This window comes from Corvus cornix, chromosome Z (assembly GCF_000738735.6).
Source record: "Corvus cornix cornix isolate S_Up_H32 chromosome Z, ASM73873v5, whole genome shotgun sequence".
NCBI lineage: Eukaryota > Metazoa > Chordata > Aves > Passeriformes > Corvidae > Corvus > Corvus cornix.
In genome coordinates, this window is record NC_046357.1 from 47,711,324 (window position 1) to 47,855,502 (window position 144,179).

At 39.5% G+C, this 144,179-nt stretch overlaps 2 protein-coding genes across 3 annotated transcripts in view; both read right to left on the bottom strand.

Moving 5' to 3' along the window:
• Positions 1 to 2,844: 2,844 nt before the first annotated feature.
• On the bottom strand, positions 2,845 to 91,082 carry LOC104690455 (synuclein alpha interacting protein). 2 transcript variants are annotated; one of them, XM_039567315.1, is made up of 12 exons: positions 90,924 to 91,082; positions 52,814 to 52,916; positions 44,130 to 44,202; positions 32,949 to 33,811; positions 31,122 to 31,301; positions 29,443 to 29,556; positions 23,537 to 23,662; positions 18,078 to 18,247; positions 12,986 to 13,078; positions 9,496 to 10,558; positions 7,619 to 7,689; positions 2,845 to 3,408 (listed from the first exon to the last, which is right to left on the bottom strand). In XM_039567315.1, exons 2-12 carry the CDS (start codon positions 52,868 to 52,870, stop codon positions 3,324 to 3,326), a joined length of 2,895 nt encoding a protein of 964 aa, XP_039423249.1. In that variant the 5' UTR covers positions 52,871 to 52,916; positions 90,924 to 91,082; the 3' UTR covers positions 2,845 to 3,323. The 2 variants fall into 2 exon arrangements, with proteins under 2 accessions (XP_039423249.1, XP_039423250.1); XM_039567316.1 differs by lacking the exon at positions 7,619 to 7,689 and having other exon boundaries at positions 3,317 to 3,408; positions 90,924 to 91,080.
• A 34,896-nt stretch (positions 91,083 to 125,978) lies between these two features.
• LOC104690500 (zinc finger protein 474) overlaps positions 125,979 to 144,179 on the bottom strand; it is a 20,598-nt gene continuing 2,397 nt past the window's right edge. The window contains exons 2-4 of the mRNA XM_019286871.3: positions 136,338 to 137,239; positions 129,526 to 129,706; positions 125,979 to 126,321 (exon numbers count right to left, since the gene is read on the bottom strand). Coding sequence (XP_019142416.1) covers positions 126,170 to 126,321; positions 129,526 to 129,706; positions 136,338 to 136,799 — 795 coding nt within the window. The 5' untranslated portion in view covers positions 136,800 to 137,239 and the 3' untranslated portion in view covers positions 125,979 to 126,169. The remainder of the gene's footprint in view (positions 126,322 to 129,525; positions 129,707 to 136,337; positions 137,240 to 144,179) is intronic.

Genomic DNA, 144,179 nt, shown 5'->3' on the forward strand with positions numbered 1-144,179 from the left:
GAGAGTCAGAGATTACCTGAAATTGGGAATTCATTACTGCTGTCTGGCACCCTGTCTATCACCTTTGGTACAGAACTGAAGGCTAAACACATCTGACATCTTCTGAGTGACAGATCATGAAAAGTTATTCTTTGTGTCTGTGATGTCCACAGACACAGTTTTACTAGGACACACATTGGTTCATTAGCAAATGACTGAATTCTTTGAACAAAAATTTCTGAGTGGATGAAGGAGGACCTTTTATGCAAGAGCTGTAATCATAAGGGGTTTATGTTCCTGTTGAAAGCTGTGGGTAAGTGATATTTTCTGAAGATGTTTGGTGGAAATCCCTGATCATCTCTTCTGCCCTGGGAAATCCTTATGCTTTGCTGACAGAAGCCTGACTTAGACTCATGCCAGAAGGGATATGCTTGGAGGATTATAAACTAAACAGAAGGAGTAATGGCACCTGGATTTTATAGCTGCTAAGGATACAAATATGCAGAGCACACAGGCATCAGCCAGCTGAAGATCACAGAATCAGCGTTTCTCTAATAGGCATGACATCAGAGTGTACCATGTGCAGGCTTTGGGGCCCTAGGTAAGAAAGGGACTACAAATTAGGAACAACAAAATCAGCAAAATATAACATGAGTTCACCTTAAGCCTTCCAGACGCTACTTTCCATGCTTACATCAAACTCCCTTCTGCACAAGCTTGCCCCAAAATATCTTTCTGTTGCAATGTGCTCAGGAGCCATGGATATCTTTAACCACAGACCCCAAACATCTCCTGGCATCATCTTTTCTCATGTAGTAATCTGCATTGCCCTAGGTTACTTGCATAATTTGACTCTCCACATGCTGTATAAGAATATACTTTGGAAATCGCTACATTGAAGAGAGCAAGTAACTGCTAAATCCTCAGTCTTTAGAGTAGGCAGTTTCTTACTTCCAGGGTTTGACAATATTTACATCTTGGTCTACTTCAAATCCTCTCAATGAAACTCAGTTTTTATCCCCTGCTTCAGCTAGATACTACAGACTGTGGCAGACTTTGCACATCTCCAGTCAGTCAAGACCACTCAGCAGGATTGCTGCTTCTGCCATTCACATGAACACAGTCAACTCTCTTCACATTCTCAAAAACGCAAATTTCCAGCTTGTTTCAAGCCCATCTACCAGACACAGAATCTTTCCTTTTTAGCTCTCTTTCACCACTCTCGCAATTGCAGCACATGTGTCTCTTCTCATTTTGCATTCAGATTTTTCATATGCACACAGATGACAGGAGGCCCAGTTAGAGGTATTGCTGCTCCTGGCTCACAGATATTTTTGGAGGTTTGGTTGTTTCTTTAAACAGGTCAGCTAGAGTGCTAGGTTTATCACTTTAGCTAAAAAATCAGTGTTGCCAAATGGCAGATAAGAACTGTGGAAAGAATTTCTGAATTTCATTTCTGCAAGTACAGGCTTTTATTTTTTCATGTTGTTTGGGCTGGGATTTTTTTTGTGTGTATGTGTGTGTGTATGTGGTTGGGGATTTTTTGGTTGGTTGGTTGGGTTTTTTTGGTTGGTTGGGTTTTTTTTTTTTTTGTTTGGTTAGTTTTTGGTTTTTGTTTGGTTTTGGGTTTTTTTTGTTGTTTGTTTTTCTGATGTCTCAGTTGGCCCTGTATTATCCAGTAGTACTCTGTGCGTACCCAAAGCCTACAAACAGGGTAGGTCTGGGGCATTCAGACATCTTGGTCCATGCAAGCTGTGTGGCCAAATGTGACATCGCTCTGAAGACTAACATAAAGAAAGACATTTATCTCACCTAATTAAAGATATCCAAATACTAAGTAACTATTCCAATAGCTTTACTATCTTAGCTCCCTTGTAGTAGATAGGAAGGGATGAGCTGGTTCTCCCGGCAAAAAAGATGTATCTAATAGGTAGAAGGAATGATATTCAGGAAGTTTCTCTCTCCTCACTGACCATAAATGAAGCTCAACAGTCAAGATAAACACAGCAAAAAAAAAAAAAAAAAAAAGGCAAGAGAAACTGCACAGAAAGCAACTCCATTGTAGTTAATCAAAATCCTCATTTTTTTAGTTAGTAGTTCTGCATTTGCAGGAATTTAATCATCACAATATCATAATTTTTATGTCTCTGCCCACTACAGGGAGGCTGGAACTCAAAGGTCCTGTCCAGCCCTAACCACTTCATGATTCTATGACTGTCTTTGTGACAAATAAAAAATTTCCTTGGCAAACTTCCTTTGACTTCCCTATGTTCTATTAGAACAGTCAGCAAAATAAATCCTCATTAATTTGGATCTTTCTCAGCAAACTGTAGCAGCCTTCAAATGGAAATAAATCAATATAATCAAAATAAAGCAAATATATACACACATATTTGCTATAAATAAATGTGACAAGATTGCCTAGTAGTGTGCCTTTGGATGTTGTGCTGTAGGACACATTTAAAGAATGTGCTCATAGTTTATCAGAAACAAAGTGAATTAATTCATTTTCTCTGAAAAGTTAAAAGAACATTCAATAAAGGGATCATGGCACCTTTAAGAGAATGTGGACTAGAGTTTCAGCAGCTTATGCAGTAATTTCAACAAAGCTGAGCACACTGCCAGTGTTTGGCAAGTAGCAGTAATTGGTAACTTAAAATTGCATTTATACTTTTTATTTCTAAATGTTTTAAAGCTGATGAAGGACCACTATACATTAAAGTGGCTCTTGACACAACTAATTGACTGAACTGAAATCCGGAAACTGGATGTCGTCTAATTATCAAATGAACACCAGAAAGAACAATAAAAAACTTAGAGCTCAAAAGAGGAAATGAAGTATAGGAAGTATCTGCACTCAGTGTGTCCTCTTAACACCTTCTTTATTTCCTTTTTACAAAAAATAGAAATAACAACAGACAAAACATACTCAAAAAAAAGTCAATGCTTTTGCCTTGGTCTCACTGAGGAGCTGCTCAGGCAGGGTCCTGGCTGGAATTTTGACAGTATATGCTGTTGACAAAGGGAAATAAAGATATATGACAATATATCCATGCAAGACACAAAGTACAAAATGTGTTCTGTGGCCTAACAAACATTTTGGCAATTGCAAGTGTCATAACAATTTCCAAATTGTTACTTCTGCTCACCCATGCCTTTACACAGCATCGCTTACAAACAAGTTACATATACACACATATCATAAAAAAGATTTGTATATGGTCTAACTGATAAAAATTAAGGCATCCTAACAGCTGTTGTTTTGCTGGTGAGTGGTATGTCTCCTATTAGTGTTTCAAAAGGCTATACTTCAGGTATTTCAAACTGAGACATCATGATGTGGTTTAGAGGAAGAATTCCTGCAGCTCTGGCTCTTCAGCACTGTTTTGACTCTCAGATTTCTGGATTTTCCAGTTGATGTCATCATGCCTGGAGAAAAAAAAGAAGAAAATTACTCAGCGGTAACACTGAAAATATAGAGGGGTTGGCACTGTGTTTTTTTACCCTGTTTTGTTCCATTTGCATGTATTGAAATCTGAATTCATCTTTCTCTGGGCTTATTTTTCCAGACGTACTACACAAAATACTTTTTAATATTGTGGATTTTTTCTGAGTTGTAACTTCCATTTTGAAATCAAACCTGGAAACCAATGGGATGATGAGGAGCTTTTTAAGTCCCAGCACTAAATAGAGTGCTGTTGTAATGTTCTGGTAATAATGCACAGAACATCAAAGAATTCCTTGCACCTTAGAGAAAATATCACAGTGACAAAAAGATTCACTACAACAAACATTAGACATATCCTATTGGTTTCTGACTCTGCCTGTAATAGAATTATCTTGTCCTCATAAATAATCATCAGAAAGAAATAAATCTATCTATCTATTGTGTAGGAGATTTGAATGACAGCTTGCCAGTTAGAGTAGAAAAATTATGCACAACATATTTGTAGCTCTCATTTTCTTCACTTTCTTTCATATGTTCTTGTTCTGAGTTGCCAGTATGTTCCCCTTCTCTTCAATTAACCTTCCAACTGATTGTCAACTAAGCATCCAGTCCACAGCAGTTTTCAAACCAGTTAAGAGCCTCACTTTTACTTATTACTACTGAAGAGCAAAACTCCTACAATCCAATCAAGACTAGATGGTTTGCTGCTGCAAAGGACAGATGCTAGAGTGAGAGCAAGAGTATGTTTATGAAGAAGTTTGCCTTTAATTCCCATATTGGTGAGCTTGATTCTTGTAAGCCAGAATAGCTTTATTTCAATCTACAACCATCACAAAGAACCAAATATTCCCAAGAAACTTATACTTAGGATGGTTAGATAAGCTGATGGTTACTTCAGGGTTTAACAGAAGCTGACCTCATGGACCATAGTTTTGGGTCCTAGTAAGAAGGGCATTAGTGATCATTTCATTTTAAAATCCCCTTCATTCATCTAAATCACAGTTGTCACATATCCAATGCAAGAGCAAAACACACAGAATTGAGCCAGGCGAAACAGATTTTGCAGGAATGGGTCTGAGGAGGAAAAAGAGGAGCACTTAACTCTTTGCTACACCTACATTTTGGCACTTAACATGGATTGCTGTTATCATAGCATTAACCATGTCGCTTTTCTAAAGGATGCTTTCTAAGGCTAAGATTTACCTGCTGCACCAGCTTAGGCTTGCAGTGCTGAAAGATCCTGTGGGTGAGTCCCCCATCTAGAGGCTCAGTAGGCACACCAAAGACCCCCTTTGGCAGCTCTACAGTTGCAATGAGACCTCAAAGAGGAACATTTTTAGCTAATGCAGATGTCTCTAGGTAACAAAGCCTTTTACAACTGTGTCTCCTGACCTGGAAAAAATGTATTACCAATACCAAATACCAAATGTACTATTATTGCTAACTAGCAACCACATTCCTAATTAAATTTTTAACATCTTCTAGTGCCTGTATCACCACTACTACATCCTCTCATGCAACAAGCAGTGGTGCATGATCGTAATAGCACACAAGGGAACAAATGTAAATTTTCTGAGACAGTTACTTTTGTGTTCAAGTTATACTCTACTAGTATGAATTGTTACTATTTTGTTAGACATATAAGCATTCTTTTTCTGGAGGATACATTTGAAGTTGTAATTTATCCAGCATTAGGCCTGGCAGTGGGATATGGATTAGGTTAGAGTCACTCGCTGGTTTAGAAGCATGCCCAGTTTACTACCTGACAGATATTTGATGGTGGATTCTGTTGAGTGCCACCATGTAGGAAGCAATTTTTGCTGTTGATAGCTGTACCTAATACAGGGTTTTACTGCTTATTTTAATGTAATGCAGATCTCAGATGATTTAAAGTGTGGGAAAGAACTGTTCATCGGCATATATGTAAGATGGAAAAAAACCTACAAGTATTTGCTTGGAGTCGCAATATGCAAAAACCAGCTAATCCTTCCAAAAGAGGAAAAAATACCCCAAACCATCTTGCACATCTAAAATTTCCTCCAAGACTTTAAGAAAAATAGGGTGAATCAAATTTCAAAAGGCCACTAAAAATTTACTGCAGTCCTCTACTATTAAGCTGTGACCAACTTGAAAAAGTAAACTACAAAGCCTTAATGTACTTGGGTGTTTTGAATGAAAAGAAAAAAAAAATAAATGAAAAGAACAGAAGCTGAAGAAAAAGATGCTGGAAACTAGTTGACAGGAAAGTCATCTCACTGAAGGTAGATTTTGTATAATGACTTCAGACTTCAGAAACTGCTAATAAAATCCCCTATTATAAGGGTGTAGTGTCAAAATGGGCTTGGGGACTGTGTTCAGAAACATAATTGCCCAATATAACAATCTATAAAGGTTTAAACCACCAAAGACTGTACTGTTTTCCAAAGAAGTTTTTTTTTCAAAATAGTTCTGAAATGGTAATTACAGAGTCCCTAGACTATCCAGGGAAAATTCAAACAGTGTCCAGGAGCCTGTAGTGCACACAACGGTGACATTCTTTTAAGACTTAAATGTCACACCTACTGGACATCATGCAGTTGACTAACGACTGGTACCCATTCTGCTGTTCAAAAATCACAACAGATGCTAAAGGTCATTACAAAGGCTGTCTTAGAAGCTCTGAGAACCTTCAGGTCTGTGTCCCGATTTCTGAAAAGCACAATACAACTTCCGTTCTTATGTGATATTTGGAAATCTCATGCCACAAACTTTGACTTCCAAATTTATGGGTATTGTAACAGCCTCCTCAAGCTGCGGCCTCAGTGCACTCTGCTCCTTGTTTCCGACTCTCTGGTTCTCCATGTGTCCATGGTCATGGGGGCAGCTTTAGGACATGGTGCCTGGACCAGCAGTGCCTGGAGGGACAGCCCGGAGTTCATGCCCAACCATCACCCTCCCAGCAGGTGACGCCTCAGCCCTGCAGTGGCAGCCCGACTTTCCCTGTCTCTCGCTTCTGGGGAAATGCCACATTGCCACATTCCTCACACAAGAGCAGTCACACAGAGCAAGTGCCAAATTACAACAACTGCCTACATCTGGGACATGGCTCCAACATAAGGATGAGATTAATTGTTTTGCATTACTCTACGATCTGGACAGGCAGCTGGATGTTTTGACTGGAAGCTGCCTGCTGATGCTCCCTCAAACTGCTGCTATCCAGTTTTCTGCACAGGAGTTTCCCTCTTTGTTTTCAGAAGAGAATGAAACCTCTTGGAAATCTCTACTGTTTCTGGTTTCACATACACTGTGCCAATAGCTTCTGAACAAGACTCATATTTCCATTACAGAAATTGAGTTTTTAAGTATGGGAAGGTCCTGGCAATAGAAAACTAGTGAACGGACCCCTCTTCCTCCATGTATCAGATATTTAGAAAACACTAACTTGAAAGTAACTTAGGCTCTTGAACTGCAGAACAACTAACGTCAAAGTAACTTTACAAGTCAGTTTAACAGAAAAAGAAGCTAGGAATTTGTGAGTGTTAAGAGAAAATGACAGGTCATTTTTAAGAAAGCATTTGCTTATTAAATAAACAAACATTTTGTCAAGTGTTGTTTATTTCCAACATATCTTTATGGAATTGAGGGACTGGTCTCTACCTGCCTGAATAGCCCTGATGGAACAGGACTAACTTAAGGAATTTAAATATAGTCAGAGTTAATCAGACTTTTAAAAAACAGATTTAACTTCAAAGTCTAAGGGAGAGTAAGAAAAATGTGTGAAAATAGAAGACCACTTAGACTTAAAGTACAGCATTCTGCTTCATGTTCCCTGTATTCTCTATTTCAAGATGAACTGTGATCTTTTTGCTCTTCTCATGAGAGGAAATTTAATTTCCATTCTCATCTGGTACTTGAGTTTTATTCAACAGAGGCAGAATACTCAGCCAAAGTCTGCTATACACTCTGGTCGATTTATGAGCATGAATACTTTTTGTACTTGCTTGGAACTGAAATCCCGTAGCCAGTTCAATAGTGACATCAGCAGAAATCCATCATAAATTTCTGCTTTTCTAGGAATTCAGATATTCATCTACTTCCCTTCTTGTGAATCAATTGATTCCAGTGTTTCAGTTACAAACAGTGTTAACAAACATACAATTTGAGAAAAGAAGGCAACAGAGATGCTAAACATTACCATGCATAAGCACATACCAAGCATAGTTACACAGAAGTTCTTCATTCAGCGTGCAAGAAGAAAGACTGGTGTAGCTGAAGTAAGGATCCTAAGGAAGTACAACATCATACCAGTTAAGAGCATGCACAAGGTTTCCCACATGCATAACATGAAGAGCCACTAAAACATGCAGTCAGACAGCCACAGGAACATTTTAGATGATATCTTTTTGCACCTGAATCTGTTACCTCTTTGAGATATGTGCTGTGGTCCTTTGGGTTGGTATGAAACGTTATTGTTTCCACAGTTCTGATGCTGGCAGCAGTGACATGCAAACATGGCCTTTTCACAGAACAAGCATTTTACAGTGCAAGCATCAATACTGTTAGAATTACCTCATACAATCCTTCAAATTTCTTAGGGAACTACAAAATCTGCTCATGGCCTTGCAACCTATCAGAACATCTTTGAAGACAGACTGTCTTTTCCCCTGTCACTAGGAAATCTGAATCACTCATTCGAAAAGAAAAGCCACTGTGTTTTAAAAATACTTTTATGTTAAATTGGCTGTTTGACTAGATGGTGCATGTCTTTAAAGACTCAAATCATAGTAGTTCATATTGTGATTCTGAGTAAACTTTAAGAAATGCAGTCCCACTTCAATTTAGCCCTTTAGATGTCATTTGAATTTTTCATGTAGTTTCATTTAATTTCATTTAAGTCTGCTATAGCACTACTGGTCTAACAGCACCCACTAATATGGGCTATTCACTATTTCCCAGTTGTCTCTTTCCACTGTTTCTTTTGCCTCCTCCTTGCCTAAGATTTTCCTGTGTTTTTCTCCCATTACCTTGTCATACTTTTTACAGTATATAATTCATTACTGCTGCTCCTCCTCCTATTGGCCTGCTTTATGCTTTTATTATGTTGAAATTATTCTTTCCCCTCATGTCTTTCTATCCACCTGTCTTCCCTCCCTGTCTTCCACAGAGGATTAAATCATCAACCATTCCCTCTCACTCATCTCTATTGTATCTCCAGATGCTCACACTTCTCTCCATTCCACAAAAATACTGCACCCACACTACACTACACAAAACCCACTACATCTGACTCTTTCTATTCAATATAGAATCACTAGGTTGGAAAAGACCTTTGAGGTCTTCAAGTGCAACCAATGACCTAAAGCCTTGAAAGATGCATTTGTTCAAAGTATTTTCTCCTTTCTTTTAAACAAGAGGACCAGCTTCTTAACTGCAAACACCCCTCTTTCCCTTGGGATCCCAGAAAAGGGACTCTGTTCACTGCAGAGAGGGGAAGATCTGGATCCAGTACGTTTTGTGACAGGCCCAACCATATGCTCTGACACAAGAAGACTCTGTGCTATGAGGAGAAGGTGGTCACAGAGGACTTGCTGCTGACAGCTTCAACACCTAGGGTTGGCTGTGGCTCCCAGAGAAGCAGGAAGGACCATTTCTGCAATTTTTCCTTGTTATATTTCTTATTCTGTTGGCCTCATCAGTATTTATAGGACAGGACAGGACAGGGCTAATTCTTCAGTTATTTATACCTCAGGAGTCCCATGGGTTCAAGACTGACATTCTCATTGTACGTTTTGTCACTCAGTGCAACACCAAACATCATTTCCATGTGAATCACATCTCTGTGGAAAGCTTTCAACACAGAGTATGTGGATCATGTGCCCTAAGAATACAGACTCTGTACATAAGCAATTCCTGCCACTCCTTGGAAAATTCTTCCAAATCTAAAAAGTGGATGGACTTTCTGTAGGTCAAATACAATAAAGTATTTGTGTGCCTCCTTTTGCTATAGAAAGGCAGAAGGAAGAAGCTGTCACACTTATGCATTACTTAATGAGACAAGGAAAAAAGGCCCCTCCTTTCAGTGCACTCACTGTCTTGGTTCTTCCTTTTGAGACAACTGCTGGATTTCCCTTGCTTTCTGTTGTCTTCCTTCCTAGTGAGGTAAAAGGCAGTGTTGAGGAGGTTTTGATGAGGTTTGCTGTTTGACAGTTGTTGTTGTTATTTTGGTTGCCACTCAGTGTCTCCATTATGGACCGAAAGGTTCCAAAAGGCCTTTTCAGCTGGTCTCCTGCATACTCCCCAGAGCTGGCTGGAGCCCGCGTGAGTCCTTTGCTCCGGTCTTTATCCTTTTCCTCATTTAGTTCTGACTCTGCTAGTTCCACCTGCACCACAGGCTCCTCGAAAGTTACTCGAAGTTTCAAATTTTGAGAGGTTCTGCGCTTTGAAGATGGGGACTTGAGAGCACTCTTAGGGCTGGTGGCAACCTTCTGGGCAGTGGCACTGTCTGTGCTGGACGGAGGGTTGTCCTCACAAAACTGGTTCTGAGGTACTGTACCAGACTGATATGGGGCTTCATTATCCGCATCGCTGCTCTCCGAAGTAGGGGAAGGACTGTGGCCATCCACAGACTTAGAGACCCTGATACCAAAAGGAAAGCGCCGTCCTGCTGTGGAAGTGTGTTTCTTAAGCATCATGTTCAAACTCTCTGTGCTCTCAACGCTCTCCACTATAGGCTGAGGTCTTGGTTTGTCAGTTCTTTTCACAGGGGTGTTCTTGTGCTCCTCAGAATTAGCTGAATCTGTATCAGACTCACTGAGAGACCGCTGCATCAGTTGTCTCAGTCGGGCTAACTTCAACTCCCTTTTCTCTGGCAAAATCTTCTTCACGTTCTTGGAGGATGCATGAGCATCCTGAAATTCCAAAGTCAGCTTTTCCTGCATACAGACATTTTCAGAGATTTCTTTTCCCAACAACTGGCGCAAGATTTTATCTGAGTCCTCATCTTTTATCTTAGATCGAGCACGACTAGATGTTCCCAAGCTGCCAAGGATCTGAATACTATCTTGGGTGCTCAATTTACTTTTTGGTGGAGACAATTCATCTGCTTCAGATGGTTTCCACTGGGGTTTGCCAGAAGAAGGAGATGACGGCAAGCTTAAAGAAAAAAAGAGGAAATATCACAGCAACATTAAGGCACATCTAAAATGTGAAACTACCATTTCTGGTGTATACGTCTGTCTCAGTTTATTTTTACTTATCCTTTTCATCGCTACTCACATGGAATTCATTACTGTGATGCCACAGCAAAGATTACATAGAGAAGGATATAACCCTGCTTCCACTCCTATTTAGAATTTGAGTATGTTTGCTTCCTCTTATGAAAAATACCTCCTTAAAATCAGAACTTAGAATGGTTATTCAAACACCAAATATGACTTCATGAGGAGAACTGTAGAAAAACTACTCCTATTTGTGTGAGTTGACATGCTAAAAAGCACCAAAAGGCTAAATGCCTACTATCCAAGTCGCGTCATAATACAAAAGTAGCTTATTCTAAGTCTGTAAAAGTACCACCTCTCTGCATAGCAATGATTTCATAAATCTAAACTTCAGCTGGTATTAATAATAACAACCATATAAGACCTCATAAAAAGTCAGGGCAATTTGCACTCAAAACCTTTTCAGATATGAAATACTGAAAAGCAAGAGAAAGGTGACATGAATTTATTTCAATACTAATAGAATAAAGTAAATTTAGAACCCCAACTGTTTTACAGACGGAAACAGCAATTTCAACAATGACTGATTTGCAAAGAATGTAAATTGCAGAGACCTTTTCTTTTCCTGCGACATATGCTAGAGCTCATAACACTTCACGTTTTTACTTTAGACCACTTTTCCTCTAAGCAAGGACAAGGTGAGAAAATTTAGGTTCGTGTGAGGCAGGCAAGCACCTTCTGCTCTCCTGAGTCCATAGTTCTCATAGTGTACAAAATTCACATGCCTATATTAAACACCTCATTTTCAATCAATTTTATGTTTTTTTTTCCTGTGGCAAACCTAAACAGACAGTGAAGAACATGCATTTATCTATAGCACACATTCCTAGTAACAGGGATAAGTTCTCTTAGATCTGCTACTGCCTCCTTGGATGATGAAAATATCTATGAGTGAGTTCCAACTAGATGGAAAAGTAGTAGCCAGCTATGAAATAAAATAAACAGAGTGTAATTTTCAGACTTGCTCACTTAACTAAACTGATGTTGAAGCCTGCCCTTTTACAGGAATAATGAATGATGAGGGATCTGCTTTCACCTGATCTTATCTGATACTGAAAGTAAAACAGTCCTGGTGCTCCCCAGAACTCAGATAAGAGACCACTTGGAAAGATCAGTCAGCAAAAATCACAGAAAACAAATGAGCTGGAAAGCTTCGGTCCCATTGCTGCTGTTGAGCTGGCAGACAGGGAAGACAAAGATTCCTTAAAAAAGGCAAAAACCCCCTCTTTCCAGTGTGGTTTTGTACTTCAGCAGGAGTTTGGAGTTTACAGCCCTTTTTCTAGCTGAAGTTCCTTTACACAAATGCATCTCCAATCCCAATATCTTTGTTATCTACAGCTGTAACTGTTTGCACTTCTCTGAAACAGTGACACATGAAATTCAGGGCCATGGAGCACTTGCACAGAAAAATGCTTGAGATTCTGTGAGAATTGAAAAAAAGCAGTCATTGACCCTGCAAGTTCATACTTGATGACCCAAAGCTGTGATAATCAATGGCTGCAGAAGCTTTTATGCTGGCTTTATAGTTTCACATATATGTAGCCCCCTAACAACTCTGAAACAAGAAGCAGCATTGTGTATGTCTTCCAGAGGGGAAAATGGATTTAAAAAAAGGATAAACCGATAAATCTCTATTTGTATGTGAGTTACTTCATTTCTTTCCAAGTCATCTTCAGATTTCTGTGAGAGTGAAGTCATGCTTGCTTCATCTGCTTCCATGCATCACCCTGTCAGAGAGATCCAGTCCTCTGTCTTTACCATCCTCCTCTTTAGTGTTTGAAACTTAACTTGTGTTTCTTTCTGTGACTTCTGACAGGATATGTAAACAACACATGAAGTTTCCAGAGTTTTGACTTCTTACGCAAGCTAAAGCAGGTAAAAGATTTAATGAGTACAAGGAGCCTCATTAATATGAAAGTAGTTGTTTTTGATAACTGGCTTTATAACTTACTGCTAAAAGTAATGTATGAGAGACCACCAAAACATCAAACTTTACAGCTTTCCTAGGGGTTTCTAGGATCTTCTCCTGTTATTTAATGCAAAATATCCTACATTCCACTACAAAATTTGCTTTCATCCTGTTGGGAAGCTGGGACTATTTGGTTTGTACTCAGAAATTTCCAGCATTTATCATTACTCACTGTCAAATTCTAGAAGCTCAGCTTTGAGTCCATGAGGTAAAACCCTTACATTTTCTTTACACAACACGTCTGCTATTTAGCCAGATCACAGCTTTTCCTGATAACCAATATATTATGAAAGTGTGCAAATCCACGCTGCAGTACATTTCCAGCCACCTTACCTTGGGGACGTGGGCAGTGACTTGCCCTCCGACCGCTGGGCTTCTAAGAGCTGCTGGAGTTGGTTCTGTAATGTTACACGTTCCACAGTCTGCCTGCAAGAAAATGTAAGACTGTGTACCTCAAACTGTAAAACTGACTGCATAAGTAAGTTACAGGAAAACTGATACTACCCTTTCAATTTTGTATTAAAGAAAGAAGTCCTCTTCACCTGTACTTTATGTAGCGAATAGAGAACTTATAAATAAGAACACAGAGAGTTTGTGTTTTTGTCTGAATCTCTGCTGACATTTTGTAATCACTGTACAAGAACAACTGAGAGAAACTCACTTGTCAGATTATTTCTAAAACTTCATGTAAGGACAAGTATGTGATCATAAGCAGCAGTGAATTGAAACTGAGTGACTCACAGACACAAAAGTATGGTAAACTTGTTTCTTACTTGTTTGTGGAAAAGAATAGAAAGTGCACAGATTAAGCAGTCACTTCCTACATTCGGTGGATGGCCTTTATCAGCTGAGCAACAGCTCAGGCAACGGCTCTCTCCCTTTCTATTTGCAAATGAACTCAGAGAGAAGTCTCTGCCCACAGGAAAGGACTGGTCCAAACTTCAGCTGCAGGATGGAGTTAGGTATATGATGTCTGTGTCACATCTGCTTGTTGCCCAACCTTACCAAAGGTTGTACCTGGGCTCTGCATCCACCTTATCCCAGGGCTATACCTACCGCAGTTTATCACTTTCAGGGTGGTGTTGTGATCTACGCTGTTTTGCAAGTAACTTTAGAGACCAACACTTAAAAAATTGCAATAGTACCTAAAAATTGTTAGTAATATGAGAGTGATATCCATAGTAGAAACTCCATTTACCATTTATCATGTGTAATCACATCTGTTGTCCTGTAACATACTTATTTCCCTAGGAAGGACTCAGTTGAGCATTACAACCTGAAATCCTCAAGTAGTTCTACAAGAATGACAGATCAATTTGCCACAAAAAGGTCTTCTTTTCCCTGGTCCCATACAATTCAGACGTTCTATTCTCATGTCAAAACACCCCTTTTTGTTGACCACCACAGATAACATTCAATCTTGTTTAGTGATCTGTAATTTCCAGTGCGTCTAAACACTACACAGACAGAATTATTGGAAAACTTCTAGAAAACTAGGGATTTAGAGATTTTTATCACTGTACTTATGCTATCTTTCACCTGAAACAGAACTGTTACACTGTGTTTTATTCCCTGGTCCTGACCAAATGACCGTGGGAAAATGACTTTTTATCTGCTTCTCCTAGGCTGTGCATCTGTTGCTGTCTAAGTAATATGTTTTTGTATGTAATATATGTTATGCAGTTGCATCTGCAGAACTAAGGCAGTTCTCTACCAGTGAGCTGGACACTTTCCTAGCTCACATGCCATCAGCAGACGATTTAGCTGAGTTTCAAATGCAGTCTTTATACTGGCAATGTCAAAGCCAGAAAGGATCCAGATCACTTTTTAGACTAGAGGTTGTACTTGCAGGACTGGCAGAAAACAAATGCTTTACTTTTAATATATCAAAGTGAGTTTGAAAAGTGCTCCAGAAATAAAGGTGTGATCTTGACATACTGCCTTGCATTTTACAATACAGCTATGCTTTATGTAGATCCTTCTTCCTTTAACTTTCCATCTTCCTTCCTTTGGCCTACGCACTTCCTTAGACTATTTTAAAATGACTCCTACCATCTGTCAACATTGGATTATATTGCAGCTCCCCAGATACTCTCCTATAAGAGCCAGGGAAATTTTCATTTGAGATTACGTTGTGATGCAATTTATCTGTTATCTTTTTCCTTTTATCATTCCTTCAATTTCTATTTCTAAATATCTAAATAACGCAGCTAACAGTTTTTTATGTTTTTAGCTCCAGCAGAAATCTCTGATGTCTTCCTCTTGAGTTAATGTTCACATTCCTCTTAAACAATTTATTGTGATAGAAGAGTTGAAGTTTACTCCATTTTTATAGTTTAACTAGTTAGTACAGAAGTCACAGACACCCACACATCTTGCCAGTGCTATCCCTAAAGATAAATAACATACATATGTATATTCCAAGATAACACTGGAAACAAGGGATCACAACTTTTTGGAACAGCAATACTGCAAAGTATTAAAGCCAGACTGATTTAGGAGACAAGATCACTGTAGCTTCATGGGTAAGAGGGTGAATGTTGTTTTATTAGAATTGATGGCGAAATTCTGGGGGTCTTACCTTAGACAACATTCCCAGTGAGTAATATGTAAGAACCCTTCTGTGTCTACTTAGACATCTGGGAACCCGAACCACCTCCTTATGAAATCAGGGAGCTCAGTAACTGCAGAAGGAATAGGCTGAGGCACTGGGCTCTACTGGAGTATCTCTCACAGCATGTTTTCTTATTTCTCCTTTTTTTTTTCAAATAACACAAGAATGACTACACCACAAAGCAGAATATAAAATGGCTTAACTAAATAAAAAAGAGATTAACATTATAAAGTTTATATTGGGTTTCTTACTATATGTCTATATAACATGTTCTACCCCAAAAAACTCCAGCTAACCAAAAACCCCATCAACCTGCACACACCTTGCCATACCACTACAGAGATTGCATGACCAGCTCATATTTTGGAAGCTGAGGGAAGGCTGGGAAGCACATAAGGGATTTTAGTGTTGATATTGACTGTTCAGGTAATCCATCATGATAAAACTATTCCTCTTCTGTCTCTAGAACATTGTTCATTAGCCCTGGGAGAAGTAGGTGGTGAAAATCCAGGAAAGCCAGCTCAACTGCCCAAGTTGGAGTTATTCCTATATAACAGCTACATTATGTACATTTGAAAGAGTTAGAAAGTAAACTTGACTTCCATCTGTTGCCATCTGATGTCTTCAGGATCTTCAGAACTGCTTTCAGGATTTTCAGAGGTGTTGCAGCCAGTGGATTCTCCTGCTGTGATAAAGGTCCCCTTGACAAGATGCTCCACGGATGTACTTTGTACCCCCCTTGGATTTTTAAGAAGGATGAGGACTGAAAAACAGGGTAAGAATCTTCCTCCATCATCCTTTCTGGCTCTTGAGCATGAGCCTCTGAACATGGTCAATTGCTTCTATCAAAATCACTTGTGGCCTGAGGCCTGCAGCCCAAATAGCCATGCAGAAGCTGCTCCCTCAAGCAGAAAATAGATTCTTTCACTGCCTCAGTAAGCTGCAACAGGGTTGCACAAGAGACTTACATCTCTGTGTAGAAGAGGGAGAACAGGCTGCTGCTGCGCTTACTAAAACTAATCTGAAGCCTGAAAAATAGACTGCTGAAGGGAAGCAGATTTTACTCCAGCTGAAACACGCAAAGAAACTCATCAGGAGCCAGATACGAATCATGTAAATGACTTCCTAAGGATGCAGTCTGTGGGTTACTTGGAAAAGTAACAGTGGGGATACTTGGAAAAGTGTTAATGCTTTTGTCATGAAAGTCACAACTAGACTATTTCTGTGTGAGTAAGCAGCCTGCTGACTTACATAACAACTCCTTTATTTCCATATGAGAGGTAAAACTTTTATCAAGTACTGGGTGAGAACAGAAAAGAAATGAAACATGGGTATTCTTTAGCTGCCACTTCCACTTCCTGGTGTGTATACCATTTTTCTTTCTTTTTTTTTTTTTTTTTCTGAATTATGGGGAAAATATATTTTGTGATATATTGATATTAATCAGATGCTAATGCTGTCTTCTAGGGAAATGCCCGATGTTTATTTTTTTTCCTTTATGTCAGTTTTCTCAGCAAATGGACCAAGTACAACCAGGTACACTGACATATCCAGGGAACATTGTCAGGCTGTAAAATTATGAAAACTGTAAATGGTATAATGATCCTCAGTTCAGGGTTTGTATTTTTGACAGTACAAATGTAAAAGAATGAAGATATTGCAAAGAGAAAATGTCAAGGTAAAGACAGGGAGATCGCTTCCCAGTGACTGTCATGGGCAAAAGAGATTCAGTGTGGAGAATTTAACTTAATTCATGGTTAATTAGCATAAATATTTCATTATTGGTTCAGGTATTGGGAAACAAAAAAGGACAGACATTTAAAACACCTATTCTCCCCTTTTCCAAGCTCAACTTATCTCCCAGATTCATCTGCACTCCTAGCTCTTCTTCTCCACCATTCTCAGGCTTCACTCCAGACACTCTTCCCCTCTTGTCATTGTCGCAGGTTACCCCCAGTTTTTCAGTAAGCCAACATGCAGCACAGGTCAGGGTTCACGTGTAGCAGTTTCTCTCTGTTGCTCTCTTTTTCCCACTCTTTCCTGTTCTCTAATGTGGGTCTTTGACAGGCTGCATTCCAATCAGGAAATCACTGGCTCTGGGCTTGTGCATGGGCTGCAGCCCTTCCAAGGGATGTACCTGTTCTACCATGGCTTCTCCATGGGCCACAGTCCCTTTAGGGGTGTGCTTTCTTCACCATGGTGCACCTCCAGCTCCTCTGACCTTGCTGTTCCCTCTGATTGTCACTCTTCTGTTTTCTTCTCCTCTCTGGCATTTTCTGCTCTTTTTTAGATATGCTTTCACAGAGGTGCTACAAGAATGACAGGTGGGGCTTAGTTGTGTCTTGCAGTGGGTCTGTTGCTGAGAGCTCTGTCCAGCAAAGGGAAGCCCCTTGCTGGTTCTCACTGAAGCCACTCTTTAGCTTCCCTGCTAACAGAGTATTGTAATTTATACCCAATACAATTAGCTACACGTTACTTGCATAAAATGATATGGTCTCTTCGAAACATAAGGTTATCAGAAGTCATTTTCATGGACTGTGACATCTTGATCACATATCTACGCTGGAACAATGTTAGGTCAGTGCCAATGGTTTCTAAGAGTCTTACCAGAATATTGACATGTTAAGCCACAGTAACTGCATCTACAATTAAAGCAAGCAATTAGAATAATTTGTGTTTCAAAATAAGAAATAAGGTAGAAATACAACTTTAAAATGTCATCTATAAGACGAAGAAAATGGACACAGCTAATAAACTGAAGTAGGGTATTGTTTTAAGATCAGCCCCTCTTGCTAACAATGAAACACTTACTCCTTCAGCTGCTTAGTCAGCTTGACAACCTGGGAGGCCAGCGACATACATGTCTCCACAACTACTAAGTAGCGGGAACACATGGTGTGCCCGTGTCGCTCAGCACTTTGTGATGGCTTCTCTCCCACGTGGTTTTGCATGGTGACATTTGCTCCATATTCAACCAATGTCTGTAAAAACATGAAAGGGAACAGTGACATCTCTAAGTGTAAGTCTATGCTGTGACTTCTGATCAGTACAAGAACGGCTGGACAAAAAGCACTCCTGAATAAAATGCTTGAGAAATGTTAGTCTAAGCCAGACATTTTTAAAATTCAGTCACTGACAAATCTGTATGCAGCTTGAATTCAAACCACATACCAATCAAATCTACCACTCAGGTGCAACAATAATATAGAAGACTGAGCTGCAGTTCAGAGGAGCTATAAAAAGACTGTAATTTATGTATTATTCCCTCCTCTGCCCCTGAAATTCTACTCAATTAATTTGTTTTCTGTTCATACATTTGTACAGAATAGCACCACTTGTAGCATTCATACAGTGAGTGGGACTACCAAATCAAAACAGGAGTTCCATTTGGCCACCTATTGATTCTCTCCTGCACCACAGTAATAAACTCTTGCAGATGCATCTCCCTGTGCATTACAGAATATTGTGATAACTTTACACATGGCAGACCTAGAAAAGAGGACACAGGATATCTGATGAAGATAACAGCAGGGTCCAGAGCAGCGTGAACACATTGCTAGCCAGTTTACAGTGGCTGGTGATGAGCTGTAATGGCTTACCAGATCTGTTTTTGGGATCTCCACACTGCAATGTATTTCAACACACCCTTAGGATTTCATTTTAGGAATGTCTTTGCTACAGTGTTTGCTGACTCCTTTTGTGGTTTAGCTCTCCATTTTCTACCACAGCAGAATCCCTATGTTTAAAACACTCAATAGAGCAGTCTCAGTGTTCTGATTCCTTAGCTAAGTAATGCTTAGACATGAAAGATAGGCCAGATACTTTAGGTCAGACAGGCACAAATTTCTTATTGCTGATAAAGAACTGTACTATGACTTAATCAATCTGGTTGGAATTTTTGGGGGGTTAGGTCAGTGTCGTTTTTTATTGCTGAGAGAAGTCTCATTGCTTTGCACTTGCTTGGTTAGTCACTATTTTCTTTTGAATACGTACTGAAATATGTGTCAGCTTTTAGTCTTTAAGAAATATTAATATCTTACACTCTGATGTATATCCCTGTGTTACTCACAGTACCAGCAGAGAACCCTAGCTTGCTGCTGGAGAACCATCCAAGTTGTAAGCATGCCATTTGAGTTATTCTGAGACTAGAATAAAGAGTGTTCTATGTGCAAAAGAAGTTCTGTCAGGCCGACCTCAAGACATCAAATAACTGAAGCAAGATTTGATACTAACTCTTCCCTCTTTATGATCTGCTTGTAATAATCAGTGTTAGGAGCTCTTTGCATTACTGGAGTAGGTAAAATAGGACCTAAATGTTCTCAGCAATGCTTTGACACATGTTGATACCAGCCCCCTGGAAAACTTGTGATCCTATACACCCAGAAACTATAGCGTCATTAACTTTATGCACACACATGCAGAAGAGGAATTGCATGGCTGAGCTCTTGGCTGACTTATCCAAGCAGAGCGAAAAACCACTGAGGATTGGAGTGATTTTGTTGACCACAAACAGCAGGCACAGAGACCTCTACATCTGCTGACAGAGAAGTGGAATGGGTGGTCTGTCTGATCTGTTAAAACCATGCAGAAAGGAAAGTTATGAACTCTTGCACTGCATCTCATATCAATAGATTGGGCTTAATTTGTCCAGAAAGAAAATAAACCTTGCAGAAAGTAATCAAATAGTTTGAAACATGATAGGAGTGTCATCTGCTCATAAACACAGTGAATAAGAGGGCCAGGGAATCACTAACAGTGATTCTTCATTTTTTATTCTGCTGCTTATAGTTTCCCTGTTTCCTTTATCACTCCTTTCTTCTTACCAGATTATTCACTGTACATTATTTTAAAGTAGACTACAAGCTTATTGGGCACAGGGTTTATTTTGTTTCACAGCACAACAAATTATCAACTACACTTAAAACTGTGAGGTTTTAGTGAAGTAGTATTACTAACATTGTGTATTTTTATCATCACTAGATATTTTCATGACTTATTTCTCATGGCCTCACTTCAACAGAAAGTACTTGTTGAATTGCATATTTACCTAAAATAAAATAATCTTGAGAGTTCTAAGCCATTTATTAAGGCTAATTCTTCACAGGGACAGCAGGGCTAGTCTCTTTGTTGTTTAGTTTTATCCATGAAAACAGCCTGCAGATGTCACCACTCTGTTCAAAATCATCTACACTCATTTCTCCTTCAAATGCATTGCACATCTTGATGAGGCACTGTTGAGATAGCAACCCTAAACACACACTCCATAGCAACCCTAAGCACACCCTCTACCACAACAGTGCTCCCCACCAGTAAATTATAAACATTTCTTCTATTCCATTTTTTCCAACTGATCACAGCAATTGGCTACAATACAATAATAAACCCACTAGGCTCAGCGTGGATGTGATGGTTTGTTTATTTTATTCTCGTATGAGTTTCTACAGGGTCCATTCCTCACATCTTTAAGAAAAAAGACGTCCCCTCAATAAAAAAATGCTGAGATGGTCATGTTCTCCTAATCTATTTGACTGTCTTCAAGTCTATTCACTCAGCTCAACCTGTTTTTCTTTTTTTATTATGCGATACTCTCAAACTGGCTTTTATGGAGTTATGTCTTCTTGGTGACCAAATATATAAATAGGTAATAATAATAATAATAGTAAGCAGCTCTGCAGCTGTAGATCCAACACAATAATGTCCACTAATATATTTAGCTCTTTGAAGAGGTTAGCTAATGAAAATCCACTAGCTATATTTCTTTTAGGGCTGGACTAATACAAATGTTCTGTATTTGCAGTGGCCTGAAAGGTGATGTGGATCAGTTCATGTGTGGTAACAGGAATAAGAAGTTTACTGATACATATCTGAGTCCCTTGAGAATTACTGCTTGTTCTTAGACATGTTTTCCTCCCTAACTTGACTTAATCACTTTAATTTTTATTTCTTGCCTTTCTGCCAAGAGGTTTTTATTCTTTTATCTGTTCTTCTCCAGGGACTAGTTTGTTTATCAAATACCTCTCTGCAATTTCCTGGAATAATTTTATTAATATTTCTTCTCCAAACAGCTTTTGCTCAAAGTGACAACAACACAAACACTGAAATGTACTCCTGTGACTGTACTAATGATTCTAGCAAATTTGACGGGCAGAGGGTACATCTGCAATTAACACAAAGTTAAGTTGCTTCACCTTCAATAATTTACCAGAAGCGCTGATCAACCAGAGAGGCTCCAGTGACTGGAAGTTACCAAACTTGGCACCCATCTATTACACGGGTTTGAAGAAGGATCCAGGGAGGAACAGGCCTGTCAGCCTGATCTCAGTGCCAGGCAAGTTCATAGAGCAGATCATCTTGACTATCCTCATGCAACAAGTACAGGACAGCCAGGGGATCTCACTCACAGTATGGCTTTATGAAAGGCAGGTTCTGCTTGAGCAACCTGATCTCCTTCTGTGACAAAGTGACCTGTCTAGTGGATGAGGAAAAGGCTGTGGATGTGTTTACCTAGATTTTAGTAAAGCCTTCGACATGGTTTCCCAAAGTATTCTTCCAGAGAAACTGGGTGCCCATGGTGTGAGTGAAAAACTGGTTGGATGGCAGAGCCCTGATAGTGGTGGTGAGTGTATTTACATCCAGATCATGGCTGGTCATTGGCGGTGTTCCCTGGGGCTCAGCACTGGGGCCAGTCCTGTTTAATGTAATCAACAACACAGACAAGGGGATCATGTGCACTGTCAGTAAGTTCACAGACTACACCAAGTTGGGTGGGAGTGAGGATCTACTGGAGGGCAGGAAAGCTCTGCAAAGGGATCTGCACAGAATGGATCAAAGGGCTGAGGCCAACTAGATGAGATTCAACTGCACTTTGACCACCCCAAGCAGCACAACAGGCTTGGAGCAGAGTGGCCAGGAAGCTGCCTGGAAGGACCTGGGGGTGCTGGTTGACAGTGGCTGAACATGAGCCAGTGTGTGCCCAAGGGCCCAAGAAGGCCAATGGCATCCTGGCCTGTATCAGCAACAGTGGGGCCAGTGGGCATCGGTGAGGCCACACCTTAAGCCCTATGACAAGTTCTGGGCCCCTCACAGCAAGAAAGACATTGAGGTGCTGGAGCAAATCCAGAGAAGGGCAACAGAGCTGGGGAAGGGTCTGGAGCACAAGCCCTGTGAGGCTGAGGGACCTGGGGTTGTTTATCCTGGAGAAAAGGACATTGAGGGGGGACATTGCCCTCTACAACTGCCTGATTGGAGGCTGTAGCCAGGTGGGGATTGGCCTCTTCTCCCAGGTAACAAGTTAAAAGGATGAAAGGAAGTGGCCTCAAGTTGTGTCAGGGGTGGTTTAGATCACATATTAGGAAACAAATTATCACAGAAAGGGTTGTTAAGCACTGGAACAGACTGACCATTGAAGTAGTGGAGGCACTGTCCCGGGAAGTGTTCAAAACCAGCGTGGATGTGTCACTCGCAGACACAGTTTAATGATGAGCATGGTGGTGGTGCTAGTTTGGTCAGACTTGATGATCTTTGAGGTTTTTGCCAACCTTAATGGTTCTATGACTCTAAGATCAGCCATCTAGTCCAACTCCATGACTTTTTTGGTATGTCTGCATTGAACACAGCTACTGGACAGAGGTATCCAAACTGGTTCATTCAGATCTGGCTTCCATTAGCACTGTAGATGTGAAAGCCTTCTCAGCTGGACAAATTACCATTTTTAGCACCTCTGTACAACAGAACTGTATTGTTTTCAGTGGCCAAGATGTTTCACCAAGAATTAGCTAGAAATCAGCATCACTCTTCAATGTATAGCACAGATTCATTCCAGGATGGTAAGTCTGAAAGGGATGGTTTAGTCAAGGTGTAATCCTTCAACAAACCTATCTTTTATAGTTCCCCTAAGCTGGAGAGGTACAACTACTCAATGGAAAAAGAAACAGAAGGAAAACTATCAGACTAATAACAAAAGTATGCATATCTAACCTGGCTGACCTTTTGTAACACAAAAACATACACACTAACTGCTTATGTACGAACAATATAATCATGCTTTCATCTTGAAATACAAGTTAGTTTAGGCTCATGACAGCATAATTGAGGATAGAATCAAAAACCCAAAGCTTTTCACTCTTTCAGTCTGACTCCTACTGGTTTAAAGTTCTTCCTTCTGATATATTTTAATGTATCAATAATTATTCCCACTTAGATTTCCCATAATATTTCTTTTGTCATTCAAGCTTGAAGTTTAGAGGTTTCTTCTATAGCTATCACTCTACCTGTATGCATCCTAGATAGCCATGTTGAGCAGCTATGTGAACAGCAGTGTTTCCGTCCTGGTCAACTTCATCCAGTGAAATCCCTTGTTCTTGCATAAACTGAAGAAGCCACAGAAGAATTTTCTCCTGGGGGCAAAGAAATGTCACAAAAGGTAAGAAATAATGAAAAGCTGAATATACTAGAGGAATAGTGGTACTGTCATCTGTTACTAATACTATCCAGTAATTCCTTGTTTTCAGTGTCTCTTAACTTTGTAGGACTTAGTGCATCATGGGACTCTGGTTTGGCTTTTAGGGAGTTTTGGGTTTCTTTTTTTCCCCCAAGGGAAGAAGTTGAAATACTTTATTTTATAAAAAGACATAATAGGAAAAAAATGAGTACTGTAACACATTCTGAGAAATTGTACATAAAAATCGTGCATGCCTCTGTGTTGGGGATGAAACCTGAGGCAGAACAATCCATATATCAATCTGAAAATCAGGTTGTGAAATTTGGTCAAACTTCACAAGCCTCTCTGGAAAAATAAAACAGGATTGTGCTCAGATCACAGCCATGAGCAGTTAGATTCTTCAGATCTATAATCATTCCCCATTTCTGTCCGGTTGTGCTAAAGAAGCAGCAACACAACTAAAACCAGAAAATAATGCTACCCTAAGGTCTCAATGTACTGACTCATGGACCATTTGTATGTCCTGCATTTTAGGAAGGATGGGGAGACTTGGGAGTGCAAAAGCTCGTCACGGAAAGTCTGGAAGCCAAAACTGAGGTAGAAACTTTTTTTTTTTTTTTAACATCACTGTTTGTGTGTGTATGTAGGTACAATACACATTTATTTGGGTATTCTTTTATAACAATGGAGAGTTATATATGTGCACTAAGCTTTTCTGATTTCTTATTTTCTCCAGCAAGTTTATCTGGAATAAATTTCTTCTCTCGAGGAACTTCCCATGCCTCTCCAGTTTAAATTTCTTTTTGCCCTCCTGAATATGATACATATTGAAAATCTGGAATAAATCTATAGATTACATAGAAACGTGCGCTCCATTAAAGGGTAGCTGACTACAGCTGCTTTCCCAGTTTTTCTATCTGAATAGGTGAAAAGACTAAATTACTTCCTAGCTTAAAACTTTTTTATTTAAACATGTATTTTTTAATATCTTGCATTGATATCTATCATGTGTTGCACTGTCTCAGAGCTCCAGTTCAAAGGGGGATTCTAGTGTGGATTCTAGTGTTGCAAACACTAATCCACAGACTTAACCTGCACCATCTCAGTAGCTCCAGTGACACATAAGTACATAATTACCCAAAATTAGAAACGTGGAAAATTAAAGTACACCTAAACAAAACAGTATTGAAAGCACTTATAGGAATCGTAGCATTAATTACGTAGAAAAGGGTAAGAATAAAAGTGAAGAAAGAAAATTCTAATAAGGTTGGATATAAACCTGTATTTTTTGCGCAAAATTTTTATTGCAATGAAAAGGAGAGGGACTGTCAGACTCTTCTGAACTACTCCAGATGATTCTGCACATTCAGGCATCGGGGTCTCTGCTTACTCCTTCAGAGGGCTACTCTGTCTGATACTTATCTTCTTCATATATTCACTTCAGCAGCAGTTTTCTTCTTATTACAGGGTGAAGACCTAGGTATTTTGACTTCTCCTTGGCTGACTGCCCAATACAGCTGACAGCCAGCATGGAGAGATGACTTCAGATCACATATCCCTTTAAAAATCCTTTTGAGCAAATTCTCAATATGTTGGTGGTGTTGACCAGCGATGAAGAAGGATTATGCTACTCCTATGAATTGCCCCTATGTAGATACAAAAATGCTGCTAGCAAGGATTTTCTTGCTATTTTCTAAGTCTGTGAGAGACTTTTCTCTCTCACAGAAGAGGTAGCAGAGTTATGTAAACAACCAAACTACCTGCAACCTTGAAAAGTCTTGTTTATGGTACAGTAGAAAAATATTTTGATAATGGATGTTTTAGGATTTTAACCAATCACCCCCAAGGGGTGGCTGATCCTTTGTCCAATTAGACTATGAAGAAAAAAGTCTATAAAAGAGTTTGTAAAATAATTAAATCAATCAATCTTGCTGCACAATTCCTGCCTGCTGGATCCTCCCTCCTCCTCCTCTATGGCTGCGGGACATGGTGATATACCGTAGGAACCAGGCCTGTGGTAATATTTGGTGCGGTAATACCCCTATGTTTCAATAATTAAAAGAAAAATATTTTAGCAAAACTTATCTGCAGAATTGGAAGACAACTATAGCTTTGAAATCATATATTTCTTTGGAATGTAATAGGTACCAGAATGTTAAGCATGTTCTGTAATTTTATGATCACAACAGCATGGAGCAAATCATGCTTTCTAGTCATTTATCTTATCAACAAGAGTTGATAAGTCAAGTTGAAGTCAAGTGGCTGGGTGGCTCTATTCAATCATCTATACTTAAGACTATCTGTGCACCAAGTGATCACAGGCACAAAGTTATAGTTCTACTCAAACAGTTTGTGTTTCAACAAATTTATCCTTGACCAAAAAAACCCCAAGAAAACAAATACTTTTTTCACTTAAAACCAGGGAAAACAAAACCATCATATATCAAAATATACTACATATCACTTTATTAACACTCTCACTTTTATTAACATCATGCATTTGCAAGAAAAATGTTTTCAGGAATAGATTTATAGTCTTCAACTCAGTTTGTTCAGAAAAAATGCAATATAGTAAAGAAATTCATCAGATGAAGATAATGAAAAATAATTGCTTTTTTGTTATGTAATAGGAACTTATAAATACTGATAAATTATTCAGTATATCTGTTACTTTTAAGACCTACAATGGTCTTAAAATGTTCTAGCAGTTATTAACACCCCTTTGGCATATTCTAGATCTACAATAATTCAAACCTCTCTATAAAAAGACTTCAGTAAAATTTGGGACAGGCTGCTGACTTTGGTTCCATCAGATGACTTTTGGAGAAGGAAGTACAACTAACATGGACCATTTAAATAATTACATAGCCTACAACAGGAAGGGATAGCATGCTGAAGAGTACTGACTTTACAGCTAATCCTAGCCCCACCACTTGATATTAATTAAATAAACAGGCCTTCCCAGTATCCCTTCAAAGTAGAGGAGTAGGAATGAGTGAAAACAACACATTACCCTTGTAAAAATGACATCAGACAGGAAGGCAAATACCCTGAGGTGTAAATAAAGGTGTTTTGTTAGGTATCTGCTATCTGAATGTCATACACTCATTCCCACTGTGCTCTCCAGAACTGTACCACCACCAAGGTGTGCACAGGATCCCTTCTAGGTCCTCAGTCATGCTTTAGGTTGGTATCCCAAAGTCCCTCTATATTCTCTGGAGTTCAGAAACCACAAACCCTTGGCATTCCCCACCCTCTGCCTCTTGCCTGTGCAGTCCATACTACCACAACATCCCTGTTGGAAAGCCTTTCCAGCCCTGTGAAGCTCTTAGTCAGGCCTAGGACAATGTGCACCTAGGACTGCAGCACCATCTTGCTGTGACATGGTGACTGGGCCAGGCACAGCTGCCCTTCACTGTACTCATGACTGAGGCCCAGTGTAAAGAGGCCTGACAACCATCGTGGTTTCTCTTGCATAATCTCATGCTTAAAGAAACCCTTGCTAAGGAGGTATGCTGACCAGGCTACAGGTTGACTTTGAGCTTTTGTTCTTTTCAATCAGATTAATTTATATGGTCCCTCTCTCATTGGAAAAATATAATGTTGTTGACACATCCTTGCCTGTAGTTTGATGACTATTAACATAGGAACTTTGCTATGAACTCCCTTCTGCTGCCCATCCTAAATTATGATTCTTGAAGAAAATTATGGCGTGCGTGTCTAATGCCTGGGGACACAATGGATGGACTGACTCTTTTAGGAAAGGATTCAATAACAGGTCTTCCTTGTAAAAATACTACTCTTGTAATTCTGCCAAGACCAGTGTTTACATGGATTATCTCTCGTGTAAGTAATGGTAAAATAAATTAAAGCTTCAAGGACAGCGCTAAGTAAGCATTTAAATTTCTCAAAGATTTTTTTTTTCTTAACAAACTTGAATAAGATAGTCTGGTACCCCTTCAGCCTCAACATTCCCTCATGTTTTCAGGTAGTTTATGGATTATAAAAAAAAGATAATTGACATCACATATGAACTTTCTTTGGCATTCAGCTAACTAAGAAAATTTGGCAGCAATTTATATGTCACCTTGGCAAATTTCATGGGTGGCTGGTGTTTCTTAAGTGGTAGAGCTTCTGTTCTGCTCTGAAATGAATCTAGATAAAGTGTGCCAGATCCATTTCTGGCACTAGATAGCATAGCTCACTGAAAAAACCCCAAAGCTTCATTGGCTTTATCTTATATAAATACCTTTAGAGACAAGGACAAAATTAGGTTAATCAAGTGAAGATATGAATTTAAGTTCACATGCAACTTTCTCTTTCAAACTCTTTCTTCCCAGTAGCAAACACTCTTCTCTCTAATCCAGTTCTGGTCTGGCTTACATATTCCCTATCCTCAGTGCTGGGTTTACAGCAAACATGCTAACACCATTAATCTGAATATCCAGCAGGATCCTATCTTGCACCAGTAACATCTGCATAGTAGGTAAGTGCAAAAAAAGGAGGTCTTTGCACAGCATGAAAACAAGGGTGTCTGTGTGCCTGTAGAAACAGCAGGAGAAAGGGTAGACCTCCAGCTCCATAACCTTCCAAAACTGCCTCTCCTTTCCCCTACAGTACATGCTTGGACAGAAGCAGTTAAGCAGCAGAAATATGTCACAATAATTGTATGGCATTGAATGAGACAATCACACACATCAAAGAATGATTTTCTCGGTGGTTATATTTTGTTTGTTCTCTCTTAACAAGAGTAAAAGGCATCACTACAAAATCAGTGAGGTTTGGTGTCCCTGCCAGTGTGTGGGGGGTTGGAGCTAGATGATCTTTAAGGTCCTTTCCAGCCCAAACCATTCTATGAATCTGTGATTCTATAATTTATCTTTAATGTCTGTCGAAGAAACTGTGCGATAAAATGGTCCATCTGCCAAAGAGATTAAAGAAGAGTAACTGTTCACCATTCCTTCCATAGTAGATCCTGGAGAAGGTCCCCCGAAGAGGGATTATTGCAAGGTCTACTTAGGGAAAAACAGATGTTGTGGAAAGAGAATGTTGTGTAATGTTCCTCCAGATATTAGCCAAGCACTAGAATGCTGTACTTCAGTGGTGTCTCACTATTACAATAACAGACAAGTTAGGTGTGAAACAGGACTGGTTTACAATTAGCTCAGTTGGGTAGAGCATGGTACTAATAACACCAAGCTTTTGGGATCAATCCCCCTATGGGCCATTTAAGAGCTGGACTTGATGATCCTTGTGGTCCATTCCAACTCAGAATATTCTGTGCATCTACAACATATTTTTGTATGTAGTTTTCAATGGAAGTGGCTAAAGCTAGACAGGTGATGTTCAAGTTCCACCATACTTCACTGCCAATACAATGAATTCTTAAACTGCAAATTTTTGTTGCTCTTCTGATGTGTCCTATGAGTCCTCCAGATGACAACTAATCTCCATAGATATTCTTGGGATTTACTGGTTGGCCTAATATGCCAGCTAATCTTCTCCTTGCCATTACTCAAAGCTTGTAAAACAAAACCCAACCAACCAAAAATAAAAAAACAACTTCAGAGGGAAAATGCGGAAAAAATTACACAGATTAAGTTGGGAAAGATTTTGCTATACTTGAACTAATTCAGAGCATCTGCAATTAAAAGTCATAAAATGATACACATGCTTTAACTTAAATTCTTGTATAAGCACCCAAGTAATCTATGAAAATGTAAAAGAAGGTCATACCTGGCCATAGCAACCTGCATAATGGATAAGGCTTGGGTGGTCTTTTGAGCAACTGAGTTCCGCAATAGCTTCTGTTTCACTCACCATCCATCGAACACACTCCAGCTGACCACTCTAAACAAGCAAAAAAAAGGTCTAAATTCCAAGTGTTTCCATTCTAAACACATCTACTAGAGAGCAAAAAGCTTATCACAATTATTAAAAATTTCCAGTTTGATTGAAGATTTAAAGAATAAGCCAATAAAACCTTTTGTCTTTTTCTGCAGAAAGGCAGACTGATTTAAACATTGGTTCCTTTACCTTCAATAATACTTGATCATACTTTGTCATTCACAGAAGAGAGTGTAAATGTGATGGAGTTCTTCCTGTTAGTGTGGGTGCTCCAGCACAAATATCTAATGATGACTTGCATGACTGGACTTGTCCTCGGTCAATGCAAGGTCCTGTAAGAGCCTTTAAGTGATCTGGCATAACTAAATTTTGTGGCTCTTGATCCTTACTTCCAGAGTAGTTTTCAACACTGATACAATGATACTTATTTTTTTTGCTCCTCCTTTATACCACTGTAACTCCCATAATGTTGTACTATATGGGGTGTGCACCTGTTTTCCACAAAAGAGGTAAGTATCAGAATTTATTGGCTTACAAACACATTATATACCAACCTTGAAAAAACAAGAAAGAAAAATTGCTAAAATTTTGCAGGACTTTAAATTGGCAGACTGTAACTAAACAGTTTGACATGGGCCAAGATATCAGAGCATTTCATTAGTATAACTAGGTATCAGTTTAATTTTCTATTCATATGGCTTGACCCAGAAAAATCAAAAAACCCAACCCTGCCACCTACACCAGGGCCCTAGGTGATTGAAGTGTGCCTCAAATATGCAAAATGGCAGGTTGGAATCCACCAGTCTTTTCTCAGTTTCTAAACTTTTCCCAGGAAGCAAATAACAATAAACCCCCCAAAGAAACAGAAACTCCTGTATTATATTTCACCCCTTCCCTTCTTTGTTCTTAAGGTATTTAGAGGATGAAAGGAGTGACATTCAATCAAAGAACCAGAATCACTATGATTGAATCATCAGCCTTCCTGCGCTATCTTTTATTTTAGTGTAGTAACACCATGAATTTTCATAATTCCTACATAGTAAGTTTTCCTGAAAGCTTGGACAATAATTTTTTTCAGATTTTAACAGGTTGTTGTTCTGCAACATGTACATTTTAACTTTGATGCAACTGCTTTAGACAACTGGGAATTTTCACTTCCAGGTGCTTTTATACTTTGTAAAATTGTTCTCACACTTGTCTTACAAGATTATACCAGTATATGTAAGAAACCAAGAAACTGTTATGCTCCCTAAAGAAACAACTGAATCCAAGTTAAGTGAAAGCTACTTAAAACATAACAAATAGTCTTTAGATTCAGTAGACTGATTTAAAAATTAATGTACATGCTTTGACAGCAAGGTAAAAATTGTCAGTGTTGTAGAGTGGATATTACATCTTGTGTAGTAATCCATTTTACTTTGCTTATGTAGTACCAGCCAACAGGGTTTTTTTTTTCCCACTTAAAAAGCTTGAAAAATAACATCCTGATGGATGCATTTCTTACTGCCATCACAGGAGAAAACTAAATGACCTTTATGTCACATTACAGTAGAGAAAGGGCCTGTTACCTTTATTGCTAATCCAGCTGGAGTTAGCTGCTCAATATTTCGTTCATTCAAACAGTCTTCACCCATCAAAGAAGTGAGATGCTGCAGGCATTCTGCATGTCCCTTTGATGCTGCTACATGCAACAGATTGTTGTCACATTCATCATGGATCTTATCCAGATTATCTGCTGCTAAATGTGGCTGTTAAAAAAAGCTGTATGTTAGTTACAGCTAAGGATAAAAAGATACATTTATCCTCACAGCCCAAGACACAAGCCAAACACAAGAAGGCTTCCCAACAGTCATGTTCTTTTATAAGTCAAAATCCAGAGCTTTTTACTTCAGTGTATAGAAATTGGGTACTATTAGCACAAGGACAGAGGTGGGATGTTCGCTGGCTTGACTGATTGCGAAGTTTCCTTCTCATGCAATTGTCATGCAACAGTGCAAGATCTTGAGTGGCTTTAAGTCTTAGCACTAGTCTGATCAATGAAGTAGCTGCAAAAATACCCACATTTTAATAACTTCTGTCTGAGTTTTCTCTCCCCCTCTTTTTTTTTTTTTTTTTTTGGCATTATATTGATGAGTAGTTGAAGAGAAAACATCCGTGACTTCTGAAAGACATTCCTGATTAATTTTGCTCATCACAAAAGCGGTAGCTTATTTTAAGCACCATTTAAAACGTAGTTAAAGCACATGACAGAAGAGCTTTATGTGATAGCTTGTTTCCATGGAAAAATATGTTTGGATATTTACTCGAAGTTCTACACCACCATGATGTAATACAATATTTCTGCCCAATTCTAATTTAAAGACAAAACAATTGGATTCAGAAACTCCAAAAGGAAAACAAAAGATTAAAGACAAAGTCAAGGAGTAGCAATAACTAAGTTCCTAGAGTTATGCAGTCTTGCTAGAGTATTGTTCCATGAGTGTACTTCTTGAAGAGGTTTCAACCAGTTGGGAAAAAATACATATTTTCTTACCTATGATGTCCTCTTTTTTCACCCCAATTCCTATTTCAGGATGAATTTAACTTGCTTTTATTTCTTAATGACTAATCTAATATTCTCTTCTGCCTCTGTCTAGTTTTGAATATCTTCCTTTGTTCATGCTTCTATGTTAACAGCATGCCTTTGTGCTTGAGCTAGACTGGTAAACAGAGAAGCTAAACAAAAATCTAACAAAACTAGTTTTTATACATACACTGTGCCTTCACCAGTTGTTCCGTGTGGAGATCACATGCTCTGCATCATTGTGCTAACTTGCAACCAGTTACTTTGGAAACCATCATTGACAGTGCCTGATCACAGTGTTAGAATTTACTAAAAAAACTTCATATGGGTCAGAGGCCAACGAGGCTTTAGAGAAAGCTCCTGCGTGAGAATGCTGCTGCAACAAGACAGCATAAACACTCCTGAATAATAATCAGAATACAACAGAAGCCTCTCTGTTCTCATCATCAACCTCTACATAACAACAGTGGTAAACCAGAAATAATTGAGCAAAGTGACCCACAAACATGAAAGGCAAAACTCGGTTAGGATTTAAATTTGATATTTAAGTGATTCTATTAGTTAAAATGTCTGCCTTCTTTATAATTTCAGTGTACTGCATAAAACAGCAATCTTGGCTATACAGACATTAAACTAGCATCTTGGTTTTGCTACATATTTTATTTAAGTATTAATGCTTTCCATTTGGAAGCCCATATGCTTAATTTCTTAGGAGTCTACAAGATAAAATGGGCAGTGGTTCAAAATATGAACTTCATCAGCTTAGCTGGCTTAATAAACCATATCATAGATCACTTTATTCTACATTTTTTATGAAAAAGATGATACTTACCAGCAAAGAGATTTGGCCTTCCTTTACAATATTTAAGATGCTCTTAATTTTTTTCACCTCTTCGCTCCTCTCTTCTGGGCCCCCTGCGCTGCTCCAGTTCATGCTCAGTTCCTCTAGCTGCTTGCTTTCTGCCACTGCCGTCTGCAGGTGGAAAGTCCTCCGGTGGCAGTTCGGCATACTCTTCTCAGCTTTGTGAGCATGAGGATCAACAAGTGTCCTGCTGAGGAAGCCCTTGCCTTGGGCTTCAGATTCATGGGCTGAGCTACACTTAACTAAAGGCTGGGAAAGCTCTAATTCTTCTGCTGAATGCTTGTGCTGATCGAGGACAATGGGCTGCATTTTTCTCAGCTGAGCGCCTTTCACAGGAGACAGCACACAGAACTGTGTCCCGCCAGCAGGCGAGCTCTCTGTGCTCCCTGCAGGACAGCTCTTGCCACTTAGACCATTCATGGTTGAACACACACTCAAAAGTTTTTTCTCAGGAGCTACCTTTGTAAAAGGAACAGGTTGCTGACTTGATTTAATGTAAGGCACATCCAAAATCTCATCCATATCCAGGTCATAGTGCTCCAGCTCCCCAAGCAGAACAGCAGGTTCTGTGCTTTTGCTTTTAAGGCTCTCTCCTTCTCCTGGACTCTGGTCATCATTTGGAGGTGAAGACTGAGAATCACTGCCTTTCTGGTATTCTCCCTTCTGGTTCTCCTGGTCATCACTTTCATTGTTCTCAGAGCTTTCTGGCTGATGCTTTAATGGGGAAACTCTCTTCACTGGTCTGAATTTATTGCACACATCTGTAATTCCTGTTGGTTTCTGTGCATTTCCAAGAAGAGTTGAGACCCCACAGTTCCAGCTGCTGCTGGAAACTAGAGAAACAGAGGAATTTGATTTAGCAGTGAGTGCTACCTGACATGTGACATGATAGCATGCTTTAAAGATACACCTGCTCAAACATTGGAAACAAGAATTATATTGTAACATCTAAACAGATTTAACAGAATCTCTAGCAAAACTGAAGAATCTGACATTCCTGAAAAGAAACTTTCTTCAAGGATGTATATTGTAATAGTTACAAATAATTCATTCTAATCAAGTTCTAACCAAGAACACAAGTCATCCATGAGCCAGCAATGTGTGCTTGTGCCCAAGAAGGCCAATGGTATCCTGGGGTGCATTAGGAAGAGCATTGCCAGCAAGGATCTAGAGGTGATCCTCCCCATTTACTTGGCCTGGATGAGGCCACATCTGGAGTGCTGTGCCCAGTCCTCAGTACAAGAGAGACATGGAGCTCCTGGAGTGGCTCCAGCAGAGGGCTGTTACTATCTCAATAGGAAAGGCTGAGGGAGCTGGGCCTGTTTAGCCTTGAGAAGAGACAACTGAGGAAGAACCTCATCCCTGTCTATGAGTATGTGATGGGAGGGTGTCAAGAGGATGGACCAGGCTCTGCTCAGTGGTGCCCAGCAATAGAAGGAGAGGCAATGGGCAGAAACTGATGCACAGGAAGCTCCACCTGAACATGAGGAAGAACTTCTTTACTGTGCAGGTGACTGAGCACTGGAATAGTTTGTCCAGAGCTTGTGGATTCTCCTTCACTGTAAATATTCAAGAGCCACCTGGCACAATCCTGTGCAGTGTGCTCTGGGATCGCCCTGCTTCAGCAGGGAGGTTGGACCAGATGACCCACTGTGGTCCCTTCCAACCTGACCCACTCTGTGCACAATAGCCTGGTGGCATTTACTGTGGTCCTGTCCAACTATTAGTCTGCACTCTGCTCTGCATTGAGAGGCATCATAAGAGTAGGATGATTTTCTGTGAGGGCAACAAAAGAGGTAGTCAAAACTTTTTAGTGGATTTGTTTTAGCATCAGTAACAACAACTCAGTTTTTAAGGCCTGTTTCCTCTAGAAGATGGATCTTTCTTACAAGAAGTAGAAATTCATGAACAGCAACTGAGACCTGGGACTGTTTAGCTTGGGGAAGGAAAAGGTCAGGAGGAATCTCATCATTAAGAAGAGGTAACAAGGCTTTTCTCCACGACAGGACAAGAGGCAGCCAGCACAAAGTAAAATACAAGAAATTCTATCAGAACACAAGAAAACACTTTTTTATTGTGAGGCTGGTCAAACACTGGCACAGTTGCCCAGAGACTTTGTGAAATCTCCATCCTTAGAGACACTCAGAATTCAACTGGACACAGACCTGGCTTAACCTGCTCTAGCTGCCCTGCTTAAGCACAGTTGTTGAACTAGATGATCTTAAGTGAACACTGCAAGCCTAAATCAATTCTGTGATTCTCTGATCTAAAAATTAAGCCTACTTATTGAGGTATGATGTTTCCTTCTGATTTTCTCCTCTCTGTGTTGGGTTTCTCTGTCAAACTTTCCATCCCTTATATGTATAACCTGTGTACACCCACACCCATGCACACACACACACACCCCCCTATGTGGATCTTCCAGACAATTATTTCAGGGCACTGCAGGATAATTTGACGAGTGAATCTGACTTGGGAGGAGGAAAGGAGATCAAGCCAACCAAACTCCTAATCCTACTGAACTTGAACTCAATCCTACTGAATTTGCACTCTTTCACACAGTCCCAGCTGGTGATATTTATGATCTACATAATCAGTGGAATTCTGGCAACGAGTTTTCTTTCTTTTGTTATTTTCAGTTGAGGGACAGCACTAAAACCACAAAAGCATTTAGGGAGTTACTATGCCCCTTTCAATGTACACTAAGAGTTAATGCATTCTAAAAGTCAAGAATACTGTTTAAAGAAAGCAGATTTATAACATGTGCTAACTGCATATCAGTGGGATCTAACTTGTGGTCAAAACACACAATTTGCCATGAACACCTTCCTAAGGAAACAGATATATACACTTTCAGTGAAACATTAATATCTGAAGTAAAAGATTAGTATGGCTCAGTAGTTATGGATGTCTGAAAATTACATTAATACTTTTGGAAGTGCTTAAGAAAACATTTCTGAAGAAGAAATAAAAATAACAATAATCAAAAGGCATGCAACTTAGTGGGCCAATACAAAGAATGCACTGTACTGACTTATTTATGTATTGTATAAGATTCTAGGTTCAAAGGCCTACACTTTTATGTTGGTTTTATTTACATGTGAAATTTTTTCCAAGTGATACAGGGAAATGGATACCATATGTTTCCCAGCTGTTTTGTTCTGACAGGAACCATTAAGCACTCAGTATGGAAATGAATTCTGTCTGAGTTTTATGAAAACACTGCTTTCAACACAGGGGTCTAGACAGAGGAAAAGGCATCAACATTTTGTTTGTCGTCACTTTATTTAAGCTTATGTGTATTTTGTTGCTTCACTTTCTCCACTTTTAACTTTAATAACATGCATTTACATAAACCACTGCTGACTGAATTGTAAAATAGGACACTAAGAAGAAGCAATGATGTCTGTTACAAAATCTGCCTCGGTTAATTGTGAAGTCATGTATTTCTCCTTTCTTTCATTAAAGTTAGAGCAGAGTAAGGTACTTCCATTTTTCATTGTTTTTCTTCCCAACATCTCTTTACAAACTCTATTTTTCCAGAAAAAAACCTGGAACACCAAAATCAGTTAGCAATATTTTTATTGACTTAAAAACATCCTCTTTACTTAACTGAGATTATGAATTTACACTGCTTTTAATAAAGGATTAGAGGATAGTGTTTAATCATACAGCTGAAGGGAAGAAAAATTAGGAAGCACAGTATTTCTTTGTGCCATTTACTCCTTAGGAGTTGCACCAGTCCCTAGGCAGTTACAGCAGGGTTTCCTCTACACGACACTGAAGCCATAGCCTGGAGTGGACCAGGACATCGCTTGAATCTCTTTCATTCTGCTTTCAGATGCATGTTCCCCAAAGAAGCAAAAGCAAGTGTTGCCTATAGCCTCCAAAGCACCAGCACAGCAGGAGTTATGTTGAGTAGTCTTAAACAGCTGCTCCAGAGGAAAAGCCTCTTGCTCATCTCTCCATACTTATGAACTCAGACAGGGACCATTAAAAGTCTGGGTCAAATAAATACTGTTTGATTCTTTTATAAACAACAGTAAAAGATGGTCTGAGTTTAAGGCAGAAGGCTACAAAATGGAGCAACTAGTTTGATTCCAGAATCTGACAATAATTCTGGTACACACCTAAAAGGTGATGAAATTTTTTTCCTCAGATGTGTCAAAATTATTTCCTAAACTTTTATTCATTTATGTAAGAGTTTTGGATAATCCTACTGTTGTATTACTGAAGCAAAAAGAAAGAGGAACACAAAAACTGCAGGCTTTATTCACATCAGTAAAAAAATGTTAGCTGCTGATAAACCTGACATGCCAAAGTATTTCTCTGGCACAAAAAAAACTTTTTCTGATGAAAACCTGCAAGGGTCAAATTTGCAAATGTAGTTCTTCACCATATATTGTGCTCTCTGTTCTTCTTGAGGAAGAAAAAACGCAAATGAATCCAGAGGCCTGCAGGTTTATTTATTGTTTTTTTAATCTATTTCTTTACTTACACATGTCCTAGAACTACTGGGGGCAAATAAGCAGAAAAGAGGGCAATCAGGAAGCAACTTGTCTTTCAATTTAATCCCCATCTGATTTTATTTTCAGGAATCAGACCCTTATAACGTATTTCCAGTTGGAAGCATTTTTTGTACTCCAGAGTATTTTTCGATCATCTGTATGTCTAGAGCATGGGGAGGTGAGAGGGGGAATTTTATCTGGTATACAAGCATCTGTAGAACTACAGGTAAATGAGTTTTCTCCAACCATCAAGACAACCTCATGCAAAGATGAAACTTTACCCTTGTGACAGGCAGTTTCTGTGATACTTACAGTCTAATGCCAAACATCAGAACACCTCTAAATTGTCAATTTTTAATGGACATTAACCACCATTAATTGAGTATAATGAAAATAACAATGGCGTGTTTTACATTAAGAAAGTCTGTGAATAGCATTGACAACTGCCCATACTTTTTTTAATGCACTATTTCAACATACTACTTGTGTAATACTGAGAGGGGGCCTGCAGTAAGTCTACCTAAAGTTTCGTATTTTGAGCTTTACTGTCATCTGAAAGAAATGTCTGAACTTCTTCCTTGTGATATGCCTTCAGCAGAGACTCTTGAATCAATTAAGGCTCACATTAATTCCATTTAAAGCACTGTGATTCTGACTCTATATACAGGTGCTGAGGTGTTGAATACACTAGGGAAACTCAGAAAACCCATGGTTGTTATCACCAATGTATCTCCAACACTGGCAGCAGAATGTGGGCTCCATGTGATAGAGGAAGGGGGGTCTCTTACAAATCGATGGATAATCAGAGCCAGATCTGAATATCTATTTACTCCTTTATTAATACCACAAAATTCATATTTAACCGAATTCATTTTAACTGAAGGTGGCACTGTTTTACAGTTTTAATATATCAATAACCTGTACCAGGAATACACACTAGAGCTCTTTAACATAAACTCTAGAGCATGAGAACCTGAATTAAAGAACAACCCTGGACAGATAAGAACGGAGAGGGTTTGTTCCCATTTTAGTGGAATTTCAAGTCACTCTAAAGAAGAAAGAAAGGGTATACAGGGTAAATAATAATTTACGTTTTTAAATAACAGTGCATCTTTTTCAGGTAATTCAAACATTTTGAGTCTCAGTGAATGAATATTTGTCTTATCTTGGCTTGAGGAAGAATAATACAAAAGCTGTCATTCTAAAGTAGAGAATACAGGAAAGGCAAAGAAAATTTTGAAATTAATAAATTGGGTTACTTTGCGTAGACTGTTCTATGGATGTAAAAGGAAGGTAGCAAGCAAAGTTCTAATAAAAAAACCAGAAGAGGTCATTCTGGCACAAAATGCATGAAAAAGGAAGAGGAAGGATGCAAAACTTAGGTAGGAAAATACCTTGTATGTAGATAACACAATTGTTTTTTTACTAAGAAAATTCCTCAGTATTCTACCAAGGAATGATCCAATCAGTATTGTATTGTTTCAGACATATTTACCTGGGAGATATTTGGAGAACAGATCTGTGAAACTGATGCCTTTTAACACTGCTTCCAAATCAAATATTATTTTATTTTATCATACAAATAAAAACTACCAAGAGCTTGAGACAGAACTTTTCTGGAATTTTTTGTTCATTGATTTATTTATTTTTCTCAATTATGAAACTAGTATTTTGAATGTATTTTCAAATGGCAGCTACTTTGGGAATGAATAAAGCAGTGCAGAAGGGTAACTGCTGGACATTAAAGGTGAATTTGTTCTTATCAATCTGTGAATAAAGATCTAAAGTAGTATATTGCCTTCATTTGAAACATCCATTTAATGACAACTGAAAGTCATCACAGATGACAGAATATACTTCAACAATGACATGGTTCAGTGAAGCTTGTTGAACACAGATGTCTTGAACCATTTGTTCAAGTGTCCTTAGAAAATTTGCGCAGAAAGAAAGCAACCAATTTCATGGTTAATAACAAAAGCATAAAGGACTGATTTCTGTTTCAGGTCATCAGCCTATGTTAAACAATGCTGGAAATCAACGGGCACTCTGGCTAACACTTCATTTCAGGAAAAATGTGCTAGCTAGGTCGATTTCTAAACTACACTCTTTAATTTTCTATCTTTGAAGATAAACAATGACAGAATCACAGAATATTCTGACTTGGAAGGGACCCATATGGAATATTGAGTCCAGCTTTTAAGTGAACGGCCTGTACAGGGCTTAAACCCACAATCTTTCAGTTAATTAGCACCTTGCACTAAACAACTGAGCTAATGTCCACCTTAGTGGTTATGCTTCCTAAAAGACTGTTACCTTGATGCATGATTGTAGAAAAAACAAGTATCCTTAATCACACTTTATTGTGGATAAACCATGATTTTCGCTGCAATTTTTTGTCAGTCCCATATATCTTTCCCCTTATAATCTGGGGGCACTGGCACATATATTTTGGCTCCAAGGATCCCTTGGAATTTTCCCAAATCAGAATTCCCTAAATCTGAGAAGGACTCAGAGAAGTCATAAGGGACTTGAACACAGGACTTGAAGGAATAGTAAGTTTGCAGATGATATAAAATTAGGAGCTGTTTACTCCCTCTGAAGACAGAGAGGCCTGGAGAGAGACCTTGACACATCAGAGGCCTGGGCAATCACCAACTGTATGAAGCTTCACAAGGGAAAGTGACACATTCTGCTCCTCAGATGGGGTAACCCTGGGTGTATGGACACACTGGGGAATGAGGGGCTGGAGAGCAGAGCCATGGAAAGGACCCGGGAGTCCTGGTCTGTAGCAACTTGAATATGATTCAGCAGTGTCCCTGGCATCAAGGAGAGCCACCCATGTCCTGGGGTGCATCAGGCCCAGCATCGCCAGCCGGGCAAGAGAGGGGATTGTCCCGCTCTGCTCTGCACTGGGGCAGCCTCAGCTTAAGGCCTCTGTGAAGCTTTGGGTGCCACAATATAAGGAGGATCTAAAGATATTACAGAGTGTCCAAAGGAGGGCAACGAAGATGGTAAAGGGCCTTGAGAGGAAGCCATATGAGGAGTGGCTGAGGTTGCTTGGTCTGTTCAGCCTGGAGAAGAGGAGACTGAAGGGAAACCTCATTGCAGTTCTGCAGTTTTCTAATGAGGGGAAGCAAGAGAGGCAGACACTGATGTTGTCTCTGTGCTGACCAGTGACAGGACTTAAGAGAATGGCATAGAACTCTGTCAGGAGAGGTTTAGGTCAGATATCAGGAAAAGGTTTTTCACCCAGAGGGTGGCTGGGCACTGAACAGGCTCACCAGGGAAGTGGTCACAGCACCAGCCTGACAGAGCTCAAGAAGTGTTTGGGCAATGCTCTCAGGCACATGGTGTGACTCTTGGGGTGTCCTGTGCAGGGCCCAGAGCTGGACTTTGATGATTCTTGTGGGTACCTTCGAACTCAGAATGTTCTGTGATCCTTTGATTCTGAGTCAGGACTGAGATTGTGCTGCTGCACGACTTTTATGCACATCTTGCAAAAGGGTGAGGAAGGAACAGGACCTTCCCAACAATACACACCACCAGCCAGTGCTGTTCACTAAAGGGAGGTGATGGCGGGATTTCAAGGAGGAAAAACTACACGCTGGGAAAATATTTGTCAGATTTTCTAATACCTCCCTTTCCAAAAGAACAAATTTGAGCAAAAGTTACAGGCAGTCAGAAATAGTTAAAAAAACCAAAAAAATCTGCTGAAGGAATTATGTGAAATGCTTGAGAAAGCACACTGACTTCTAAACACCAGTATTTGCCTAGGATTAAAAGTGTTTGGAGTAATTTGAGAACAATGTAACCAAATACTTTCATATGTTACTAACTTATTATTCAATGTTTACATGAAAGAGGGAAAGAAAATGGGAATTACAGGGCTATTTACCAAACTTATCTGCAAACAATTAATAGTAGAACTTCCACATTATTAGCCATATAGTTAATAAATGTAATTCCATAATGATGAACTGTCTGGTTTAAATTTGTTCTAACAATCATGCTGGTGAAAATGGTTGCCCATATATATAATTATATTTTAGGTATAGAATTGAATCTTACTTTCTCCATAATTTTGTCTTAACTGTCTTAGTGAACTAAGTATTTTCCTGAGACAAAGATGACAGACATTTGCTTTTTAGACTATGACATATCTTGTCTATGGTCAACTTCTGCTTAACTTTTAGCTCTTCTGAAAAAGTAATTCTTGGATAGTTCTACTTTCATAGTTCTCTCTGTTTTAAAGCAGAAATGCAACCCCTAACAAAGCAGGAGTCAGTATGAGGTAGAAAGTTGGATCAGTTCTTTGTAAAACCTCTGAGATTTTATATTTGTAACTACTTGAATTAAAAATGGAATACAGATATAAAATAGTATGAATTCTTCATGCTGTAGCATGAAAGATTTATTATATAATCCATCTTCATAAAAAATAGCACACAACATCAACACGTTGGTAACATTATTTTAATGATCTACAGTAGAATGAAGGCAAAAAGACTATGTCAAAAGCAACTATGAGAAGTCATCAAATTGGGCCTTACACAATGTTGACTAATCCAGCTCTGTTAGTAGCTCAAGATACTTGAAATTCTGAAGTTTGTACAGAGATGTAAAGTGATACACTTCTGTTCAGCACTATATTATTACTCAGTGATTAAGCAGATTAAAAATAAAAAAAATTTAGTACCATCTCCTATTCATCAAAGTAAGTGGTAAGTAGCAAGAAAAAACAGCTTTTAGTACTATTTCTACTTTGACAATACTATCAGTGCTAAAGGCCTCTTTTTTACTCAAGACTTTTAATCAATCTGGAATTAACTTCCACTGGCAGACTCCCCAGAGCTACTGCTGTCTCCCAGCGATCCCTGTATTTGCTTCTGTCAACCCCTTTTCAAGGGAACAGATGAGTACTGATGTAATTAAAATCATAATTGAAAAATATGTGTCTGCAGAGGCAACCATGGAACAAGAGAGATACACAGCAAGTTGTCAGCATCCCACAATCTAAAGGAAGAGCTCATAACTAGTATTTAATCCTTACTATTGGTCTGTATTTTACTTTATGACTACTACCTGAATTTTAAATGGAGAAAGAAGAACGGGAGGAGGAATATGGGAGAGAATGGTGGGAGCATGTGGGGAGCAATGACAGATTAAATGCTATGGAGAATGGCAGGGAAGCATGAGGAGCAGAAGAGGGAAGAAGTGTGCGAAAAAGAGGAAAGAGGAGAGGAGGAGGTAGGAGGAATGAGAGAAGAATGGGAGAAGAATAGTGTGGAGAAATGGTGTGACAATAGGAAAATGGGGAGAGAGTAGGGAGAATGGGAGTAAGAATGGGTAAGAAGAAGGGAAGGAGTTGGGACAAAAGGGAAGTTGGTAGAATGCAAGGGATGAGGGAGTAGGGAAGAACCAGCAAAAAGGTAGGAAGGACAGAGAAGAAAAGGGATAGGAATGAGGCAGGGGAAGGATAAAAGGGTGTAATGGGGCAGGATGGGAAGAATGAGGGGAATATGGAGTGGAGCATGGGGGAGGACAGGGGGAGACTGGGGTAGAATGAGATAGGGCAAATGGAGTGGAGTCTTCACCTTTTACACTTCTCCCCTGCTTTTGCTCGCAACAAGTAATGCTGTGTGTGCAATCACTGCTATACCCTCTGTGGGCAGTAACTTGCAAGCAAATATGGTAAGGAGAGTTTTGTTTATTGCCAAGGACAGTGGCATGTGATGACCTGGCCTTTAATGACTCTGTTAGAAGAAGTAGCAATCAGAAAATTTCAACTCAAGTTAAACACACTAGAAATTTTAAAAAGTCTGAAAGGAAATATAGAAATAAAAGTTACTGAAGCATAGCATGGCTCTGAAGTCCTTCTATCACCCCATGAATTCCAGATCTCCTGTTTCTGTTATAAAAGTACTTGATGAAACAACATTAACAAAAGTTCAATTAAAAGATCAAAAAGCACAATAAACTTTTCATAGCTCAACAAAAATGCTTCTCTTACCAATTCATTTCTCCTCCATCAGGAAGAGAAAAATAAAAGAGGATTAATCTGATTTACAGATTGAAAAACAACACTGAATGCACTTTTTGTCAGGGGCAGGGGGAAGGTCTCCAGCTGCTTCTCATCTATATGCCATGATTCTTCATTTAGTTTACACTATTAAACTAAAAAACTCAGCTTTAATCTTAACTATTACAGTATGCCTTAGAGTAGATTCTATCATGTAGCATCCTTGATACAGTTTCAGACTCTGGCAAAACATAATCCCTCAGACTGGTCGTGGCCATATGGGTAGTAAATGTATCCAACATTTTTTCATTGGCGCCTACATTATTACGTCTTGTCACCAATGGTTTCTCGGGTTTTCAAGTAAATTGTTGCACATACTGTGGTTTGGAGCTGCTGAGATGAAGCCCTACATTTATCTGCATGCAGCCAAATCCTTTTTTGGAACTTTCTTTCCTTCTAATGAACTAACATCTGTTGAAAAAAAGAAACTCATGTTTCCAGAACACTGTACAGAAATGAGAAAAAACAAAACAGCAGGACACTGCCAAGAAGCTATTGTTGCCAAATTGTGCATGATTTAAAAAAGCCTAGAAAATTATGGGTGGACAGAAGTGGGCATCATACCTGATCTGTCTTCATTTTGTGAATCACACCTTCTACATAATTCTGGGATGGTCTTGAGAGAAGTTACAGAATACTGTAAAAAAGGAAAAAAAATGTATAGAGGTAGTAATTAAAAAAGATAAAAAGTAAGATTTTCAAGAGGTTCAAATGTCATGGATACTAACAAAATCTACAGACCAAGGGTACTTCTGGCAGTCTGATTGTCTTCTTTGGTTGCATGAAAAAAGCAGATGGCACCTGCTGTTGTTTCCCACCTTGAGGCATACAAAACACACTTTCAAAGTTAGAGCAAAGCACCTCCTCACCTCAGATTTTTCCGTCCTGCAGGTCACCACTATTCAAGGCACAAACACAATTCAACACAACGTGAGATACATTGGAAATCAGAACACATCCAGGCTTCACCATAAACCTCAAGGGTCTCACTTTGCCCACCTGTGCATCTATTATGGTGATTGCACTACAACAATCATCATGTTTAAAAATTAGAATTTGAGCTGTCACAAACCAGTACGTAAAAGAGATGCAGAATATTTGTGCTGTAAAGATCTGATATCAGAGAGGGGTGTGTGTATCCACACATATCAGATGACAGGCTTGTTTCTCTAACGTGGGCTTTACTAAAGCAAACTTGTATTATTATTTTGATATGACAAAACACATCTGATATGAATCAGCATGTTATTCTCTGAGTTAGCAATTTAAAAACAGGAAAAAAACATCACAGGTGCCACAGGTATTTTACTAAACAGAAATTTTATCTTTATAAACTTGTGGAATACCTTTGGAAAGACACAAGATCCAGTGTTATAAAACCATACATTCTGATATGCAGTTGCTTTATAGCAAGTCTTCCTTAATCAAATGCTTAAATATTACAGGAATCTCCACTTAAACAAATGAAAATCATTATGTCTGTGAAAGAAATATCAATTACTTTGCTTATACTATTAAAAACAGTATTTTGGAAACTAAAACAGAAAAAAGGCATTTAGGATTAGCACAACTGAAATTTTTCTCAGAATACATAAACACCATATGTTTTCAAAGGAACAGATATTTTTAGTTATATATTTAGTTTGCTGTTGACCAATGAAGAAAAACAACTACATATAAAACCATATGAACTTTCCACACACAAAAAAAACGGTGATACGTTGTTCTGGTTTTTGCTGACAGTTTCTCATTCAGTGTTTGATGTGTTCCTAAAGCACAGCTGGCCATCTCTTTCTAAATAATCTAAATTCAAGCTCATGTGACCAATTGCAGAGTAATTTACTTCTCTGGTGTGAGTTTAAGACTGTTACTCAAATGACTGTAGTTACTTCATGAATCCTAGAAAACCTCCCAGGCCTTACTTTTTTCCTTGCCAACCTAATTCATCAGGGATTGAGAAACCTCAGCCTCAAGAAGAAACCCTCATAAGTATTACCAGGATCAACACTGAACTTATTAATTAAAATGTGTAGCAGCACTCCAGATCTACCCAGTGATTCCAGTCCCCATTAAACAAGGGGTTATCTATGAGGCTGTGACTGCTTCAGGATGTGACAGCCCAAAGCAAAATAGAACAGAGCAGAGACAGGGAGAAGGATGCTACTAAAGAAAAATTAATACAACTTAAACACAGACATGGACAAACACCATGTGCTGCACTTCACTTTAGTTATTATTTAATAAAGCCTGAGCTGTTTAGCTATACATCTTGCTATTTCAGCACAAAGACTTAGAATGCAATGTTGAACTGGTCTAGTAAGATTCTTAAAAGAATCCAAGGAGCATGTCTCCAAGGAATATGGTAGCTTCGTAAGACCAGCTGTTGCAGTTTAAACTATTACGCAGTTTGTAATTCAATTAGAAAGAGGCCTTTTGTATTCTATTGCTATGTGTTTTGTCAAGCAACTTCAAAAACAGAAAGCCATCTTTCTTTTTGTCTTTTTCCTGTTCTTTCTTGCAAGAATAGATTTTTTTCTGTTTCAACATTGCTTTAAAATGTATTCAGTTACCTTGTCCCACTGCCAAAAATCTATTAAATGTTTATAACTTTATTATGCATTTTAATAATATTGCTTTGATTTCATTAACAGATTTCCTCCCACTTACCTCTATCTTTAAAAAGATGTCTGCAAATCTACGTTTCTGCCTTCTGTATTTTGTGCAAAAATGTAAAGAACCAGCTTTTGGTCCAGGAAGCAACAAAAATTACTTTTTCAAGTGGACTTTTCCCAACCATGAAAACAATCCATTCCCAGCTCTTCCCACTAGAACTGATTTATTGCATACTCTAGCTCCAGTTCTAATCATCAGTACTATTTTCTAGCTTTTCTTCAACCATAAATTTCAAGGTTACACAGGACATCAAAAGAGGCTCAGATTGCAACCCTTCCCTGAAACAGAATTTTAGACTTAATGTTTATTTAACAGCATTTAAAATTAATTACTTCCAACTCGTCATTCAATAATTTCAATTTTTTTTGCATACAAAATTAAACACAACTTCTTGCATTTCACCAGTGGAGTAATCACATCAGCCAGAGTTGGGGGCCATGCCCAAGGGCATAACTGACAATGTAAGAGCTGAGCACATCATGTCACTTCGTTAGTCAATGCTTACTGGGATCTTTGGTATTTAATTAAAGTCTGTCGTGGTTGATGGTGACATTCAGTAACAAACTAAGGGCTTGTTCCTAAGGTAATACATGTAATGGAATTTTTGATTACTGTTTGAGGTCTGGGTTCTTTTCCTGCATTTAATGCCTGCCTATGTCCAACCCAAAACAATGAATTCTAATAAACCCCTAAATAACTTTGTAAGATGGAAGAGCAGTATCAACAGCAGATGAGACAAGAAGCAGTAACAAGCAAATGCAAGATATTCCCAGCTTTTTTCAACAGGCACTGCTAATTCAGGGAAAAATGGGGCTTCCCTCACAATACAGTACATTTGTTCGTTATGTAACACTGCACTACAGAATCTGAATTAATGACAATGTTAACCTTTTAAATTTCACATGGTTTTCAAATTTTAATGCAAGAAATTTTAAATAAAACACAGGAGAAAAAGAGGTTTTAATGTTTAAAAGTGTCTTTAATAGGGCTGCTCTGCTCTGTGCCACTTGTCCACCACTTGCAGATGCACTTGTGTCCAAGAAGTAACAGAAAGAAGAAATAACTGATTGTGAGTAGTAGCAGAGAAATATATACAAAACAGTAAAAAACCCAAGTAAATTAAGAAACAGAAGTTACTTTTCAACATTCTGTTGTATCCTAAATGGAGTCAAAGTGCAAAGTTGTATGCATAGCGTGACTCTCAGACCATATTAGCATAACCATGACACCTCCAAAAGCATGAAGCACCACGGCCAACTCCTACTTTTTGCAGTATCAGAACTCAAATCATTTACCGCCACTGGATCAAGTCACCAATGACTTTGTCCTGCTCTTAAATTCACAGCTCTTTGTTTCCATTTTGTTACTGAAAACAGGCACCTCCACCTTCCTACAGCTAATTTTTTTCCAAGTGTTTCCAAGTAGACAGTTTAGCAGTCTCATTTCAGTTTATTTGCTATAGTGGAAAACAAAATGTTTCACTGATACTAAAAACCTATTAAATTAGTAACTTTACAACAATTTATTTTCTTATTAATTTATTAACTGTGTAATGCCATCATCTTTCTGAGACATTTATTTGGGAGTAGCGAGCTATATTGAGAAAATTAAAGGAACAATACTTGGCCTGATGTCGCAGGAAGATTTTTCTCAATAGTAGTGACAATTTAAGCAGCTTCCAAACAAAAAACAGAGAAGGAAAGAGATTAGACTGGTACTGTGCATGTGGGAAATATCACCTCCCCAAAATAAATGTCTTTCTTACAGCTAGGATGAGCATCTTTGGAGCACTGGTTAACTTCTGCTATGTGTTGTTGATAGCATCTTATATAGACACTTGATATGTTATTCTTCCTTTTAGCTTCAAAGGGGACCTACATAAACACTAACACTGTTAGAGGTAAAAAATGAGGTTATTTTGTATTATTTCTGTAAACCAAAAAATAAAATAGTTGCAATAGTTGCTCAATTTGCCAGTGCAATATAAATCCTGCACTCCAATCAAAGAGTTAGGAACCCCTCAGGCAACTATACCAACAGCATAAAACTTCAGAGCAAGAATAAATTTACAGTGAAAATCAGGAGAAATAGGAAAAAGGTGAAAGTGTAAAAACATACATTTGATAATTTGTCTATCATTTAATGCAACTTAAAGGTCTTTTTTTTTTTCCCCCCTTCCTTCCTGGGAGCAGTTATTCATGAAGAAATAAATGAAAATATTCAGCTGGGTTGCTTAATGTCACTGCAGACAGAATATTATTTTTGTTTAACATAAACAAGAGACCCAGAAACCTATTCTGCTGTCTGAAATACAGACAAATATACTGTACCATTTAGATCTTCTAAATGCATCATATTTGCATTCCAGAGCCCTGATGGAGTTGCTGCTGAGATGTAGCTGCTAAGCCACCCTCAATAATATTTTAAAAGTCATAGCAGTCAGTCTCCAATAACTGGATAAAAGTGAGTATCACACTGATTTTTAACAAGGATAAAAAGAAGAGCCTCAGGAACTACTAGCAGGTCAGCCATGCCTCAGTGCCCAGTAAGAGCATGGAACAGATCCCCCTGGAAATTATGCTGAAACATATGGATGGCAGAGAGGTGATTAGAGATAGCTAGCATGGCTCCACAAAGGGAAAATTGTGCCTGACTAAGACAGGGGCCTCCTACAATGGAGTGACAAGAGCTATGGATGTCATCTGCCTCAGCTTCTGTAAGGCCTTTGGCACACTGTATCCAAGTGCTACCTCCTCGCCTCTAATTTGGAGAGATACAGCTTTGATGGATATGTGTACAAGGAGTTGGCCATGTCCAACAAGTTACAATCAACAGCTCAGTTTCCAAGTGAGACCCAAAAATGAGTGGTGTCCCTCAAGGATGCATACTGCAACCAATAGTATTTAAAATCTTTGTCAAAGGACATTGACAATGGGATCAGGTGCACCCTTAGCAAATTTTCACATGACACCAAGCTGAGTAGTGTGGTTGATTTGCTGGAGGGATGGAACGCCATCCAGAAGGACCTTGGGAAGGAGGAAGGAATGCCATCCAGAGGGACCTTGGGAAGGGTTGTGGTGTGAGCCCATGCGAACCTCATAAAGTTCAACAAGATCAAGATCCTGTCCATGTGTCAGAGCAATGCCCAGTACCCATACAGACTTGGTTACAGAGAGTAGCCCTGCAGAAAAGGACTTGGCATACTGGAGGATGAACAATTTTACATTAACTGGCAATGCTCACTTGCAGACCAGAAAACCAATTGTATCCTGCTGCACAAAAAGCCTGGCCAACAGGGTGAGGGAGGTGATTCTCCCCCAGACTTAATTCCTGTGAGAGTCCACCAGGAGTACTGCCTCCATCTCAGGAGTTGCTGGGGCAAAAAAGACATGGACCTGTTCAGTGGCCCAGAAGAAGACCATGAAAACAGCCAGGGGGCTGGAATACCTCTTCTGTGAAGTAAGGCTGAGAGAGTTGGGGTTCTTCATCCTGGAGAACAGGAGGCTGCAGGGAGACTTTCTTATGGCCTTCCAATACATTAAAAAGGCTTATGAGAAAAATAGAGAAAGACTGTTTTCCAGGGCCTGTAGTGACAGGACAAGGGGCAAATGAAAGAACATCAATTTAGATTGACTACAACAAAGCTATTTTTTTACCATGGCGGTAGTCAGATACTGCAACAGGTTGCCCAGAGAAGTTGTGGATGCCCACCCCACATGATTGTATTTGGTTTATGTGGCAAACTAAGAGCAGGGGCTGTCCCCATGGGGGACTGGCCACTGGCAAAAGCTGAGCCCCTCAGAGATATTGGTAGCGCCTCTGGGATAACCAGTTTAAGAAAGGGAAAAAACATTACATAACAGCAGCTGGGAGAGAGGAATAAAAAAATGTGAGACACCAACGTCAGTGAAGAAATAGGGGAAGGCAGTGTTCCAGGTGCTGGAGCAGAGTTCACCTACAGTCACAGGAGCAGATATCCAGCCTTCAGCCCACAGAGGACCTCACACTGGAGTGTGTGGATGTGCCCTGAAGAAACCTGCAGCCTGTCGAAAGACAGTGCTGGAGCAGGCTCTTGGCAAGAACTAATGCCTGTGGAGAGGAATCCACATAGGAGCAGGTTTTCTGTCAGGAACAGTGTCCCTCTCTGAGACCCATGCCAGAGCAGTCTCTTCCTGAAGGACTGTATCTCATGGAAAGGACGCATGCTGGTGCAGTCCATGAAGAACTGCAGCCTGTGGGAAAGACTCACACTGGAGAAAGTCACAGAGGACTGTCTGCAGTCGGTGGGACCCCGTGCTGGTACAGGCATGAAGAGGATGAGGAGGAGGGAATGGCAGAGACACTCTGTAATAACCTGAATGCAAACCCCATCCTCCCCTATCCCCCTGCACTTACCGAGGTGGCAAGGCAGAGAACTCCAGAGTGAAGTTGAGACTGAGAAAAGGCGGGGGGGGAGGGGAAGGTACTTTTAGATTTTTCCTTGTTTCTCATTATCCTGTGCTGTTTGATTGGCAATAAATTAATTTCACCAAGAGGAGGCTTTTTTGCCCATGACAGTAATTGCTGAGTGGTGTTCCTCTCCTTAAAGCACAAGCTTCTTGATGGAGTGGGAGTAACAAGAGTGGCTTGGTGGCCACCTGGTGACCAGTCAATGTCAACCCATCACAATGAGCCTTGGAGCTACCTGATCTACCTATGAGAGGGAGATTGGAACTGAATGACCTTTGAAGGTCCCTCCCAACCAAAACCATTCTATGATTCTGTGATATTGGAGAAATGTACCATTTCCTGTTCTCATGTACAAATGCAACATAAAAAAAAAAAGCAAAGGAAAAAAACCCAAAAACCCAAACTCCCCCCACCCCTTTCCCTGACTTACATATATATTTGCCTTTTAAAACAAATTCCTGTCTTTCTGTCTATCTTTTTGACTATTACATTTTGGTCAGTTTTGCTGAAATGGACTACATGCGTCTGGTCTGCAAACAGTGGCTTTCTAACAGAGGTACATTTGTAAGTGCATCATTTTAACAGCCTTCTTGCTGCCTATATTATCAGTCACTTTTCTGCACTGGATTAGAACCAGAGGGCTAGCAGGAATAATATAATTTGCTAATACAGATGCTATGCAGCTGCTCTTACCAGAGCAGGCTAATGATAAAATGTGAAGGTCAGGTATTTCTAAACTGTGTATGATGAGATATGAGTAGAGCACTAGAGTAACCATGAATTCTCTTGTTGATCTGGGTTCTGGCAACAAATCCTTTGTTCTCTTCCCTGCTAAAGCAGGGAGTAAAACTGCTACCTCAATCATTTGTGATGTTTTTTACTCAATGTTCAGCTTCCACTGAAAGAACAGGCTATTAAAGCAGGCAGCCTGAGCTGTTCAGCAGAAAAGTGAGTAACCTAACCCACCAGTATGCAGCAACAGCCACAATGGGAGGGACATGGAAAGGTTACATCTATTATGTTTTACAGTTTTACAAAACTGAGTATAGAAACAGATACCAGGAAATAATTTAGCATATAACAGTAATAAAAAGAAAGTTGCCCATAATAAGGTATTCACTCAAGATTGGCTCATTGTCTTGTAATATTTTGGGCATTTGCCATATTCTGCTTTAATAAAAATTCAACAGTACAATAGGTAGAAAAAAAATTCCCTTCAAAAGGAATTTGTCAGTGAATAAAGCATCTGGAATGTTTTAAAATGAATCAAAAGTCCCAAATGCTAACGGGAAAACCAGGCCCTTCGTATTAAAAAAAAAAATTAAACTATAAAACTATGAAACATGTGGAAAGAGATGGTGGCATACTTTCATCTAAAAATTGAATTTATAAATTCTCTTACAGGAGATTCAATTTTTGTATTCAAGTTTATTTTTGATAGAACATTAAATATATGAACAACTCAATTGCACAAAAAGCAGAAACACTGGCAGTAGTACTAGTACTGTGAATAATAGAGAAATACACAGTATCAGTGCCTCCTATAAGAACACTAACAATGTAGTCAGCAACACAGCAACACAGTAACACAGTATTTTTTCTTGCAATTACAGGTGCAGTTGTTTTTATGTGACACTAAGGATCAGTGCTGCCTATGAATCCCTGGAAGTCTTTCTATCTCTTTCTGTACTCTATCACATCACACCTATTCATAAAATACTGCTGTACTGGGAAATGGCTACTGGTGAAAAGGGCAGAGGTGAGAGAAGCAGGTTTTTTACAACTGAAATACATTCAATTAAAGATAAAATTTTGGTGTCTAAGGCTAGGTCTACAGCACATATAGTTCATTCAGGACAATACAGGAGAGAAGCAGTCCAGAAATGAAACTAATTTAGTAATTTGATTTGCAAGTAATTTTTATTACCTGAAGGAGAGGAATCAAGTTTTCATTCCAAGCTTATTAGAGAGATTTCCTTTACAAAACATCTGATCTTGACTTCTAAATTCAACCTATCTAAACATTCCTCTATATAAAATAAAAAGAACAGTGCTGCTTTTTACATGAGGACTTAGATATCTAAGGTTGTCTCAACTTGAACAAATACAATAAGACTTGTACTTACCGATACATCATCACTAAAATCTATTTCATCCAAATCAAGGTATTCAGGGGCTTCCATTATTCTTCTATGGACATTTTGGGTGAGTCAGCACATTAGTAAAGACCTAATTAAGAAAACAGAAATGGATTGCCTTTAGAGAGCCAAAACCACACAGAAGTGATTTCATATAGTTGCTAGATTACTGAAATATTTAACTTGAATCAGAATAATTTGCCACCTCTACTCCGCATATTGTGAAGAAGACATTTCAGTTGTTTGGGAGAACACCTAAGTACTACTTGAAGTAGAAGTCAAAAATACTTTATTCAGCATCACTCAGTCCCTCCAGAAATTCAATACAGGTATAAAGACCTAAGCTGTTGAACATCCTCATGACCTTGCATAGTTGTGTTAATGATGTGTGGTGTCTTAAGGATGAGACATTTACCCACAGCAACTCCTGTTATCCTCTGCCCAAGATGGCAGAAAAGAACTGAGAATCCTGCTGTGCACAGACAACAAAATCCTATCACACCTTATCTCTGCTTACAAGCAGTCTAACACACAATGCAGCCAGTGCTTTTTTACCACCCCTCAAGCTGTGAGTGCACATCCCCCAGAACGAAACCGAATGCAGTGCCAGAATTATATTATGTGCACTAATTATCAGGGGGATTAACCATTTTCCTACAGCAAGACAAAAAGAACAAATTCTCTTGCAAAGCAAGAAATTTGGCTGGAAAAGTCAATATTAGATCTGAATAAATTGAAGCTTCAACAACGAGAAGATCAAAGACAATAAACCCCTCATTGTCAATCCTAGCTAGAATGAAGTTGTGTGTTATCACTACAGATAAGTGCAACAGAAGTAGAAGTAGAAAAGGAAGGTACTTTAAAGGAAGCTGAACAATGAAAGCACAATGCATTTTCAAATAAGGTGAGGCATTACATAAGGAATAAGTATTATTATAGAAGAAAATTAAATCCTCCAGTACATGTACATAACAAAAGAAAACACCTTAAGGGAAAAAAATAACACAAACACAATTTATTCATATGACAACTACCAAGAAATACGTTTACGAATAATGAAATCAGCTGTGTACACCAAAATAAAATCACTGTGTGAAATATTCACATGCCTTTAAAAATGTCCTAGGATACGAGGCCTGAAAAAAACACTTTTCTGCAAGTGTCACTGGCAAACAAAACTTCAGTAATTAATCTCCCTAATAACATGCTATTCAAGCAAAAAGCTGACCTTAACACACCTGTTCTTGAGAAGCTATTAGAGTAGGGAAAACTCCAGTATTATGCTGAAATAGCTGGAAAAGCAAATTTTTGTTTCTCACTGAGTTACTGAAGCACTGTCAGCATAATTTTCTCATTAAGTGAATGTTCTGGTTTTGGCTGGGATGGAGTTAATTTTTTTTACAGTAGATACTGTAGGGCTGGGATTGGGATTTGTGCTGGAAACAGAGTTGATAATTCAGGGATGTTTTCATTACTGCTGAGCAGGCTTACACAGAGCCAAAGACTTTTCTGCTCCTTACTCCTCCCCACCTGTGAGCAAGCTGGGGATGCAAAAGCAGTTGAGATAGCCAGGAGAGCTGATCTCAATTGACTCAATGGGATATTCCACAAAAGATGACATCATGATCTGCATATAAAGCTGGAAGAAGGAAAAAGGGGAGTGTTTGGAGTGATGGAGTTTGTGTCTTCCCAGGTCAGTATTATGCATGATGGGGTCCTGCTCTCCTGGAGATGGCCAAACACCTGCCTGCCCGTGTGAAATGGTGAATTAATTCCTTGTTTTGCTCTGCTTGCATGCACAGCTTTTGCTTTCCCTACTAAACTGTCTTGATCTCAGCCCAAGGGTTTTCTCACTTCTATCCTCCAAGCAGTTGTGTGGTGACACTGGAGGACAGCAGCATGTAAGAACAACCTCGGCTACCTATAATTTGCCCTCATTGTGACTCTTAGACTTGAGTGAAGCAGTGGGAAAAGAGAAGGCTGCAGAAAGGTAAAACTGGAAGTGTCTCCATTGTGAAACTCATCAGAAGCTTTTTATTTTGCACATTCCCAAATGCTAAGTTTATTCTCAGAGGGAACCAGTAAAATCAGACAAAAGCCTGACAATGAAAGGAAATAGCTATTGTGCAAAGGCATGACACATTCAAGTCCACAAATTTCTGCACTACAGATTTTCCTTAACAGAAACAAAAAATTTCAGTATATTTTTTAAACATTTATGTATTTGGGAGACATTACAGCTTACTTGTAACAAAGTGCATTGCCAATATGAATTGCAGTGGTTGGCAAGGCAAGGTTTTGGTAGTGGGAGAGTTATAGGGTTGGCTTCTGAGAGAAGATGTTAGAAGCTTCCGCTGTGTCTGATGGAGCCAGTGCCAGATGACTCCAAGACAGACCCATTGCTGACCAGAGCTGAGCCCCTCAGTGATGGTGGTTGCACCTATGGGGTAAGAGATTTAGGAAAGTGAAAAAGTTACTGTGCACCAGCAGCCAGGAGAGAGGAGTGAGAACATATGAGAGCAACTGCCCTGCAGACACCAAGGTCAGTGAAGGAGGGGAACAAAACATTCCAGGTGCCAGAGCTGGGACTCCCCTGCAGCCCATCGTGAAGAGCATGGTGAGGCAGCTGTGCCCCTACAGCCCATGGAGGTCCATGGAGAAGCCTGTGGGGGACCCAAAGGCTGTGATCCCACGTGAAGTCCATGCTGGAGCAGGCTCCTTGCAAAACCTATGAGCCTGTGGAGAATGGAGACCATGCAGACGCAGTTTGCAGGCAGGACTTGTGACCTCCCTCTACAAAAGTTGAGACTAGCTGTCAGTCTATCACTGTGACTATTGACACCAGCTCAAATCAACTCATGGTCAGTTTTTGAAGTCAGACAAATGCTGACTTTTACCAGCCACCAGAGAGTGGTTGGGCACTGGAACAAGTTTCCCAGGGAACAGGTCTCAGCATGAAGCCTGACAGAGTTCAAGGTTTATTTGGTCAATGTGCTCAGACACATGATGTGACTCTTGGGGCTTTCTGTGTAGGGCCAGAAGCTGGATTTGATGATCCTTGTGATCCCCTTCAAACTCAGAATATTTTTGTATGGTTGTATGATTCTGTATGTACTACCCTATCAAATTAAAGGACTCTGTTACTACATAAGGTGATAAATGTATGAAGCAAGAATAAGCATTAAAATCTAAGTTTAAAGGTTAAAAACATACATGGACCATATAAAATACAAGTAGTCTGAAAACAAACCAAAGCTTCCACGAATTTCAGTTTTTCACTAGAATTAAATGGATTAAAAGCTGCCCACTCATTATATTTAAAAATCAACAGAAGAGATAAATAAAGCTACTTTAAACATGTCACATAAGGAAGAATCAAGAAGTGACCCAGAGTTTTTATTTTCAACTAAAACTGAAATTATTCAGTTACAATTAAATTATAAATTTTTTTTAAATAAAATTTTGAAATAATTTTTAAAGCAAAATTTAATTATCCACTTAATAAAATTATTCAGTTAATAAAAACTCCAGTAAAAAAAACTCCAGTAGAAAAAACTCCATCACTTCAGTAAAATAACTATTATTCCTGGTTACCACATATCTCAAGATTTTCGAACAGAAAGATCTCAACCTTTCAAACTTATTTTTTCGCTCTAAATTGGAAGCCATTGAAGCAAAAAAAAAGTGCTGTATCCATGCACAGCTGCCAGAAGGATATTCATTCCACCTAGTGATGTAAAAAACCCATGAAGTCAGTCCACAGTCCTGCATCATAACTTCCCCAAAATATTATCTTCTGTCTTTTCAAAACTTAAAGACTATGAAATGCACAAAGGCTGAAGAGAAAGTTAATAACCTAAACAAAGACATTTTCTCTATGGAAAACTTTCTGCAAATAGTGTTCAGTTCTATGAAAAGAAAGGGCAAGAGATTAATGTATTCTCTTCGCTACACGATTTTAGTTTTCTTCTTAATGAAGTAAAACTGGACAGCACCTCAAGACAATTACTATGAACAAATAAGATTTCTCATGACTATACTTGGAGTTTTACACAAAAGGTGTGCTTTTTGGATACAATTTAATACAGTAGAACTCCACCATGCGTAATGCAAACCATATGGTAAGGATAGTACTCAGAGCTGTGACTATTTTGAGAGCTTTGCAACAGCTGAATCCAGCACACCACCAGAAGCACAAACAATCTAAATAGGATCCACAGGAAGATCATAAGCACAACTGGTTAAATTCAAGGTAGAAATAATTGCAACCAAAATTGCAACTGCCAGCAGCGGCTGACATGAGATGAATAATGTTTTTCCAGCACCAATATCAAAGCAATACAGATGACTGTCTCTAGCTTGTCAGCAGAAATGCTTGACATTTAACCTATAAATGTTCCTAACTGCATTTTGGAAGCTAGTAATTGAATATTCCACAAAATTTTAACCCCAAAAAGGGCATTTCCTGTCTGGAGATTTGACTTGCAGAGACATATGCACACACATGTGTGTTTTATACAGGTTAAAGAAAGCTGGTCGGCTCTCAAAATTCACATCTAAAAGAAGAAAATCACATAAACATCATCCATATGTACTCAGGGAAAAAAAGTGTTTTTACAATTTTGTGAACCAGTTCACCAGGAGAAATCAGGATAAAAATTACTACATAGAAATGGGGTAATAGTAGTATTATTGGTCCAATAACATATTGCATATGCTGCATTGCAGCAGACAGTAGTATTTGAAACCAAACTCATCCTTCTCCTTTTCAAACATGAGCAACAATCATTGTTTTTTGCAAAACAGATTTCCTCTGTTGTTTTCCTTCTCAGCTAAAACTAGACACGTGAGCTCAAATCCAGCTGCTAACTTTCAACAAAATCAGATGAATGAGGGAAAAAAGGGGCAAAAAGAGCTATTTTCAGTATAATACTAATATTACTAATAATAGTAGCAATGAAGTTTTAGATGCAGGGAACAAGTCCGTCAATTTCTGCAAACACTAAAAACCCACTCTGGATTGATGGCACATATTACCAACAGAGGTAATGCTTACAATTGTTCACAGATTTAGTTTCTAAGGTACATCAAGCCTGGGATTTTTCTCTCCACACAGTCTCAAACAAACAGTCACACCATCAGGAATCCCTAGGGGCCAGTGTGCCTTTTGAGGATGAAGTAGATGATGCAGGAACAGCAGAAATGCTTTAAGAGTCATGTCAGCTGTATCATGTAATCCATACTAGTGCTCATAGGCAAGAACAAGGCCATATAGGTGAGCATTTGCTGTCAGACAATTAACTGAGTGAATGAAGGGACTGATAGAGCAGGCAGGAGATATGCAAACATCAGGTTCAGGTTCTTGTTGTGATTGCTCAATGTAAAACTGTGGAACAAAACACCTTAACTGATTTGTAGTGATGCCTTTGCCACAAGGCTGTAGTGAATTCAGCAGCTTTGAAAGGAAACTGATCCAGTGTCACAGACAAGAGCAGTCTCAGTGTAGCATGTGAAAGGCTAAATCCAAGAGGGAGCACAGGGAAAATGTCCTTTATTGAATCAAAATAAAACAAGTAATTGAAAATGCGTAATTTTAATTATTTATGGATACATAAAAACAAAGAACAAATAACAATAAAAGATCTGCTGTCAATTAAATCTTTATTTCAGTTGTAACTCATAGAAATCCTGCTAAATGCCACATGGGATTTTATTTTCCACATGTCAAAACTACTTTAACAAAATATTTGGGGATTTACTTAAACTTTCAATCAAATATAAAGTGAATCAGATGTAAAATACTTCTAAGTTTCCTTTAGCACAGTCAGTATTAAAGATTTAGGCTTTAAATGCCAGAATGCCATGACAGTTGCTTTTTAATTAGGGGATAAGGTTACATTTTTCAATTATAGGTCTAAGATAACAAAATAAACATATGGTCCTTTCCTAAGCATCAGGAGCTATAGTAGCTCAAGATGAACAAGATCTGTGGGCAGAAATGAAAGACTTTACATCTTTAATTTAAGCACACAGTATGTGTTTCAACTAATGCTTGAAATCTGGTAAGCATCTGAATTTTATTCCCTACCATTAAGAAATACCAAGATCGTAACCCCAAAATTCTTCACTTTCAAACAAATAGAACTGTGTAACATTACATTATGTTAAATCAATTCAGCATGCAATGAAAAGCACAGCACCCAATTAAAATCTACTGTTGAGGAAGGCACGTCAACACTAGGAAATGCCTAAAACTGAATTCAGTTTCTCCATCCTCATATTCTACTGTAACACATAAGTTCTACCAAAAATTAGTTTGGCCTTCCACCTATTTAATACACAATGTGTGGAAAGCACTACAGTATGTCCAGGAGCACTGCCATAACTGGGGGATGTGAGAACTGGACTGCTGAGTGAAGGCAAGAAAGCTTAGTTGCTGGGTCCTAGCAGAGCTGCTCTGGACTAACACTACCATTTCTCTAGCGACCCCGTCACTTCTTACACTCCCTGGTGCCTGGCTGTGTGTTGTCTCCTATTAAAGATTACATGTTCTTCAAGACAGGGATTGCGTGGTCACTCTACATTTATCTGGCTTTTTGTATAGCTGGCGCCTTTGTCTACTAACTTTTTGGTGCAAGAGTAATTCAATTAAATATAAACATAATACAAATACACTACAGCAGGCCCTGGAAGAGGACACATTTGAAACTTTGTAGAAGATGCCCACGACAACATCTTTATTCACCAAATACAGATGGTGCCTTTGCAAGTGATAAATGCAGAGGTCAAGGAGAAAGCATCAAAGACATAGAAAGCATACAGTTTTATTAGAATAGAATAGAACAGAATAGAATAGAATAGTTCAGTTGAAAGGGACCTACCATGATCATGTAGGTATGAGTAATAGTTTAAATTTAACAGTATACACATATGCACTCTTAGAAGACCTCAGCTTCTAACTCATATTTCTATTATCTTCATTATCTCTAAAGGGGGAATACTTGGATATAATCAATAAATTTTTAAGCAACGTGATTCCGGGAATATAAAGAGTAACAATGAAGCTCAAATTGAGGTTTATTTGCTTTTCAAGCATAGACTTCACGCATAAATAAAATGGCAACATGACAGACGGTTAGACTGTGTTGATACTTTTAAGTCATATAAGGATTTGTGATAATATAATGTACTCTGAACTGCATTGTGCAATCAATTTTTGTTACCCTCTAGATCTCCCAAAGTGTTTTTTCTAATTATGTGATGTGACATTTTTTCTATAACTGGTCATTGAAATTACCTATCAAGTCAGATCTTAAATACAAAAATAGAAAGGGAAGGCTCAACAGGAGCAATAGTACATATTAAAGAGTTAAGATGAATTTTAAATAACAATTTATTGAAAAAAAAAACAAGTTACAGTGAAGCTGAAAAATTATGGGATTTATTTCAGTGAAGGAATGTATTCTGCAATCAGGATTACCTAATCCCTTATCGCATTTATTCAGAAATACTCCTGAGTTTAAAGTTCACAGCAGCAATTCATAATAGTATGATACTTCTAAAGCAAGTAAAAATAAAAGCACTGCTTTTAATCACCACTCAAGTACTACCAGTGCACAAGCTATACTGATAGGACAGGAAGACAGAACTCAGCAAAGCACAACAATTTTCCAAGACCACAAGATGCTGTTCATAAAATTTTACTTCAGAAAAACTCTGCATGCCAGACATGCAGATATAATCCACCTACAGTGGAATACACCTGAATAGTCACAAATACTGAGACCAGTTCTGTTCTTAAGGAAGCCAGTGTACACGCAGGACTGATGTAAGGTAAGAAAAACTGTATTTATTCATGGTCAAACATAACTAAACTTCTCCTAGTCATATACCCAGACCCTGAGCACATGTGTTCATCCATGTTGGTTGCATATAAAGGGCAGGACTGTCCCGCTCTGCTCTGCACGGGGGCAACATCACCTTAAGGCCTCTGTGAAGTTTTGGGTGCCACAATATAAGAAGGATCTAAAGCTATTAGAAATTGTCCAGAGGAGAGGTATGAAGATGGTGAAGGGTCTTGAGAGGAAGCCATATGAGTTGTGGCTGAGGTTGCTTGGTCTGTTCAGCCTGGAGAAGACTGAGGGAAGACCTCACTGCAGTTCTGCAGTTTCCTCATGAAGGAAAGTAGAGAGGCAGACACTGATGTTGTCTCTGTGCTGACCAGTGACAGGATTTAGGAGAATGGCATGAAATCTGTCAGGGGAGGTTTAGGTTTGATATTAGGAAAAGGTTCTTCACCCAGAGAGTGGCTGGGCACTGAACAGACTCCCCAAGGAAGTGGTCAGAGCACCAGCCTGACAGAGCTCAAGAAGGGTTTGGGCAATGCTCTCAGACACATATTGTGATTCTTGGGGCTGTCCTGTGGAGGGCCCAGAGGTGGACTTTGGTGATTCTTGTGTTTATCTACTGATTCGGGATTTTCTACACTTCTGTGATTCTACTATTAAATTCTATGGAGTCTTAAGGGAGATGCACAATTTCTGCACAATTTCTGCAGCCCAGAAAGCCAAACATGTCCAAACCAAAAGAAGCGTGACCACCAGGTCAAGGGAGGGGATTCTGCCCCTCTACTCTGCTCTCATGAGATTTCTGCTCGGTGCTGTTTCCAGTTCTGGGGTCCTCAGCACAGGAAAGGACTTGTTGGAGTGGGTCCACAAGAGGGCCACAAAAATAACTAGAGGGAGGGAACACCTTTCCTACAAGGAAAGGCCAAGAGAGGGGTGTTCAGTTTGAAGAAGAGAAGGGTCCAAGGAGATCTTACTGCAGCTTTTCAATACTTCAAAGAGGGCTCACAGGAAATACGGGGACAGATTTTTAGTAGAGACTGTAGTGATAGAACAAAATGTAATAGTTAGTTTAAACTAGGCATAAGGAATATTTTTTTTGCAATATGGGTGGTGAAACCCTGGAACAAGTTGACAGCTTGTCATCTGCTAACTATCCCTGCCAGTATTCAAGGTCAGCCTGGACTGGGCTCTGAGCAACCTGATCTAGTTGAAGATATCCCTGCTCATTACAAGGGATTTAGGCTAGATGACCTTTCAAAATCCCTCTGATTCTATGATTTTGAAGAAGTCATGTGGAAGTAGGTAATAGTATATGGTTCACCTACTCTTCTGCTTCCATGAAATTAATGGAAAATTCATCACAATCTCAGCCATTTTAACATCAAATATATTTAACTTCTACAAAGACTGACACTATGTACTCTGTAAAACGTATGTTGGCATACACAGGGTGAAGAAAAAGCATGCTTATTACGACACAGTTCCTCATGTTTGTTGGAGGTTTTTTCAGCACACTGAGTAACTTCAGATAACTTCATGCAAGTGTTACCCTAAGGATGACATCTGAGCTGCAGTAACATACAAACAAGCTTTGCCATTGATATCTGTGTGACTAAGATGTTACCCACCTTAATGCAAGGAGTGTCTATGTGGCTGTTGGAAGCATCTCCTTGCTTTTTAAAATTCTGGTCCATTTAGTTGTCTCATGAACAACCATAACACTTAGTATTAAAAGAGAGTGATTCTACTCCTTGATTTCTAAAATAACACAGCAACCTAACAAAAAGAAACTAATATTCAGGCTACTGGGTGACCGGACTAACTGAAGAGTTGTTTTTACTGTAACCCAACTTGAAAGACATCTGCTCGCTGCAAACCACCTCGGATTTCTTATAAAAAACCCATTCTTTCCACCCAAAAGTTTTATATTCCATCAATATTCAAGTATAAAGAAGTGTGGACATCAAGCACTCAGCCAGAAATATGCACTGGAGCATTCTGGAGTGAGGCCTAGAAAAACAAAGTTGTTTGTTTCAATTAGCCTTGAAAAAGAAACCTTACGAGTTGGAAATTTATAGCTGTTATTTCAAAACCGCCACAGCATACGATTCAAGCACTGTAAAAAAGCTAATACACTGTCTGCTTAAGTTTAATGACAGGATCAAAACAAGTAAGAGGTCAACTGATCTGTTGAAGAATATTTAATTGGCTGTATTTGATTAATTTATGGTTTTATTCCCTTTGAAGTACTACATGGTTGTTCTTAATATGAAATATCCCACAGTCATGCAAAATTAATATGCTTATCTCATTTCAATCTTGCTTATATGGCAACTGCTTCAGTTATTTCAGACCAGCTAACTCCTTCTATATGCTTTAGGACTTATCAACATGCAGGTCAAAACCAGATCAAACAACTTCCCTTTGTACATAATGTATGTACATATATGTGTAAAAGCAGGGAAAAACTGGGGAAAAAACCTCACTAGAACGCAGAGTAAGAATAAACACTACTCCATTATCACAACTTGTTTTTACAATACCACTGTTGGTAGTGATCTACTGACAAGGGAGGCCAGAGTGGGACAGTGGCTGCACTGGACACTCTGTGTTTGGAGTGAAACATAGTGCGCTGCCTCAGATGTAGTCCCAGACAAACTGTACAAAAAGCAGGTGGTGGGATTTAATTCAACTTGTAACATCCTAAATTTTGCATTAGAAGTGGAATTGGGTCTGGCTTAGCCACTTACCCAGTTGTCAACTCATTCCAGCAAGAAAAGCATTGCTTTATGAAGGTACCACACACAGAGGTACAGCTTGTGCTGAGCGCACTGCAGCAGCATCCTCTCCTCCTCACTGTGACATGCTGCTATATTTGCACCCTGGGACCACAGAGTAACTTTAACCATTAATGTCTATAAGCTCATTCCTTATTTAGTAATTTTCCATATTACAAAAAGAGGCTCTCCCTGTGAGGGGAGATTAAATGAAACAATGCACTATTCATTCTCAACCATCTTTTGTTAATGGCCGTTAAACTAGTCAAGCATGGAAAACAGCCTGTAGTTCTACTTATTTCTACTGCTGCTTTCATGCCACTTACCTAAGCTGTGGAGTACTACTTCCTGCCAACCACTGACCCTATTAGGGCATGAGGGCTGCTCCCTTCACTTGTTATAAAGGGTCTTTACATAGTAATGAACTTCTGTTTCTTCCTTTATACTGCTCTGTGAATATGCATTTATTATCATGCTATCTTCAGTTACCACTTGTTCTCAAAATTTGTTCAGTCTTCCCATTGAACATTTTTGTGACAGCATGACTAAAATAACAAAGAGTTTCTGCTTAACGCAGAGAATAATAGTTACCAAATCTCTATTACAAGAGAAATATTAATGTCCATTTGAAATTACCAACTTGTAAGTTTAAAAACCTGTCACCCAGAGGCATAAGAAATAGTCACAAATAAAGTGAGCCACTTAAAGTGTGAAGTTTTTATCATTCATGTATGAAATGGCCGCTTCCCACAAAGAAGACCAGCATCATCTCCATGAAATATAATTTATTTTCTCAAATGAAATGTTCCTATAACTTCAAAAAGGACAATTGAGGTAAACACGGCATTTACAAGAAGAAAATGTGACAGCAAAAACTCTATTAAAAAATTATTTTCCATGAACTAAAATCAACTTTTAGAAAAGGGAAAGTTCATTTTCTCAAAGGAAAAAATGAAAAAGTGAGTACAGACATTTAGAACAGCTTTATATATCCTCAAAAATAACTGGTAGATAAATCAACATTATCATCCAAAACAGCAGCACAGAGTAGGTGAGGTTAAAGCACAGAATGTCATAGGCTGAAAGGGTCCGCCTGAGTTCATTTAGTTCAACCCCTCTGCTCACACAAGGTCAGGTAGAGCAGGTTAAATCCAGGACTACACCCAGCTGGTTTCTGAATATCTTTAACGAAAGAAACTCCAAAATGTCTCTGGGCAACGTGGGCCAGTGTTTGACCAGCCTTACAGAAAAAAGTTTCCTTGTGTTTAGATGGAATTTCATGAATTTCACCTTGTGCCAACGGCCTCTTGATCTGTCAGTGTGCACTGGAGAAGTCTTTATGGAGAGGAGCCTCACTCTTCTTCACTCTATCTCAGGTATTTCTAGACATTGACCAGATTCTTCCCTCTCATCTTAAAGTTAACCTGGGATTCCTGCGGCCTATCATACCAGTAGATTGACACCAGTAGCTTGACACCAGTAGACTGACACAAGACTTGAGTACCTTGGCCTTTTCTGAGCCCTGTGTCACCAGTTCCCACACCCCATTCAGCAGCGGGTTCATGTTTTCCCCAGTGTTTCTTTCACTGTTTATGTACTTAGAAAAGCCTTTTTCTATTACCCTCCACATCCTTTGCAAACTCAACTCCAGGTCAGTTTGCACTTTCCTAGCTCTATCCATACAAGACTAGACAACAACAGTATACTGGTCCTGAGCCACTGTGTTTTCACCTCTTGCACCTTTCATGTCTGAGTTCAGCCAGGAGCTCCTGGTTCATCCATGCACCAAGCAGAGTGACTCCTGCTACCTTTGCTTGATTTCTGCTTATTTGGGATGGACTTTTCTTAGGCTTGGAGGATGTGCTTCTCCAGGTAGAAAAGGATGTCAAAGAAAGAAAGGAAGGTCATCCCCAAAAAAACAATGCTGGCAAACTGGTAACAGTGGATGAGGAGAAGGCTGAGGGACCCAGCAACTTTTTGCCTCAGTCTTCAGTGGCAAATTCTCATCCCACACCTCTCAAGTGGATGGACAGCAGGATGGGACTGGGGAGCAAAGTGCTTCCCACTATAAATGAAGATCAGGTTCATGAACACCCGCGAAACCTGATGTACATAAATTGATAGGACCTGATAGATGCATTCCAGAGTCCTGAGGGAATTGGCTGATGTAATTGCCAAGCCACTCTCCATGATATTTGAAAAGTCATGACAGTCAGGAGAAGTTCCAGGTGACAAGAAGAAGGGAAACATTGCACCCATCTTTAAAAAGGATGGAAGGAGGAACCTGGGAGCTACCAACCTGCCAGGCTCACCTCTGTGCCTGGGAAGATCATGGGACAGATCCTACAAGCTCGGCAAAGGCACATGGAGGACACGGAAGTGACCTGAGACAGCCAGCATGGCTGCACCAAGGGCAAGTCCTGCCTGACCAACCTGGTGGTCTTCAGTGGACAAGCAGTCACTCTGTGGATAAGGAAAAGGCTACAGATGTTATTTTTCTGGACAGTCCCCTCCAACATCTGTCTAACTAAACTGGAGAAAGACTGATTAGATGAGGGGACTGTGGATAAATAATTGTTTGGATGATCACATGGAGAGGGTATTGGTCAATGGCTGAGAGTCCCAGTGGACATCAGTGGGAAGTGGTGCCACCAGGGGTCTGTACTGGGACCAGTGTTAATATCTTCATTAATTACATAGACAAAGGGAATGAGAGCACCCTCAGCAGATGACATAAAGCTGAGTGGGGCGGTGACACTCCTGAAGGATGGGATGCCATCCAAAGGGAACTGGACAGGCTTGAGATAAGGGCACATGGGAACCTCATGAGGTTTAACCAGGACAATTGCAAGGTGCTGCACCTGGGTCAAGGCAGTTCCAAGGAGGACTTGAGGGTGCTGGTGGATGAGAGGCTGGATATGACCCAGCCATGTGCACTCACAGCCCAGAAAGCCAAACATGTCCTGGGCTGCATCCAAAGCAGCGTGGGCAGCAGGGGAAGGAAGGGATTCTGCCCCTCTGCTCTGCTCTGGTGAGAGCCCACCTGGAACACTGCATCCAGCTCTGGGGTCCCAGCACAGGAAAGACACGGACCTAGACGAGCAAGTCCAGAGGAGGGCTGTGAATATAATTAGAGGGATGGAGCACCTCTCCTATGAGGAAAGAATGAGAAAACTTCAACCTGGAAAAGAGAGGGCTTAGGGATTACCTTATCATGGCCTTCCAGTTCCTGAAGGCAGCCACAAGAAAGATGGAGAGGAACTATTAACAAGTTAGTGATAGAAGTGCAATGATTTCAAACTTAAAGAGGGTAGGCTTAGATTAGATATTAGGAAGGAATTCTTCAGTGTGAGGCTGGTGAGGCAGTGGAATAAGTTGCACAAAGGTGGTGGACACCCCATCCCTGGAATGTTCAAGGCCAAGTTGGATAGGAGGAACCTGAGGTAGTCAAAGGTGTCCCTGCCCATCACTGGGGGGCATAGAACCATCAAGGTGGGAAGAGACCTTTAAGATCTTTAAGTACAACCGTCAACCCAGCACTCCCACTCTAATCCTAAACCATTAAACCACATGACCCAGTGCCTGATCCAGATCCCTCTTAAACATGTCCAGGGATGGTGACTCCACCACCTCTCTAGGCAACTTATCCCAATGCCTGACCACCCTAACAAGAAAAAAAATTTCTAATATCTAATCTAAATCTCCCCTGTCTCAGTTTAAGACCGTTTCTTCCAGTCCTCTCACTGCAGGCATGGCAGAAGAGACAGGCCCCCACCTCACCACAACCTCCTGCCATGGAGTTGAAGAGAGCCATGAGGTTCCCCTCCCTCCTCCTCTTCTCAAGACTAAACAAACCCAGCTCCCTCAGCAGCTCCTCATAAGACATGTTTTCTAGACCTTCCAAGATCCTTACTGCCTTTCACTGGACATGCTCCTGCACCTCCATATCCTTTTTTAAAGTGAGGGGCCCAGAAGTGAACTCCAGGTGTGGCCTCACCAGTGCTGAGCACAGCAGATGACCACTGCCCTGGTCTTGCTGGCCACATTGTTTTTCATACAGGCCATGATGACACTGGCCTTCTTGGCCACCTGGGCACACACTGGCTCATATTGAGCCAGCTGTCAATTAGCACCCCAACTCCCCTTCTGCTGAGCAGCTTTCAAGCCTCTCCTGCCTAAGCTTGTGGTTCTGAAGGGGGTTTTTGCAACCCCAGTGCAGGATCCAGCTGAAGCTTCTGCAGTTGTCCTCAGCCCATTGACCAAGTCTGTCCAGGTCTCTCAGCAGAGCCTTCCCAGCCTCCAGCAGATCAACATGCCCACACAACTTGGCGCCATCTGCAAATTTACTGAGGGTAAATCCCCTCAATCTCCATGTCTATACCATCAATGAAGATGTTAAACAGGACTGGCCCCAAAACTGAGCCCTGGGGAACACTGTTAGGGACCAGCTGACAACTGGATTAGCTCCATTCACAACAGTCTGGGCCCAGCCATCCAGCCCAGTTTTTGCCAATTGAAGAGTCCACTCATCCAAACCATGAGCAGCCAGTTTTTCTAGACGGATACTGTGGGAGATGGTTACAAACGCTTTACTGAAGTCTAGATAGATGACATCCACAGCTTTCCCTTCAACTAGTAAGTGGATCATTTTGTCATAGAAGGTGAAACAGGTTGGCCAAGCAGGAGCTTTGTTTTGTAACTTCATGCTGGCTGGTCTTGATTCCCTGGTTGTCCTGCACATGACATGCAGTGACACTCAGGATGATCTCTTCCATAGGAAGGACTGAGTTTAGGATGTGCAGCAGGATGCTCTGCCCTGGAGTGTGGTTCAGCCACTGGACAATGCCCTACTTGCAAGGATATCAGCCGTGGATTGAGAGAGGAGTCATGTGCTGCATTTGGTGTTGAATTACGCTAAAACCAGTCTGGTTCACAAAACCCAAATTAACATCCTGATAGTAAGGCAACTGGAGACATGTGACTGGCAATCAATATACTATGTAAGTCCAGTCCACTCTCATGTGGTTAGGTTCTTCTAACATATTTCTTCTTGGAGTGTGTGCATGAAGTTTCCTCCCCTGAAGTAGGGATGCCCCTTCAAGGATACTCCTCGAGGCTGAGAGAAAGAGATCTGCCCACAAGCATTGGTACGGTGAGTTAGATCAATTTCTACTTAATAATTGTTTCTTTTTGCTAGCTTTGATACAATTCCTTTGATATAGTGCACTATCCTAACTTACACTATACGCCTCTAATAGTTTTAGTTTTATACTGTGTAGTAAGTGATTCTGATTAAGATATTTTGTCTAATCATTTGTCATAATAAATATTTTATATAAATACATCTGATGTGCCACCTTTACTTCTGTGAGACAAAGTTACTCACAACCATTGACAAAAGTCTGGGGCTAAGATTGGATTCAGCTGCACCCAGGCTCCTCTCTGAGGAGGAGTTTAGAAAGCAAGGGGGTCCTTTCTGCACCTTATGACTCAATGGGAGGGCTTCTCTAATAACCTTTGTCTGAAGCTCCCACTCCCACCTGTGACAGGCTGACAGGCCTATAGTTCTCTGGATTATCCTTCCAACCCTTCTTGTAAATGGACAGCATATTTGCTAATTTCCAGTCAGCTGGAACTTCTCCACTAAACCAGGACTGCTGGTAAATGATTGAGAGTGGTTTGGCAAGTTCTTTTGCCAGTTCCCTCATTATTCTGGGGTGTATCCCATCAGGGCCCATGATCCTTAAGGTCCCTCCCAAACCAGGCCTTTCTACAATTCTATGATCAACAAGCGCTTTCCAACTTTTCTCTCCAGGGCTGCACCCATGGGATTATTTCAAGCAGGTCTCTGAAGTGATGTATGGACTAGTATTGGTGGCTTTTATATTAACTATGACTTCTTCCTCTAAGCATTTATTTTCTATTATTTTGCTAGTTTGTAAATGTGTGTCAAACTCAGTAATAGGACATCATAATGCTCGTAATGTAAGATATCCAACACCAAGAACTAAATCCAAGGCAGAGATGAAGAACTAATTTTGCATTTTACATGCATTTTTCCAGGTTGGCAGGATTTCAGTGCTTTTTCAGTGTCCTTTTTATATATTGAAGTATTTAACAGAGATAAGAACAAAAAAGAGAAAATGGTGCTTAGAGGCTTTTTAGTGTATGTAGAAACAGAAACACCTATCAAAATAATTGTTTGCATAATCATGACATAAACAAGCTGCAATTAGGCTGTACTTATCATTTCATTATGCTGCTCATTATGACCAAGATATCCTGTTTGTTCTGCCTGTTCAAACAGAAAAAAACCCAACCCTTCATGAAAGCAATTTTTTAATAGTGTTTCAGAAGGAAGCTGGAGCTGGTAAACACATGTTCTTATGGGAAATTGCCATAATCCTGACTATATCCCAGCAGGCTCTGAAAATATTTCTCACAAAGTCTCTTACATAAAATCTACAACATATGTACGGCAGACTGTGCTTCACATCCTTTTAAGGAACTTGTGAGATTAATGAAGAGAACATTACTCTTGCTTTTCCTTCCAAATGTCTACCTCTTGCAACAGGTATTCCGTAATACTTGTTTTCTCTCCTATTTTCATGATTTCTGCACTACCATGAATCTGCAAAAGTGGCTATGAAAGTTTACAATTAGACCCCCTATTGACAGTGTCTTACTGTAGACTTCTAATGCAGCTCATCCAACACACAGTCTATTGATAAATGCATTTCATTACGTTTGTACCACTAAGCTCCTACCGTTCTTCCAGGGCAATTATCAGAGAAATCAATACAGTTGTTATTTTTTATGTGGTTGCTAAGAGGTTTTGAAAATCAATACAGTAGTTATTTTTTATATGGTTGCTAAGAGGTTTTGAAATTGATCTCAGTTTTTTCTTTTTTTTTTTTTATTACTATTGACTGAAATGTCAAAAAAAGCACAAACAGATCAACACACCTCCCTTACTAATTGTCATTCAGCTAAATATCTATAAGCCATTAGGGACATATAAGAGTCACAAATTTCTGGATGGGGAACAACAGCATCAATGAAAATTTTAAAAAACTAAACCATTTGAAAAATGTAGAACACTCTTCACAATCCAAAATGGACTGCATGGTTTTCTCAGCTGTCTCTTATTCACTACTTCTTAACTGAGTTTTTGCCCTCTTGCATCAAACAAGGCAATTCAGTATGCAAGAAATATCTTGAACTTTTTATTCTAAATACAGTTCTTTGATATTCCAAATCAGAAACTTAGCAATTAGTCTTTCCAAAAAGCTCTGCGATCCAGTACCACCTACTGTAATTATCTGTTTTTATCAAAACCAGAATCAGTAGCAATGAGAAATCTGCCAGGACTACTGTGTATGTTGTCTCATGCCTCATCTTCTTTCTCAACTGCTGTTTTTTCTGGAATTGTTTACCAAACAGATGAACAGACATGCCTCATAGTCTTCTACTCACTGGAACACAACTGGCCTTTACAATTTGTGCAGCTTGAAATTATGTGTTTAGAAGACAGCATGGATAGGAAAGGGGGTGGTACACTTCTGCCCTGTGTAATTTACTAAATCTGCAAAAAGTGGATTTAGAACTCCTTTATTCTGATTTACCAGCATTTTACTCATACTTACACTGCATTTTTAGAAATAGCTGCAGAAAATGCAGGCAAGGGAAAGAAAAAGGTCATACCTTTAATGAACATACAGAAACTTATAACCAATCTCCTCCATGTTGAAATATCACAGATGGTAAGATTAATTTTTAAATGACTGTGCTTTCCTTTACCACGTGCAAAAATATTGCAATAGTATTTTTAACTTTTTGGATGTTAGTTAGCCACAATGACTTGCTGCTACAGTTGGAAACCAGACCACAAATGTTCTACCACTGAAGTTTAAATCTATCTCTTGGTTTTAACTCCACACTATAAATTACTAAAATAAACAGGAAAACTTTTCATTTGCACTTCCTTTACTTTCCACCCAGAACTCTACTCTCCAGAAACTATTCAGACTTCCCTTCTCTGTCTTAATGTGACTCTTTTAAAGCCCAAGGTTTTAAGTGCTCTGCCTAAAGGACTCTAGCTACTTCTGTGGGTGTCACTGTTAATTAAGGACACATGGAAAAGAAATGAAGGAGCCAAAAAGCAGCCTTGTTTCTGGAAAAACATCAGAATACATGGACATGGGTGACAACAGTAGGAAAAATCAGAGCTAGATAACAGGAAATGTTTGCAGCTTACTGAAACAGTTTAATTAGAGCCTCTTTTTCAAGCATATGAACAAAATTCAGCCTCAAACTAAAGGAAAACTGGGGTAATGACTTCAAAGTTTCAAATGTACCCAAAACCCCTCAAGAAGTTATAAGGATGAGCCTATCATGACTGTTAAAACACATTTTATTTTCTTTTTACATATTCTATGCATATTAATTTTATTTTCTTTTATATGTTCTACTCAAACTTCACTAAACATGTCATTTGCAAACCTACCAAACCATGTAGTCAGCTAGACGGAGCGAATTAGGATGTTTATTAGCTAAAGGTCATCAGATAGGCCCTGGTGGTAAACCAGTAGGGAACAACAGAGATACACTTACTTGTTGACTGATCTGAAATTAAGCTTTTTACTCTGTGGTAGCTTCATTTTTGCTCCACACCAACTACATTTCTGTTCACAGCAACAAGAAAAGCATGCCAAAAGCATGCCAAAACCAGGTGATTCCAACTTCTGGTTACTATTAACTAACACCCCATACTGATTTCTAGCTGCTAGCCTTCACAAGTGAAACAATACAAACATATCGCTTTGAGAATGACTGCAGTTTAAAATACATAAGCTGTATGCCCCAATTGCTTATCATACAAAAAGAAGAACTGAGCTTTCACTACTGAGTTATCATCTTCATTTCCAGACTCTCTCAACTCCTCCACCTCCATCGTGATGACTTGAACTACACTCACAAACTTCTCTAGTGATGACTCTTGGGCTCACCAGGAACAACCATTACATTTAGCATAATCTATTGACAGGGATTTGAAAGAATTTATGGCCAAATACCACAACCTCTTGTTTTTCACTCAAAAATCATACCAACCAACATTTCTACTCCTAGTTCTAGGAGGATGCAAAAGAATAAAATTAAAAACCGGGAATAGGGGAAAAAACACCCCCAAACCAACAATATTTGGCAAACAGCAGCTTAGCATCACAAGGAACTATTTAGCTGACCGCAACTGAGAAGTAAGCAGAAACACTGATTGGCTAGACTTGGTTTAAAATCTACACAAGCAATTTAGTATCAATGTTAGAATGTTTAGTTTTCCAGTAAACAATATTGTCATAGGAAAGCTTGTGCTTCTGGATAATAGCACTATAATTTGTAGTTTTATTAACATAATTTTCAGCATCTATAAAGCAAATCATCAGTCTCAGCATGTGACCAAGGTGCAAGTGTAGCCACTTCACTGGGAATAAACGCAGTTGGCTAGGCAGTGTTCTGTTACTCCGTTTTTTTCCAACAAAGGAGTACTTTTTTACTGCCTCTTTTTCACACACATACACACTGAAACAAGCAACAACACTCCAGTTAGGATCTCTCCCAGTTTTAGGAAGAGAAGACAGCTTTAATACTACTTAAATCAGCGCCAGTTGCAACTGTTTAAGAGATTATTCCTTTTAAACAAACTCCAATATTTTCCATTCACTTGTTGCAAGGTAAAGGGGCATTACATCTGGTGAGCAAAGAGGAACAAGGATTTCCTGCTTTGTATATCCTACTACACAGAAGAAAGCATTGCCAATCCCAGAAGTTGAATTCTGGAATACTGACAAAGTTATGAACCATATGTGGTCCAGGATGTTCATATGGTCTTTCAATTACACAGATGATTCACTGATATTTATCATAGCCATACAGTCTGAAAAGGAACTTTGGATTGCTATGTCAGTTAAGCAGTAAGCTGCTACTGATGAATATAATCTTAGTTTGCTTGTTATCTAGCAAATCTGTGAAAAAATATAGTCTTGCTATTCAAAAGTCAGTTGTTACTCTCACAAATGCTCTTAGGAGATAAGAGATGATGTCTTACAATTCCAGTAGAACCATGTTGGGAAAAGAAAAGAGTGTACTGTCTGCAGCTGTCAGAGTCCTCTGTGACTCATGTAAAATATCAGTGTCCCTTATGTCACCATCAGTTCCTTTTCATGAATAGTTGCAGTACCATAGTAAAACCTTACATAACCTATTATACAGATACTGCCCTGACTAGGCATTTATTCAGATATACAAATTTTATAACTTCATTGCCTTAAATCGAATACTGAATTTAGAGAAAGCAAAATAACTAGGGCAAGTGAATTCTTAATCTGTCTGAAGTCCTGGATCCAACTGTTTCCAGCCCTCTCACAGCCAAGTTCTCAAAGTTCTAACCACTAACGAAGAATTTCACCCTCTTCGGCTGTTCAAACACTCACATATCCAGCACAGTCACAAATGCAGATTGCAGATCAGCAACTGAGTTTTGTAGCAGTACATTCTTTGAGGATTTGCAGAACTGCATGGAGAGCCATAAAGCACTGGAGAGTCACACAAAGAAACTACTAAGCGGCTTATGAACGAGCTTCCACAAGAGATCAGGCACATCTGCAGAACTGTAAGTGATAAAGACACTAATCTCTTCCTTAGCTGATAGATTCAAAGAGCCCATCACCAAAATACTTAAGAAGCAACATTCTTCCCTGCAAGATCAGGGCAACTTTCCTTTTGCCTGCACGTTAGTTAATGCTTGTACAAATTCTTTAAAGACCTAGCAGGACCTCTTAAGCATGGAATGCTTAATCCTTTAATGCTGAGGAGAGTGGCTCTTTCCTTAAGGAAAGTCAGATCTAAGTAAGATCCTTCAGAACCAGCTGGCAGTCTCACTAGGACAGAAAATACATTGTTGTACATTTGTGTACATATAGGAACCAGGACTGAATATAGGAGGCAATTCTACAGAATATCCCGCTCTACCTAATCTACCACAGAATCTAAAATTCAGACTTATACTGAAGAAGAAAGTAGAATTTGCTCTTAATGTAACAGATTCACCCGCCCACCTGAAATCCAGAGTTGCCACATCAGCCAGTTTCCAAAAATGAACTTAGGTGAAGGTACTTTAACCCCTGGAAGCTGTGGCATATATGTACTTTTCAATTCAGATATTTGAAAAGCTCCCTTTGAGTCTAGAAAAGAGAAAGCACTGAATACCCTTCCACTTTCACCAATGCATGATGTAGCAGCTCTAGAACCAGCTATGCTGACTCCAGACCACCTCTGTCACCCAGGACAGGGCACCTTAAAGTACGCCACGGGGTTTGAGTGACGGATGCAAAACAATTATTACTATGTCTTTTTTAACGTACACTAAATTTAGTTTACAAAGCAAGACAGAGAATGACTTCCTTCAGAATTCCTGCAGAATTCCAGTGATGTAAATATCAGCATTGGAGATTTTTTCACTTCTCAATTTTATGGAAGCAATCTCCCTCAAAGCAGTTTATTTATTATGTTGCCATTCTGCAGGCCTATGTCTAGAAAAATTGTAATCTGTAAATATTTTAAAAAGATCTTCTGAGTGCTGTAATTTTTCAAGCATCATGATTGGTTTAAACCACCCTATTTATGGGAAAAGAATATTTATTTCTGTTGGTCCTGGTGAAACTTATATTTTCCATGTTGCAGTTGGAGATCTAAAATACACTTAGGGAACATTATATTACACTATGCCTGTAATTGAAAAATGGATTTTGTTTTCTTTTTTAAATTTTTTTAAATTTTATTTTATTTGGATTCCAAACTGTTTCAAGAGCCAAAATTACAGCAATGGATTGATAGTGTAATATTTTCTTATGGAGGTTCTAGTAAGATTGAATTTATGATTTATCACACTGCACTACCCCCTAATCAACACAACTTCTGAAACTGCAACATCTCAGCAACATGTAAAACCCAGTTTTTACCAGTTTTTTTACCAGAACTGTTTACCAGTTCTGTCAGGGTCTATGAAAGGGCTTTTTCCTTTGCTTTTGAATGGTGAAAAACATAAAGGATATCATATCAATGAGTGGACTTAACCAAAACAAAAACAACTGAACCAAAGGAAAACAAATTACATATCCTATCAAGCTATGAATAATGTTAAATAAGACCAGAAGCAGAATCTGGAACAATCAGTAATAAAACATAACATGCAAAATGGTGGGAATCCTGCCATTGATATATTTTGTAGCATTGAATGTACAAAGGCTCAAGTTTAAATTGTGCAGCTAGTAACTAGTTCACTGTACTTCCTCTGAGCTTTAAAAATATTTTCTTAAGGAGAACTATCCAAAGAGTCTTCAAACACATTTGTTTTGAGTACTGGTAATTCAATGCTAACACCAAACCCAGGTTAAAATAATACATTCACATATAGATCTGGAGATTGTGTATGACACAATTTTCCACAGAAAATTATTATTGAGCAGAAACATCAGGAATTTAACAATTCTGTTCTTCAGTTATTTTAGAAGTGTGAAATCTGTCCAGAAAAGCTTTCTTAACAAACTAATCTTAAAAGACACTCATTTTTTTTTCTCTACTTCCTGCAAAATTTCAGGAAAAAAAACCCCACTACTATTTCAAAGTGTGACTCCCTGGAGAAAATGTACATACGATGTTTGCAATTACTAGGAAATGTGCACTGCAAATTGAATTTATTACTTTACTAGTGAAAATTCAGCAGCTGAACTAACAAAATCAGGTTGAGTGTTGATTCTTTTTCCTAAGTACCTCTCATGTCAGTAAATTCTACAGCAGAAATAAATTTTATTTCATGTTACCTATCTGTTCTACCAGTGCCAATGCAGGAAGTTCATAAATGTGAATCCTCAGGAGGCTTACATGCATCACTGAGAACAGTAAAATGAATGGTTACACATCTGCAGTCTGAACTTTGAGATGAATACAAGCAAATTGTGAATGCACATTCTTCAAATGATTGCGCCCATTATTTTCCACTGACTCATGACTGTTGGCAGAAATGAATAATACATTTTAGTATGTAGAGATTCAACAATCACAAGTACAGACAGTATGTATGTGTATATATCCATCTTCTCTGCATAGATAATAGTAATGCTATAGGTTTTAATCTGTTTTTTATACTTAAACATCCAATAATTTATAATGCAGAACTGTAAAATATATATAGAACACTGCATCAATCATGTAAAAGTACAAGTGCTGTTCAGTATTTCTGTAAATCCCCCATTAAACCTAGATTTGAGACTGAACCAAAGGCTTTTATGGATCAAGTCATGGCCACTTGGAACACTGAGAGACATAAAATGCTGTGTTAGCTCATGTCAAGATGATTTGCAGCTCACTTCATTATTTCAAAGAATATTAGTGACAGATACAGCGCATTCCACAATAAAGTGAATGCTTATGCCCTTAAATTCAGGAGGCAACTGCTAAACAAGGACTGGGAAATCAGATGACCCGAGTCCTGAGATATTTTACACAACCAGTACACTGCTAATGTACATGCAGAAACACAGACTCTTGTGTAATTATTCAGTAACACCATCAAATAAGAAGGAATTAACTATTTGAATACTGATAATGTCTTGCTTTGCATGTCTACATTCTCTATTAGGCCTTGTAACATACCGTAAGCCACTTCTCAAGACATCAACCACTACATGTCCTGTATGGAAATACACAGAAAAAATGAAAATTCAACCATTATATCCAAAATGGTGGCTGAAAGTGTAAAGCTCATGTTTCATCTAAAACAACTTCAAAGCAGCACAAAACTTTACTAAAATAAAGAAACACCACAGAAGAAATTGTGCGTGTACACACTGCCCTCATTTTTACTTGAGCAACACTTTAGAGATGTGCATTTTAGGAGAATTAAGCAGAACATTCAAGAAATTATTGGTTTCATATGGTTCCAAATCAACTTCAGAATAAATTGATACAGAAAAATATGCATGATATTTTGATTTAACAACAGTTTACCCCAGGTACAATTTGAAAAGTACTGCACCGTAAAAGCGCTCACAATGTCTAGGCAAAGGTAATGAGTATTGAACATCTGCAGGGCTGTTGTGAGTTCATGAACTACAGAAATAAAAAATATGCCTTCTTTTGGTAGCCTAGTTCTTATGCAAAAATCCAAAAATAATACACCCTAGTAACAGCCTCCACAAGGAACCAGATACTTGGCCCCAAAGTAAGACAGAGCAACATAGGGCTTATGGCAACTACTACTGCTAATGCAGGCTCCAGTACTCATGTTAGAATGAAATCAAGCATAGCAGAGCTCAGTCTTTCCAATCATGTGTTGGTTTGGGGGGAGGTGGAGGATTCTGTGTCAACGTCTTTAATAAAGCAGATGTGACTCATTGCACTCTCATTTAAAATCATAAACTGAGGTTTCTCTTCTTTCTCTGAATCAATGGCAGCAGCACTGGGGGCAGTAGCACTAGGGCAGCAATCCTTCCTAAGTTTTTGCTCAGTACAATAATTTCAATTAAATTATATTATTTGATACTGCAGCTTTGTGACACAAATCCTGACTTCAGTTTCTCTCCTTAATGTCTTACAACACCCTTATTCATCTTATCTTCTGCTGGTACTGACCACAGAAAAATATGGAATCAATTTAATAAGTATATTATCCCCATAAATCTTCCTAAGCTGCATTTTCTTTTCAGTGAAGAACACATTTCATTTGTAAGTGTTGTTTCAATAAACCAAGTAAACTAAAATATCTTTGCTTAACATATTTTTAATGTTGAAAGCAGCTGGTAGGTCATGTTGGGGTTTGAGTTTTTTTAAATTATTATTATTTTTACATGGATGAGAAAAAGGCATTTTTAAAACACTTCCTTGCATCTTTCCTTTTCCCATTTAAATTACTCAACCTAAATTCAATAATAGTCTGGTAGAATTTCAACACCTTGTAGTCCCATAGTGGCCTGCTAAATTATTTCTAGAAATATACTGGAAAAGAACTAATGCCAAACAGTACTCTCTTAAGTTTGCAACATTCAAATGTTGTATTTGAAGTTAGAAATTTAGAACTTGTCTCACTTACATTTCCTTGCCAAAATCCTGCATTCAGTCCCATGATGATTTTTTGCTTCATGTGAGCTTTAGTTATAAATTCAAGGGAAAACTCCTATGTAAGTAGATTCTCTGCTTCCAGGGTCACAATAAGCCAAGTGTATCCACCATTCATGTGCTCTCTTGTGGAAGGCCTGTTTTCTCGACAACAAGGTTTAAACCACTTTCCTATTCTGTCTTCCAACTGCACCCTTTTTATTCTCTCTCCTTTTATATTTTTTCACATTTGGGCTGTCAATTCCACTGTCCCATCCTTTGTGCCCTGAAACTGACTAGAATACCTAAGAGCCAAACTCCAGCAAACTGTGATACTCCAAATTTCGAAGTGAAATTTCACAGTCAGGATAGGGGGCAGCAGTGGGTAACCAGGATGTGAGCCAACCTCATGCACAGCACATCACACAGAGCATTCATCTCTGGACATGGTGCCCATGGGCCATAAGAACCAAACCCTTAACCCAAAAAACCAAACCCTGAACTCAAAAAACTCACTCAGAAGAACTTACTCCCCTGGTCACTCAGACCAACCCACTTTCATTTGAGACTACTTGATGAATAAAATTAATTTGACAAATACTATATGCATATATCATAGGTATTTACTTTTAAAGCAAAAAATATTGAAAGAAATTATCATTTTTACTGCAAACATGAACTTTTCTCTGAATTAAAAATGACACTTGACCACTAACATCTATGCAAATATATTCATTTTGATAAAATGAAAATGAAGGCAATAGGGAAATGTCACAATTTTTCATACTTTATTCTGTAGACATAGCCTATGATGTTGTTTTCAAAAATTCTTAAAAGTTAAGTGGAAACTACTGTAAATTTAAGCACTGTCAAAAATTTCAGGTAAAATTTAGTGGAAACTGGAATATTTAGTGAAAATCAGCTAAATTATTCTTGAGAGACATCGATGCCCCTAAGATCAGAATGCTGTCTTCTGAAACTGTCATTATTTTCTAATTTGAGAAACAGATTGCAACTGCACCTCTGCAGCTATACAATGCTATCCTATATAGAGTACTGCAATCCAACATTATTTGTTTAAAATATTGTGGGCAGCAGATACAACCAACACTGGTGTTCAGTTGTGCAGCTATTAGTACTGTGATAAAATGTGGGATGAGGTGGCAGAAATGCCACCTATGGAAGCAGTACTATTATTTTAAGCTGAAATTTCAAAGTGCCTTCAGAGATTCCTAAATCTGATTTCCTTTACAAAAGAAAAACTAAAACTATGTTAAAAAAATGAACCCCGCTACATCAAAAATTATAATGTTACAAAATTTATGCATGAGCACGTTCATTTGCTTGTACTCATTTTGATGAAGGGACTAACTGGAGGATCCCACTTCAATGCTTTGCAAAAGGTGATCTGTCTTACGCAGAGCACAACCAAGCTACTCAGAAGTATCAGGTGTGCATTTTCATTTCTTGTGTTGGCCCATGCAGCATTTTACTAGCCTAAATTTCATTAAAATTTTAGATAGCCTAAGCCCTATAGTGAGTGGGAGATATGTATATCCTTGCAGCTTTTTTCAAGGATGCCCATCAGTAACGTCCAAATGTTTTGCAAACATTCCTCAGTCACAGTCTTACAGGATGACAAAACATTATTATCCCCATCCAGAAGCTGGAAACAAAGGTGCTTACAGGAAGCCACAGAAAAACACAGCAGAAGGGCCAGAATGAGAAACATGGGAGCACACAGGTGTTCCTGTTTATCTGTCCACATCTCCAGACTGTACTGATCATTGCCAGAAGCAAGAGGTGGCTCTCTCTGCAGTTCGTTTACTGCATATATCTGACACCAAAAGCTTCAATGTAGACAGCCTAAATATGAAAGCACACATTTTTCATGGCTACAGCCATGTCATGTTTTGGCTTGTGCTTAGCAGCCTGCAAGGCTACCATCACAGAGGCAGAGACACAGGCTATTCACTGTAGCCTTGTGTGTATGAATTATAATAATGTCTCTTCTTTTCACAGTGTTTCACAGAATCACAAAACAGCTGAGGTTGGAAAGGAGTTCTGGAGGTCATCTAGTCCAACCCCCCTGCCTGTGCAACAGCTAGAGTCCTATTACCCAGGACTGCATCCATGTGTCTTTTGAGTATATCCAAGACTGGAGGCTCCACCACCTCGCTGAGAAATTTGTGCCTGTGTTTGGTCACCATGATAAAGTGTTTCCTCAGCAAGGCTCCTGATGACATCAAGCTGAGAACTGCAGTTGACACTCCTGAAGGATGGGATGCCATCCAAAGGGACCTGGACAGGCTCGAGATGAGGGCACATGGGCTCAAGATGAAGTTTAACAAGAGCAAGTGCAAGGTGCTGCACCTGGGTCAGGGCAATCCCCATAATCAATCCAGGCTGGGGGATGAAGGGATTGAAAGCACCCTCAAGGAGAAAGACTTGGGGGTGCTGGTGGATGAGAGGCTGGACATGACCCAGCCATGTGCACTCAGAGCCCAGAAAGTCAAATGTGTCCTGGGCTGCATCCAAAGCAGCGTGGGCAGCAGGGCGAGGGAGGGGATTCTGCCCCTCTGCTGTGGTGAGACCCCACTGCAGCATCCAGCTCTGGGGTCCTCAGCACAGGAAAGACACGGACCTGTCAGATCTAGCCCAGAAGGGGGTCACAAAGGTGATAAGAGGGATAGAACATGTTTCCTAAGAGAATTGGGACTATTGAGCTTGGAGAAGGCTCTGAGGAGACCTCATTGTGGCCTTTGGTACCTGAAGGCGGCCTACAACAAAGCTGGAGAGGTGTTTTATACAATGCCTTGTAGAAATAAAACAAGGGGCAATGGTTTCAAACCAGGCAGTTTATTTTGGGTATTAGGAAGATATCCTTTATGGTGGGGCTGGTGAGGCACTGGAACAGGTTGTCCAGAGAAGTAGTGGATGTCCCATCCCCTGGAAGTGTTCAAGGCCAGGTTGGATGAGGCTCTGAGCAACCTGGTCTAGTGGAAGGTGTTCCTGTCCATGGCAGGGAAGCTGAAACTAGATGCTATATAAGGTTTCTTCCAACTCAAAGCATTCTATAAAGACTGTTTCTTAACACTGTTGTCTATGCACTTTCCAGCTCCATTAGCAAATGAGCCAAGGGCATCCACTGAACATCCTTGCGACCTGCCACAAAGCGCAAAAGCAAGGACATCATGAAGCGGCTCTCACCTTTTTTTAATTTAGGAACACCTTACTTTGTAACCATCACAGATGTCTTAACTATTCATGGAATCTCTACTTATGTTTGGTTGGTTTTTCCAAGGAGCCCCAACCAGAAGAAGACAGAATTCTCCACTTCCAGGACACAATGAACTATCTGTGTAGAGAGCAGCCCCAGCATTATGCAGGATTACCAAAAGGCCTGAGGAGGACTAAGTACACCATGGCAGATACTCTGAGCCTCATAGTTTGAAGGTACTGGAGCTGTTCAACATAAAGAACGAATCCTTTTTATAACAAAAACATTAGGCACTATTTGAGTGCCACATTACAGAAAGATGTTGTTACTGTCAATTTGGAGTTCCTTACTATATTTTCTTCTCATTTTATAGGTGAAAAGAATTAGATAATTTATTCAAGATCACACGTGGCTGAAACCAGGCTTAGATTGCATTCTTGCGCAGCACCCAGTGAACTAAGGCTGTTCTTTTTCCTCAGACAGGTGTCAGGGACAGGAGTAAGAAACACTTCTTTTAAAGAATTGTTTGATGAAAGATGAGAGAATATTTTGTTTATTTCAGTTTAACCATTTATCTAGAAACAAAATATTTTCTTGGCAGACAAATAAGCTGCAGCATTCTACCAGGCTGAAAAGCTCAGCTTCACCTTACTCCTCTACAGCGTTATCTCATGTCAGAGTAACATATGCTTTGTTAGAGTCTATTTTGTATTCCTCTTTGTCTGACAGTACTTGCTTTTATGCAAAATATTTTTGTGGCATGAAAAAAATTGCACTAGTTAATCCTTTTATGCCCTAACTTTTAAGCCATGTTTTCTCCCTTGTGTTTGTTAAATAGCATGATAATTGCACAGTAAAAGAACTGGATACTTGACAGATGTTTTCAGATATATCCTCAGATACAGATCAATTTTACTGTTTTTTGCAGGGTTTGAGGGGTTTTTTTTGGTTGGTTGGTTGATTGGTTTAGAATGAGGAAAGAAAAGTCAGTTTCTGAAAAAAAAAATTTACTACAATCTGATGAGGATGTTTGTTGTCAAACTTGACTCATAAAACATAGTATCTTAATAAGAAGGTTCACTGACTTCACTGACAAGCATATAGAGTAGCTTAACAATTAATCTGACAAACCAAAAATAACCCATATTACATAAATTAAAAAATAAAAAAAAATCCCCAACCAACAAAAAAACTCCCACTAACCAAAATAAGAAACACTTAACAGTGCAGGGATCTTCCTTGAAATGTTCAAAATATATAAACATTCCTTCTCTTAAAAATAATTCAAATCCTTTAAACAGAGTTGGATTGTGTTTTATATATTACAGTGACCTTACTCTTATTGCTGGTATTTCATATCATTCATAAAGTGTCACCTTTTTTCCCCCCATAATTGTACTCTAGAGTCAACAGACCATTTTAAAATGTTCAGTGTTTAACATTGCTCCTTTAACCTGGTCTCTCATCTGGATTTTAACACTTGCAAAAATGTATGGCCTGGATATGATGGTTCTTTAAGGCTAAACTTATCAAATTTGGAATAGGGACTATAAAATTTATTTTTGGAGTAGACATTTGCCAGAAGTCTCTCTGACACTCCATTGCCCTTTGTATAATTCCTTACAGAGGGGAATTAAATAGTGAAATAGTCAGTTAAACTATGTGGAAAAGCAGACTATCTCAATACAAGGCATAAGGGATACATGCCCAGGTGCAGAGCATCTACCAACAATGTTGCAGGAGGCATGAAGTGGGCATGTAGTCATGAATTTATGTCAGCACGTGTAGGCATATTCACGACAGTGCAAATCTAGAGAGGACAGTTAAAAATAGCAGTGGAGACAGATGAAAGCAGGCTTCAGCATGGTTTAATAATCTGTCCAGAAGGCTTGGAAAGCCCTCTCTTAAGTCTAGGCTGGCATGTCTTCACATCACATACAGATCAAAGCAATTACAGAGCTGTCTGCATGTCCTGCAATCACAATACTCGACTGCAGTGTAGACACATCCAGAAATAGTGCTACTGTAGATATGTTCATCTAAAAACTCCATTTGGAAAAAGCAAAGCCTGGAAGCATACTGTAAAGCATATGGGACCTGATGAGGAACATATGCTGGAGAGAGTGTCCATTTTGCTAAATTCCATTAGCTGTGCTAACTCTTCCCTCTACACAACCTGTTTCCTTTGTACTCCTGGAGGACTTCCTTTGTACTCCTGTAACATGTGTTGGTTGGCCTTTCCTGTGGGGATTCACAGAGTCAGGCCAGATTAACTTGAACCTTTAAGTACAGGAGTTCACCCAGCTATACTCTCTGATGAAGAGACACCGTACACTCTACAGGCAGCTGGGGGCAACCATGCGCATGTAAACAGCACTCATTCCTCTCCATACCAACTCAGTACCAATGCTGGATTTGGAATCCCTAACCCAAGCAGGGGTATTAGTGACCTGCTGGTTCAGGGCCAGTCATCTCAGAAGAACATCAAGACACCAACAATGCCTTTATCTATTAGTGCTGCTATCAGGAGCAGAACTTACTGTGATGCAGAAACCCAGCGCTGATAGAGTCCTTCAAATTCAGGACCTACTCTCCTTAAACAGTGGTCTGCTGCATGGCAGCAACACTACATCCTCTACCGGCTACAAACTACAAACCACAACAGACACTACATCCTCTAAAGGATGGCTTACTACCACTTGTCCAGCAAGTGACCAAAGGGATCCACGCATGTTCTTAAACTGACTGCATAATGAATGAGTCTCTGGGAAGATTTTGTGTGCATTTTGCTAAATCACAACCAGAAGACAAGTTAAGGAGGAATGCAGTTACTCAGCACACTTTGCTGCCTTACCAGGAGAGTATAAAGACACACAAGAGCTAGTGTTGACTCAGTTAAAGATCTGTTAGGAATTGGACCACAGCAGCAAGGATTACATACAGGCTAATTTACCATGAGAAGAACCAAGCTAGTGAAACACAAAGTTTTGGGTGCAGGGATAAACACTCTGCGCTGCTGCCTGTCTCTTTGTGGACACCCTGAGCACGTGCACCGTTGTGCTCCAATTAGTTGTCTGGACCTGAGCATCTCAGCACTCAAACACAGCAAAACCTCCTGTCACCAGGCAGTGCTGTTCCAGCAAATTCCACCAAACTGGGAGGAGCTGCTGCCTTCCTTGAAGGGATGCCCTGCAGACACCTTGACAAATTAGAGGGCTGGGCAATCATGAACCACATGAAGTTTAACAAGGGCAAGAGCTAGATTCTGCACTCCGGACAGGGCAGCTCTGGATGTAAGGACAGACTGGGAGGCTGAAGAAGGAATGAGAGGTCCCATGGAACAGGATCTGATGGTTCTGATCAATAGCAAGTTGACTATGAGTCTACAGTATGCCCTGACAGCCGAAAGACCCAACCATATCCTGGGAAGAATTTCCTTTACCTTATAAATGTCAGTTTGGTACCTACATGAGCACTATTCTCAGTTCTTGTCAACAAAAGAACAATACATCACATCCTGGGGTGCATCAGGCACAGCATCACCAGCTGGGCAAGGGAGGGGATTGTCCCGCTCTGCTCTGCACTGGGGCAGCCTCACCTCGAGTGCTGGGGGCAGGTCTGGGTGCCACAACACAGAAAAGCCACTGAGCTGTTAGAGGGTGTCCAAAGGAGGGCACAAGGATGGTGAAGGGCCTTGAGGGGAAGCCGTGTGAGGAGTGGCTGAGGTCACTTGGTCTGTTCAGCCTGGAGGAGACTGAGGGGAGACCTCACTGCAGTTACAACTTCCTTGTGAGGGGAAGAGGAGGGGCAGGCACTGATCTCTTCTCAATGGTGACCAATGACAGGACCCAAGGCAATGGCCTGAAGTTGTGCCAGGGGAAGTTTAGACTGGATATTAGGAAAAGGCTCTTCACACAGAGGGTGGAGGTTCTTCATCCAGGCAAGTGTCACAGCACCAAGCTTGTCAGAGTTTCAATGTTAACGAAAAGCTAATAATTAATGATGTAAGTATAACTCATTTTCCTGGTGATTCCATTCTGTAACTCAAGTTTTTGCCCATGTCCTAGCAACAAGCACAAATATTGTGCTTTATCCAGAGTTCAGTGTATGAGTGTGCAAAATGGTAATATCCTAGAAATTAACATATTTTGGACACATACCTTAAGACTCTTTCCATGTAACAAGAGGAGAAATGAGTACACTTAGCACAGCAGAATGTGGGTCAGGGAATGTGACACAGCTTATTTACCTTACTAGCAGTCTTCTGCGTCTGTGTGCAGTATATTTCCCAGATATATTCTGCTTCATTTTGTTTGGTGCCTTTTTTTGGTTTGCTTTTAGAAGCATCTTGGAGACAGCTTTTACAAATATTCAAATAAGTGTCTCAACAAGCTGACAACGTCAATATTTAAAACCTTGACCCCATTCAAAAGCAGCTCTTGGGATCTTAATAAATTTACTACTGTGACTCAACTGGAACTGACAGCATAGCATACAAAAGGCAGAACATTTACATCCAAATTTTAGTAAAAGACAACACAAGGTATGTATGTGCACATACAAGCAGTTAAAGGTATTTCCTAATTCTAAAAAAAAAAAAGGCCAGTCAGTATAGCGAGATCCTGCAAAAGAACTACATGGATGAGTAACTTGTGGAGCACTATAGCTCCAAATAACAATCGCATGCATGCCTCTGTCATGCACATCACAGATTCACAGAATGGCTGGGGTTGGAAGGGACCTCTGGAGATCATTGAATCCAATCCCCCTGATAAAGCAGGCTCACCCAGAGCAGGCTGCACAGGATCATGTCCAGGCTGGTCCAGGAAGGAGACCTCACAACCTCTCTGGGCCGCCTGTTTCAACAAAGCTATGTAACACAGCCTGATTTTTACTCACAGATATAAACAAGTTGGTTAAAATGGGGGGGGGGCTTGAAGGGAAGTACTAAGTTCCTGATTAGAATTTAATTTTAAATGGAAAGTTCCAGGTTGATACAGTAACAATAAAACAGACGGGGGGAGAAGGGGGAGGATTTATATATGAGGAGGTCATGTAGTACACTGTATTGAGTTTAAAAGATAAGACAGACAATGCTTTTTTCTCTGGTATAAACAAAAATAATGCCAGCAGTTTGACTGCAAACAAGAACTGAGGAGGAAATTGAACCAAAAAGGAAATGCTTACAGCAAACCTCACAAACCTAATGCTGTGTTTTAACCAGAAAAAATACACTTTCAAGTGCTGCTTCATAATTCTTTAAAAAGTGCAAATCAACCATATTCATATTCAAAATAAATTGTTTTGTAAACACTCCTTAACATATAAGAAAACGTACCTAACGAAGGATTGCCCCAGTTGCCAAACTGTGACGGCTGAATTGTACTTTTCTTTGATACCTCTAAGACCTTCAGATCTCTGAATCACTTGGAGCTTTATTGTAGAAGATGAAATCACAGTTCCACCTTAGACAGGTAAATAGCAGACGATATTTCTACCACAAAAATTATTTTCCCTCCTCAGTTTAAAACTCTCTTAGGGATTCAAATCAATAAAGTATCTGATGCATATGTTCTATTTTCTTGTTTCCAATGGTTCCACTGTGCATATAAATCTATTGTAGAACCACATTTGCATTTAAAGAGAAATTCCCTTGTGTTTACTATGCACCTGCTCCATGTAAGCCTATCTTCTCTACCTCCTTTGAGGATCAACAGATCTGCCAGAAAAAGAGGGAGCGCAGACACAACGCTACTCCAAGTCCTCTTGCCAATTATCTAAGCACCATTTCCTTCAGTTTAGTTTAGTTATGGTCCCATTCTGACAAGAGCTGAAAAGAACTACTTTATGCCCTTCCAAAATCCAATGGTTCTCAACTTTTTCTAACACATTTTTCATTTTGACAACGAACATATACATTTCAACTGTAAAAACTACTGTTATTTGCTAAGCAACACACAGTAAGGCATTGGCAAACGGATTACTTACAGACTTTCACATGAAAAATATAAGCTTTTCTTTATTTTACTTGGCATTAATTTTAATTATCATGGCTGTATAAGGAAGGATGAGAATATTCTCCTCTTTACCCTGAAAAGAGATGCAGGTTTATTCTAGTAAAATTGAAATTAAAAAAAAATTGTTCCCTGCTCTTCCCCTCCTTGGTCATGAGTGAAACTCATGAGTTGCTCCTGGAGCTTCATCCACACAATCAGACAAGGGTGCAAATAAAGCTCTGCTACACACCTCATCTAGTCAGCTGACACGTTTAAATGCCAAATGAGGGAGACAACTTGCTGCATTCCACAAAGGGTGCTGGAACTACTGGTCTTTGTGCTTGTGAGGTACAGCATCACCACTCCCTGACAAGTACCATCACTCCTGCACCACTGCCAACAGGACTTTTGCACTGCTGTCCATGACAGACAAGTCACCCCATGGGACTGCCTCTGGCTGTGTGCTTCCCCTTTCTTGCCAGCATCTCCTTGCACATGGAGGTAATGCTACTTGCAGGTCTCCATTTCAGAGCATAGAAGCCAAAGTGGCCACAGCAGGGCTGTCACACTTGCCCCTTCCTGCTTCTAATCAAGGACAGAGCTGCTGTGGAAATAGGTATACGTCTGAGATATCCTGGAAGGGGACTGTGAGAAAGAGAGCTGTGCCAATGCAGCTGGTATTCCACCTCAAGTGTGTGCGTGGGATGACGACTTCTTGCACCTGTGGAGTCCACATGGGAACAGATTTCAGCTCCCAGGAAAACTGGACAATTGGGAAGCAGAGGGACATTTCATAGTTTTTCAAGCTCTGCTGATGCCCAGTTACAAAATATGTAATATTTGGGATCATGGTTTTGCAACTATGAAAAAAATGACTTATCACCTATTCACAGTACTCCGTGAAGGGACTGAATCTCCAAAGATACCATTCAGTCACCTTGTCCAAGCAGTCTAATTTTACATGCAGCTCTTTGTAAACTCAGATGTTGGCCCCAAAGAGCTCATGGCACACTTACTTGTTGTGTTGCTGTCATTAGAGAAAAAAATACTAAGACAAGCAGCTTCTAGCTAATGTAAGTTACTGTCTTCTACAGAACTTCCTTACCTGAAAGACTGCCCACTTGCTTATGCCAAAATGCCACTTAAATGCATTTTGAGTAGCCTGTACTGGACTGCTTGCTCAAAGAAGGAGTTTTTCCAGGGTCCTCAGATTTGGAGGTAACTCTTCACTGGGCCAGTCCTCTGAGGTAGTTCTATTTTACCCACTTTTTCAACAAGCTACAAGTGACACATATGCTTTCTGCAGCACACTGAGTTAATGACACAGACCAGAAATCACAAACACCTGAAAAGTAAGTGAACTACCAGTTTAAGGCAGTGTAAGCAACTGTGTTAAGCGGAATGGTCAGTTTGCTTAAGTCAGTATTTGACACATGAAAACATGCAGAAATTAAGCATACCACACCTCGCAAAAGGAGCCCACACTACAGGCCTTTTCACACTTGGGCTAACTGTGCTAAGGCATACCTGAAGGAAAAGTTACAATTTTGTAAGTACAGTGATGAGGTAAGTGTCTTCTTGACAACAGGTCAAATTCTATTGTTTTATTCAGATGAAAAGTGCTTCTCACTGTGTTTGAACTACCTCTTGAGCAGCCCCCCGAAGCCTGCTCTTGAAAACAGTTTTTCAGCTTACCTGCAAGATCTTCAAAATATGGCTCCACTATTGCACAAGGCATTTTGCAGGCTTAGCAGTATGAAGAGAGAAGTGGCTCACCAAGTTCACCAACCATGAGCTCACCCATGAGCTATTTGCAGAGGATTTTAGGGCGAAGAAACTCATGTTTATGGGTGGTAGTAAGGCAACAGGTCATGCTTTTTATGGCTTGCTGGAAGCACATAGAGTACACATAATTCCTAAATTCAGTAAGGGCAGGACACTATTAAAGTCTGCTACAGTGCACTGCAAAAAGTTTAAATGCATGCCCATAATTCAACATAATTCCTGGCTGCAGGATCAGTGCTATTCGCACAAAATACAAAATTATTTTGATTTTTGAATCCTATGATTGTATACCTTTCTTCAGCTACTTAAATAATGGAAAAGGGTCCAACAGTCAAGTGATCTGCTTCAGAATAATTTTTTAAAAACTTTTTTTCAGTTACCTTTTGCTGTTAGATTGCTGGGGTATAAAACGAGGCTAAGATGTTAAGATTTTCCATGGAAGCACAGGCACTAGCAGTTTTTTGGTGGGGTTTAGGGTGAGGGACTTTTTGAGGAGCAGTTGTGACGGATTAATCTCTGTAAGAGATGTGGCTTTAAGCCAACCATTGAAAGTGCTGTGAGGTGATAACACTGACAATGGAGACTGAGTCTGTTTAGGTGCTGGTTTGTATCCAGTACCATCACGACGTGATCCTCGAGCTCTTCTTCATATAAATTGCATTTGCTCACATTAAACGCTCACTGATGCGGGTATGAAAAAGGTTTGATCCCTGCTGCTGTAAAAACACGATTTTGGATTGACTGCAGTATAAGCCTTGGAGCATATTTCTACTAGACAACTTGGTATTTGTTTCCCCACAGTTACAAACATGCAACTCCTACTTGATTTTCTTCCAGATTTCGGCTTGCCCGGCGGGACAAGAGGGTGCTGACGGCCGGGTGCCCGCCGGTACGCCCGGCTCCGAGCAGAGCAGCGGCAGATCAGCGTCGGCTCCGAGTGTCAGCGGCTCACACTGCGCTACAAGGGCTTCGCGGCGGCACTTCGCAGGGCTGACATCACGTATGTGCTCAGCCCCAGCAAACCCCCCGCATTCAGCCCTGATTTCATGCGGAAAGCACTTCCCCGGGGCGGGCTAACGGGGGCCGGGGCCGGGGCCGGGGCTCGCTCCCCGCCGCCGCTCCCGCCCGTCGCCCGCGTCCCCCGCCGCCCGGGCAGCCCCGCTCCGGCTCCGCGGGGACGCCTCGGCAGGGGCAGCGCCTCCAGCGACACCCGCACCCCCGCGGGGCTCCCCGCGCTCGGCTCCGCGCCCCCTCTCCCGCCGCCCCGGGGGCAGCGCTGTCGGCGGCAACAAAGCCCCGTCCGCTCCGTTCCCCTCTCCTCACCTCACCCCTGCGCTCCGCTCAGCCGCGGCCGTTCCACGGCAGCCGGGGGTGATGGAGACGGGGGAAGGACCCAGGTGCCGCCTCTCGGCTGCCGCCTCCCGCCACTCCCCGCCGGTGTAGGCAGCGCTCCGGCAGCGGCCCGGCTCCCGCCGCCCCGCCCTCCGCCCCTGCCCTGCCACCGGGCAGCGGCCGGGAGGAGGAGGAGGAGGAGAGGGCGAGGGAAGGAGGGAGTGAGGGAAGGAGGGAGGGGGCGGCCCCGCCCGGCCCTGCTGCGTCACAATGCGGGGGGCGCTGCCACGTGACCGGCGGTGCGGGGCGGGGGCTGCGCGGGACCCCGCGCTCGGGGCAGCCCCGCCGGGGCCGGGGCCGGGGCCGGGGCCGGGGCCGGGGCCGGGGCCGGGGCCGGGGCCGGGGCCGGGGTCGCAGCGCTGCCCCCGGCGGGGCCACACCGGAGCTGCCGCCCGACGACCGCCGCCGCCTCCCCGCGCCCCTGCGGGTCCTGCGCGCGTGCGGAGCGAGTGTCCGAGGCGTCTGAAAACGATGCTCCGGCGTGTCCCATGCGAAGCGCGTGGCATCCTGCTGCGCTGAAAATAATGGAAATGCAGAGCTCGAACCTGAAAATGCCGAGTTCAATCCGCTCACATCTGTTTAAAATAAAACTCGGTGGGTTTGGGGGTAGGTTTGGGGTTTGTTTGTTTTTTTTCTTTTTGTCTGCTATAAAACTTGGAAAGCCTCGCTGCCCCGCTCTGGTTCATAGGTTCATGAGGACAGAAGCGGTGGCACGTCGTACACCTTCCCATCGAGCTGGTCCACCCTGCCTCGGCGAGAAACCAGCGTTTTCTCCCATAGTGTTGCTAAAGGTGCCTCTGCACCCAGCCGCTGCAGGTGCTGGGTGAGCCCGGCAGAAACCCGCCGGCTGTCCCTCAGACGCTGCACGAAGAAAGGAGTCCTCCAAAGAGGTTAGCCCGAGTAACACCCTTGCCGCCCAGGCATCTGACGGCAGCAGGAGGAGAGCAGAAAAGTGAACCTTTGGCTGGTTTTCCTCTTTGTGATTTTGTTTTTATCTTCGCTGTTTTGTTTCCCCCTTACTTTTCATAGGCACATTATCCATCCATCTCTTGATGTGTATCCCTTTATATGCCTTTCTGCCTTCCACTGGTTTTGTGTGATTTACCTTTCAAACACAGAACATCTTAGATTTCATTTACTCTGATGAGTGAGAACTGCAAAAACCGGAGAGATGCATGTAGGAAATTTAAGTGAATTTATGCTAGTTTGGCATTTTGGAAAACTACTGCCCACAGAACACTTAAGAGGACACTCAGCACTACCACAAGCATGCCCACATCAGTCAGCATGTAGCACTATTCTGGACAAGTGTCTCTGGAAATGGGGAAAACAGTTTAGTCTCCAGCTCAGTAGGTCTCCGTTCCTCCTGTGGGATTTCTAGTGAAAGTGCTAATCAAAGTGGGCATAACACCCCCCTATCCCTCCCATCTTAATTCTGCTTAATTCTGAGACACAGTCATCAGACAGTAGCAACCTTGAGAAGCTTGTCATCTGAACCCAGCAATTTGGAGATGAAAGGAAATATAGTCCTCCGTGGTATGATACTTGAGCTATCTAGGTGCTGCAGCATCATGCATTTTCCGCTTATTTAATATACTTGTCCAGAAGTTGAAAGCTGTAATATTTCTTTCTTCTTAAATTACATTTTTAAGACGTGTAGGAAGCAAGCTTGAATATGAATTACAGTGATGGATTCTAATGTTTATGTGCAAGGCCAACTGTGTGGTGCAATACTGTCTTAACCACCTTAAAAATGTCTGCGAATATTGAATGGGGAGATTTGGACAGGTCTTCTGCTTCTATGTCATTTGCTTTTAGGAAAAGGATATTTGGACACTACACATTTCACACGTGTACATATATGGAGATTAGTAACCATTTGGGGTATTTGTAATGCACTTGATTAGGTGGTTTTATCCAGGAATGTTGGTCAGCTGTGTGTGATTAAATGGTTTGAAAGGAATACAGGTCAGCTCCAGAATACAATGTCGTATAGGAGTATGGCCTGCCTGACAAACAGTACTGATGAAAAAAACAAACCAAAAAAACTTATTTTAATTTGGAGTCTATAAATGCCATTCATATGCAAATGCACTTTGTAAGATAAAAGCTTGCCAAGCATCTTTGTATGTATTATATATAATAGTATCTCAATTAGTACTGATAACCCTGTTTATGTATGTACTTCTGAAATCATTGCTGAAAATATTGTTTAAACAAGAAGTGCTGATTAGGCTGTATCACTAAAAAAACCTGTAAATTATGATATACAACCTCAGTTCCTGTAAGAACTTCAGGATGAATTTTTACTGCCATTTATATGGCCTCATCATTATTTTTTGTCTAACATAAAATCACGGAATGTTAGGTCTCTTTTTCCTGTGCGTGCAGATAAAAAAACTTGCTGAAATAGTAAAAAACTTGTCATTGATAATCATATTCCCAGTGGAGTAAAGTGATTGAAAAATGTGTTGCCTGTTGTTTATCTAGTATGTCTCTCCAGGATCACTTAGTGGCTTGTTGAACCTTGGTGTTCCTACTCGGTGAAGGCAAGGCCAGTATTTATATCAGCTGCAGTGTGGCTGGATGCACATGAGAACAGACTGATCTGTGGCCCACAGTCAGCAGCAATCACGGCATCCATCAGTGATCGTGTACATTGACGTTAATGAACACAAGACAAAACCCTCCATTACTTTTGAAATTCTTCTTGGAGATGAGTTTCCGAGAGATTTAAGTGTGGTGTTTGATAACATTTTCATGAAGACCATGACCACATTTTACTTAAGGCACAAAGCCCATGGAGACCCTTCCTGCAGGAGATTTTCTGTTCCTATGCAGGACCAATGCTGGTGCCTCTATACTTCTTCCTGGAAATGTGCAGCAGTCTTGTGAAGCTAAAGATATGCAGGAACAGAAAGGAAGCAGCAGAAGCCTGGAAGAGATGAGCCCAGCAACATACAGTACGTTGCCATTTTTTCCAGAGCATCAAGGCACTGGGAATCAGTGTTGTACAGGTAACTCTTAACAGTTGGTAACCCTAGGGACTTTAGGTAATTAATACATACAGGCAGCCTGTGAACTTCCAGATGGTGACCTAGGACTGCTTCTGTATAATATCTCCACCAAGGAACATCACCAACAGTTTCATATTAAGCAAAACCTAGCAATTACAATGTAAGGGTATCTCCTGAAATAACAAAGAACAAGCTTTAGTTTGGTCAAATGATGAACCTTGATGACTCACAGTCATTCAAGGCAGTCATTGGGGCACTTAGATGTTCTCATTAAAAAAAAAAAAAAAAAATTAAAACCACTTAGCTTTGAGAATCAGAAAGAACAACTACTATTTTTAGAGCATGACAGAATTTATGTACTGATTTCAAAAGAGTGAGTCCAAACCACGTGAATTGTTCCTGTCTTCACCTTCAGATTCTGAGTAGAGATAAACAGGACACACACCAAGTCAGCCATGCATCTAATTTTCAAAAAGCATCATTCCTAATTTTTCCCACCTTCAGTTTACCCTGCAATAAATATATAAAATATTTTGCTCAGTCTGGAAAAACATTTTAATTCTTAGAAGCACATAAAAATATAGCAAATGATGGTACAGGCACAATTCTATTAGGCTGAGAAAATGTTGGCTATTGCTTAGACTGCTAGAAGTAATGACTTACTGTTTCACTTTGATTGTGACAAATGATACCACGCATATGCTGACGAGTAAGTTGGCTATCTTAGGCTCATGGAACGGCTACATCTGAAGGAAAATTGAGACTACAAAGCTGGGGCCGCACTAAAACTATTGTTTTTCTGCGGCATTTTTGCACTAGTTTCAGTGCTTGTAATGCCCAAACCTGATCTGTTAGCCCACAGTGGGCCAATCTGACATCAGCAGAATTGAGAAAGCAAGAGTTTGCATTGAAAAGAATGCAGATCAGTTCCTCATCCATAAGAAGAGAGAGGATTACAAAAAGCCAAATAATTAGTTCAAAACCATCTTTCAGAGCATATAGCTTTGTTTCTGGGATTGGACAGAAAGTATTTGCTGCAATCTTAAGAGGCCATTTAGTTGGCAGCATTGTGGGGGGAGAGGAGACTCAAGCCTGGCCTTTATTAAATGGCTATTTATTTGACCATGTTCTGCTGGATAAATCACACAGAGAATTTCACAATGCGACATCCAAGGTCCTGCTTACACATTTGGCGCAGCTATGCAGATGAACTGAACATAGCATGTATGGTTGGAAAGCTAATACATGGCATTACTGTGTGAAAAGGTCAGGGACAATTACCATAATCAGCTACTCTGGCTTCTGGCATAAAGCCCCACAATTCCTGGTTGAACTAGAGAATGTTTTTCAGAAAGTGATCTAATCTTGATTACTCCACTCCTAACGGTGTTGTTGTAATACATCATTAGCTTTGCTCTTAAATTATGTATGCCTTGTCCATCTTCTCATTCAGCTATTTGAGTTTTGAGTCTGACTTTGCCCAATGTAAATAGGAAGCTGTCCATTCTCATAGGTTTTCTTACCATCTATGTATTTCCAGTATGTTTTCAAGCCTCCTCCCAAAAGTTTTTTGTATAGATTATAAAGGATTTCTTCAAATTCCCTGATATTTTGACAATAATACAGGCCCACAACTTTGAATTTGTGAATATTTGACACCACAGATTTTCATTCTGAAAATTAATGTTGGCAAATCAGAAAGCTTCTGAGTGTGATCCTCACAACAAATTACGGATGCTAGTAAATTTTTCTCTCTTTTTCTATCCATTATTCCTCTGCTTTATGTACCAAGACCACCCATGAATACGGCCACATTAGCAAGTTGCCACAAGGCAAGACAGAATTTGAAGCAATGGATTACATGTCTGCTTCATAACTGTCCTGTTGTAGGTCCTTCTCCCTCCCATGCTGAAGCCAGATCACTTGCTGGGGGAATGCTCCTGTTTAAGAGGCAAGTGAATTTGCACTCTTCAGAGGATGAGAGCATGCACAGAGGCAGATCTCACAGAGCAGCTGAACCTGACTGGTTTTTGCATTATTTTACAGCATTAGAGCTTTGTGGGATTACTTGGCTACTGTTTTATACTGGGAATACATGTGTGGTTGGCTTTCCAGAATTACGCTCCACTTTTCTCCCATCCTGTATATGTGACATGCATTCTCTGATGTGACCTCATTAGGCAAGAAAAACAAGGAAGAAGAGTTGGTTTTTAAATGTGATTAGAATATAAAGATGTATGGTGCCAATTCAGAGAAAAGATAAGAAGTCAAAAGCCTTGGAGTTTAAGTTCAATGTCAATTTACACATATCCTTTTCAATTCATTAGGGGTATGAATGAGTCATTAGAGGAAATCCTGACTGGGGAACACATTGACTTGGATTAAGACCAAATATTATGTTTCACTTGAGCCTCAAGCAAAATCTGTACTGCCATAAACCTATTGTAAGAGCCAGAAGTGAATTCCGGTCACATCAACCCTGTGAATTAATGAAAAACTTTATAGCTTTAACCAGAACACCACTACTGATTTGACTGTTTTCAAGATGCTGCAATTAATAACATTATTTTGAGAAAGTTTAAATCCATGCTTACTGTCAATCCCTTGGCAGAAGACTCCATTTCCTGAATTAGATCAAAGCAAGACATTTCAAACAGTCTTTAAGTAATTGCTAAAATAATGATTAAAAAAACACTCTAGAGAAAACATTCTGTAAACCAGCTGACTGTAATAAAGGCCTAAAAGGAAGGTGAATTCCTATTAAAAAGTTAGGGCAGAAAAGCTTCAGCTTTGGTAGTTGACCAGTGTACTGGGGCCTGTTACTTCTCTGCTGAAATGAAGAGTTCTGCAATAACTCTCTGTGGAGGGAACTTGGGGGGCACAGAGAAAAGATAAGGTGTTTCTAAGCATTAGAGAGCTGGCTGCTTCCTGTTTTCTTGTCTTACTGAATCTCAGGCAAAATGTGCAGACATGCAGTTGCACACAGACACACACATCTGTCTGCATATCTATCTGTATGAAAAGAACTTGACACAATGACAGCTAAACTAGCCCTGAAATTGTTCCTTGGAAAGTAAACGTCAGTTCTTTATCCCTCTTAGTTCTCTGTGAATCACGTAGAAGAGAGAGTTCATTTGCTGGGTTAGCTCAACAAATGAGAATATATCTCCTCTTTGCTTCTTATAAAAGTAAAGGTGCAAACAGTGGCCACACTACTCCCATTACAGACCACTCTCATTATGATGCCTTCTTGAACAACATCTCAGAAGACTTCTGTCATGATCAAAGGCACTATTTTGGGTAAAAATAGTAACAAGAGTTGAATATATGGAGAGAGATGACAGCAAATAAATGTGGCAATTACACAGAAGGTCGTGTAGGCAATTACACAGGCATTTTGTGTGTGAGTGTCAACATGAGGCTACAGCCACCTTTAGTAAAGGTGCTGCTTTGTCCTGGAAAAACGCCAGTTCACCTGTAGCATCAGAGAAAAGAGAGTCTCATGGCTGTGATGAGGTATTGAGAGTTTCCACCTTCTCAGTGGCTGACAAGATGCTTCTGAACGTTAATGTTCACATTAAGAATAAAAATTCCTGTTCATATGACTCCTTATTTGGCAAATCTGTGTTTACCAGAGCTTACTAAAACCACCTGTCTGCCTGAACTTCCATCTGTAAGACTGGAAATAGTTCTGTGAACAAAGAAAAACACAGGAGAATTCTGCTTTCCTTTACCATAATTAACATTTAGAATTAAAGATTTTTACATATTACTATACATTCCTACTGGAAAACGGGAAGTGTTTTGTGACTCTTCAAGCTGACTTAACCTAAAGGCTTCTAGGTTCAGAAATGAGGTTGCAGGCTGATTTCTGTACTGTCATAGAATCATAGAATGGACTGGGTTGGAAGGGACCCAAAAGATCATCTAGTTTCTTCCATGGGCAGGGACACCTCCCACTAGACCATGCTGCTCAGGGCCATCCAGCCTGGCCTTGAGCATTTCCAGGGACAGGGCATCCACAGCTGCTTTGGGCAACCTGTTCCAGTGCCTCACCACTGTCACAGCAAAGAATTTCTTCCTAATACCTAAACTAAACCTGCTTTATTTCAATCTGAAACCATTCCCCCTTCCCCTGTCAATACATACTCTTGGAAAAAGTTCCTCTCCATTACACTCTCTTTGGGAAAGGGAAGGCTGCAGTTAGGTCACCCTGAAGTCTTCTCTCTTTCAGGATGAACAAACATGATTCTTTCAGCCTTTCTGTGTGGGAGAGGTGCCGCATCCCTCTGATCATCCTGGTGGCTTTGCACTGGACTCACTCCATCAGGTTGATGTGCTGGGGACCCCAGAGCTGGATGCAGCACTCCAGGGGGTCTCACCAGAGCAGAGCAGAGGGCAGGACCACTGGAAAGCCGCCTTTTCTTACCTTGTTGAGGTAAGAGGCAGCTGCAAACAAACTTATTTCAGACAGCACTTTCTTTTGGCTCTCCTGTGTTCTATTTCACTGTAGTTTTCTTTCACTGTTGTTAATTATCTCTTTGCCACCTTTGCTGTCTAACAGATATATATTTGAAGTATTGGGAACTAAAGAAGAAACAATTTATGTTCTTTTTTCTGTACTACTCTGCTGCTAAGTAGTGCTTGTCTGCAATAAATAATTCATTAAAGAATCACAATTATAAAGGCATATTAGACTGTGGTACTCTTTGTAAATACCCTTGACAAGAAGATAAGGACTGTGGGTAAAATAGACCAAAACCTAATTAAGAAACAGCATATTGTTCTTCATGAGGAAGAGGGCATATTTTCAAAGCAAAAGCTGAACTGAAGTCTAAACTAAATCCCTCTGAACTCAGAATACAGCCTGGAATACCAGTTTTCCCCACATGGTCAATGACACAGAATCAACTTTTCCCTCTCCCAGCACTTACACATGCAATTATGAACCAGCAATAACACAATTTGGTAATTATCATTTGAAGTCATCATTTAGTTGTTCTGATACCAAATAGGGTTTCTGCCAAAGAAAACTTTGTTAGTTATTCAAATAGCATTGTATTAAGCATTCAAAAGACTTTCAAAACTCAAACCAGCAGTCATGTCCCATGGGATTCACGGCTCATATTGTCAATCCATCCTCTGTCCCGTGATCATTGCTGTGATTTACAAAAATAAGACCAGAAAAAAAGCCTAAGAAACAGTATGGGCCAAATAACAGCTGTTCTAAATTGTCATAACTTTTCCGATCAAAGAAGAATGATGTCGGCTTACACCCATGAAGATTCCAGCTCTGATCTTTTATTTTCTTCTTTCCAATATGTCATAAGGGGGATAGTAGTAGCCAATGATAACACATCTTGCGTGGTATTCCTATTCTCTTTGTATTTGTCCTACCAGTATTGTGTACTACACTAGTGTTATTTTTCCTCTTTTCTCCAGCTGTTTCTGTTTCTCCTCCTCTTTCTTTTGTGTCTTTTCCCTTGATATATTATTGTTATTTGAAATGGCAAAGAAACAGGTTCCAAATTTTTTTCTCCAGAAGAAAACAGATTTATTTGAATCTCTCTTGGCAACATGTTCCCCACTCACGGGCCACCATGCAAGTACCAGCCTCTGCACTGTGTGATAGCTCCATTGTTCTAGATACTGGTTGATATTGTGGTGTGCTTGCATAATGAGGAAAACTCCAGAACAGCTCTCTCTCCTGTTGAGAGCTTAGAAAATGAAGATGTGAAATTATATCTTCTCTCCTTCTTCTACACTCTTAGCAATATGAGAGGATTAAGAAGGGGTTTGAAACTTGTCATCTACCAGAACAGAATTTCTGAATTCCCAAGGAAGCCTTATATTAGCATCTAGGTGGTTCCTCACATACTGTTTGTCCTCCCAGTCCGAGAACTGGAAGCTGGCATGACTGCACTGGGATATGCAAACCTGGCACATGCTTCCTCTAGAGCTGCTATCAGCCTGTGTAGTTTAGAAATGCCTTTTGGTGACTTTAAATGTTTTGGGAGCTGGCCTTGAATTAACATGAGGACCAAGCTATTTAGCCCTCCTTTCCCCACACCCCTTTGTGTGATTGACAAGCCCAAATTGAACATTTCAGACAATCTGCACCAAGAATTAGAGTTTAACCCAGAAACCCACTCAGTATTATCAGAATTTGTACAGCAATAGCCTATCAAATCCTTTGCCCTTTGGAAGATTATTCTGGGCCAGGAATGGTACGTTGCAGTTACAAAGCCTGAAGGCTCACAGGGTCATGGGTCATCCTCCATTAGCCAAAACAGGCTGTCTCCTGGCCAGCCAAAAAACCCAAGGTGTTTTTTTGTCAGCTTTTTTGACATCTATTACTTTTTGGATATCTAATTTAAATAGTGAAGTATAAAAAGGCAAAGTTTAGAACCTGACTTAAGGGTCTGAGGTTAGTTCTTTCTCTTAAGGGTGATATCAGCAAAAATCAAATACAAGTGAAAGTTCAAGCACTGGAGATCATGGAGGAAGGTAACTGTGACTTAGCTAAGAAGGGTTTGTGAACTTCAAAGATAAAATAAACAAGAGTAATTGTGATCTGACATTGCTGTGTGCCAAAATCCTGCATCTCCCTTTGAAGTCACACAGTTTAAGGAAAGCTGTGGAATTTGCAGTCTCAGCACCTGTCAAGATTACAGACTGACATCACAAATTTTTTCAAAACACAGGTTAGAACAAGAAAGTAGAAGGATTCCTGAAAAGGAAGGCACAATTAGAAAGATAGGAAACATTCAAGAAAATTATTTTACTGGGTTCAGTGTGAGTGGGTAAGAATTTGATTATGGCATGTAAGAGGGTTGGGAACACAGTCAGCAGATTCAGAGAGAAAATAGGTCAGAGCAGTGTTAACTGCAACAGAAATTCCTTCAAGGAATTTCAGGCCATATGGAGTAATTATAAAATGTATTCACAGAATTATAGACTATCCTGAGTTGAAAGGAATCCATAAGGATCATCAAGACCAGCTGCTAGCCCTGCACAGGACACTCCAAGAGTCACATCATGTGCCTGAGAGCATTGTCCAAATGTTTCTTGAGCTCTGTCAGGCTGGTGCTGTGACCACTTCCCTGGGGAGCCTGTTCAGTGCCCAACCACCCTCTGGGTGAAGAACCTTTTCCTGATATTCAACCTAAACCTTCCCTGACACAACTTCAGGCCATTCCCTCAGGTCCTGTCACTGGTCACCATAGGTCTGTACCTGCCCCTCCTCTTCCCCTCACAAGGAAGTTGTAACTGCAGTGAGGTCTCCCCTCAGTCTCCTCCTCTCCAGGCTGAACAGACCAAGTGACCTCAGCCACTCCTCACACGGCTTCTCCTCAAGGCCCTTCACCATCCTCGTGCCCTCCTTTGGACACTCTCTAACAGCTCAGTGGCTTTTCTGTGTTGTGGAACCCAGACCTGCCCCCAGCACTCGAGGTGAGGCCACCCCAGTGCAGAGCAGAGCGGGACAATCCCCTCCCTTGCCCGGCTGGTGATGCTGTGCCTGATGCTCCTGAGAATATGGGTTATTTTCCTTTTGTTCGCAATAACTGGGAAAAGTATCCGTGCAGGCACCAAACTGACATCTATAAGGTAGAAGTATTCTTCCACATGTTTCTTTGGTTGATTTTCTACACAAAAATCCAAAGCTGTTGCCAGTGTCAGATTGTTCTCAATTGTCTGCTGTGACATTGCATAGAAATATCACATGTCCCTGCACTGCTGGATGGTTTTTCTATGCCTTATTGACTTAAAGGAAATGGTAAAACATTTCATGCAGTTGAATATGAAGTAATCCTGGCTCAGCAGTGAGATGCATATCTCTGGCATTGTTCTTCCCCTTGCCAAACGTTGTCTCAGCCAGCTGATATTTTAGATTTCATCCTTGACTTGACATATCCCTTCTGTTTGCATTATTTGTGTCTTTTATTTTTTCTAGTTTATGTCATTCTCCTGTATGGAATAAATAAAAAAAAACCTCAATAAGAATATTATCAGGAAAAAGCTAATGAGCAAAATAACCTCATCTGACCTAAAATCTTGAGCATAACTATGCAGGTAGTTGCTGTCCAAAAGAAACAAAAATTTACTTGCCACACCTAATTTCTCTGGGGTATACATGATCTATTTATCACTCATCCTGTATCTCCTTCTCCTACTTTAGCTCCTTTCATTTCGATATATAATTTATGGAATCCTGCCTTTCCATACTTTCACTCCATATTCATGCTGCATTTTCCCTCATGGTCAGAATCACAACACTATGGCAAGAAATGACAACGTAGACAAGCCATTTATAGCTGAGTCTCTACTTCATTCTGATTGCAGAATGGCTTAGGCTAAATGTGCTAGGGAAGCATCAAGTGCTTGGGGATTACCCTGCAGTAGAATTAATTTAACTTCTAACTGCTTCAATTATTGCATCAACTACTCCATCAACAACAGACAAGGCAAATACATCATATGCTTGGACTATTCATGTTCATTAGAAAGCACTGTATATGAGAGTTAGTCAAACTAGATTTCCAACATAAGTAGTCACAAATAGAAGCTTTTACATATATTGTGAACATCATGATACACTGAAAAACTACCCCATTATCTAACTGGATGAAGGTTTATGGTCAAAATTATGGTTGGCTACAGAAACCTACTATTTTTAAGATTTCAAGGAAAAAGTAAGTATACAGAAATAATATATATCTTCTTTGAGTTGTTTTAATCTGCCATCTACCAGTTGGAGAGTTTTAGTTCACCCTGTTGGCATATTATCGTGCTTTAAGATAATGGAATTTTTTTTAATGGATGAAACATACATTAACAGCTCCAACTTCTATAATGGATGGGACCAATTCAACCCCTCAAGAACTACCAAGAATTTTATGTTGCCAATTCTTATTTTGCTTTGTTGTTTTGACATTGCTCTTCAGAGTAAACTGCATACTGTCAGTAAATCCATGATGAAGAGAAGTGGCTCAACTAAGTTAAAATGATCCTTTTCAGCATGCTTCTCTCTCTCACATATATATATATTTTTTTTTTTAAGAAGATGTACAGGATTCAAAGTGTTTGTTGAAGTGTTGAAGGATCTCACACAGAGTGGAATTCTGGCTCTAGTGAAAAGAAAAAACTAAAATTTCAACTGACTTCACTGGGGTCAAGATTTTACTTGAAAGACGTCATTTTTCCTTATTGCAAAAGTCAACTTATTTGGCCCTTAACCTGTGCTTGCTTTTTGCAGATCCCGTGAAACAGACCCATAAACTTCAGCTCTTTCTGAGGCATTTAGAGAGTGCAAAACCTGCTAAAATTGAAAATATTTTATTTGACATAGTTCTATACTTTTGAAATTAGGCTGTTGTCACTGTTTAAAATATGTTCAGGTTTGTAGTAATGGGGTCAAATTTCAGGTTACTCCTATACTATCAGGTCTCTCAGTTCTGCTAGACAGACAGTCTTCAAAGCAATGCTTTATTTCAGAGTGGAATGAGCCTAGGCTCATTCCTTTTCTTTTACATTTAGGGAGGACATTATGTGGAAAGACAAAAAAAACGCAGATAGTTGCTGGGAATAGACAATTATTCATTCCACCAATGTGTCATTATTAAAAACCAAGGAATAAGTTTGTTACCACTTGGTTTTTGGGTTTTTGTGCTGTTTTTTTGGTTGGTTTGTTTTTGGTTTTATTTCTGTTCATATTTTTGATATTATGGCACATTTCCAATCTACATAAAGCAGCATACAATCCTACACAACTACAGGTATAAATACCTATGTGCCTTGTTTAGTCAAAGCAAATTATTTGAAACACATATGGTTATGAAATTCAAGAGAGATAAAGAATAAGGGTGGGTGCTGTTCAATGAATGTTGGAGAAATGCTGACAGATTTTTAGCTACAGAAGTATTAGGGAGCCGTGGCATGGTAATAGTATAAACTGTGCAAAGAGAGTCTGTAACAGGATTAAGCTGGATAAACCTTTCTCCTTACGCATGAAAGAACACCTTTATAAGTCACTGTTTTTCTCAGTTATAATCCTTGAAGTCCAATTCATGAAAACTTTATCACATAGGATTTTCAGTCAGGGAGGCTAGCAGTCCAAAAAGTAGGGCAGGAGTTAGATCTATCAGCTCATGTTTGAACATGCAAGTACATTCATTTGCTTTAAAAAGAAATTTTTGTGGTAAATAAAGGACAATACATCAGACCAATCTTTATTTACTGCAATGATTTTTCCTTTTACATGCGAAGAGCAAATGCAAGCACCTGTACTCTATGATGAGCTGAAATATTTGAAGACCCTAATGGTTGGGCGCATTGGACATGTTATTGGAGGTGACTAGAAATGGCAAAAGGAACACATTTACTTGCTCCTCCAGCTTCCCTCCTGCAACATTGATACACCTCAGTGTATTTAGGGATTGCAAGCACAGAATTTTCATACTTTCTGGTCTGCTGTAACCATCACAGCAAACTGGTATGCCTCTGGAAAACAAGCACACCATGAAAATACCATGAAAAATTCACCTGTCCTTTGCATTCAGCTTTTCTGAAAGTATAAATATCCAGCAACACTATCCAAAAAGTCACTCATTGTATCTTTCACTATATTCTTGGTGAAATTTGATTCAAAGTGAGAAATCCATGAAGTACACAGTAATAAGCAGGTTGTTATAGACTAGAGAGGAAGGACTCTGTGTGCACAGGATGGTAGAGAAGACTGAAGGGATAACCAGCCAAAGTACGCAGGCTGCAGGCAAAATGGGCAGCAAAATGAAGGAAAAGATAGCAAATTAGAAATGCATTATAGAAGAACTCAAACCAAGATTGAACAGTATGGAGGTAAAAATATCCACGCTGTGCTACCCTTAGCCTGGGGAATAAGTCTTAACCAAGGCATGGAGATTTATTCTCTTTTCCTGTCACCTAGCTTTGCTTCATGACTGTAACTAGAAAGAGTAAAGCTCTTCCAATATCAGAACCTAAATATTTTTTCTTCTAGAAGTCTTTGACAACATGTTTTCTTTGTAAGTTAAATCTCTCTTCCCCATTTACAACAGCAAATTTAATGTGATTTTTTCCTGCAAAGATTGTCATGCTACCTCCTTTATATCCATGAAGAAAAGATGAAGTTTTTTTTCTGTTGCTGCTGGATACTCTCCATTATTTATTTATAACAAATAACCATCAAATTGAACTCTTTTTTGTTGCTGTTGATTTCCTGTTAAAAACCGTACATGGGAAAATCTGTGATGGAATTAACTGCAATTTCTTAAATATACCAAAAGAATGGCAAAATTAGAATTGAGTTTCTGAGTTTGACTCTGAGAGCATGCCTGTGTGACAGGCTGATGGCTGAAGCTACAATACCTTGGCGTTGCAGTGGGCCTGATGTAGCATGTTTGCCCTTCAGCAAAACTCTCAGCAGGCCCTACTGAATTACAGCACTTGACTATCACTGCTGGAATCACTTCCAGATTGGAACAGGCCATCATCATCTGCCTGCTGGGGCACAGGCAGTGGGGCTTGCACCTGTGTAGGAAGACATACTTCCAGCTTTCTCTCCAGCAAGCATTGGGAACATCTTCCATTTCCAGCTGCTACCTGTAGCATACGGGATCATGACACTTACTTTACAGTAAATACTGTTTAAAACAGATCATGCAGTTTAACGATCATGTTTCCTGTCATAATATTCAGTAAAGATAAACTCTCATGTTCAAAGAAAAATTATTTTGAAGGAGTCAGTTTCTGCTAATGTAATTTCATTAATTATGAGAAGCATGAAGAAAGAAGTGGCAGAAAAGCATAAAAGCAACCAATTCAGCTAGTACCTACCTCTTTCCAATATATCAATCCTGAAATTACCTCCATCATTATTTAGGACTGACGTTAAGAATTCTTATTTAACTCTTAAAATTCTCAAATTATGCTTTCTTGACAGAGGGCTGCACTGTTAGGTTAGTTTTCTTCTCTTGCCGTAATACTTAATTTCAGATATTCCAGTTCAGAATATGTCATTGCTGAGGTAAGTAGGCCAACATATGAGATGAAAATAACAGTGGATTTCACTTCTTAACATTCAAGATACTACCAAAAATTTGATTTCTTTTAAAAAACTGTAGAGCTGACTCAGGACAATAGCCACAAAATCAGTCACTAGTTCATCTATATAAGACAGAATTCACAGTTCCACTCTTTAAGCCACATTTTGAGGGCTAGTTCTCTGGTCACAGGTGATGGGTACATTTCAGTCTTACATGAGTGACGAAGCAAGTGCATCAAATGAACTGTAAAGACAAAGGCCTCCATTTTCTGCTCACTAGTCTCTGCCAAACTTTCGATAATTCATTAATTTCACATGGCACAGGGAAAGCAATGAGTGTCTGGACTTTTTGGATGCTTGCAAAGGTTGCAAGGCTTTCTAAAAGAGGGTTTGTACAGCAAGGTGGTGTCTGTAAGCTATTCCCAATCACTGTAAGGTCTCCTTTGAGAGAGTTGACCTCTTGCTTTATCTGCAGAGACCATTGTTATGAAGTGGACAACCCCTGTCACTAAGAGTATCATATAAGAAACAATTGACCAATTTCAACTTAGATTAGACAGAGCCATGGATGTTTCAGTGTCCTGGATTCTGAAGGAAAGAAAACATTCAGACCCAGGCTTCATCCAAAAATAACATGCTTTGTTTGAGTTCCTGGGGGAAGGGGTGGTGGGGGGGGGGAACCGTGACCTCTTGCTTTGCCTGCTTTTGTGCAACCTAAATTCTAACTATAAGAAGGAATGAAACAGTCAGCATTTCAGAAGCTTACCAAATAAATTACTAGTGCCACGTCTATTTGTAATTATAGGTCAGTTCTTAATACTGCTGTAAACCACACATTCCAGGGCTCTGCAGGCACTTAAGAGCATATTTTAATCTCTTTGGATAAAAGAAGCTGCCATTGGCAACAATAAAAGAAATGCAGACCAAGTCTCCTGGTTCTTACTACAAAATTATGCTTTTCACTACTTTAAACAACTCCCCCAGCATACAAGCTGCATGCCCTCACATACCACCCATGCAAAACTATTTCTTGTGACAGTTTCAGCTACATTATGGAAAAACTCCGTGTCATACTGTATCACAGCACCACACTGACAGTGCTCTCATGATATAATGTCTGGAGAGTATGATAAAAATATCAGAGGCAATGTCTCATAAAAGGCACTCACTGCTAATGGCTCCACACGTGTCAGATCCAAATGTATCAGATCCAAAGAAGCCGCAGGCAAGTGTCAATGGCAGAGGCTTTGCTTCCTATGGATATAAGTGATCCTTTTGGATTTTGGAAGTTGTACAAGGACAATAAGAGTTGTCTTTTTTTACTGTATGTGCAATGTTCAAAATTAAGGAAAAACTACATCAATTATCCTTTGTACTGGATGGTATGGGAAGCATGCAACAACAGCTACAAATTCCTGCTGGTACACTGAGACATTCCTTTGCCCTGAGATCCTTTACCTCCTAAAACCAGGTATGGGAGGCCGCAAGGAACACTTGTTCTGGCTTCTCTGGCTCTGTCACATGCAGCTGTTACTGGCAGGGAGGGAAGGGTGTAAGGTACTCCTTGTGCCCACCAGCTTAATGAGGGTTCAGGATCCTCATTGCAGCTCTTTCTGATGCTCTGGCTCCTCCCTTCACAGAAGCTCTGTGCTGTCACCCAGGCCTTCAGCTATGCCACTAATCATGGTGTGATTCAGCCTCCCAGATGGGCATGGCTGGCAGGCAGGGCTTAATCAAGACCCTAAATATTTTCCTTTGTGTTGAGAGAAAGAAGTGCTAAGCTGATGTTCTGGCTCTTATGTTAGACCTACTGAAGCACTGACCTCAGGAACTGAAGGACAAGATGGACCTTGACACTCTAAACATCCACTTCATCTATTCAATGTATATTTAATGATAAAAATTAAAAAGGAAAAGTTTTAAACTATATCTGAGTTAATGTAAAATCAGTAGGAAAAAAAAAGCGAAGTATTTTTCTACCCTTTGTTTGCTCCCCATTTCCAAGGTTTGTTGTCGTGCTGATGAACATCCAGAATCCTGCTGATGTTAATGACTGGTAGGCCAAATTTTGGAGATTTCATCAGTGGTTGCAGTGTCACTATCTAAATGGTGTGGCTTTAAGTGAGTAGTACCACCCTTTTCTCTCAAATATGATACAGTTCATCCTGGAATGATTGACAAGTTCAGCTTGACACTATTCAGGCAGCAAATAGATTTGAATTTTGGGTGACTTCAGAAAGGATGAGGCAAACAAGAAAGTTCCTCTGCTTCTAAGGAGATTATTCATGTTTCATGAAATGCTTTTTTTTTTGCAAAGGAGGATGCAAAAGCTCTTTGCATTGATGAATGCCTTTGACATTCTCTTGGGAGGAAGAACTTTTGTCTTTCAAGAACTATTTTGTGCATTATACAAAGTGGAAGACTTTAAAATAAAACAGTTCACAAGCCCATTTCCAGACTTCCCAGGTATTGGATTGCATGGTGGCTGGAATACACTAAAGGGAACTGTTTACATCCCCAAAGGCAGACAATGTGACTGAATCTGGAGCTGCCAAGTCTTGGTGTATTTTCTCATAACTGAATTGCCACAAAAAAGGGTTGCTGTCAGCCTGCCCAGCCTGTCACATCTTTTCCTGTTTTGTTACCTTTTAAAAGTACTCTAAAATGAAAGTACATTGTTTCTGACAAGTGTGGGGTTTGGCTTGCTTGGGTTTGGTTTTAAGCATGAAACAGGCTCTGAAATGTTAAATGCCAAGTATGAAGGTGTGCTTGTGTGTTTGTTTTTCTGCAAGAAAACTCAATATATGTTTGCCTTTTTTTTGGTGTATTTATTTTAGGCTTATACAGGCTGTGATGACATCAAGCCTTGACTATCATTTTGAACTACTAGAATTTGGGCTTCTGCATAAGCTATAGCAGCTTTAGAGGTATTTTGTGTCAGTACTTTGATACACAGAAGCTGCAGGACAGGTTTTCCTGTCTTATACAATAAGTCTGATTCTGTTCACACAAAATGCCATTGCCAAGGAGAAGCCACTAGCTGGGGTAAAGGTAGCTGCATATGTCTTGTAGCTTAAATGAGGGTCACAGCAGTAATATGAATTCTCATCTAGCATTATTGGAACTGATTTCAAAGTGCAGGTGAAAAAAACCCTAATTTATTTCTGTGAATTATTTTCCATATCATTCTTATTGAAACTTTTCAACATGCAGACATTAGTCGCAATTACAAAACCTTTTATTCATACACTGTAAATTAAGTGTTTCAAATGTGACAGGTTAATGTAGGTGAACAACACTGCACATAGAGAAAAAGGATGTTATGACTTCTGCTGTGGTGATGTTTGCTGGTGCGTTGGTGTCTGAACACATGCAGAGCACTGCGTAACTGAGGTCTCAATGGGCATAAATTCAAATCAGAAGGAACATTTAGTCAGGAGGACTGAACAGTAACTGAGGTCTCAATGGGCATAAATTCAAATCAGAAGGAACATTTAGTCAGGAGGACTGAACAGTGAAATTGGGTACTTTCCGCATAATGTTTATATTTTTATTTTTTGTTGATGCTGCTTGCTTGAAAAATGATGTTGTTTAGTTTGCCCACTTCACCGAGGGAAGGGCCCAGTGCCATTATCCTTTGGAAACAAGTATGCTTTGGAGAAACATTCCAAGACAGTGTAAACACTGTATAAGCATAAAAAGAAAACAAGTCTTTTCTTTTCCAAACATTTAATGAATGTGGTTCCTACATGCGCTGGCAAATTAAGAATATAAAAAGGCCCAATAAAAAGGATGAAATCAGAGCTCCATTTTAAAGGCTAGCATGAGTTATGCAGGCCACTGGTGCATTAGGAGAATGATGAGATAATCTTTCACCACCTCTTTTCTTGTTTTGCCTTTTAAAAATGTTCTTTTTGAAGCGTTCTTATTGTGCCACAAACCAATTTTTATACAGACCAGTATTTTACATTTATTTCACACAGCAGTGACTCTTTGGTTTGTGTTTTATTATAAAGCACTTAAGGGATTATAACTGTGCAGCATCACCAGTTGTTTTATTCCTCTGCCATGAAGGAGAGAAAACTAATGTACATGAAAAACATTAGGCAATAAAGAGAAGAAATGAAGAATGATCAAAGGTACTGAAAAACCTCTTGCATAGAAGGCCAGAGAATAATTAGTGGAACTTACAATTTTCTAATAAAGAAAAAATCATGAAATTTGATTTGATTTGAAAAGTGTAGGTGAATTTATTCTGTTAAAGTTTGAAATCATGGCTCAAAGGAATGAATTATTCATTATTATTATTATTATTATTATCCACTTAGATTTAAAACAAAATTTACAGCAAGCCATCCATCAATCTAAATAAATTGTCTTTTAGAGGTAAGATAACTACAGCAATTTTTAAAAGGCAGATTGAAAAGATATGGTGAAAAATTTGGATCTACAGAAAAAAGCAGAATTTTCAAAACCACCCAGATTATGGGTATTGTTTTGAAAATCTAGAGTTGCTTCACTTAAGCATTTATTGCTAACACATCATAACTTCTTTTGTGTGTAATGGGCCAAGACTGTTTTGCAACTCCATGCCACAGAAAAAAATAATGGCTACTTCCCTGATAGAAACACAGAACATTATTCTACCATTCAGAGCATAATCAATTACTATAGTACAACTCATTTAAAGAACGATGTCAGGTAATGTCCCAGAATCTTTTGCATGCACCAAAATCAATGGCAATTTTTTTTCTTGCTTCCAGGGTCAGGATTTTGGCTTCAGGGGTTTCTTGCTACAAAGACTTTACACAAATTTACACAAAGGCAGAGCAGATACAGAGATAAAATCCAAGGCCCTAAAGAATGGAAAAGGTCATTTCAGTGGCACAAGAAAGCAGTTAGTTTGTTATGCTTTGTGACTAACAACAGCAGCAATGTAGCTGAACTTCTGCAATCCCCTCAATGAAGTGCGTGCCTGAGACAGAGAAATAACATCACTGGGAAAGCTAAGTAGCAGTATCCCATTTGGAAGCTGAAGCACTACATGGCTGTGCATGGCACACTAGTGATGGAGCTGAGATCAGACCCTCTGCAGTGCTCCAGACATCAACAAACAGTCTTTTTCTCCTTGCCCCAAGATTTTGTCCTCATTTTCAAACCAGAGTATCTCCTTCCAGCAACAGCATATAGCTCATGTTCCGACAGAGCAAAAATAAAATGGAGCTCGTATTGTAAAAATGAAACCACCAGGGAATGATAATCTTTTGGCTACTGATACATTTCAACTTGCCAGGTTCACCCAGCCCATTTTGTGATAAAATCCATCCCTGCAGTGTTTCCGGATACTGTATATCAACTTTTAAACAATGACACATTTGTGTTGCACCCAGTATTTTGAGCACATTTCACACTTTGTGAAAATGCAGTAAATTAACAATGCAACGAACAGCTTTGGACATGCTGAAACAAAAAAGCCTTCCATACATATTTCATCTCCTTAGATCATTTCTGAAGTAATCTTTGGTTCTTCCTGTTCTTTGCCTAATTTTTTTCCACAAACCCACAGAGGCACACTACTGTTGTATATTGGCTTGTTTGCAGAGGTATAACTATTAAGTCTGGAAGTTGGGTGATTTTCTCTTTAGATATTCGTTGGCTTTTAGTAATTAATAAAAATATGTATTTTAAAAATTTTGTATATCTACATATTTAAAATTTTTTTCAGGCATAAAATAGAGAACAGAAAATAATACTTTTGTGAATTTGAAAGTATTTCATGTAAATTTTTCTATATACCTGGCAGGCATTAATTACATTAGTGATGCACAGTACCTGCACTCTTTTATTATTGTTCCTAGAACAATTTATAGATACAGTTGGAGCTTGTGATATGATTTGGAGCTTGTGATATGAACTAAGATAAAAGACAAGTGTCTGGCAAAAGCTAACCCATAATTCAGTATTCTTAATATCCGGTGTCCCTCTCAGTTGATCCTTTGTGAAATATTTAACTGGTTATCACTTATAAAACCCTGACATTGCCCATGGTATTTGTAGATCTGTCCTTTCTTCAGGAAATCTTCTCATGGGTTGAGTTAGAAGTATTCATCACCACAGCAGAGGATAGGTTTTTTTCTCAAATGTATTTTTTACTGGTTAGGTCACGTATAGTTAACATGCTTGTGGAGGAAGAGGATGCATTTTATTTTAAAGTATTTATTAGTTCTTTTCTGGAATCACTTTCAGATTTTATAGCCCTTTCATCTCCAACGCAAAATCTGACCTGAAGGCTCTGTTCCTGTTCTGGGCCATCACAAGAGCACATGGAGAGTGATTGTTGGAGATAAAGCCTGACTGATATGTTCCGTGAGGAAAGAAACCCAGCTGAAACTGATGTACTGGTTTTAGCATCTGGGCAAAGTTGATGCCGCAGATCAAGGAGGGTGTTAGTTTTTCAGACACGTGGTGAGTAAAGGAAACATCATCCCCCTAAGGGAGACTCTGGCACGGAGACTGAGGCTGGCCATTCTTGCTGTTGAAAACTGGGATGGATCTCAGAAGTGGAGTTGGTTAACACATGTCTGCCTCCAAAAGCTGCAGCTGTGCCCCCTGGCATCCTGAGATACTGCAGAGGAAGGGAATACAGAGGGACTGTTGGGAATCACTGCTGATGTACCATCTAGCAGTTATTTCTTCTATGTAGATAATCATCTAGCATGATCTAGCATGTTCTTCTTCACAACCAGGTTCAGGGGTGCTCTTTGTACCTGCTCAGCATTTTAATAAGTTTGTGTCTATATTCTTGGAAGCAGCATCTGTGGGGACCTTCACTGGCCCTGCCTGTTCTAATACACCACAGGAACCACATCTTCCATTCCTCTGGAGGGAAATGGAGCAGAAATTAGGAAGGCTGCCTTTTACCTTTAAATGTAGTTCTCACCACCTTTAAAATAATAGGCAGCTTGGGGTTTCCTGTAGGTATTGAGGTAAATTGTATTACCAGGATAAAAATAAACCTTCTGTATTCTTCTGTACAATGCAAGCCTTTTCTTCTCTTTGTCATTACTGCACAAAATATGCTGTGTTTCTAGTAGTAACTGAGAGCTTGTAGAAGCAAATATCTGGTGCATGTAAGAAACAGTGGAAATTGGGTCATCTTTGATTCTACCCATTCACTAAAAGAGGAGGTAATCCTTTAAATGCAGTTTTGTACTGGCTTGCATCAAACCACAGTATGTCATATCTGATATTTACAGTAGTTTATGTACTGAAAAAGGATGAGGTGAATTCAAGGTCAGGAGGATTCTGTAAATGCTATTCCTGCTGTTCTCTGTAATCCTGCATGCATGTGTGGGGAATAGTCCAATTTCTTTTTACACTTGTGAGTACTCACACCGGGTTCTACCTAAATTGGTGCTGAGCACCTGCAGACATTGGCAGATGCCAAACATCTTCCTCCAGTCCATTTCTTCTCCATAGTAATTAGATGAGCTGAAACCTTATAACCCTTATATCCTGCCCAGACACAGCTCTTACAACGATCCGGTCTAGATTTGACTTCTGTGGCTCATTGCTGATTTTGACCATTAATTTCTTCCTTGTTACAGAACACTTCATAAAGACTGGGAAGTCTGCAAATCTAGTAAGTTAGATACTTAGGGAAAATAAACACGATATAACAATGCACCACCTGCACCGGAAAGACAGCCTGGTGGTTATAATTAATCTATATCCCAAAGGTGACTGTGGTCTTCTGCCTTTGACAAAATACATGGCTACAGCCAAAGTCTGATCTCAATTACATGCACAGAAATCAAAAACAATTTCACTGTATTCTCTGATGTAAACAAGACCAAAGTTCAGGCTTCAGTTTCTTTTTTTTTTTTCAAAATATGATATTCCACCAAGTTTCTGATCCACAAAAATTCTGAGTCTGTGGTAGAGCATACACAATGACATTCCACCCATCAAGATTTGGCAACATTTAAAGTACATCTGCTGAAACTGAAAGCAAGATAATATAGACATGATCATATACATAGACAATAAATGAAAATAGGAGGAAGGAAAGAAAAGAGATGAAACAGAACGGCTTGAAAAAATAAAATGCTAGAATCCAAAAGGCTCACCTCCTTGCCTTCATGACTAGATTTTTTTTTCTCCCACACCCAGGTTTTTAAACAAATGTAGCTTGGGCACCAAGAGATTTGAGCCTTATTGACACTACAGTGACGAGCATGACATGTATTTCCCCTTCTTAGGAAAAGTAAGCTAAGCACCATTATAATCCTTCAATATATTTCAAAATTTGGGAATCCAAATCTCTTGGAAATGTTCATCCAATCCTTTGTGACTGGTCCCTGTGAATCTCTCAGGTGTGCCAGGTCTGCAGCAGGCTGTGGACACCTGGCAGGGCTGTTAGGGAGGCCAGCACACAATGGAAATAATTTCGGTCATCATGTGCATCACTCAGTGATGGGGGCAGCCAAGTGGCAACACAGTGGTGGCAATTCTGGGCATGGGAAGCTGCCACTAAGCCAATAAGCTCCTCTGTGCAGCCCGTGGGTGGTACACAGCAGGGAGGAGTGATGTGGGAAAGGGCTGGAAGCTGCTAACAGTTCCCATGTTCCACCCAGCAATCCCCAAATGTGGTCCTTCTCCCAGCTACCTCCCACCTCTCTTTCCCCAGATCGGAACACATCAGCCAAGATGCATCCTCACAGGCATGGGGCTCCTGACTGCAAGCTGAGAGTCCACATAATGTTGAATAGCTGCTGAGAGGGTGATGCTGATGCCCAAAGCTTAATGGGTGGCCTCGCCTCTGAGCTGTTTTCATCAAACCCAGATGGTGGTGGTGTGCCAGAGTCCTGGTGCTTTTCTTCCACATGGGTCTGTGTCTGAAGGCTGGGCCCCAAGGCTAGGGAGTCACAGACCACGAGTAACACTGTGACACAGCACTGAGACTCGCTTGTCAGACTGTGGTCTCTTCTCATGAGAGTCTGTCAGACAGTCTGACTTAGAAAAGAGATGGTCTTCATCTCTCTCACTGACAGGGCCTCAGCCAGCAGAAGCAACCTGCTAAGGTTCCTGGTGTTGCCTCTGGGAACACATCTTGAAAACCACATGCCCTCTCCAGATACAGCCTGATCAGAAGGCAGACAGTGACCTCCTCTGAGCCCCATGTGTGACCAGGACTGTGACTGGGCCTGAGAGAGCACATTTTGTGGGGTTTATATTCTTCCATTTTCCTTTTTAAAATTTATTTATTATTTTTTGAAAACAAAAGAACAAAATAGGAAACAAAACCAAAAACATAATTAGAGCCAAAAGACCAAATAATATACCAGAAAGCTAAGTGTCTAAATGTTAAGAAAATACTGTGCAGCATGTCAGATGAGTGTGTTTATACTATCCTCTGACTTGTTCTCATATAGCATAAGGATCCTGGCACATGGTGCATTGGGATATTATTGAAGGATTCCTTCTTGAGCAGGGACCTCTGGGAGTCAGGAGGAATGCTTGGAGCGAACTCTTCTCCTTCATACATTGCTGTCTGTAGGGTGGGCATCTTTCACTCCAGATATGTGACATGAGTGTGAGTAGCAGGTATTACATAAATATTACCGAGGAATAAAAGACCTGGCATCGAGCAGGCTGCTCAACAGATTTCTCAAGCAACAGTACTACTATGAACAGAAGCAACCAGTTCTGTTCTCCATGATCCCTGTTTGGGAATGCATTTGCAAAGACCTGCTTCTCGTCAGCATTACAGAAAATGCCAAAGATTTTACATAGTCATATTGATCTATCTGCATCTGACTTATTCTAGCACTGGTTTGCAACATTAAATATTAACTTCTACATTGCCTGCTATAGTTCAGAAGATCTGGCTTCCACAAACCTTGAGTTCCTAGCAAACCACTGAGTCAGGGTCCATTTCTTGGAGGTTAGGGTGGGCAGAGGACACCACGACTATCTGTAACATTTCACTCCAGCAATCAGTTTCGCAGTTTTAGAGTGGTGTTAATGAGCCTTGCCTGGCAAAGGCTGTAAGGCTGAACTAATGGCTGGTTTTAAAGTACTTGGAGAGCCCTGAAGGGAAGGTGCAGTGCTAGTGAAAACTATTACAGTTATTAGCGTCTGTCAGATGCCTTAGCAGTCTGTGTGGAGTTCCTAGAGGCTCTCAAGCACTTTTCGTTCTTAATTTCACCCTGGGGGACTCTCCAGTTACATCCATATCCAGAAGCCTGGAAGAAAACTTGATGTCCACTGCAACTCACTTTCTCAATGTATTTCTCTAAGCATTTACAGATATACAGGATACTTTATGAGAGTAGTTTATGGCTAAAACATCTTCTTTCAATACATCCTTTGTACCCTTCACATACCGTTTCCCATAAACTCTTTGTTTGAGTCTGTTTAGAAATAAAACATTCTACTCCAATCTCAAGTATTTTCACTCCTCTCTAAACAGAATATTCATGTACAAAAGGAGCTGGAAATCAGTGTTAGCCACCAGGAGGAGTGACCTTGAAGTCATACTGCAGAAGGAGGTCATAGTTTTGAAGGAAGCTGATTAATTGCAGATAGAGAAAAACTTTTGAAACCCTAACCATATGAGAATATTTACTTCATGTGATTCATATGTAAAACCTGCTTAGAACATCACTTTAAGAGAAATTTCTGGTCTGAGCTCACTCCGTCAACTTACAGAAATAAAGAAAATATCTGAGGTGTGTTTCTAGATGTAATCTGGTCTCAGCAGCTACAAGACACTGTTCAATCTGAGATGAATGCAATAGTACTTGGTAAATCCCAAAGACACAAGAAGAATCCCGAGATGGAAAGAATGCCAGACTCTCACACATGGAATTTGCATTATTTTAGTGAATAGAATCACCTTCAGTGTTGAGGCTTATTTTCCACGTAAGTCAGACCTATGAAAGGCTAAAACATAATGCTATTGGATTACAAGGGTTCAATGATTTCAAATTACAAGAAGTGCTTATATTGCCACCTGCTGGGCTTCGTTGCCTGATGAGCACACAAGACAAACCAGCAAGAACACTGTTTTTCAAGTGCCTCTTGCAGATACGGGGTTGCCAATAATTTAAACTTGAATGAACAAAGAGAGTTACAGAAAAAAAAAATACAAAACAAAACTATCAGTGTTAATGTGCTAATGGTTCCAACAGACTACTTCTCACTAATCCCCAAACCCCTCTTCAGAAAGCCGACCATTCAAACTGGTTTTTGCTAAAATGCAAGTAAATCCATTTTTAAGGTCTATGTTTGGTAACTGTTACCACGTGTGAAAGTACCTGTTTACAAGAGGGGACAAAAATATATTTGACATACTAAATAGGGGGGGCTGTTTTGCTACAGTGCGATAGCTAATACTACAAAGGGTAACAAAAAGTATTTGAACCCTTAATAGAATAATTTACATCACTTCCATGCTGAATGTTTTAGTCACTTCTGTTGTTGTACAAATACTGTAGAGTGCTGTGTCTGCTACTGTGAGACTGTATCAGTTTCCAGCTGTAATCAACTGTGTCAATGTAGTCATCATTTAGTTCTGTTTTATGCAATGCAGTTCATCTACAGGATGCAGCATAATTGGTGTAGATGTGAGTAATGGTCCAAATTGGTAAAAAGTTTGCAGCAAACAAAGTGCTTCCTGAACACCTTTTCTCTCTTTAGATTTAGAAAAATCATGAGAGCGGGAACTAGTAGAAAACTGCTGCATATGGGACTTTGCCATTTAAATGTCATATGTTCTGTGATAATAGTATTCTTTCTTCCACAAAATAGCTCTTAGGAAACAAGTGAAATGAAATCTAAGAATGTAATATATTGGGGGGATTTTTGAATCTAAAAATTCTTTGGCTTTAATAAAAAATAAGGTGGGAAAAATACTTTAAAAAATTCAAAATCAAAGTTAAAGATATGGTTTGGCCCTCCACTATTACTCCTAAAGAGATTTTGGTGCCTTGACCATTATGCTATTGAACAAGGACAAACAACTTCTTAAAACTAGCAAAAGACCCAATCCTAAAAATGCTCAGTTTTTATCTGTGCAACTTCTTTGTTCTTTCCAATTCCCAGGTCAGAGGATTTATCACTGTCTAATCAAGTTTTTCTTGGAAAACATAATTGAAAAACATGTTTCACGTGTATGTTTGACCTTCATCAAAGGATTCTAACCTTCTATTTCTCCTAGACTTTAGGTGATGCACTCTGAGAAATACAACATGAATGGAAATACCTGGGGTTTTTTTAAGGCAGTTCAGCCAGGTGCAGTTCAGAACAAGGAACATCATGTATACTGCAAAATCTGTCTGCAAATAGAATGTGTTAGCCTATTTGGATCATCATGGTTAGAATGCTTTCAAGGTCAGCTTATCAGCTGGTAAGTTGAAGTTAGCTGGACATTTAAATGCAGTACTGCAGACCATACCATGGCAGTGTGGTTGGACAGCTTCAGCTTCTGTCCTCTCAGAAAGGCAAAAACTTCCACACTGACTCAAGTGGAACTGATCAGAAACATCTGTATTACCACAATGTGGAACTGGCATCCTTTTCCTGCTCCACTCTTTATTCATTGCAACATCTTGCTTGTGTTGAAGACTGTCACTCCCAATGCCAGCTGGGTTTTCATGATTGTTTTCATTAATGAGAGGAGTGAAACTTTGACATACCTTCATGTTGATTTTATCCAGGAAAAATATCTCTAAACGGTTCTGCAAGGGCTGGTTCATTTTACTAGGATGATACTGCATCTTTTGGACAAAAAAAGAATAGCTACTTCATATGGCTGTTTTAAACTAATTACCTGTATCAGTGTAATTTTACTGTACAGAATTTTCTAAATGATTTTATTTAAATGAGTGAAAATACATGATGAAAATAAATTTGAAAAGAAAATACAAAAGTCTACCCCATAAGTGAGCCAACCAAGTCACAAGCAAAACAACCATCTATCTACAAAAAGAGGTGTTGTAAACAGGTTTCGTGCATGGAAAAAAATGCAGACTCAAGTTGTGGATGATACAGACAGATGGAGGCTATAAACTGGACTAAGGACACTCTCAAGAAACAGAAAAAAAACCAGAAAAGGGCTGTGTTTTATTAAACTTTGACTTCAAATAACTGAGTTTATCTTTCCATTTATTTCAGGCTGGATTGCTGGAACTGTGTTGTAAAGAAGTGCCAGCTATTAAGGGTCAGAGTTGTCATCCCTGATCTTGTTTGGAGTACTGTGAAACTTCCAGGCTTGCCTGGAACATGCTGACATTTAGTGTGCTCCCTAGACAAGGAAGTTAGTCTGGAGTCACTAAGGACCTTGGGACTTAGGCTACCACCTCCCCTTCTCCATAGACAAATTTTCCCTTAGAATAGCAGTCTAATAATACTTAAGAGGATCACATTCAGGAAAAAATCAAACTATAGCTCTGATAAGACTCCAGAAATTCTTGCTTAGTTCTAATAAAAACCCTCAAGACATTCATAACCCACATAATAATTGCTGAAACTCTACTGGATAGAAGCTCTCTTCATTCTTCAGTCTTAGAAATACTATGCTGCCTAACATTATGCTTGTCCTATATTCATCATCAAGCCCACAGACCTTCTTCAGATCCTTCCTAACATGTGACAAACTCCTGCACAAGCCAACAGCTCATTCCATCATTTAGATAGCTTACAGTTCTCTAGCAAAACACAGCTGGATCTCTTGAGATATCTAGGCACATAATTCCTTTGACCACAGACGCACAGTAGAAGGAGAAAGGCCTCTTACCTCCCTTGAAAAGAAACTGCCTGTCCAGATCACTTCATACCATAGTCACATTCCTGACAACTGCCTGTTCTCTCTGGCAGCTGGGTCAGCTTCACAGACCAAACTGCATGGAAAACACTGGAGGATCTGCTGCTATTTTCCACAGAATTATTCAAAAGAGCCAAGACAAGCTGACATGGGTGTCCTCCCTTGTCTTTTCAGAAGTCTAAACTTTGCTAAAGCTGATATTCTGGAAGTTGTACTGGGTATTTTTAGTGCCACATCAATGAGGAATTTGGTATCTAGTCTGTTACGTTACCTACATGAGATGAAGTTCACAAAACATACTTGGGATCCTGGGCATGTCAAGGTTAAGTATGCAAAAGTGGAATTCTGTGAGTGATCCTTTCTACCCTTGTACTTGGTTTATGAAAATTCAGAGCCGAAATATGGCATGCATGACAGATCAAACAGCCTCTCTGTCTTCTCTTTGAGAAGCTAAACAGATTGAGCCTCTTTATTCTGATAGTCACAACTGTGTTTTTCAAGATGCACACTCCTTTTACATCTTATCTTTTGCATGATATAATGTAAATATTTCATATTAAGGGATTAAAAAGCCTCCATGTGGCTCTGCTATATTATTAGAGTGCATCCAGCTTAGAGATTTGTAACATGGAGTGTAGAGGGTGATCCATGTTCATGACTCTGGCTTCTTCCATGCTGCACACATTTTTCAGCCTCATGGCAATACACTGAGAAGTTTAACTTCTCCAAAAGGTATTCAGAGAAAAGACCTCTTGCAAGTCCAAATGAATCAAATAGGCCTAAACTATAGAGGAGGGACACAGGGAGGAAAACAACTATAGGGAAAGCTATGGTAGCTAACAAACCAGCACTTTTACAAAGAGGGAGTATGATGCCTGCAGACTGGAGAAAGGTCTTGGAAATTTGCTTTTGTCACAAGCTCTATCTGGCAGAGCCCTTATTTTACATCTTTCCAGCCTTTAAACCTGGTATAAATAGACAGCAGTAAGTATGATTTGTTTTGAATTGGATGTAATACAAAAATAAAGTGTGAAACTACCCCGAAACAGCCAGATTCCTAACTATTTAGATTTACAAGTCCTATGAGCTAACCTAGGTAAATCTTTTTCCTTTTAAGGCGCCAGTGAAAGCAAGGAAGGCAAAGCACTTACTTGTTTTGAAATCAATCTCCTCTTTCTCATGAGACTGGCAGTTTATCTTCCATTTGAGACTGTATTTTAAATTTTTTTGTCCAGAAATCTCTCAATGCTGCTCTGAAGAACTCCTTATCACAACCTGACTTGGCAGTCTGATTCAGCTTCCAAACACAGGTACAAATCCTAACCCAATTTAAACATTCTTACCTTACAAAGCAGTTCACTCTTGTTATTTACATGTTTGATGGGGGGGGCTCACATTCTTGGAGAGATGGCACCATTTTTAAAATATATGCATCTTTCAGTTTCTTCTTTTGATTCGCTGCCTTTGAATTCTTGAACATCTAACCCAGAGATACCACTGGTTACCTGCAATATTTTTTTTAGACTTCCACAAACTGTTTTTTGTCCTGAAAAATGTATGTCAATATTATATTTCATGATAATCTGGAAGAATTTTAGAAAATCCAGTGTTCTCCAGGCTATAGTGTAATACAAGGCTGGCCTAAATTTATTCATATTAGACCTATGCCTATGCATAACTTCTTTTTAAAAAGTTTTGTTTGTAAAAATCTTGCGATAGACAATCTACTGAAAATCTCAGTAAACTGTTTGAAAGTTTTGGGCTTCTTACTTCTGAGTTTGACTAGCAACAAATTCCTGCTTGGAAATTGTTCAGTTGTTTTCTTCTGGGAAGAGGTCTCTTTAATCTGGATATGTATGGACTATCAGGGAAGTACTTAATCTTTTTTTTGAAAATTAAACAGTCTGGCCTCCTGGAGTCTCACTTGTCAGGTAAATTTTCCTGCTCTGTTGTCAACTCTTTCTTCTCAACTCTATGAAGATTATAAAATTTTTTCTTAACTGAAAATGATAGAAGTTTTTTAAGAAATATAGATTTAGGAGGAGTACCTAACCCTTCCATGCTCCAGAGTCAACAATAATCTGTGTATGTCAGTTGCAATACTGACCAGGGAATAAACAGTAGCAGCACACAAGAATTTAGATAGTCCTTCAGGCAACTTCTTGGAGGGTTTTCCAGGCTTGCAGGTTTTGTTTTTTGGTGGACTTCATGCCCCTGTTGAACCCTGCTTTTGCACAATCCTACTGTGTAGCTGAGGGTAGCATGTCTCCTGATACAGCAAATGCATTTGTACCCACTGTGGTTGATACAGTTTAGAAGTACAGAATTCAGAAACCTCGTCCCCACTGACAGTGAAGCAAAACTAATCACAGGACCCTCAAAGACAATACTGATTCAGACAAAAGCCTACCTAGAATTCCTTCTTCATGGACCAGCTCCCTGCCAAAATCCTCAACTATGAAATTCTATTGTTAAGCAAACATAGGCTTTGAAAACTTGTGTGCCATCATAAAAAACTGCACAATCTAATTTGATTAAGACACATACATGTGTCAGCATCTGATCATCCTGTACCCATATACTACTACAGGATTTGTTTCAGTGTGTACAGAATCAAATATCACGTTTACAAACCGTGGACTAAAGCTTAGGCATTCAAAATGTCAGTAGTCGATACTGAAAACATCATTTCTACATGGTGCTATATGCTTTCCAAGTCTGTGCCCTGCAAAGAGAATTCACAGATCCATATAAGTGCTCGCTATCTTTAATAGAAACTGAGATTACATTTTATTACAATATTTTTGTTCCTCAAGCTGTGGTCTATTCAGTCCTTGCAGTCTTTAAGAAAAAGGGTCCATGAAACCGTTTTGTTCAGGCCTATTAGGCATTTTTTACTACTGCCCTAAGATGCAGGATCTTTTGAAGTTTGTATGGTAACTGTGACATTCCCAACTCAATAAATTATAACACTTGACATATAATACTTCTCTGCAGTTATGGATTCATTCATTAATGCCCAATTTTTGAAATCTGCAGTTAAACTCTTCTAGCTTGACTGTGATCTTCAGATTTGCTTTTATAAAATGTCTCATTTTTTATTTGGAACTGGTAGGTTAAAATGGCTGAACTAAAACATAAGCCATGGCTTTTATTTATGGTCTGGAAATACGTGCTCATTTCTTTAATGTAATTGAAGTTTGCTTGTCAATCCATGTCTTGACTTTCTGTATATTTTGTCCAGGAATGCTATCAGCACAATTGTGGGAAACTAGATGAAATGTCACTGGTTTTGAAGTACCAGAAGATATTTTCCAGCTCTTTAAATGCATTGTGTCAGTAGGAATCATGGGATTCAGCTGGAAATAACATTGAGCCAACAGTGGATGAGATAAGGTTAAATGACAAATCACTAAAGTACGGAAACAAAGGAAGCAAAATAGCTCAATTTCTCATTTCCTTTTCCTCTCCTGCAAAAAAATTCGGAATGATACATGCCAAGCAATAACGAAAAATTCTCATAAGATCTCATTTTAACTTTGTTGAGAGCAAACCATGAAGGTACTCTAAGTGCTTCTCCCGGTGAACAAAGCTTGCTTTGAACTTACCGTCATCACTGGCACACACACCAGAGCTGGTGAGCTCAGCAGAAAAGGTTGTGACAGAAAAGTCATGTGATGTGGGTGACAGTCTGAAATGGAGCAATATGCACTCCTATGTCAGTGATATTTATATTTCTACATATTTTGGAAATCATTGTTTCCATGAAGTTGGAGAGGGAAGGGTATGCTACAACCCTTGAGATCTTTCTGAGGGCTGTTGCCTCCAGCTGAGTCCCTGCATGCTCTGGTCTCACCATCCACCCTCACAGCCCAATGCTGCCTTGACTCCATGAGTGGTAAGACTTGTCATTTCTCAAATCTCACGTTAAATTCAGAGCTCAGCAGCAGTCACCTACTAGCAGAGACAGCTCTTAATTTGCCAGATCCTCATTTGACTTCCTTAAAAGATGATGTGGAAAACATACTCTAGGCTTATGGCTTCAGGAGTTCCCACACAATGGTATTTCTCAGTAAGACACAATGTACATTTAGTATTGGTACTTTTTTATTGTTTATAAACATTCAGCTCATCAGGCATATTCACTGCTTTTTGGGAAAAAATTCCAAAAAACAAAAAATATACAAGTGTAGAGCTGACAATGAAATACCGGAAAACTGTTCTGGATGAAATTTCTGACAGATTTAAAATCATCAAGACATTAAGTCCAAGTTTCAGAATGACACAAGGACTCTGACATGTGAATCCCACCAAAAGGCAGAGCTAAATTTTTAATGCCAAGCAAAGGCTTATTTTCCTTAAAATATCATTTTGCTCTTGAAGTGACTGTAGTGAATCTCAATGACCCAATGAGGGTGAGGTAGCCAAAAAGTACTTAACATGTCTGAGAAAAGGGTGTATTCCAAGAAGAGGAAGAGGGGACACAAAAATGAGATTGTATGACATCCATAATCCTGCAATTATCAAACCACTTTTCAGTGGACTAGCACTTGGTGCGACTTAGAACAGCCTCAGGGGCTTGCAGTATATGCTGCCAGCCAGTAGCTCCTAGGAACCAGTCTAGCAATCACAAACCAGTGCCCCTGTTCTTCTGTCCTCAGGCCACATGCCTTCTCCCAGCCAAAAGGAGGAGAGAGGGCACTGATCCAGCTCCAACAGCACCTCTCCTTATGCTGGAGACACTAAGAACAGATCTGCAGGGTTTACACAGCTTTGTTCTGTAGAACTGAACCTTTGACTTCTGAAGATATCTATCTTCAGACTATACAATCCTCATTCCAAAGATGAAAGGGCTGCTGAGGTAACATTGATTGTTTTGGAAATTATTTTCACCAAAGAATGCTTGTACTTCTCCAGTCTGAATTAACAGCCCGCCAGGGCTGGAGCCAGGAGTATTTCTCTAATAACAGAACAATGATATTACTTCTTGTTTCACTTACTCCACAAATCACACAGCTTGATAGCTTGGAAAATAAAAGTTGTTGGTACCCACATTTCATTTTAGTATGTATGAAAGCATTCACTTCCTCAGATTTGTAAGTACAATAGTAAGTGTGAATGCTCTGAGAAAAGTCACTTCAATCACAAAATACATAACAGACAACTCTAGGCCTCAAGCCCAAACACGAGGTGCAGTTTCTTTCCTATCAGGAAGCTTAGATTGCTAGTTCACAACTTGTACTGGATTTTGTCATACCTTTTGAATAACCTCACCACTTAATAAAATGCTTCAGAGTAAGTAAAATAATAATAATTGCTCTCTGCTGTACCTTGTAAAAGGGAGTATTACTTCCTTCATGTGTTTAGCCTATTCGTATACCGTATGTTTTGGCACTAATTCCTCTACATAACGTAACAGTATTTTTCAAAATAGCACCTTCAAACACCTTCCCCATGGCTTTCTGGTATAATACCTACCCTTCGTGCCAGCACTGGCACTCTGTTATGGCCACATTTGGTACACTGGGCAGAGTGGTATTTTATGCCAGCCATCTGGCACATCATGCTTGTTTTGTCTTGACATTAAAATGTTCTCTTTTACCAACTTCATGGCCAAGATGTGCTTCTCTGACTTACAAATTTTTTGGCATGATCAGTTTACTGAGCTGAAGATAAATCACATGGTCAGTATCATTCTTAAGCAAGAAGAGGGCACTTCTGGGCGTTTTTAAAAAAAGCCTGTGTCTGCTTCTACCACGTGACTGGATCTTTTTATATGGGATGGTTTCAATTGTAGCAGTCAAGGGCTTCATGAGGTGCAGTTACACAAGGACGTGAGCAAAAAAAAACCTGAAAAACCCAAAGAAAAATGAACAAGCTTAAAGGAGCTACTTGGTTCTCTGATTAGTCAAGTTCAGCTACGGGTCCTTACACTAACCAGAGATTCTTTGAAAGAGGAAAACCAAAATTTTCAAAGAACTAATTTTCTGTATTTGACTTCATACTTTAGTAGCAACTGCTGATTTTTACTCTGGAGACTTTTAGAGAGCACATGATATCATTACACAACACCGTTTTGATGACCATGTCTTTCCAGATGAATTTTATTCTCTTATGGTCTGTCTGAAAGGTACGGGTGCCTGTGTGTGTATTCATGTGTGTGTGCACATGCACACACACACACGTATTTTATTGAGCTTAGGATAAATGTGTGTGAGTCTGTGTCTGTGTGACTAGGCATGCATTTGTATGCATGTGTGTTACATCCACTTCACTTTCCCCGTTTTGGTTTACAGGACCTCTGGTGGATGATCAGTCCGTCTGGAAGAAACGTACGCCCACAAATATCACATGGAACTAGCTGGGCTTGGGCACTGGTCCAGGCAGCCTCATTTAAAGCATGAAGATCATAGAAACCTTTGGCTGGAAAATTAGAAAAAGAGAGTATCAGCTTTCATTCTGGAGACCCACATTCAACTCTTTATGGAAAATATTTTCAGGAAATACCTGTTGACTGAGCCTTTCAGTTTAACCAAACCATATTGCTTTTGCAAATGAAAAAGAAAAGAAAGAAGCAAAAGAGTAAAAAATATATTAAAAAGACTCTGTTTTTTGTCCCAGGGGTTGAATTAAATTAACTTCAAACTGAATCATTTTGTATTGTATGAGAGTACAGAGAAAACATCATGCTGTGTGTTATGATCTGCATTCTCAGCTAATTATTAACATCTTTGCATACATACTATTACCAGCAAATTCACTTTTTGGCTTTATTTCAAGCTCTGTTTAACGAGCATGTGTTATCTGACCATGGCAATGGGTGGGAGCGTATCATACTTGAGAATATGCTCTTTGTACTGCTCTGGACAAGGGGCCCAATTTTCTTCCTGTTGGAGTCTATGTAAGTTATACTAAAAAGTGGAGTAAATCTTAGACAAGCCTAAAACCTTACGGACAAAACCTACAGTACCTTTAAGCCACAGCTTCCTGTGAGGTCACTGCACTAATGAATCCATTGTCATCTAAACACTAATCCAGCCTAACCCTCAGTTATTTTCCAGTGCAGGAAGAATGGCTGCTCTGAAAACTCAGGAGCATTCTTCAAACACCCAGATGTATTTTCAAGATTTAATTTGGGTCAAAAAAACCAAAACTTGTTTACTTTCATCTTGAAATGGACTTTCCTTCTGAAATGGATTTTCACACAGTGTTGTTTCAAACTGATTTGCAAAAAAGGCCAGGCAGGTTGCTTAATACCTGGAATTAGATCGTAAGGGTTTTCATTTGAAGTGCATGCAGAAAAAAATCCCCATGGCTCAAATTGAAAATGTATTTGCTTCACCCTTCTTATTTGGTGTGACAATATAGAAAAAGATTGGGGTTTTTTTCTTTGAACTGTTAGCAGAGGACACTTTTTAAAAGAAAAGGATTTGTGCATTTAAAAATATTCCATGGTTTCTGTCATTGGCACATGATAGAGCTCTTCATTAAAGGCCCATACAATTTTAATATAATTCATATCCAATGGTTCACATAACCACAATAAGCCTTAGATCTCTTAATATGCCTGTTCCTAATGTTCTTTTTGTTAGAAGAGCTACCAAGTAGTGTTTCTTTTCTTGGCTGAGACAAGTATCCCCTTTGCTTGCAGGAAATGAATGTGTATTTTCTGTACTTTGGAAAGTTTATGGAATATTAAAAAAAAAAAAAAGGAGAGGGAGAAAGAGAGATGACTTTCTCCTTGCAGGCATGTGTTAGGCATTCCACAAACAAAACACTGTGTAATGAGGGCAGTGGTTGTCTTCCTGTGACACTTGAGTTTTCAGAAAAAGATTTATGTAAGTTATAAAAAGTTTTATGTAAGCAGTTAATATTTCTGAGCTTTTTTTGAACATTGTCTATTTCATTCAACAACAGGGGTAATCCCTCCCCCCTGAGCTGAGAAACTGTGAGACAAGCAGTACATGCATGTGGTCTCAAGGTCAGTTACAGCATTTACCACATGATCAAGGGTAAGTATTACAGAAAAAGAACAACACTGAGATTATTTTCTCAAGGCCAGGAGTATGAGGCAGCTGCAGGGGGAACAACAATTTTAGCTCAAGCTACAGAACCGATCAGGCTTGCATCAGCAGGCATCTAGGGACAGATGCTGGAAGCAGGTCAGTATCCCCAGAGGAACTGTGGGCACACAACACTTCACAGGAGATGTGAGGCGCCTGATATGACTCATTGGGTAAATGAGACAATTTTCTGATTCATATCTGGGAGCCTTCTGCTAGATTGTTTTCTCAAAGAGTGGTTGTCTTTCTCCTTCCACTCCTTCAAAATAAGAATAGTGTACTTCAAAATAACCTGATTTGTCCTTTTGCATCCTCTTCTTTCACATGGAATTCTCATTTTCCCCATCTGTTTTACCATACAATGTGTAATAATTAAAAAGTGCTTAACATCTAAAAAAGCAAATACAATGAAGATGTCTTTTGAACCCATCTTTTACTGCAGATTCAACTACGCCACTTGGCATCTATTAACCAAGTTCCAATTTGATATTATTTGAACTTTGATTATTATTTTGAACATCTGGTTAGTGTTCTCAGTGATCCTGCTCTCTCCTACATGTCTTCTGAGGATATATTTCTTTGTACTGCTGTAAACTGATATAGTTTATGACTCTTTCACAAGTGAGTTGTAGGAGACTTTGTCTACTTTTCCAGACATTAGGGGAAGCTGAAGGAAATTGTGGGGAATATAAAAAAAAAGTCTGTGTGAATTAAATGCCTGTGAGGAAGTGGTCCAAACTTGGCCCAAAGTAGCTCAGACCAGCTGGCAGAGCCAGGAAAAGCATCCAGCAGGAAAGGTGAAATAACTTTATGTGAGAATAGGGAAGTCCTGGGAACAGCTTCCAGGTGAAGCATGGATAGGAATTCCTTTTCATCCTACAGTTAACATACAACCCTGGGATACATATGGCAGCCCATCTCTGTGGGTGCTGGGAATCATCAGTGTTTGTTGATCTGAAGAAGTGGAATCTTAGAACCCACAGCACAAACATGTAAAACTGGCACAAAGAAAGTGTTTACTTTATACTACATATATTTTTTTCTCCACTGTGTTTATATTACACTGTCTCACAATGAAAGCTTCTCAGACTTGTAAATAAAAAGGGATCAATAACATCTATGGGATGTTGACCATAGAAGAATCTGGCTGAAGTATCTCCACCTATGTTGCCTGAGGGTATTTTATTTTAATGATTCTGCGTCATGTCTGCATGTTATTTTTGTATGTTTTTGCTTGTTTTAAGACATGCCTGTCTACAGTGTTAGAAGGAGTCAAAAGGTAGTGATGTATTTGTGAAGTAGATTGGTAATCTATTTGTGTTTTGATTCAGGACATACTGACACATAGAGGGGACTGTCCCAGAAGGCATGTTCCAAAGATAATGACCACTCTTACTTCTATGGATGGATGCTTCACAGAAGGAAAGCTTAAAACAACCTCTTGAAAGTAAACTGGAGAATGAAGTACTTGTAAACTGTTTACCTATTGCTTTAAAATATGTTTTGTTTTTTTTTATTCCTCCCACTTTTTTGCTCATCCCTCTTAATTTGGTCTGTAGCTTACCTTGCACGGTTCTGACTTCAGGCTTTTTGGGCTCTGGCCTTCTCAAGTGCTTGGGGAGGTTGTCATTCTCCTGGTACCATTTTTTCAGGCATTGTGGCTCATGTATACTAATAGATTTTGTTCCATACTCACGGCCACATATGTAGCAAATCACTGTTGGTGGCTGTCTTTTCACTTTTGCCTGCAAATAACAATGGTGAAGAAGAAGAAATATTGTTCTCAATATTAATTTTGAATCAGAATGACTTTGTATGAAAGCAATCATGTAGATAAGGACCTTGATATCTGTGAAATCCTTGTAACTGTTTCTTTCAGTCTGGTTTTGCTTGGATTCAGTCCTGAAGCTTGTAAGAGATGTTGCCTCATTAACTGGGCACCTGGAACAGGCAGGTTTGTTCTACAGATGATGAGCTGAAAGTTCATGTGTGTGACTAATCAATACTTAGCTGTGTTAAGTTTCATCTCCTTTATTTTCATACCTTTGAATTCAAGAAAATGCTAAGTCTTCACATGCAGAAACAACTCCTCTGCTTCATTAGGTTGCAATGCAGCGTCCACCTTAAATGGTTGAAGCCATTTTTTACTTTCCAAGCAGAAGTAAAATGGAAAACAGCAACAAAAGCTTCCTCAGCTGAACTATTGATGTCTCGTGCAGTAACAGAAAGGCTCCATCTTCCATCAGAACACAGCTCAAAGCGCTGTGTCCAGCCTTACTATCTCTTTTAAGGTGGAGAGTGAGGGCAGCTGTCCCAAGAGGTGATGGTGGCTCCTTACCCCACTTTTGCCACAGGTCAGTTAGCTGGTGGAATTCTTGGCCTTCAAAGACTAAAACCAATCCAAGATATTTCAGGATGAGGGGCAAAATAGGAACTACTGTTTGTTTTTCCCAAAGGCCTTAGTGTGAACTTTGCCAGTGACTGCAGCAAGGGCAGAACTGGACTCTAAGCAACTAATTGTTTCCACACTGAAGATCTACTTTGTTCTCAGACAAAAACAGCTCAACAACGGAAGAAAAAGATTCCTCAACCCCAAACCTCACAAATACATAATCTAAGGCTGAAAAATGTATAATTACTGTGGTATTGCAGACTATGGACTTGGCTGTGTCCTTAGGCGAGTCTTGGGCTAGGCGTGGTGTCAGTACCAGCCGTGCTCCAGGAAGTAGGACAAAAACATGCTGTAGAGAAGCACTTTGAGGCACACAGATGGGTCTCACAACCGCCAGCACTTCCTACACTTCTGACTGCAGAATACCAGTAAGAGATGAGCTATTCCCTGCCCTCCTCAAGTTAGACAGACAGCCACACCAGACCAAATACGGGAAACCTTTCTCACTCAAACAAGAGTGGTGGGGGTTTCATTTTTTCCTCTGCTGCTGTGTAAGACAAAGCATAACCTGTTCCAGTATTTATGACTCTTTCTGTCGGCCCATCAATGTGTTCAAGAAATTCTGGGCAGCTCTTCTCACATTTATGCTACAGTCTGAAAATGTCATTAGTGAACAATCTGCATAAGATTGCCTTCCTGTATCACACATGTAATCTCACTTACATGAAAGAAATACTACTCCATAAAGTGTAGTTTTGCTGGGAAAAGGTGGACTTTGGAAAATTCTCACAGTGTCTTGAAATATAACATCCAAAGACAGTCTCTCCAAGGACATTTTCATTCTCTTGACTTTCAAATGGAATTTCCTTGCTATCTTTGATAACACAGTATTTTATATAAGCATATTTTCTAAGAGATATAAAAATATAGCCTTCTCATATTTTTAGATGAATACAGCAACAGCTGTTTTAAGAACACCTTATAATTTTTCATTATCAAATTTCACCTACTTTTTTACTTCAAGTGGTGAGCTAGAACTTGTCTGATTTTGAAGTAAGACTCTGGGTCCAGATACAAAGTCTTCTGAAAACACTTTATGTTTATTTGTGGGTTCTGGAGACCTTTAGATAAGGAGACTATAATCTAAACTCCTGAGGTCAAAGAACTCTTTTCAGTATGCATGCCTGCTGTGCATATGGTTATACTATTTTAGAAATGGTTTCTTAAAAAAATGCTAGGTGTAAAATCACTGGGAACACACTTTCCCCACTAGTTTTCATTAGCTAGGTTCCTGCCATTAATTTAAATGGTTACTTATTGGCTGAAAACTAGGAAAGAGCAATTTGATTTACATTCGGTTTGTAGGGACTCTTTATTTACTAACAGAATAGGAAAAAGGAATCCTAGTACAAATGCAGAAATCTTTTCAATTAGGAATGTCTGTCTTTTGTAATTTCCACAATTAAAAACGGTACAGAAACAACAGCAGAAAGCAGAATTAATTAAAAGGAATCAGATCACTCTTAGGATAGAGTTATTTTTATTCCAGAAAAATACTGAGATTGACCCATCACCACACATACAATTATATACACCAGTTATTCTCTGCACACATGTTTAAAACCTGAAAGAGATTAGCCTAACAACTGGTAGTAACAGATTTTTCTTTTTTTAACTGTGGAATCCAAGATACGATAAGCTTTACTTGGAATTTCTACAGCTGATGATATTTACCCTTCATTTCTTTTTATTTTCAGTGTGCCTATCCAAAATATCACATCTGGAGGCCCGCAGTTTGAAACTAAACTATTTTTGGAAACACCAGAATTTTCCAACCCAAACTACTCACAGGCCAGTGGCTAGGCTGTCTGTTCACTGCTTTGTTTTTAACTTTCAAAAAGGGTTGTAGGGAAGGTCTGTTCCTGAGGATATGTGTTATTATAAAAATACCTACAAATACCTAACAGTGTAGTTAGGCTTTCCTCTGGTGTCTCAGTATTTTCTTTTTTACTCCAAGACTGCTAAGTATGTCTGCATGACTATGAATGAAGTTATTTAGCTCAGAGGGCTATGCAACTATGTATTTTCAATAGACCTGACATTACTTAAGGTTAGCCCCAGGCTGCTGTTATGGTGTTATATGAGGTCAAATCCTTCCATACTGCACAAAGCTTTTTATTTCTTCTTAAGTACACACAATAAGACTGACTTCCAAACTCCCCTACATAAATATTTATCACCTAGGACTGCACACACCTCTGCCTTTTCTTATTTGTTTAATTATCCATGTATTTTAATGGGAAAAGGGGAGGCATCCTGCCCTAGGATGGAGCTCTTGTCATCAACCTGAACTGCCCAAGGATTAGAGGCTCAGGAAAAGATTGGTACAAGCACTTAGCAGCAGCATTCTATTGTATGAAAGCAGTCGTTTCCACACATTCTTCTCTGCCAAGTAAAACGCATTTTGCATAAGGATCAGGGACAAGGTATAGCATGGTTCTCATGACTATCTGAAGCTGCACTTCCCAGCCTACCAAATCTTTGAAACAGACACAACAGCCCTCACGATAGGAACTATTCATATGCCTGTGTAGGAAATTTCCTTGAACAGCAAGGTAATTCTGGAAGATGATGCACATAATTAAAAATACTATTCCACTGCAAGCACTGAAATCTCCAATTTTGCTCCTGATGTGCTTTCTTTTTAAATTAAGTCAGTGTAATGAATATGGCATCTGTGTACAAGCAAAGGAAGGAAGCTCAGTCATTCCTAATGATAATACTTTCATTCAAACCACCCCTTCACTGTCCATTATCATCGAACTTTCTATATTTGCAATTTACTTGCCAGTATTCTAGGAGGGTGTTCAAAACCAAAAAAATGATGAGCAGAAAAAGCTCATCATTGACTTCCCACCTTTCTTAGAATTATTCTGCATCTGATGGAGTCTTCCCTTTACCAAGATGCTACATGGCTTTATTCTAGAGTAAAATACAACATCAAGCTTGTTTCTATACAAATTTTCAAGATTAACACTCTGTTAAAATGCATCACAATTCAGCAAAGGAAGATCAGTGAAACCTTTTTAGGTAGTTAACCAGATAAGAGGAAAACAGCAGATGGCAGCAGCATCTAATAGGCTTTTAAGATCAGCGTTATCTGTTGTCAAAACCCTCAAAACTCATAAACACATAGCAAGTTATTGACGCTCACTTATATGCATCACACATTTTTGTCTATGAAACAATAGAGCACAGGCTCTGTTTTACTGCAAGTCTGAGTTTCAGTAGCTCCAGACACCACTTCCATTGTTTGGAGTATCACAGCAGAATCCAAAGCAGAATTTCTGAGCTGATGTGACCCTTGAGAGTCTCTAAGCAAAGGCTGTTGTTTTACACAGCCAGACATGATTAACTCAGATATTTCATTGATTCTGAGAGTGAGGACAGGCACTGGAAGAGATAGTTTACAGAGGCTGTTCAATCTCCACCTCTAAAGGTGCAGAACTGAGAAAGAGTTTGTCAGTAATGATACTGGCCTAGTTGATGCCACATGCTAAATGGAAGAGAACTCCAGGGCATATAGGCAGAGGCATATAGGGAGAAGTGCTTGCAGTTGTAAAGTTAAAATGCCCTTTAATGTGGTGTACCACTAAATCAGTCAGAACTCTATTTTGAAAATGAGTAAAATCCAGCTTTTTAATTTAGGGCATCTTTCATTGCATAGATTTATTTGACAGTAGCATTACTTCTCTTAAATACACTTCTATAAGGGCTTGGTGGGTTTTTTTTTCAGTTATTCCTTTCCTCTGATGTTTTGTTGAATCAGGACTTTAAGCAAGTACTTAAATAATTCACTGTCACAGTGAGTATGTCTGTTAAATGAGACAGGGGCTTCCCCAAATGCTTTCCAAAGAGGACCAAAACAGTGACCATTTCACTCAACTGCTAGTGAAGCACTACTTTTTAACAGAATTAATAAGCAGCTGAGTAGCTGGTAAGATGAACAAAATTAAAACTATATGCTGGAAAAAGAGGAAGACTGTAGAGGAGACATAGACCTTGTCCCTGTTCATAGCTAATCTGCAGTTATTCCATAAGCTTAATGCTTTTCCACACCCTTCAATGTGTGGACCTTTCAAAATGTTCAACTGGAAATGAAGATCCTCTCACAGAGAATTTAAACCTATGGGAAAGTGGCTTCCTTTGACAACTTCTTATAATCTGCTTACAAGTCCTGAAGAACCCCCTTGGATCACAGCATATTTCTTTCAGTCTTCCCATCCCACCTCTGTGTCCAATGCATAACTCTGTACTAGAGAACAGCTCTAAAAATAATACAATAATAGACCTCAGAGAGGTAAAATCCATCATCCCTTCCTAAAAGTCATTGTTAATAATAAAGTCCCTCAATTACAAACTGCAATCTGTACAGCCTCATTAGTTCTGCTGCAACTGATGAACTGTAACTGCTTGGAAGTAAATGAGGAAACCTGTTGTTCACAGAGAAGGAAGAACAGATTTGAACAGATTTCATTTTGGCTCTGCAGAGCTCACAGAAGTAAAAAGTGGTAATAATGTTGTTGTTCAACAAGTCAGCAGATGTGAGTGAATTCACAAAGGGAGCAGATACGTTGTGCAAGAGGGTAACATTTTTTAGAGTCACTGTCAGTGCCAAACCACATTCTAAACTTTTTTTTTTTTTTGATGGCATTATAACTATAGAAAATTCCCCTCACCCTCTCTTTTTTAACCTACAGAATAATGTGTAATGGATTAAACTCTCTGCTTCACACCCTTGCCTTTCATTGAACAACCACCTTTAGAGCAATTACAGTTCTTTGGTAAAGAGCACAATGTAGTGCAAACAGCATTACTTTTCCTACAGCTATAAATGCAGCTGTGCAGCACTTTCAACTGCTTGTGGATTATGTAAAATTTGCTGATAAAAGACCTGAGGAGTGAACCTTAGTTTGCCAAAATCTATCAATTAGTGGCCTCATACAGCATAATAAAAAAAAGGTTCCTGATGTCTTTAGTCTCACGTGAGCTAGGGTAATGCTATTATCTTCATTTTATTCAGCAGCTGGTAAACTAACATGTTACATACTTTGACTTCTAAAGCATCTTTAGAAATGCTCTGCATAGCATTCCATTCCTTTGCTGACTGAGAGAGCTAAATCCCATTTTCAAAACTAATGTAGGCAATCAGGATTCCAACCCGCATTTGAAAAAAAAAAAGCCATTTAATTTGGACACTGAACCTAAATTTAGACATCTATCTTACAAAACTCCTGGCCAAAAGACAGCTTGTGCGGAAACAAATGCAGAAAAAATACCCCATTTTCCAAAACTCTGTGTAGCTTTTGGATAATGTGAATCAGCTTCTTTATTCTTGGATTCTGCATCAAATTCAGTGGAAAAAAATGTGCACTCTTATTTATTTTATTGTTGTTATACCCAGAGCTGCTGCCTTTGAACATGCAGTCCTCAGTAAACTCATGTTCCATGCCAAGGTTAAGAATAACAGTAAAATATGAAAATCATATTTTGAAGTGCTGGATGCTTACAGGACAATGAAATGTTGCATTTTGTGTTAACTAACTAAGAATACCTAATATATCCTAAAATATATAACACCCAAACGTTGCCTAAGCTGGTCAATAGAATCTCCTAGGGAACTACATCAAGCAATGGTCCCTCTTGAGGATATAACTCTTAAAGATCAATAGAGAACCCAACTACTCTCATTCAAAAGGAAAATAAAAATAAATATGAAATATGAAGAAGTAATTTCCTTTATTCCCTTCCCAGTATTTCCCTTTTCTTTATCCTCTATTTAGCAGAGAAACATTTGCATGGAGTTAAAGGGTTCTTCTGAAAAAAAAGTGATTTTAAATTTGATGGGAAGCCAGTCTGCCCTGGAGTGCCAAGCATCAAGATGCATCCACACCCTTTCACACAGCACATGCTTAGCAATTTACCTGGTCTGATACACCTGGTGCAGCCCTCCTCATTCCTTGATGGGCCTTAGATGGATCACCACTTGCTGAGCCAGTTCCAGATCTCGGTCCATTACCAGATTTATGTGCAGTAGAGTCTGGTAGCCTCACACCTCGTTTGCTACCTCCTTTGCAACACCTTTCATGCACAGGGAGACGGTCAGGAAAAAAGGTTCGGCCACAGTTTCGACAGGGCACAAACTGGGCTTGAGCACTGTAATAAGCTGCCTCATTTTCATCTGCAAGTGTATAGGAACCACCAGCAGGGACCTCAGGTTTCCTGGGCTCTGGCCTTCTAAGGTGCCTTGGTAGCTGATTGTTCTCAATATGCCACTTCTTTAGGCACTTAGGTTCATGTATAGAAATAGACATTGATCCAAATTCTCTGCCACAGATATAGCACACCTTGAAGGGAGGTCTTCTAGGGAAGGGTGTTCGAGACATGTCTGAAGAATCTGGCGGCTGTGATACTATTGCAATGCCTGGTCACCTTTTCTGGGATCCAGCTTCTAGATGTACTACTTCGGGAAAAATCCTGGGAAGATCTGGCACATTAGATGGTGAAACCTGCTCTAAAGGGAAGGTGTTAGAGATACTAGGGGCTTCTTCAGCACTTGATAGAATACTCCAAGTTTTGTTCACATTCTTTTCCTTGACATTTGTTTCCATGAAGGGTATAACATTTCAGGAAACTTCTCTCTCTCCTACACACAAAGGGCTTGAGAAAGTCTGTTATTAAGAATGATTCTGTATCTTCTTAATCCATTTTCATGAGCCAAAATATATTAGGGAGTTCAAAGCTGGAACACTGAACCTAATGGCTGTTACAGCAGATAAAGCAGGTTTCTGTGTGTTTTCCTTCTGTCTTTTGTTCTTACACAACCCTGAAACAAATGAAATTAGTACAAATTAATAAATGTGCTCTCTCTAGCTAAGGTTACCAACCATCAGTTTATCACAAGGAATAATTAAACTTACTAACCTGTTATATTTTTAAATAGCAGATAAATAACATCAAATATATTCTTACCCATAATTATCAGCTGAAAGTGTAAATATAAAATTCTGGTCCCGGAGGATGTAAAATCATGAAGGACATGACAGAAGATGGGTTTGCACAAACTGAAGCTGGAAATGCAAGTGCTCTGGAGTATAATCAATATGCTTTATTTTCATTTACTGATAGAACTGGTATTTCTGGCAGTCTTCAGTTTATAATCTTTTTCTGTTGATACTTAAATAAAATATCCCTGTCTCCAGAGACATAAGACAAAGCCCCTTAGTGGAGAGATGTCAATGTCCAATCTACAAAGGGACAGTCAGAAAGGAAAGTGTTCCCAGTCTATTGGTTGAAGGACATTTTTAGGCCCCTCTACTCAGCACTTGTGGTGTCTCAAACTCTCTGACCAGTCTTGATTCTCCCAGTATAGGAGTGTTATTAATGAAATGGAGCAGGTTTATTAATAAGGCTTACTGAGGTGCTTTGGGAGATGAAGCACACGCTGGATGAGAGAGTAAGTGCACTGCATTTATTTAGTCTCCAGATGGTACTAAATATGTTTCATTTTTCATTGTCCAGTCTATCCCTTTGTGCTTTATCCCTTATATGTTCATTTCTTACAATATTTTGTGCTGGTCTGCCAAGGATCACAAAATACAATTCAGACCATACACATGAACAGCAGAGGCTACTGTTTTAATTGCAAGGAAAAATAAAAAAAACCAAAAATGTGCCAGGTTTGTGTGCAAACCTAGCACATTGCATAGATAGGTAACTGCCAAGGACAATCTACTTTATCTGTAATAGAAGAAACATCTGGCTAAAGTCATCTCACTCTTACTAAATATTCCAGACTTTATCTCACCTTCCAAACTTGTAGGGGGTTCCTAACACACAAATATATCCACATTGGCTGTCTTTGTGTCTTGGTTCACTTCCTCTGCTGCAACCATCCAAACTGGATCTGCTTTTTACTGCTTTTTTGTCGTGTCACCATTGAAGATGCTGTTCCCACTTAACAGCCTTTTTACCCTTATCTGTCCCACCTCTGAACCCATGGGCTGATTTTTACTATACCCAAAGGCAATGACATGGTTTTGTCATTACCTCTGAGATGACAAACTTAAACTTTGTCCGTGACATTCAGAAGCACTGAGCTCATTCTTGTCTCTTACAAATATTCTGGGGGATATCTTAAGTACAGGGGCAACAGTGAAAAAACAAGTTGTCACCAGGTTTATGTGAGTAGTCATCCTTTTGCCAGGCACACAAAAATGTTTAGATTGCTGCATTGACACTGCTTCCTTAAATACTCACAAAGCTGCATATTTCTGGGACACTTGGGATACTTTCTTATTTTAAAAAAAATTCTTGTGAAGCTCGTATTTATTCGTAGGTAAACTGGAAAATGTGAAGACCATCAGAGCCAATCTGTGATTTGTACTGGAACAAATCTCTGTGAGAAAGCATGTTGTAGTTAGCTGTTAAAAATAAAATTCTTGAGGGCCATTATACTTTGCGCATTCAAAATTAACACCTCATCCAAAATTGTATTAGATAACTGCAGTCTGCTGAAAAATAGGGTAAAGTATGTGGCTGTAGTATCCTCTCATGTCTGAAGCTATCAGGTGTATCAGGTGCATATAATGTACACTGACAGTTACACAAAATTATAGCACTGGAATTTTTAGTTCAGATACCAAAATAATAGGCTCTGCAGTATGTGAAATTAAATGTGCAAACTAGTATTTAGGCTACTGTACTGCAAGGCTGTTTCAAAGACTGGGAGAGTTTCCAAGGAGAGTGGCCTGTTGTATGAATCCAAGTTGGGAAGTAGCCAAGCTCTTTAGGAGGATGAAGGGAATGGAGAGCCAGGGAAACATTAAAGGGTCATAATGGCAGGGGAGATAAGGGTTATTGGCGGGTCACAGGAAGGGAGCATCAGAAAGTTCAGTAACATTTCAGGGAACTTCTGAACTTCGCAAGGTCCTATTTATGTCCTATTTATTGATTTATGTCAGAATGAAACTTTCTCATACCTGAGAGGACTCTTAAAGCAACAGTGAACACAGAACTGCCTGCCATATGAAGAATGTTAGGTGACTAAATCTGTTGCCATTAGGAATGAATCAGTCAATAAAAGATGCCATAAACAATCTATTAACAATATAACCTATTGTTGGATTTCCAAGCTTGCTATTGTAAATACTTCATAAGAGAATTATGCTTCCTTGTGGGGATTACACCATTTGGTCTACATTTATTCCTGCCAAGTTGACTGTTATTATTTGGAAACTTCCTATAAATTCAGTGTGAAATGAAAAGGCGTATGAGCAGTTCAAATCTTCTCTCAAGCTCAGTGGTAAAGATGTGGAAGTAAATCAGGACTGGGATTTAACAATTCAAAACATAAAACTTTCTTATGTTTTTCTTTTTAAAATGTTGCAACATATTTTAATAAAGTGGAAAGGTACAGTTGATCATTGTGTATAGCTATGGGAAAACATTTCTCTCCTCTGCAAGTTCCACTGAGGACAATATTTAAAAACAATTTCATGAACTGCAGCAACAGGTCACTTACAACTAGTGGAGAAGTTCAATTTAATTAAAAGCAAGTGAAATACTATGGCTAGTTTAGAACCAGGCTAAGAGCTTCAGTCTAACCAAAATAGAATAGAATGACGAGAGCACAAATAGCTCAGTACATCTATCATCTTCTTGTCCTGAAGTGGGAACTGGAACTCTTGCACACAGTTTTTAAGCTTGACCTAATCAATTGCAACAATAACATTATTGCAACAACAGCAACAATAGCATTATTAACCCTGCCAGAAATTGCAACAATAGCGTTATTAACAATGCTTCACTTGTGCTGCCTTCTCTTAGCTGCCGCGTGTGAGTCAACCTACAGAAGTGGAAACTTCTTCCCTGAAACAGCCTTCTTTACATCTTGTTTCATGTCAGTGCTAGAACTTGGAAGCAAAGTTGACACATACGTTTCCTATTTCCTGCATGCAGCCCATTTCTGAAGAGCGACCCTCTCTGTTTTTCATCTCTCTTGATTCTCTCATGTAAACAATTCCTCAAAAACCATTATAAGGTCATTTTATAAGCCTGGATTCCTTGACTGAATTGAACAAAACATACTAGTGTTAGCTGGGGGATTAAACTGGCTGTTTCCAATGAATCCTCAACACTACTGCTTTTCACTTAGCTAGAATTCCACACGGAGACCTCCCAGCTATAAAAAACCCCAGAGTCTACCTTATGGATGAACACATTGCATGAAGCCTCCTACTGCCAGGATATAACCATGCTTATTCAATGGACAAGATACAGAAACAGCTGTGAGAATCTGGGGAATATGTTTTTGTACAGTTTATGGATGCTGACTGGTATCACAGGCTTTCCATGTGTAGTTGTGTCAGGCTGTAAACTCTGTTTAATCTATATGGCTGGTTCAGTGTCACTGTTCTAATCTGCAAGCACAGAAAGATAAATCCTTGCACCAAATAAACACAGAGCTAAAACAAAGGTCACAGAGCTTTCAAGCTTACATGTCAAGAAAACCCCAAGAACCTCTTAGACATGTTTGACTCCATCTAAAAGCAGAGACAATTTCAAAAAAATTCCCCTTGGACGTGCCTGGCTTCATCTAAAAGCAGAGACAATTTTCAGGGAAGACCATAAACAAGCAAAATAAGTAGTGGGAACCAATTCCTTTGCTATTTTTAGAAAAAATGTTTGATAAAGCTGAGACGGATTTATATGGAATACTTGCTTCAGGTGACAGTGGCTTAAATCCAGGAGGCTCTTTTGAGAGGTCATCTATAACTGTAGAGTGCTTACACAATCAAGACTCCTGTAACAGAGTTATGGGAGTGTCTGCATGGGTTGATCTGCTTGAGGGAGAGGATGAAAGGCCACAGACACACATTAAATGAAGAGGAAAACATATGGCTCCAAAATGGTGGCAAATACAAAAGCCTGGCAGAAGCTCAGCAACAGATCAGGTTGTCAGTGCCAAAAAAAGAATAGACTAATTTTAGCTTGGAGAAAGGAACTGGTTAATTTGTCATTTCAGATTCAAGAACTCTTGGATTTGTGAACCCTCATTTATACAAAACCTCACTTCACTCTGAGTTTTCCCTTTCTTCAATACTACACTCAGTGTTGTATACTTATTCTGCCTGTTCACCCTGCAGTGCTTGGAGCCATAAGCTTTCTGTTTGTGACACCACGTTGTTATGTGGGTCCTTTAATAAGGGTGATTTATGTACATTGGATTAAATTCACAATTATTCTAAAAGAAAATATTTTACTTTTAATACCTAACTTCACTGTTATATAAATTGGAAATGTCTTGAATAGATTTAAATTAGAAGCAACAAGCAAAATCTTCTTGTACTGTAAGGACACCCAGAGATCCTTGTTTTTCAGTCTGGGCTGGACTGTGTAAACAGACAAAGGAGAAAACTCAGTATAAAAGGACATAAGATATAGAAAGAGAGAGATGAAATAAGTGATCTGCCAAGAATAACACAGTAGGTCTGAAAAAGAAGGAAACTAAATTAAGATTTTCTAGCACCCCAATACTAAATTAGTCTGGTCACAGGATTTTCTAAGGCTGATCCCTAACTTTACCGTCAAGATAAAGGTAAGTCTTTTTTCTCCACTTTCCTGGGTTCTCATTACATTTACATGTAAAAGAGGTGTCAGAAAGGACCAAACTGACATCCTCTGTTGAGTCCCAGAAAACCTTGCTTCAGGCTCTTTCCAAATAAAATGTTTTCTATGAGGCTTCCCATTATTCTTCAAGGGAAAGCAAATGAAATTAAATCAACATCTTAAGCTTTATTTTTTCTTGTGCTAAATGTTTTGTATTGCTCAATTATAAATCGTTTTAGAAATCCATTAACACAAAAGTGCTCAAACATAAGCTGGACAAAAATATTGGACAATTTGTAGTATCTTACTGTTGGATCTGTTTTTCATTGAAAGATAAAAGGAAAAAACATTCTTATGTGTCCAACAATATTTTTAGCAAATTAACCACATATTAAAAACCTCACATTTTTCCAGCTCAGCACTACATTCTCTCCACAGTTTATGGCTGAAGGAGTCTCCCTTCATTAGTCCTAGAGACTAATAATTTCCTTCAGTCATCTGAAAAGAATAATATATTATTTTATTGAACTTAAATAAATATCACTGAGATGTAGGAAATCCAAAGTTTACTAGTCAGGATGCTTCATCTTGTCACAGTGGAGCATGATCCTTGTTTTTATGCATCCTCCTCTCTCAAGAAACTACTTGCAAGCTCCAAACATACAAATATTGGCATATACCTCACTTCTGTCAGCTTCAAGACTTTGTTAGTCTGTAACAAAGTATCTAGTATCTAGTATCACAGTAGCCTGGCCTAAATGCCTTAGCAGTAATGCACCCTCAGAAGTGTGGAGCTTGCTCCAGCAGAGGATCAGGTGCACATACACCTATTTCCCCATGTGACCTGCAGCCCAGAGGGTGGTGGTTATGCCGTTGTTTAAAGTGGATGCAGCCAGACAGGAGGACAGGACAAGAACACTCAAAACCAAGTATGTCAAGTTAAAAAGCCATTGTTTGCAAACAGGCTAGAACCATCTGGGAATTTTCTAGTGAACATTTTTCCCACTGTTTAAAGTGTTGGTTAGACAAAACTGGAAGTCTCCTCAAAGACGTACGTACCTGTATGAATTGCACAAGAGAGAAATCGTGTGTGTCTCTGAGCCTGTGTCTGTGTGTGTGTGCAAAGGTCCATTACAATATAAGACAAAGAAAATACATAACCCAGAGGTGTCTATACAATACTTATATAGAACTCCTTAAGGTGTTCTTTGTAATGAGACAATCAACCTAGTTAAAGCTTTTTGTAATTTTCCTCTGACCAATGAAATGACCATGTGATTCTTTGTATCTGATTATCTTCCTACCTAAAACTTTATGGGTCAATGAAAAAGTCCCTGACATGAACAGCAGCCCGTGTATACTTGGCATTTAAGAAGACCCTATACATAATTATGCAGTAATTACATTTATGTTACTTAATCAGCTCTATCTGATTTAATTTTATGACTGTGTTACCAGAGAAAGCTGGAGACTGGTTCTAGAAACCCAGTAATTCTTTCATGTTACTATGTCCTATGCCTAGACATATGAAATAATTCCTTTGATTTGACTGAAATCCTAACATTATATGAAGAAATTATGATTGCTACTAGTTAAAATACATGGGAAAAAATGAAACATTTTTACTGAAAAAAATGTAACTTTTCACACTTTTAAAATTCAAAAACTTTTAAAATTCAAAATCCAGTAACACCATTTTCTCACATCTCAGACATCCTTTCTGCTCTAGAAAGAATGTTCTTGGGTTTTGTATCTTACTTAGTGATGCTTTACAACTTAGCAGGGTAAAGATTACCTGTTTTACTCACCATTATTTAACACACTCATGTCATATTCTAAAGGAATACTATTACTGCCTCCATACTTTTTCTTGTGCAAAAATCAGCAGATATATTCCCTTTCTGGGTGACATTGGGGATATTTACAGATCACATTCTTAATCATCTTCAGTTACTAGTATGTATCTGTGAAATTTACCCTGCAAATCCTAGATGGCATATCAGATATGCACCAAATAATGAACAGATTGGGTACGTTAACCCCGCCCACAGCACGCAGGTATGAGAGCAAGTGGACATTGAAGCAAGTATGCTTACACAGCTCAAAGTCAGCTACCTGTACTTTCTTGCTCCAGTACCTTTGTTCAGCATTTCCAT

Excerpts from the sequence above, each read along its gene's own strand:
- LOC104690455 (XM_039567315.1), bottom strand. The coding sequence starts at position 52,870 with ATGGAAGCCCCTGAATACCTTGATTTGGATGAAATAGATTTTAGTGAT. Across the intron at positions 23,663-29,442 it reads ATGCAGGTTGCTATGGCCAG|GAGAAAATTCTTCTGTGGCT; the intron begins GTATGACCTTCT and ends CTTTGCCCCCAG. Across the intron at positions 3,409-7,618 it reads CTTCTGTGTAACTATGCTTG|GCATGATGACATCAACTGGA; the intron begins GTATGTGCTTAT and ends TTTTTTCTCCAG.